The sequence below is a fragment of the Lates calcarifer genome, linkage group LG10, assembly GCF_001640805.2.
Source record: "Lates calcarifer isolate ASB-BC8 linkage group LG10, TLL_Latcal_v3, whole genome shotgun sequence".
Lineage (NCBI taxonomy): Eukaryota > Metazoa > Chordata > Actinopteri > Centropomidae > Lates > Lates calcarifer.
In genome coordinates, this window is record NC_066842.1 from 25,857,253 (window position 1) to 26,001,431 (window position 144,179).

The 144,179-nt window shown below is 40.9% G+C and overlaps 1 protein-coding gene and 1 pseudogene across 1 annotated transcript; both read left to right on the forward strand.

Annotated features, from left to right (window-relative positions):
* Positions 1 to 1,435: 1,435 nt before the first annotated feature.
* Positions 1,436 to 98,535, forward strand: zfpm1 (zinc finger protein, FOG family member 1). Its single transcript, XM_018704028.2, is given in 10 exon segments — positions 1,436 to 2,106; positions 46,430 to 46,576; positions 53,529 to 53,666; positions 74,729 to 74,862; positions 89,332 to 89,434; positions 89,789 to 90,034; positions 91,328 to 91,561; positions 91,727 to 91,969; positions 92,686 to 93,590; positions 93,592 to 98,535. Coding segments are annotated over 10 exon segments (3,921 nt in total). The 5' UTR covers positions 1,436 to 2,066; the 3' UTR covers positions 95,323 to 98,535.
* Positions 98,536 to 103,309: 4,774 nt separating this feature from the next.
* Positions 103,310 to 107,069, forward strand: LOC127142877 (uncharacterized; annotated as a pseudogene).
* Positions 107,070 to 144,179: the final 37,110 nt, after the last annotated feature.

The window sequence follows — 144,179 nt, forward strand, 5'->3', positions numbered from 1 at the left end:
GGAATTTGGATTAATGACTGAAACTTCCAGTAAGCCACATAAATCTGTGAAGTATTATCCACTGCTGGACAAAGAAATGAGGGACTAGAATCAGGGTGGATACTAACATATCACTGGGAACATACCACTAAACAACAGAGGTTTTAAGCAACAAGTGATAAACTAGGTGTCTTCAGACAGGTTGAGACATACAAACTGCAGAAATACAATAATGCAGGTGCTTCCAAAAAGAGTAAAATAACAACTCACAGAATGGTTTGAGAAAGATGTGAATCATATACTACAGGCTTTACAAATCTCAACCCAGTCTCTGATGATTTTGGAGTGACTGTCCATCAAATGAAAGAACTCTGTTCATCCTGTCAAAGGGGAGCTGAATCTGTTCTGGAGACTCACTGTAGAACAGCACTTTACCAAAACTCTAGGTTGGTTTCCTCCACATGTGCATGGGTGTGCAGGCTACAAGCTTCCAGTGTCATTAACCTTAGCTTCTAAAGATAAACATCTTCCCTTTCCCAGAGTCCTCATTCTGCCAGGCTGCTACTGCACTGTTTAGCTGAACAGAGCATTAAGCATGTGATGTGTTTTCTCACACTCTCAGCTCTCTGTTGTCTAGTGGTTTGAAAGATGGCCACTAGATGGCATTAGTGAACTTAGCTGGTGAGAGGCCGACTCCAGCTCATCATAATGAAGGTATTAGCATATCTGGAAAAGCAGGTGTGAGACCCAGTGGTTGCTGGTCCAAATCTCTGGATGGAATGAGGTATCTGTGACTGGCAGTTACCTGAATCCTAGTTCACTGTCTTGGTAGTTCACTGTTACTGTAACAAAGTGATGGAGACACACAAACCTGAAACCAACTTCCTTATGAATTTAAGAAATGAAAGGCAAATTCATGTGTGTGTCCTTAAACTCGCAACATACTTCATAGTCTAATATTGCTATTGTACTTTGTAATGCGATAACTTCAATCTGAGTCATCCATGCAGGAAACCAAAGCAGCCAGTCATCAACCCAAAAGGAAATCCCAGCTAATCTCATGTCTGTATCACAGTTAAACAAGAATCAAAGTTCCGTACAATGAAATCACTCAGCAATATCATGTATTACACACTTTCTAAAATAATTAGCTTTGAATAATATCCATTAGAAATGCCTTTTCTGGTATATCAAACTTTATTGAATTATTTTTTTCATTTTATTTTTAACATGACAAAATGCTGATTGTAGGGTACAAAATTCGGATTGCAGGTATAAGGTTTTTTTTTTTAATGAATGGCCTATTTAATTTAAGTATTTATATATTTATTTATGTTCTTATGTAAATTCCATGTAATTGCTGAATAATCAAGCAGTTGAAATATGACTTTTAATATGTTTTATTTTATTTACTTTATTTTATTCAGACAGAACAAAACGGCTGTCTTTACGAGGGATAGATGCGGACCAATAGGAGATGAGTGCGGTGTCCTACGTCATACGTAAGAGGCGTTCCAGAGGCACGTCTGCTCCAAGTAGTAAGCGGAGTTGACTGTAGCACTCGAGCTCCATTGAAAGTATATTCCCGGTTCAGAGACAGTGCAGGCGGACGAGGGGGCGGACCGGCGTGAAGAAACTTGGCAGAAGACCACAGCAGTCGCTCCGCTGACCTCCACACGACTGTTATTATTTATCAGCATCAATATATCTGAAGACAGGCAACTGTGCTCGCTGACAAACGCGCTAGCGGGTGCGGCGGAGGCGCGCCCGGCGAAGGAATAACGTTAGCAGGAAAACGGAAAGAGAGGTGAGGTGAAGGCACGTTTGAGAAGAGAAGGAGGGCAGTGACAAGTAATCGGACTCAGTCACAGATAGGACTCAGCCACAGGTAGCCGTGCATTAGCTGTCGTGGCAGAAGAATCAAAGTGCAGACGGGTCATGCGGATTTCTCCGGTCGCTGATCGGAGCGCCGCGTCACAGCAGTAAAAGGTGGAAAAGAGAAGAAGCAGAAAACAGAAGAAGCAGACCGCGTCTGTGCCACTCCGTCAGTCTGTCCAAGCGGGCTCCGGCCAGAGGGAAGCGCCAACATGTCCCGGAGAAAGCAGAGCAAACCCCGGCAGATAAAACGTAAGTATCAAACAAGTTGATGTTGTTGTTTTGTTGTGGGGGGCTGAGAGTAGGAGTGTGGAGTGTGCCACTCGCACTCTGGGAAGAAGCCGCGTGTTAGGAGCGGCGCCTCTTCTGAACCGTAAAGTTAATAAGTCGTATGAAACGAAGTGTAGCGCTGACTTTTTCTAGGTAAATATGGTCTGAAACAGAGCGCACTCAGGACTCTGTCGCACTCTCGATAAAATCAGCAAATTGAACCTTAAACTGAGTTCACACTCAGGTTTGTCTCTGAATAAACAAGATGCAGCCTCACACGACTCTGAGACCATTTTTTCTTAATTATTAAAGCGACACTTTGACAGCCTCACTATCTCGACTGTGCATGAATATAAAAAGTTTTCATTTATTACCCGATAAAGAATGCTTTGTCCATTGGCAGCTCAAACTGCAGCCGTGGCTTCCTGTTTAATTCTGTTGTGGAAACGTCAGTGTTCTCTGAAAAAGCCGATGTGAACAGAGATAAAGCAGCGATCCGATGTAAGCTCAGATAAAGATTAAAATTGGATCTTTTTTATTTGTTTTCTGTCTGAGCCGGAGCCGAGGCCGCCGTTGCATTTTTCCCTCTGGCTTTTCACTTCTCTTTTCCAGAGATGGGGCGTCAGATAGGCCGCCTGGCTGATCTCTGCTGCTGATAGCTGCTTACAATTGGATCTTTTTTTTCATCTATCCTTTTAACTCAATAATGCATCTTAGAGCCGCTTGAAAGGCCTTTTTCTTGCTCTGGCGCTTGGCTGCTCTCCGTGCTTGACGAGTTCTTCCTGTTTATAGAACGTGTGAAGGTTTATTGCTGGTGACTGGTGTTTAAAGTTTATAGAAAAGCATATAAATGAAGTTGTGATTAACCCCTGCTGGTACTCTGTGTGGCCACATAGGCCTGTTGCACACTGAGCTGATGAAGAGTCTCAGTCTGAAATTAATGTAATTAGCCCTACAGGCCACTGGAGATTAGAGATGAAAGAAAAAAGGTGGATGTATCTATGTGGAAACCATCATCAGCACAACAGTTTGTTAGGTTATCACACTGAGCAAATGATAACATCTTGTCATCAGTGATTGTGTCATTCTGTTCCCAGAAACCTGCTGTCTAAAAGCAACATTTAGAAGTTTAGCCTGGATGGTATCACGTGACTTTAATACAGTTATGTATATTTAATATGAAGTTTTCTCTTGAGTAGATATTTCTGACATAATAAGCTGACTAAACATCCTGGCTCTGCTAATGGCAGGTGTATTTTCTCTTTGGTGTTTAAATGTAAAGATATTTAAACAGATAAAGCAAAGACAGTGTTACAGTGATTAAAAAATATCCATCTCATGGTAGTGATCACCTGTTTTCTCATGGTCTAATGCAAACTTCACCTGTGAGCGCTGTTACAGCAGATAAGGTCAGAGGGCGTTACATCATGTCATCAAACTGCTGTGCAACCTCCAAACTAAGAGTGAACTGTTATATTTTATCATTAAAAAAAGTTTTCGTATACAGATTAGAAGTTGAACAACTGTTATCTCCAAAACACAAGAACTGAATTAAAAAGAAACACACACACACGCACACACACATAATAAACAGTGTCCTCATAAGCTACAGGAGGTGACTTGTTGCTAATTAACAGTAATTCAGTGAGTTGGTCAAACTGCTTGTTTATTAGTTGGCTTAGTTAATATCATCTGTGTGTGCTGGTATTTGTTCTATCACTGCTCCAGAAGAAGACACACACAGACACACACACTGAGTTGGCTCAGCTGCTGCTCTAAAACTCCACAAGGCTCAGAGTGGTAGGTCTCACGCCACAGAAATGTTCTAGGTGATTGCGTCACTTCAGTATTTGTTAGGTAGCTAGCAGGTAGCTCTATAGATGCTGATTGTAAAAGACACACAATTTTCATGAACATGATATTGTTGTTCAAGCTTGTCACCATAAAAACTCTGAATGGTCACGTCTAGGGTTCAGAGCTGTGGAGCAGTCTGTCCTGTCAGTCTGTGAGAGCAACGTTAACATTAGCTTAAGAAGCTAAAGGGCAAAACTGTCAACTGTCACCATAACTGGCCAGCTATTGAGTTGATACTAATATGGTAACATCATGATGATGGATGAGTGTTGGGTAATTTGGTTTTTAAAAAAAAGAACCCTCTGAGTATCTCAACATCAAGCAACAGCATTATTTTATTAGTTACAAACATAACTTAACATGTCTTAACCACAACCACACACCTGGAATTTAACTTGTAGAAAATATGTGCACTTTAAACTGCAATTAGACATTTTCCTCAAATTGTTCAGCTCTACTGCAAACTGCTCAATCAGTACTAATAGCTAACTAGCCTTGACTAACAAATATAACTGCTCTTTTCAGATGACAGTGAAGTGTTCACTCATAACCAGAGAATGTAGTTAAAGTTAATGTAGGCTGCTCCCTGGCACTGAACTCACTGGCGACCTGTCTCATCATCATGTGTGTCTGCCGAGCTGTGTTTAAGGTTCTCTCTTGATGAAGTTCTCTGCTGGGCTGCTGCAAGCAGCCTATATAGTTTGTCACTTCCTGTTTTTTTCATATCTGTTTCCATAGAGAGGCCTATCAGCTGTGAACTCCCAGCAGGCACCTACAGTAAAGCCAGCAGCCAGGCCTGGAGATGTATTCCAGACCCTGAGGCTGATAAACTCAGGCTAGACTTAGTGTGTATGAGAGAGTGTGTCTACATGTGTGCGTCTCAGGGGTGTCATGGCTGCCTTTATCAGCACTTCTGGTCCACCATGCTTCCCTGTGCACCAGGTCCCGGCTGCTGTCGAGGCCAGCCAGGCTCTCAGCCCCGTGACTCTCTAGTGATTTGGCAGACATTTTGATAGGAAAGAGTGAGAGTGATAAGGACTTTGTTCGGCTGGGGTGTGTTGGGGTTCAGCTGAGGTGGGGGCTGGTGGTGCTACCACTACTACTATTACTACTAATGCAGTGTGTCCACCATGTTGTTCTCAGCATGCTGCTTGCTGATAATGATATGACAAATTCCAGCCAGGTCACAGTGTCATTTGGTCGAGTTTCATTATCACAGCAATATACCTCTAACTTCCTTTTTGAAAATGATTCATACCACACATTGATATACTTCGATAGTGTTCAATTAAAGCCAAGAGATGTTTGTTTAGCTATTGTAACTAGTTTCTGATCCTTTCTTCTTTGGAGCTGCAATTAAGTCTGTTTTGGTGTTAATGCAAATGGAAATCTTCCTGCAGCTGCTTCACAGTTAAGCCTTCCACTGACAAACCCCTGCAAGTAGGGATAGACCGATTATCGGCCGGGCCGATTATCGGCGTCAATATTCGGCATTTTGACACATTGGCATCAGCCATTTTTTAAAAAATCCGACGGCTGATAAGAGATCAGTTTAAAACTGGGTTATTTTGGCTGTGATGCAACCGGGCCTCTCTGTCTGTAGTTACTCCTCTGTCTCCAGCATTGTCTCACCCACAGCACCATCTGATTGGTTACATGCAGAGCCATGGCATGGGTAACAGCCAATCTGCAGTGAATGGGAGCTCCCTGCACTTTTTGTTAGAATCTTAAAACAAAGATGTCTATTGTCTAAGATAAAAAAAAAACCTTTAACATGTTTCAAGTCTGAAAAGCCATTTAATAAACATATGCTCAAAGGCATTTAAACGAAGTGTTAGAGTTTGTATTATTCCAAATTTTCACACCAATATTTTCACTTTTGAATATCGGCTCCAAATACCGGTTATTGGCCTCCTTGACTACTAATAATCAGTATTGGCCCTGAAAAAAACATATCAGGTCTATCTCTACCTGCAATTACTGTGAAGCAGTAATTTGAATTGGAGCCTGGACAGATTTCTTTTGCCGTTGCAAGGCAGGAATTGAAGAAAGAAGTACACAGGTGAGCCGTAGATCAAGAGTTGGGCCTATCATTAAATAATTTATTATTTGATTTGAGCTGGGCTGGATGGATAGCCATGTCAGTAAACATCTTAGAAGTAATGTGAAGAAATATTTTGGATGCAACACCATAGATAGAAAAAATGTGGAAAAAGCTAACACAACTGTCTGGAGTAAAGCTGAAATTATGCCTCCACAGAAGAAGGGTGTTACGGTTGATTTAAATAATGTGTGAAGGTGTGCATAAAGCAGGCTGATTGTTTGAAGAGCAAATGTTAGACTCATAATTGCTACGAGAATAAAAGAAACAGGAAGAGATCCAGATGACCCCCATACATATGTTCCTGTGTGGAGCCCAGAGAAGCATGTTTCAGCCTTAATATCACCAGGTTATCATTAACATTAAGTCAGCCAGTGGAGGCACTGTGTATAAAAAATATTTTTTTACAGTGCATTTTACAATTAGGCTACATGACATTAGTCTGAATTGACTTTGGATTACACTGGTAGCTGTAATAAAGAGGAGGCCACAGGTGCTTCCTGCAATAACCTCCAGTAGATCATCAAGGTAAACAAATGATAAGAGCTGGGAATCTACCAAACTGTGTCTGTACCACTGAGTGTCACAAACTGTTAACTACTGAACATTGGCAATGAATCGTGTTGACTTATTCTCCGATCAGAAAGTTCCTGATTTCAGTAAATGTTTTGTCAGTTGTAGACTGCTTTGTTCAGGCAGAGTTGTTGTACAGTTGCACATTAAGTAAGATTCTCTGACCTGAAATAACTTTTTGTAAAAACCATCAGAGAAGCAACAGTTTCCCCCACCACACACACACACACACACACACACACACACACACACACACAATGGAGTGATACATTAAGACAACACAGTGTGGATTTTCTGCAATTACCCCACCCCCCCACCCCCAAACACACACACACACACACACACACACACACACACACACACACACACACAACAGTGGATTAAGTCCAGGGCTTTCTGGAGGCCCATAGCAGTAGAGGAGAAGGGGGTGTTTGTGTAGTAGATAGATATTTGTCTGTGTCTCTTTGTGCGTCATCCTCCCCAACGGTTGGTGATCTTTCAGCCTGATAAGGCTTCTCTCCTTGATTGGGAGATAGGAGGCAGGCAGGCAGGCATCCCACTGAGGCTGGATCCCTGGGCTTATATTTTGGCGGTTGAGATGGGAGACGTGATAAAACTTGGCGGCGATTGCTCCTGCTGATATCACAGAAAGCAAAAGCGAGAGAGGAGGCTGGGCAGATGGAGGGAGAGATGGAGGATGGAGGGCACATTGTAATTACATCTTGCTGTTGCATGCTATTTTCCCAGTGTTGTCGTGTTGTTGTTGGGGGTTTTGTTTGAGATTAGCTGGAGGTGGATCTCTAGATAATTAAAAGAAGAGAAAAGCAGAGGGAGAGCAGGAGAAACGTGCTGTGATAAGAGGGAGAAGAGGAGGAGTGGAGGTAGATAGTGGGAAGAAAGAGATAGAGAAAGAGTGAAAAAGTGTGTGGAATACATAACTGCTAGATGAATGTGTTGTGGTGTGTTTTTAATGGCAGCCCAGCCAGCTCTGCTGCTCCCCCACCCCTCTGTGAAAGATGTTTGGGGCTGATAAGGAGGCCTGTTGATGGCAGATAGATAACACCTTGCAGATCCACTCTGCTGATTGGGCCTCTGTGTGTATCTATGTGTGAGTGTGAGAAAGCTTGGTTCCTATGACATCAGTGCTAGAGCTCAGAGGTCAGCATGAATAATACGCTGCCTCCCACAGCTTAAAGCAAACCAGGACGCCTGTAGAGGCCAGACAAGGAAATCACCACACTCACCTCCTCCTCCTTTTCTTCTACGTCTTCCCTTTTTTTCTTTTAGAAAACAGTGCTTTAACTTCTTTAAAGCTTACAGAGGAGCTGCTTTTAGATGTTTAAAATGGAGATAGGTTTCTGTTGAATGTGTTGCGGCTGTGTGAAAGGAATGCATTACTATGTTGTTCTTTTATCAGATGTCTGACTAGGCTTGGGTCACGTGATTGTTATATGGATGCACAGCTGAGAGATTAATTCATTCTTTGTGAAGCCAAAGTGAAATAAAACACACAAGCATGTCTAAATTCCAAGGACTCACACACAAACACACACCCAGCAGACTCACACAGTGCCTTGGTGGCTTTCCCCTGTGTTTTTTTTCTCCTTCTTTGTTCTGCTTTTAGCTTGATGTGAACTTTCGATAAGCCGCGGGGCCTGATCTCCGGTGCAGATAGAGATCGCCAAGTGTGATTAGAGTTGTTATCAGGCTGGAGCAGGCCAGAGCCGAGGCTCCACTGCAATAACAGCAGGCCCAGGCAGGAGAAGCCGGGGTTCGGACCCTGGCAATCAGTTACAGCCCTAATGGGATTAATGTTGTTGTATAATTAGATGATAGGTGTGAATGCATTTCTTTTCTCCCTCAATCTTTTTTCACTCATTCAGACCCCTCCTCCTCCCCCTTTCCTCCCCTCATCTCTCCTCTCTCCTCCCTAACAAGCATTGTCATTGATTAATTTAATTAAAATTAATACCACGTATTACTCATTGCAGATTCTGTGTAAGATAGTACAGACATGTTGGAAAGTTTTTGGTGTTCACTGATGATTATCTCCAGGGTTATATTTCTTTTTTTTTTTTCCTTTTTTAAATATTATTTTCTGTTAAATGCATGAAGGTTGAACAACAGTAAGTGGGAGGGGAGGAAAAAGAGGAAAGTAGCAGCATCAGCACAATGACTTGCACTTGGTTGATTTTACTGACAGATATTAAACTAGCTAGATGGTGACTGATTGGGTATCGGACGCAAATGACTCTCATGCTCATCATAATCAGATAGCTTGATGTGAGAGCTGCATATGACTGCACTCAGTCATACCCACACATGCATGCAAATATTGTATGTGTGGAGGGTTAATGTTCAATAATGTGTAGGCCACGTGACTTGCATATAACTGAACTTGACCTCTTGCATTTTCTTTTTATATGAGCTCATAAAAGAGGCAAATTTCAGTAATTTTTAGAGTTTTTGATCAAGTTATTTTGTGGATCTGCTTATGTTAAAGGTGTTGGCTTCTTTGCATTAAGTTGTATTTGCACTGTGGCTATCTATGCAGTGCTGATGGTGTGCGTGTGCGTGTGTGTGTGTGTGTGTGTGTGTGTGTGCGCATGTGTGCACGGTCAGATACACCAAAGGGGGAAGCTGGCAGGGTTACAGAGGAAACACCATTTGTGTGCAGTGTGTGGATGAGTTATTACCCTTTCCTGCTATTTACCCAGGGGACAGACTTGTGGTGAATTATTGGTTCCCCAACTCAGCGCTGTTGTAAACGGTTTCACCCTTGACCTTGGCGCTGACGACTTCATAGATGAGGGAAGAGAGAAAACATTACCTCGACCAACAGTAGCATAATCTATGTCCAAACTGTTTGCTCTTGCAGTAATTACCACTCTGCCAGATCTTCCCAGGGGTGGATGTTTAACCTGAGTAACCAGTGCAGTAATGATCACCATTCAGGGTTTTCATCAGTATTTCACAGTGATATTTAAATGGTTTCACAAATACATGAGAATGTCAAGAGTGAGGGAAAGAACAGTAGGATCACAGAATAGAAACCCCACTTTAGAACAAGTAGAAGAAATGGAGGTCAGTTATTTGGAGTGTAGAGGCTGAAGCAGCTGTGTGTGTGTGCGCGCGCGTGTGTGCGCGCATGTGTGTATGTATGTATGTATAGCTGCTGGTAGATGAAGTTGTGTATGTGGGATAGCTGTGAGCCTTACATGGTTCTGATCTGTGGTCAGAATAACTCTGGACAATCGAAGGACAGTATGTTTGTGTGGATATATCACTGTTGTGTGTGTGTGTGTGTGTGTGTGTGTGTGTGTATGTGTAAGCAAGAGAGACAGCCGGTGTTATGACAAGGCCCCCCCAGTGGCAGTGATAAGGCAGGCCATTTGCTCCTACTGTGCTGAGAGCTCTGTTCCAGGGTGTTAAGGCAACCTGGGCAAACAACACCACCTGACCTGCTTTTACAGCCACATACTCAGAATTTGCAGCTGCTCTTGTTCTGACCGTACGACAATAAATGCAACTGTAGTTTGGAGTTGCCAAGCTTGAATTCACAGATCACTGATATTACACTGAAGTAACAGTAGCAGAGGTCAATAATAATCTAGTACGGTCTAGACCTGCTCTATATGAAAAGTGCCTTGAGATGACTTTTGTTGTGAATCGGCGCTATATAAATAAAATCGAATGAATTGAATTGAAGAGTTAAAGGTCATGGCAGCCTGACAAGATGTAAAAATACTTCACAGTTCCTATAAAGATCATGAAGTGCTTAATGTACACACATTAATTCAGACTGACCTTTGAACCTTTGTGCACCTGTGCTCCTGTGCGGTCAGCCCTCAAGTGAAAAAAGCCTCTTCATGTCATATTGTCACCTCTGGGTGAAAACTGGGGCTGAGCAATTAATCAAAATATTAATGTATTGTTCATAAATGTAGTAGTGATATAGTCAAATTTATACATTATAGTGAGTTACAGCATGTTATGGTCCCAGTATTTTGTCCATACCATTTCAATTTGTGGTATTATGTTAAATAATATGTTAACATTGAACATTGAATTGTTAAATATGGACTAGAGAACAGTGGGTGTCAGTTTGATCTTATTTCAGAGGAAGCACTGAGTGGAGTACTGACGCTTTGATGTACAGTAATGTACAAGAGAAGCGAGAGATGATGATGAGAAGAGGATGATGAAGGAATGAAGAAGCAGAGGAGCAGAAGGAAGTGGGAATGATAGGAGCTGAAGAGGTCATAAGGGTGACTTGGCATCTGAGATAATATAAGGAGAAAGAGGAGATGCTGGAGGAGCCTCCTGGGAGCCACCTTAACAGAGGAGGTCTAGACCAGTGGCTCCTCTCACTGTCTGTCTACACACACAGATACACACACATAACCAATCTGCTTTCATAAAAACAGCATTGTTCACCTTCAGGGATCAGGATTCTCCTATGGGCAGAGCCCTGCACAAAATAGTCATCATTCATCTCAAGGTGGTCAACATCAGTTATGACCTGGGCAGGTAACACATATCAGGCTTCTCTCTCTCTGGTCTACTCAGGACTCCTGCATCATGAAAATGCAATATTTTGCTGCCTGAGCCAGTTGTTGTTGCAGTTCCTGTCACTGCCAACAGAGGAGGATAAAACTCATCAATAACTCATCAATGACATGTTTTGTTAAATTTACTGTTCATATATTTGATTACATTCAGGAATGTAAGGCCGACCAGGGCTGTGCTGGTGAGCAATGAGTAACGTACCAGTTGTCTTCTCTCTCTCCCTGTCTCTCAGTATCTCTCTGTCTCTCTCTCACGTCTCAGTGTGTACATTATGAGTCATGTGAGCCAGTAGCGTTGCAGTGATCTGGGCCTTTGGATTGCTTTGTGCTTGTGTAAACCGTGGTGCTCTGGCTCCCTGACTGATAAGTGAGCTGCCAATCAAATGGCTGTCTCTGTGTGTGTGTGTGTGTGTGTGTGTGTGTGTGTGTGTGTGTGTATAGTTGGTATGAGCTGTATTTGTCCGGCCTGACTGCTTGCTCACAGACTGTATGTGCCACAGGTGAAAAAAAATCATTTTTGGAGGATTTAATATAAATTTGTTGCTGCAAAGAATGGATTTTAAAGCATCCCCTCTCTTTGCTTCAATTTACTGTTAATATGAATTCATGTTTTACTGGAGTGAATGTGAATGAACTCTTAAGGCTACAGATTATCATTACTATCATAATTATACCTCACAGTGCTCCAGCACTGTGTTGGTGTGTTGTCTTTATTTTGAATGGGACATTCAAATAGTCACTTGGCTTGTGAAAGCTTCAGAGCCATTTAAAACAGTGAGGGTTTGTGCTTGTGAAACACCACACAAGCACCCTTCTCAGCTTGGAGATGAGAACCCCCAAGGGGTCACAAGATGATTACCCGGGGAAAAAAATAATCCTTCACAAATGGTTTATTTTTTAAGATGTATTCTTTTTTATTTTCACAGAAAAACAGTAGGGAACAGAAGAAAAGAACATTGTGTTTTGAGCTGCTTGCAACTCATAGCTTATTGTTTCAGCTGTACTATTTAATTGTTAGGTGAAAAATGGACATTGGTCCAGGAGGTGTAATTAAATGTCTTGTGTTGTCTGACCAACAGTCCAAAGATATAATATAACAATGGTAAAAAAACAGATAAAAACATAATTCTTTGCATTTTAGAAGCTGGAAATAGAGAATTTTTGTTAAAAGTTATGTAACAATTAATTAAAAAGTAGTTTCTGATTCATTTTTCTTTTAGCTAACTTATCCGTTACTCAACTTCAAGTGTTTCCCCTACCATTGTCTTGGCAGGGCGGCCCGCCCCGCCAACAGGACCCTCTGCCCTCCCAAGAAAAGGAAAGAAAAAAATGTAAAAATTAAAAAATAATTTACGTTTGCGTCTCTCTCTCTGCTTTCTGTTTCACGTGCGTCTCTGTGTATGCGTCTGCACACAGGAGTGAAGAGCCCTAGAGGGGACAGGTGGACAACTCGCCCTTATGTACAGGAAAAGCTCAGACAAGTGTTTGTCTGCCAACTGTGGCTTTGCTGGCAGGGAGGCTAGCCCTAGTCCTCTCCTCCGACATCTCCCTTGTATACCCTCCCCACCACCACCACCCACACACGTCTGTCTAGGGGAAACACTGACTTCTGTTCAAAATTTTTTGATGTTTGTGGTGTAAATTTGAGTCAGAATCATGAAATGTTTCTTCTCTGCAAGTTCCAGCTGATACCTACCAGTGTTAATATATTTCATACAATATAATTAATATAACTGAAGACTTAAATGTTGCAGCATAAATAGGCCAGATTTAGAAATCTGTTTTTCAGTAGCTACAGCAAGATTGTTGGTATCTGCAATTAAAAAATCCTTATCAAACTATTTTCAAAATAAATCAACACTGTTTAATTTTCATCCTGTCTTTTTATGTTTTGGTTAAGACTGTTGGGAAAAACACATTTGTGCAACATCTTGACATTTGTTTCATCTTCTGTCTCGATGGGGACACAGATAAAGCTTGAATATCTATATAACTAACTTTATGTAATCTGTCAGATTAATGAAGCCCTGTTGTAACATCATTTATTATGGGTGTGTTGATCTAATATAACTTAACAGCCCAGAGAGTCAGGAAGTCAGACCGTAAACACTCCTCCAGTGTGTAGACCTAACAACAGAACACAACACACAATGTCACTGTGATATCAACTTAAATAACAAAGCTTTTTTTTAAGTTTATGAGAATATTTGGTCCTTAGCACCTCTCTCTTAAATAATCCTTAACCGTTTTCCTCTTCTCTGTTTTTCCCTATTCTCTCTATCTCTATCCTTCTGCCTCCATTTCTCTATCACCCCGTTTTTCTTACATCCATCTAGAGCCCCCCCCCCCAAAAAAAAAAAAAAAAAAAATCTCCAGCCAGACCCCTAGCCTTGGCTAACCAGGTCTTGGCAGTATGATAATGTGGAAAGTTGAACTGGCCCCATTACAGCGAGGCTGATGGTAGGGCTGATAAGGCTGTTGATAATGGGTGCAGATAGCGCTGACACAGCGGTCCAATAGCCTAGCCCTGCCCCCCAACCCCCACCCCCATTATCATTCCTGCCCACCGATGGGCTCCCAGAACGCTATCTCCTCTCCATTTCCACTCCTGCGACAGATAAGAATGGAAATACTGACTTCATAGCTGACTGATTAAAGTGTCTGCCTTTCTTGATAATACACAGATAAATTATGTTTTTTTTCCTCTTCTTCTTTTTCTCTCCCTCTCTCTCTATCTAGAAAAGGGTGGGGCGCAGCAGAGAGAAGAAAAAACCCTCTCCTCTTTTCATTTCTCTTTTCTTTTGTGGAGCTTTTTTTTGGGGAGGAGGGAGATGAAGTGCAGAAAGGAGGAGAGGGGGGACTGAGAGATTCTGTAGTGGTCATACAATTGGAGGAAGAGTATCGAAATGTGGACGTGTATTATATTTGCAGATCCTGTGGGCAATGTAGATGTGTGAAAATGATGCAGGCACAGAGATCATTGGAGAACATCATTGGAGATCAGCCTGAGTGCAAGAAAACTTGTATTACAGCCTTTTCAAGTCATTAGAAAGGCAACAAGCGCGCGCGTGTGTGTGTGTGTGTGTGTGTGTGTGTGTGTGTGTGCGCGTGTGCGCGTGTGCGCGTGTGTGTGTGTGTGTGTGTGTGTGTGTGTGTGTGAGTGATGGGGGGGGTAGAGATAGAGTAGGGGCAGACAGGCCTATTTGCAGCCCAGTGAACTCCCACTGCAGCTACAGCTGTTTCCAGGTTGACTTTTTATCACTGATCGCTCCAGTGTGATACCAGGAAAGATCCTTGATGGATATGCTCCCTGCATCCAAATCCTCTAACCCATTTGCTTTTTACCCCCCACCACACACACACACATCACTAGCAACCTCTATCTCCCTCCCCTCTCTTATCTTTAGCTCTCCAGCTCTCTGTCTGTCCAACTGAACTTCTGCCCCCCTCCTTCCTCCTATCACCTCTTCCTCCCTCCTCCTCCACGAGGAGAAATTCTCCATCTGCTTGATCAGGATGGTGGTGATGACGGTGTCTGCTGTCTGTCATTAGCTGGGTTTCCATTCAGGTTATTGGATGTGAGCTGTGACATAATACACTGGAAGAGATCATGGTAAATTCAGATGTTTCCATTCTGTAGAAGGGAAATGTTCATATATACTGGATTATTATTTCACAAAAAACATGCTTGCTTTTAATTAATCGCGGGAGCAAAATCAGAATTTCAAGATAAATATCTCACATAACGATTCTTAAGACAGTAATTGCAGCAGCAGCAGTAGCAGTAGTAGTAGTGTTGTTTTTTTTTCTGCTCACATTCTAGATTTAAAGTGAACCTCAGTGGACAATGTCTCCTGTCTACTTTACTGACATTCCACACTCTTACCAGGCCAGGACTGCATTATGGTTTTTGAACAGTTCCTCCATTGAAATATGTGTCCAGTTAGAACTTTTTCTCCTGTGACCCCCCCCAAACATGCACGCATTTTGCCTGGATTTGTTGCTCCACCACCCAACTTATTTAAACCCATATATTACATTTATAGACTACTGTATAGAGTCTTGAGATGTCCCAGTTGTATACTGCATTTAAACGCAACATGTGTTTCCCTGCATACACAATTAACAATCTGCAAGTAAATGCAAATGAATTTTACAAATATTTTTAGACATTTGTTTACACTGGAAACCTTTTGAAAGCTGAAATGCTCTGGTCAGATCTGTGAAGTTAAAATCTGTATGTCAAATATGAATATTGAAGTTGTGATGTGTGCATTTGTAAAATAGTTCAAATTGTTTGCCGTCTGTGTGTGGATTGGAACATACATTTGTGAGTGCCCCAGATTACACACAAATTATATAATATGGGTTGAATGAATGTTGTAAACATCGTGTTTTTGGCCCTTTGCCTTTATTGGTATGTTTCCAGAGGAGGCAGTAAGCAAAAAAAATTCTGTGGCATAAAACTGCAGCTGCAGTTACATGGTACATGACTTAACTCAGCACACTCAGCACAGTGTGCTACTGAGGCCAGAAACCTCTCCTGCAGGGAGATCAGTACAATCCAACCACCTCTGTGATTTAAGCAAAGATTTAATGAATCATAAATCTCATATTCAGCCCATAATCCAATTTGATTGTAGTTAATATTATTATTTTTGTTGCTGCCAAAAATCATAATAGGAAATATTAATAAAAGCAATTCAACTGAATCCATCTACATCTCTCTGTAATAAAACACACACTGAAACATAATCAAGTGTGTGGTACTGCTAAATGAGGGACGGATGCTGAACGGGGATGGAAACGTGCAGTGTGAGCACCAACCAGACTGTGCTAGTATTTCAGTCAAGAGACACATCGAATTTAAAAGAAAAAACAAAAACCAAGTTTTTCATCTTCAGGTCAATTCACCATGATAAAGCAATGTTTTTGTACATTTATTTTTAGTGCACTAAAAGTCTCCTTAGCTTGTCATGTAGTCATCGAGCAGCTGGGTCAGTCAGTCATTCCCCCAGTGAGCCAGTCAGATGTTGTGTTCTCCTGCAGGGAGCAGTGGGATGGAACAACATGCTGTTTGTCCAGGCCACACTAGCTGACCTTGATAGATTAGACCCAGAGAGGCTTTTCTGTCTGACACAGAGCAATGATAAGTCTGTGTGTGAAATAGTTTTTCCTCTTCTCAGAAATATGGCTGCAGTGTAGGCTGGGACAAGATTGTGTGTGTGTGTGTGTGTGTGTGTGTGTGTGTGTGTGTGTGTGTGTGTGTGTGCGCGGTGTGTGTGTGTCAGTCTGACTCTACCGACCAATCTTCCTGTCTGTGTCTGTTAATAAGCAACTCCCCTCCCACCTCACTAGATCACTTATCTAAATATATTTTCTTTTCTAGCCCAGAGTGTCTGCTTTGCTTATACTGCATGTACCAGTTATGTCTTGTCAACAGTGTGCATGTTTCTGCTGCTGCATTAATACACATTAACCAGAACATAGATGCAGAAAATTAGCATGGTTGCAAGGTTAATTTGATACGAAAACCTGATTTTACTTGTTAAGGGCAGTACTCTTTTTTTGTCCTTTGAGTCCACAAAGAATGGGGAGTGGAAAGCTGAAAAAGAAAGAAAGAAAGAAAATAGAGGAAAAAAAACAAACTGTGATAAAAAGCCCAGATAAGAGAATGACTGTGTTGTGTAGGAGTTGATATCAATGTTATCTATCTGTCTTTTTTCACTCTGTGAGCCCTTCTGTTGTTTTTTAGCCCTTATCTTGCTGCACCAAAATGCCAGGAACAAAAGGGGGAGAGAGAAAGAAATTACAGTGTGGATTATTCATGGGGGTTGGCTGATAAAATGTTGATGCTGAAATTAAGACCAATACATGGAGGCAGTATTTTTTTTTTGCTCTGCAAGTGTTTTTCATAATGATATTTGGGTTTTTTAATGTGTGTGTAAAGGTTTTTGCATTGTATACAAGCTGTGCCTTGATAAGTTCTTGCTGTTGCTTGCTATTAACAGATTAGACCTCGTTTAACTCTTTATGCCCTCCCTGACACCAATTCATTATATGTACAGCCTCTGTCTCCACACACACTCTGGTGGGCCCAGATAAGCTCAGTTCTCAATCTGTCGCTAATAGAGAGGCACAAACCAGCAGCAGACAGGTTTGAGTTTCCACAATGACAGACCAAAAAGTCGACAACGGTGGCAGGAGTGGGGCCGTGATTGGCTGCTTTGTGGCATGGAGCTGTCTGGTGGCGTCCCATCAGAAGACATGAAGACAGCAGGTCAGCAGCTTGACCCCAATTTACATCTGAATCCCTAATTGCTCCTTTGCTCAATACAATAGCTGTGAATTCCAAGCTGACTGTGTGTGTCTGTGTGTGTGTGTGTGTGTGTATACTCATTCATCAGTTGTACAGTGGTAGTTGCTACAAGTACACTCTCTCATTGATGCAGATTTTAGTATAAGCTCTGCTGGAGGGACAGGGATTCTCGTTCTGGTGGAGCTTTGACCTGTACACATTTGCTGTACATATTTACAGCCCTTTTACAGAGTTTATATGTGTGTGTGCCTGTGTTGAAGCTGGGCCAATGGCTTCCCCGCTGTGTGAGGGGGAACACCACTACATAGTCATAGCTGTGCTGTTATAATTGTTGACAGCACTGCTCTTCATGTCTGAATATCTTGGGAAACTGAATATAGCAGTATAGCCAGGCTAGTTTCTCCCCTTTCCACTGTTTATGCTAAGCTCGGCTCAACATATCCTAGACTCCTGTTTGTGGTGGTGACATTGATAACAGTCTTCTCATCTCTGACTCAAATGTTGGACAGTTCACAATTTGAACATGTACTTATTGCTTTCACGTGGACCCACATGATGAAGCTTTTTGTGCTCATTTGCATGAGCAGTGCTTGATATTTTATACAGTAATGGCTTGCCCTTTTTATCACGATGGAGTACACCTGTAGAAACAGGCTAGAAAAATCCATAGCTGAAATGAGAGCAGACTGTAAGAAGATTAATGAAATGAAAGACAGAATGATAAACCATTAATTTAATGTCTTTGGAAAGACATTTTATTAGGTTATATTTCTTATTTTTTAAGGTTAGATTTTATTAGGTTATTCCAACTGAGATTAGAATCTCTTATAGAAAGAGGGATTTTATTAAGTGGTAAAGTGTCTATCTGGGCAGGGAGAGAGAGAGAGAGAGCGAGAGATTGTAGGAGAGTGACTGAGACCGGTAGAGAGAGAGAGAGAGAGAAAGTGGTCCTTGTGTTTCACACGTGACTCTGTTTTTAACTGCAGGTCACCTGGCCTGCTACCCTTTGTTCTCCCACCCCTGCTGCTGGCTCAAGTTACCCCTGTAAGTGTGTGTGTACACCTGAGTGGAGATGAACCACTAAATTAGCTTTAATTAGTCTGAACGTGTTGCAAATACTAACCTCACATAACATTAAGCTTCCAAATTTGTGAGCCTGTATTTCCACAAATGATGGCAGAGGTAGGATGAGGGCATTTTGGACATTGGCTGTAATTTCCTCCAGCTCATCGCGGTTTCCTTGCCCATACCTCTTTGTGCCTCTTTGCCCCCTTCCCTCCACCTTCCCACCGCCAGCGAGTCTTCTTGTCTGTGTATTAGTATTAGCAGCAGCAGCAGCAGTGTCCCCTGAAGTAAAACAATCTGCTGTAATCTATCAGCGTGTTATCGGCCCTATCTGAGAGCTGAGAAAGCCGGGGCTGGGGCTGTGGCGCCGCTCTCCAGAGCTGATAAAGTTTCAGAGTTCAGCGATGATGAATGTTAAGAAACTACACCCTCGTTACCGACGATGTGGACTTGGCAAGGTGGAGCGATAGTGAGGAGTGTGTGGAGGTGGAAAATGGAGAAAAAGGGAAGAAGAGGAGGGTGGAGGTGGTGATGGGGAGGGGAGTTACAGAGGAAAAAGAGGTCTTTTTGGCATCAGTTTAAGCTGGGGGGTCAGGACCTGGTGGGTGTTTCTTTTCTTTTCTTTATTTTTTATTTTTATTTTTTTCAAACACACATACCAAGTCTATTCTTCTCTTAGATTTCTCTGCTCCTGGATCAGGAATCACTTTCTTCTTTTCTCCTTCCTGTAATAGTTGACTTTCTTTCAGTGGTGATGTTTTAACCTTTTTGCACCCTTAGTTTTTCTGCTCTGTTTAAATATCCCATCTATATTGTGTGTCTGTGTGTTTCAAAGCTTCACTGAAGATATATGATGCTTAGATTAAATAAACTACTCAGATGTAATGTTTTTATGGCTGCACCATCTCATGAAATGAAAATATTCTACATCTTGTGCATCATTTTACCCTCCAACTCCCACTAATCAGCTTGACTTTGGAAACTTTAGATCTCCACTAGAATTTAGGTTATGATTTCAGGGTTTGGACAAAGCTTTAAAACATGCACTTGTAGTCAGAGCTGAAATGATGAGTCAATTAATTGATTAGTCATTCAACAGAAAATTAACCAGCCACTAATTTGATTTTCCATTAACACCATGTGAATTTTTCAAGCTAAAAGGCCAAATATTTATTTGTTCCAACTTATTGAATATAAGAATAGTCAGGTTTGGACTTTTGGGCAGATAAAATAATTTAGAAGTATTAAATGAATATTTTTCACTCTTTTTGACATTTTAGAGATCAGATCATTACATCACCTACTTGAAGTGGAAATATCAGTGGCTCTAGAAAGAAGGTAAATAGATCAGAAACATCCACAACAAAGACCTCAGTATTTCATATTTTGTCTTTACTCTCTGTTGTGGCCAGAAATCTGCTGCCAAAGAAATGATGCACAGTAGCAATGAAGATGTCCTTACAGAATAAAAATCTTAGCTCATCAGACTAAGACTGTTTAGATCATAAATTGGTTAATTGGATTCCCTTCAGGCCCATTTCTTAGTCTGAAACATTACCAACATCCACAGACATCAAGATGCCAAACATCTACATTTTTCATGGCAGTGTTGCAGCAGCCCCTTCATTCACTAAAAAATTGAGAATTCTCTTTAAAAAAAATTCTGAACTTGTTTCCCCTCCTTTCTTATGCTTCAGGGTTACCTACCTGCTGTCTAACTGTCTAACTGTGTTGTGTTGATATCAAAGTTCTCTCAAACTCTGAGGTCCATCTATCTCCCTGCAGCCATCCAACCGTTAGGCCTCAAAGTCCCTCTGATTATGATGCAGGTGATAAGAGAGGCGGCTCACAAAAGCAATGGTACAAATAACTGATAAACCAGCAGGTAGTTAGTCGACTAATGATTAGTGGGCCAGTTCAAGTCTGCCATATTTTTTACACTCATGCTATTTTTAAGTGCATGGGAAGTGTCCATTCAAAGTGGTGGAGCCATGAGCAAAAAACTGCTAAAAAAACAGAAGTGCTGCTGCTACTTAAAGACAAACAGATAGTAGGACAAGATCCATGAGCAAGGTTGCACATGAAAACTTAGCTAACAGTGTCACAGTAATCTCAGAAAACCTTTATTTCTCATTCTTTAAACAATTGTTCAGAACACAGGAGGAGTGGTCATACAGCTCAGGTTCTCTACCTGTGAAAGTCTTATCCTTGTTTTCAGTGCAGCTCTTGAGCTCAACCTTTCAGGTAAACTGGGTTTGTTAGGTTTAACACTTACTCAAAGCAGGAGACCGTGCTAAGAATTAAATGGACATGAGAACAAGATATATCAAGCTTGTTACAAAAAATGCTTGGATCATTACATTGTTGGTTTTGGACAATAAAAATACAGAATGTCCAGACTTATCCTCTAAAGTGAAGCAGGTGTTGCTTAATGTGGTGACACAACACCTGATCTTTTTGACACAGTATGAGACTGGTTTTTACTGGACAGCACAGAGCACAACTGAATGTGAAACAGAATGCTGATAGAAAAAAACATGGAGCTTTGTCAGCTTCCCTTTAAAAACAGTTTTTTTCTGAGAGTAGTCTTTTTTTGTATATATATCATCATCTCCTTCATCCAATCTTTGACTGACACACACACAGACACGCAAAGAGAAAGTGATGCGGTACTCTGGTTCTTATGTGCACAAAAGGAGACTAAAAATGTGCAAAAGAGAGAATGGGGGGAACTATTGTGATTGTGACAAAGTTCATGAGCGTATAATAGCAGTTAATGCGTGGCGGGGCACAGGCAGCTTTGTTCGCCAAAGTGCCGAGCTCTTAATAGAATCTGATAGATAGACGCCTGTCTCCTCAGGCCTCTTGGGGTGGGTGGGGTGGGGGGTTCCATTCAGTAAGCCAACAGTCTCTCTTCCCTTCTCTCTCTCACTCCTCTCCTTGTCTTACTGTCATTCTATGAAGGAATAATTTGTCAATAATTGGCCGTGTCATTCTCGTCAAGACGGTTTGATAAAGCGGCGGCTCTTCGGGGGTCGGGCTGGAGAATATCTCAAAAAATGGGGAAAGTAGGGAAAAGGCAGCATGTGGCAGCAGATCTGAGGCAGCGATAGGGCCATTAAGCGCTTTAGAAGTATTTTAGCTGAATTCACACAAAGCAAAAATAGATAAATAAATAATGAAAAGGAAAAAGTGGAACGTCAACTGTCAGGGAAGTGATACAGACTTTAAGAAATCATTTGGGAGTGTGAAAGATAAAAGATTATCCCTCTTTTCTGCCAACTTATTGCCTCCTCAGCCATTGCTGAGGCTAATTCGCTTACTCAAGCAATCACGCGGACATACCGTGTCTGTGTGTGTGTGTGTGTGTGTGTGTGTATACACCACAGCCATGCTGCCTTCAAAGTGCTGCTGGGAAGTGCTTATACCAGCAGCAGTATGTTTAAGCTTAATGTGTGTGTGTGTGTGTGTGTGTGTGTGTGTGTGTGTGGTGTGTGTGTGTGTGTGTGTGGGGGGGTGTATGTTGCTTGTGTAAATCTGATCCTGCCTCTATCCACATCACTCAGCGGTGTATGGCATCCATTATCTGTTTCATTGTAAGGGGCAGGAATTTTCCAGAGATGTCCCAGAATGCTTATTATCTCTAAAATATCTCTGGATGGCTGACACTCATCTGATTGGTTAAATCCGCCTCAGTAGGCACATTCCTCTGAACCTCCCCAAACCCCAATGACTGCAGTGTCAGGAGACCCGTCCCTATTCTGGAGCTTAGACCCATGTGAGAAATAATATGGGAATAGAAAGCACACTAATCTGGTCATCCCCAGAGACATCGAATGTAGAGAAAGATATTTGATACACTGCCCTAAACAAAACAAATAAAACATATGGCATCAGAAAGTTAAAGGGTCAGTTCACCCACATTACAACAAACTAACTTAAACTACACATGCAGATTTGGTTTTACTGATCTGGATTTTATCTGGATACAATGGAGGTGGCTAGAGTTTCATTTCTGTGCTCACTGCATTGGAATAATTACATTTATAAATTAACTAGTGGCGTCCCAGCCACTTGGTATAATCAACAGAACAGGTTAATATAGAGATTATTTTTTTCTCATTAGACTGTAAATCCAATTAAAAGACCTGACAGAAGTGGGACTAGAGAGTCATAAGATGGTAATGGTTAGAGTGAAACCAATAGAGGTCAAGATGTCTCAGCTCTAAGCTCCAGAAATACTGGATCCTACATTTTCCACAATGCAATTCACCAGCATCTCTTTCATTAGACCAGACTGTCATACCAGAGACAGTAGTTCACACCTGTGGTTTAGGTATCAAAAGCAGTATATAAAGTTCAGTAAATTAATTAATGTATTAGACCAGGACCTTTTCCTAACCTCAACCAAGTGTTGTGCATTGAACAGGGCTGAACAGTTCATCCAACTATTAATGAAAGCACAGTATGGCCAAGTGTCATATCCAAGTCACAGGAGCTGCAGTTTGTTGATGAAGGTAAAATGTGTCACAACATAAATTATAAATGAAGTGCTGTGGTGTCACAGAGTCGCCTCAGCCTACAAATCATATTCTCCAGATGTGATGGAACATGTTTGTTTGAGATCACATCATTATTTTTATTTTTTCAGTGAAAATGAAATTTAAATATTTCCACTAAAATCCTGACTCATCACAATCACAATATCTGTCAAAATAATCACAGTGGTTTTTTTTTTGGGAGGGGGGGGAATATCACTCAGCCCTTGTGCCCAAACATAACCAGGGAACAGGTTAATAAAGCTGGAGGTATTAGAGGTGGAGACTGTGCTGCAAGATCAGATATTTTGGTGGAAAAACATGGAAAAGCATGTTGTCTGTCAACATTGTACTGATACATTCAGCATCAGTGTATCTGCAACTTGCCAAATACATAAATTATCAACATTTCCACATTATGTTAATAGAAAACATATCCTGGCTGCAGTTTATGTTTCCTACATTTGTTGTTGCAGTTGTTCTCCACAGACACAGACTATTATAAACCAGCCACAGTTATTGTCACAGCTCATATACTGTAGGTGTTGGATATGGGTTAGAGTTTGAAGGCATATGAAGTAAATATACAGACAGGTTGTGTTCACATTGTCACATACTGGCTGTATGTGCAGATAACACATATTATGTCTGTAGATAGTTTAGTGTGGACCTACATAAGGACATCCTCTGGCACTGTAATCCACCAGTGGTGGTAAGAGGGAGATTTCCCTTTTTAGTATAGGGAAGGAGTGAACCCCGCCCATGCCCCTTCACCACCCCACACCAATGCTATCAGTTGAGGGATCTGACCGATAACAGTTGGCCAGGTTCTGCTAAGCTTTTTTGGCTACCCGGCCCCAGCAAAACCCACACTGACCTTTCAGTCAACTGGTCCCACTTTGCATACCTACTCGCCATTTCCCTGGCATGCAAATAGAGGAGATACAGAGCAGGCTTCCTAGGAGTGGGGAAGGCCTCGCTCTGAGCTCTGGAAGAGGAAGATATTGACTGCTCCTGTGGAGAGCACTATGGGAAGAGGTGATGATTAACTAGGTTGTGGAACTTGACATTAAAGTGTGAGAGGTGTGGGGTTTTGGAGTCTGCCATTGTCATAGAGTCAATATACACTGCTCAGCCATAACATTATGACCACTGGTGGATAAAATGAATAACATTGATCCTCTCGTTATAACACAATGTTCTGCTGAGGAACCTTTGGTCCTGACATTCATTTATTTTATCCCCAGCAGGATAATGCTCCCACCACACCACAAAAACTGCTCAGAAATGTCTTGAGGAACACAACAAAGACCAAGGTGTTGACCTGCCTTCCAGACATTGGGGAGTGTTGTTGCCATTGGAGGGGTGTGTGCTTGGTTTGTGACAATATTTAGCCAGGTGGTACGAGACAAAGTAACGTCCATTGTGTTATAACGAGATGATCGATGTTATTTACTTCACCCACCAGTGGTCATAATGTTATGGCTGTGTATGTACAATGATCAAGCTGTATGTGAAGTTTCTCATATACTACTATACATTAAATAGGGTCACTGTATGCGACCAGTATCAGGGTTAAGATCTAAAGTTATATCTTATATTCTGTTTCTCTTAAAACACATAATATGTCCTTGAGGCCTAATAAACTTGTTGAATGCACTTCCTTCTTCATAAAACATTTGCAAAGATAATTTTAGAGGATTTTGAAACCTGCATTGTTTACATCCATATTTGCTAGCTAGCAGTCTGTTCTTCCTCCTCGTCTTTGTTAGTGAAGTGCTACATTTATTTGTGTTTTACCACCAACAACTGTCCATCGGTAGAAAAATGTGACATCATCAGCTCGACTGTGTGTTGTGCACGTGGTGCGAGTGCATGGGTGTCCTGGTGTGCATGCATGAAATAAGACGAAAATGAAGACCCTAACCCTTAAAAATGTTTTTCTTTAGCACAAGATTAAAAAAGATTTAAATGTCAAAGTTCATTTTGATACTCTGTGTTTCATCATATTCACACCTGAAAGTATCTCACACTATCTCCACAATGACTGTGTGATTTTCCAGTAAGGGGAAGTTTGTCATTGATCAAGAACTACACTCAGCTTCTCATTTCAAGTTTCTCTGATCAAGAGGTTAGTCTTCTTGCCTGGCTCTCTCAAGCCACAGTGTGGTGTTTTAAAGTGAGGAGGTAACCCTGGAATCCACCATTCATTATTCATCACCAGATAGCACTTCAACAGCACAGTCCCTCTGAATGTAAGGGCCTGGGAAGACTAAGTGGGTATGGGAGAGGGTAATGTCAACGTTCCCTATCCTCAGAGAGTGGCTCTTGGAAAAGGGAGACATCTATCGCTCTCATCCCCGTGCTTTTATTTCACTTTCAGCTCATCTTGAATTTCCATTATTCATCACAAAAAGCCAAGCCAAGCCTTCTCACAATGACTGTTTGACACTGACAAGCTCCTCCTCCTCAGCACGCACGCACGCACGCATGCACGCACACATGCACACACACACACACACACACCTCAGAGGACCATGTGGAGGACTATTATTAATCATGCTGCTATCAGCTCCTCACATCTTCACCACTATTTGCTGTTTAATCACTAAAATAATATGAAGGGGAGGGCGGTGGTGCCGGGATGGGGGTGTTGGGTTGCTATGGTGACCAAATGGAAAGGTCAGGCTTAGTTTATCTTATCAGTGATAGGGAATGGTTACTAATTACAGATAGGTACTACCAGAGCTTGGTCCACTGGGCCCTGCCTTAAAACACTATCAGCAATCCACACCGGCCTGATATTAAAATTATCTCTTAAGTCATCCACACACACACAGGCTAGGCTGCATGACTCTAAAGGCCCAGACACCAGACCAGAAATGGCAAGCCAGGCTAAGATGTTGTGATCATGTGACCAGAGTCCACTGTGAGTTAATCCAGTCAACAGGGAGCTGCTCTTCTATGATGATGCAGGTTCAAACTCCGTAGCTGGCAGAAGTGCCTTTGAACAAGACACTTAACCCTGACCAGATTCAGAATAACTGCTGTGTATCTGATTCTGTTTATCATACCTTACTTTCCCTAATGGTGCATTCAAGGGCTCTGTTGTTGAGGTGTCATTGTCAGTTACTTAAAAACATTTAGCTGCTGTATCATCAGAAATGTAAACTTAAATCTAAACAATAAACAGAAAGAAAAAATGTGTCAGGAGAAAGAAAGAGCTCTTTGTAACTGTAGTAAAAACATGTTTGACAGGAAACAAAGGTGTCTGAAATGTTCACTGATGATTTAGTGCAGAAACAATTATTGGATTAATTTATACATTGATCAAAAAAAATATTCAACAATAATTTTGATAATGCTTTTATCTTTTAATACAGAATCTGGCTCCTGCTCTCCTCCAGTACCCTGGGCTCTGGCACATTATAAAGGGCATTTGTCACCTTTTTCTAACATTTCAGACTAAGTTATTGAAATAAAACAAAAACATTTATGAATGGCAAAAATAATCATTACGCTGCAGGCCCAGTGATTACCAAATTTCAGGTCACTACAAGTTGATTGTCAAAGCACAAAGAAATAAAGAGAAACTAATCTTCCGGAAAGGTTTGTATGTTTTGGAAAATGTCAGTCTTCATGTCAGATGTTAGTGATTTGTATTTAACAGGTTAAAACTAAAAAAGGTAAATTTTGAAGATAAATTTGACCTCACTTGTCCCAAATCAAATGCTTACAGAAGTTGTAATGAACACCTGCTGCAACAGTGGCCTGTCATTATAATTGCTGCAAATAAACCTCTCCCATGAATAATTGCTCTGGTCCAAAGATTGTTTACATGGCAGGTGGTAAAGTTACTTACACAAGCAGTGAAGCCTGTATCAGCCATTTCTAATATCACCTCTGTAACCTGCTGACAGTTAGAAATACATGGCATACCTCATACATTGTGTATTTAACAAAAGGCTTTCTGTGCCGTGGTGTTGGCCTCTTTAATACCTGGTTATTTATTAGGTCTAGGTAATACTTTGTGTAATTTGCTGAATTTTCACACGAGTCAAACTCTTTCAGAATATTTGTGAATAACCTTCAGATTGTCCTGCTGGATAAGATAAAAGATAACTGTTAAGGAAGCAAGTAAGGTCCTGGTGGAGAATGGTATTTCAGTATTTTTAAAACATGTTTATGATAAATGCTGAAATCATTAGGTAAACAACATAAAACTGACACCGCCTTTAGTAACTGATTACATTTATGACATTCATCTTCACTAATAGACAGGCAGGTCATCTGGTAATGACAACAATAATCTGTTTCAGGTGGAGGTGCTGTACATATACAGTAAGTCTGAAACACTTTTTTATTCCTTTCATATTTAACTGTACATTGATCAGAAAAGACATTTCAATCAGTCAGTAAAGGTATATTTTTCAAAGTGTGTTCTGTTGATTGCAGATTATTTGAATACTGGATGTGAGCTTTGATAGATTCATCAAATATGGAAGTGACAGTTGCAGCCTTGCTGTGTGCCCGCAGATTTGAATGTGTGCTTTTATGAGAACAAGTGAGGAAGAGGGTATTTCTCTGTGTGCCTGCCTGCCTGTGTGTGTGTGTCTGTGTGTGTGTGCGATCTTGTCTCTGCACCCTTCCATTTATCATCTTTGACATTTGGCTGTACTCCCCCTGTATCTGACCATCATCTGAGGAAAGCACATTTTTCCCATCAGAAATCCCGTTGTGACTTTTTGCGTTGGGGGTGGGGGGTGTGTGTGTGTGGCGTTGATACTTCCTTTGGTGAGGCTGAGAGATACATAGATGTGAGCGAGCACATCTTTTCTTGGCTCTGCTTCGTCTGTATTTGTGTGTGTGTGTGTGTGTGTGTGTGTTTTCTTCTCCATCAGTGTATAAAGTAACTGTGTATATCTGAGGGTGCATACTTGTGCATGTGTGTTCGATCACTAGAGTAATTATGGATATGTCTTTTGCACTCTCACACACACACACACACTTAACATGGATGTTATCTGGGCAGTGAGGGCTCCAGTGATGCCCTGCCTCTTGAAAATACCCCCTTTCTTTGCTGCTGCCAGCCATGCAGTGGGTTATATTTAACCAGCTATCTCCTTTACATCCCCTCTCCACAGGCCACAGGGCTATCACTGCAACACTGCTGCCACCATCTCACTTTATTTTTATTTTTATTTTAAGCCTTGTGACAGGAGGCGGAGATAACAGATGCAAAGCCAAGTTGAGAGTGGCGTACCCTCCTCTTCTCTATTTGTGCCCTCTCTCCAACAAAAAGACCCCCCTCCCCATCTTTCCATATCTCTTTTCCCTTGTTTTTTCTTTTGATTTGCTTGTCTGTCTCTTTATCTTTATCACTTCTTTGCCCTTGTATGCTCCCCCGCCCCACCACCACCACACACACACACATCCCCCACCCCCACATGGTATTTCTCTTTACTTCTCAGAGAGGGTTTCCTGGTAGACCCTTCCTCTTCTTGGCAGTAGGAGAGGCAGTTGTACAGTAGGCAGCCAAAGATCACACAGATGTACAACTCTGATTCTGTCATGTGGAACAATGGCATATTGAATTTTTTTTAAATAATTTGATCTGTGCTTTTTTAAACATCCACCTCATGTGTCACTTCATGTGTACATTCAAAACAATTGTGAACCAGTTAAAAAGTAAACAAAGTCTCTTTGTACTCTTTGTTATGAAATAAATAGAAAATACCATTGCTGGTAAATATGTCCAATAAATTGGCCGATAGTAACTTTTTGCAGATATCGCTATCAGTGTATATGTCGGCTGATGAATTACTAGACATTGCAGTATCAAAATACCTACCAAGTTTGATGTAAGTTGGAAACACTGTCAGTATTACAGTGTTTGTCCACCCGAGAGCGCTGACAGGTTGGTTTGTGTTGTCTTGCTGGACAGTGCCTGACACAGCAGCTAAAGCTACGCAGTTTGTCTGTGAACACAAAACTCTCCCTGGACTGTACAACTCATTAGGGCTCTGAGTTGTCTCGTTTAACATTCAACAATGTTAATGTTGCTGATGATTATGACTTAAGTTAAGCTCCTCAGCCTCCTCAAATGTCCCTGATGGTTCTATTTTCTTTATGCTAACATTATGTTAGCATTGTGTAGACATTTATGTAAATTTATTTATCAAAACCACAATTATTCCATAGATTTTTATTTTTATTTGAAAAGAAAAAAACCCAAAAGTGTTTTTTTAAAAATAGTTATTTTAATGTATTAACTGCATAATTACGTTTAAGCATTGCTTAAATATGATACGTTATTATAAATAATAATTGATAAACAAGTATGTTATAGAATAAAACTTGTCTTACTAGTTCCTCCTTCTTCTCAGTATGAGAGTTTCCCCTCAATCACAGAGGTGATTTACCGTCCTAAATATTAATGAAATTTCAGGTAGAATAAGTCTTAGTTTCCATTGCGTTGTTCTTCCTTAGCAAAACAATGTGTTTCAGGTACATCCTCAGTGATTACTGTTGCATATGTGATATTTCTTTTGTGTGTGTGTTATTAAATCACAAAGAATGTTCTAGTAGAAATGCTTGTTTACTATAAAATTATAGATATATAAAAATGACCATGGTGTGACTGGTAATGTTTTACAAAGAAAGGAAGGATCCTGTTCCCAGAGTTATTTTAAAGGTTTTGAACGTCACACTGTTTTACTGTACTTTAATGTGTTTTTCCCTCATTGCCAGATTTTCAGTTTTTTTTAAAGATTAGGTTTTTAAACAGAATGCTTGTTACAGTCACCTCATTATGTCATTTGAATGGAACAAGTGCCAAGCTCACTGAAAATGACAGAGGCTGAATTGGAATGACCTTGTGACAGTTTTTCCTTTACTTGCTACCAACCCCCTGACCTGTCTCCAATCGGAGCATCTTTTTTTTTTTTTTTTTTTTTTTTTTTTTTTTTTTTTTTTTTTAGCCATTTTGTTGTTTAAAACTTTAGGCTTTTATTCCTTCAATGCAGAATGATTGTGATGCCTTCTGAGTCAAAACAATGTGCAGTTACATATTTCTTCTGTTTGTGAATAATTTCTCTCCATCTCTTTAATTCTAAAACATCCACAGTAGTTTCTCTATTGAGACGTGTATTGAATGTCATTGCAGTTGTATCATTGTAAATATAATGTGACATTGATCTTACCTGTTAATTCCAACTCGCATATGAGATGTAGACATTAATGATGATGAGGAGAGCAGATTAAGAAGCATTTTTAAACCCAGGACAGCAGAGACGTGCAATTTAACACGTAAAAAGAGCTCCTGCAAGCCATTCCAGGAGCAATTACTTATGTTGAGAAAAGAGGAGAGGATAGTTGTCGACAAATCAAATCTTTATGATTTATATCCCTTGATAATGGATCAGTGAAGAAATGATGTCTGAGGATGTATTAAGAGTTCTATGTCGAGTTTTCCGTGTTATGTATAGAAGACTTGGTTTGATGTTACAGTGTAATAAGAGTCAAATTGCTTATGAACAAAGACCACAACCAGCAGCAGTCATCAAGATATTAAAGCACTAGTACAAGTCATTTAGAATTACTAAAAAAATCTGATATTACTGTTACTGAGTGTACTTTTTTATTTTATTGATAGCACCAGTTAACAAGACTGCATGTCTTTGTGTAACAGAACATACAAACTCCATTCACTGTAAATATATCAATTAAAATTGCATCACATCCCTAATAATGTAGATGGAAAACACTGATTGAGGCAGACAGCCCTAGTCCAGTCTCCTCTGTCCATAGCACACATACAGAGGTAGACACACAAAACAATCCCCAGGGCAGTTCTTGTTGCATTCTTAGTCGTGGTTTTGTCTCTGTTTGCCAGAGCTGTTTTCCCTCCCTTCCTCCCTCCCTCCCTCCCTTAGTGTGTTTAGTCTCTGGGACAAGCAGAAACATCTGTGTGTGTGTATGTGTGTTGGTTCCTCTTGTGTTGGTGCGCAGTTAACACAAGGTTTCAGGGTTGACACTTGGATAAAAGCGAAGGCCACAGGACTTGAGAGGGTGATCAGGAGGAGGAGGATGAATCAGCCAAACAAGGAGGTAGGAAGTAACTAAAACTAGACAGAGGAGGAAGAGAAGAAGTAAGTGAAAGGGAAGAGGAAGGCAGAGACCAGAAACATAGGCGAGCAGGAGAAGGTGAATGAAAGTAAGAAACCTAAGAGAGTGAAACCATTTCATTTTTCATGTCATTTTAATGGACCATAAACAGATCAGAAATGCCACACCTCATCATTAGTTCTCTCTAGTGTTAACATTTTTTTCTTCCATGTCTACAACATTGCAGTGACATGAACACAGAGCTGGTTCATGTCAGAGATGTGGTGTTGCAGGGTAAGTGAGGGAGGCCCACAGTGGAAGGAGTCTCTCTTTCCTCCTGCATACCATTATAATTTGTCATCTGCCTCCCATCTTTATTCAAGGTTGAGATCAAAGAGCAGGGATTGCAATCAAGCTTATTATATTACACACACACACACACACTACAGGCAAACACTAATCACACTAAAAGTCAAACAGAGATGCATGAGAACACATTCTCTGTCCACACTTTGAGAAATGACTCTCACATTGTTGCCTTGACCATACATTCAATTGTCTGATTTACCTGGGTCTGATGTCTCCTGTAGTTTCAGCTCTCCTTTTTCATCTGCCAGATGTGATGCATTATATAAGCTGATGACACACAACCTTGTTATTAAGCAACTATAGATGCAGTGTAGATAATTTGAGATGTTGGCCTAATTGGGACATGTGGTAACATACTGCAAGGGTTATTCACCTGCTATCCACTGTTATCTAAATTATTTGAGGTTAGATTGTTTAAAAATGGAAAAAATGTCTGTTACTTAATTGCCCAAATCTGAACAGAGAGTTATAGTCTGTGGAACTCAGCAGGAAAAACTTGTGGTGAGTGTTATCTTAAAACTCCTGTCAGTAAAGCTAGCGTTCCACCAAATGTCTACTCTTCTAAAGACTTAATAAAAGTACCTGTTCTCTGACTCACAGTTGACAGTCAGCTGAAGAGGGTTATGGGGTATCAGCTGGCATTGCTCAGTGTGAGGCTAGCTTAGCTCATCCAGTTGATTTGCTAACGTTATGGAGAGCGACATCGTTAGCTGAATCTGCCTTTCACCAGCTCAGATGAATAATTTTTGGTCAACTTAAGTCATCACTGTTTTATTGGGTGATTGTCGTGAGATCGGATGAAGTTAATCAAAACAAATATTTCATTTCTCTTCAACTTTTGTGAACTTTGATTCCTGTTGATTAATATTAATAATTTTAATCTGCCTTGTTTATTCTGACTAAACCATAAAAACTAACCTGACTTAAAGCATTATTTTTTAGTTTTGGCCACTTGGGGCAAACCATCTGCAGCAAAAACACAAGCAGCCTTGTTTTATCTTTCCTTTCATAAACCTTGAGGCTATAGAGTACTTTGTCAACCATATTAGGGATGGGCATTTTGATTACTTTTTGAAGTCGATTAATCAAGTCAATTTATGTCTGTTAATCGATTAGTTGTGACGTCATCGTTAAGACTTGCCCTCCACCCAAACCAAAATAATATGTTGTTGTGTCAAGTCATGTTTTTAGCAGTGTAGTGTACAGATGCACTAATTTTACCTCCCAAGCCTCACTCATTAACAACGCACCTCAGACTAGCGGTGTTGTCTTTAGCAGTGTGTCTCATCTGTTGCTGGAGCACAGAACCGGAAATGTTCTGGTCACCGTCCATGTAACGGCACAGTGACATAAAACTCTGATGTGAGAACTGATCATGCAGTGGTTGTTATTGCTACTTTGTTGGCTTCCGTTAAGTTCTTTTTTAGAGCTGTAGCTGCGTCATTGTACTTTTTCTCAATCTGGCTGGTAATGGTCTTCCGTGAAGGCGCGGTGTATTCAGGTTCCGTGAGCCTTTGACTGCTCTACTTCTCCAACAACGCTAAGAGGAAACATATCGTCTGAAAGCATTTAAGTCACCGAAGCAGTTATTTGTTCCTGTCATTTGCTGTCACATGAGTATTTAGGTACAACAAATCCATAGTGTTTTTGTCCACATGGCCACACATTTTCAGCAGACTACTTTCTTAATGTTTCAAGTCACATTACCGTCACTTTTTATAACGTTAGAACTATAATCTTAAACCAGATGAAGGATTTTTGTCATCAGATGTTTAGATCTTAAGTCAACAGAGAAACTAGCTGAGCAAACAGCCCCTCAACATCCTGTGTCCTTGTTGCGAAGAAACATTGATTTTTTATATGAAACTGCTTCATTCAGTGTTTCTACCAATTTTAATTACTTGGTCCGTTTGGAGTTAATGAGACTTCTGTAGATAATTCGTCTCCCAGTAAAAACCTCCTGAACGATGAACACTGAAGGAATCCTAACCTAAAAACAAGCTGAGCATCTAGCAAGAGCCTGAGCTAACGTTAGCAACAGCTCGTTTAACGCTTCTTCTTATTGCCGACGTCTGTTCTAGTGTTTTGCTTGCACCACACCCCCAACCAAAAGTTGGTTAAATAAAAATTAGTTGATTCCTAAAAAAAGGTGTCAACTATGCTTATTGTTTCGACTAATCAACTAATCGATTATTTGTGCACATCCCTACTGGGTATATACACAGATAGACTAACTGTATGTGGTTTTCAGTCGGTGTCGGTGTGTTTTTGCATAGAGGATAAGTCACACCTGTGCTGCTGTGTAAGAATCAGAGCATGTCAGTCATCATAGTGCCAAAGAGCATCTGCAGTATAGACCTTGTGAATGAATCTCATCGATAAAATTCACAGCCAAAACCATGTCGGCAATGACCTTATTTCACCAAACAGTGTTCGTGTGGACATGTGTTTGTCTAAAAGTGTGTAAAAATTCTCACCATTTTACTCAAGGTTGGGTCTCTTATATCAACTCAGAGGACCAGAGATATGGATAGAAACACTGTCTCTGATATGATTTGAGGATGGAACAATGATGGAAAAACTTCACATATTTTATGACCTTGTGTGTGTGTGTGTGTGTGTGTGTGTGTGTGTGTGTGTGTGTGTCTGTCTGTCTGTCTATAGAAAGTGGTTAGCTCTTGGTGACCTTCCCTTGACCTCTCCACGAATCCTTTTGGTTATTTTAAGTTTTAAATTCTGCAGTGTGCGATTATGCTGATAGCTCTCTGCGTGTGTGCACCATTGTTCTGTGTGTGTGTGTGTTGGTTCCCACTGGTCATGGTATTTCTAGTGTATCACAAGCGTTCACTACAGTTTTTTTAGAAGAGTCATGTCGTTGTTCAACAGTGGGAACCGTGCTGTGCATGCGTATTTTGATGTATCAACCTCGTATCCCTGCTCCACTCGTGGCCTTGTTGGGTTTTGCAGGGGGGTGGGGGTTTGGTGTAGATAGGAAGGGATTCAATAAGTAGTTGAATCAACCCCTCCTCCCTCTGTGGATCTTAGGACGGTGGGAAAGTTCAAATCTGCTGCTATTTTCTATCTTTTATCAGTCGGGCTTATCGGCTGGCTTTCTCCTCTGCATGCCTGGCTTCAATAGTCCAGGGTCTCAGCTTGGGCTACATGGTAACTGCTCTCTATCTCCCTCCCTCCAAACACCTCCTTTCTTTCTTTCTTTCTTTCTTTTTCTTTTTCTTTCTTTCTTTTAACCCTCACGTTGTCCTCTGGGTCAAAGTGACCCGGTGGCTGACAATGTGCCTTCTTGTGTGTGTGTGTGTGTGTGTGTTTGTAGTAGGATTTGTTGTTGTGCATGACATTTGTGATTCTGAAGCAGTTATCTTTTGTTTTTGAACAATAATAATAATAAGAAAAAAGTATACAGAATACAAAGGGCAATACAGAGGGCAACGGGAGGGTTAAACCCACCTGTTACATTAAAAAGAGAGAGACCATTTAGTATCAGCAGCTCATTTTTGTTGCCCATATAACTAAGCTAAGTGAAGCTGAATACTAAATTGTCTGTCTTACAAACACATATGATGCTACTCAGCTGGGTCTGATGAGTTCACTGAACATGCAGGCTGATGTTAATAACATAACAACATAATAAAATAACATGGGAAACAGGAAAGTAAAGTATTTGATTGGTTTGAATTTACATCTGTGACATGAAAAATTGTTGTTTTTCTCTCTCATCATTCCCAGACTTTCTTATCATAATGCACACATGTTCACTCAGATTTTCAGAGCAACACACTATGCTTACTATATTAAAATTGCAGTCTGCTGTTCCTCTGTGATGTATGTGGGAGTAAGGCATCCTTGAGGAAAATGAAACAGTCTGTTAGGGTGAGTGTGTCTGAAGTGCTGCCTGAGAAGAAACAGTTGTGAACCAGAATACCAGAAGAAAGACTTGATCAAAGACACGACGAGTTGTCTCCACTAGGGATGGGCGATACCAACCTTTTTGAATTTGATACGTTACTGATTTTGTCACAATTTTACTGATACCGATACTGATCATTTCTTAAATCAGCCTGTGATTTTTCAAAATAATGGTTCACATGACATATACCAGCGACTAACCATTACAAAAGGATTGGATTGGCTTATAATTGCATAAACATATTTATGCTAATTAGTGCAAAAAAGAACTTTACAGAAATACTAAAATTTATTAATGATACTTTACATTAAATTAACATTAACATGTCTTCAAAAATTCAAACAAAAAGTTCTTGTTATTTTTTTGTACCTCATTTGGTCGTTCATAAAGATTTCATAATCTTCTTAAGTCTACAACTCTTTTCACACAACGGATTATATTTTGTGAAGAATATTTAACACATTTAACACAAACACTAACAGCAATGTTTGGGGGAAAGTGAAATTTTTGTACACTCTTACATTTCTGTAGTCTTATCAAGACTTATGTTTACTCAAGTTTTAAATTGGTGTTCAGAAAAAGTAACATGTTAACATTTTCAGCTTTAAGACGATTTCGCCTCTGATTAATTGTCTCTCCTGCCTTAGAAAATAGCCTCTCTGCTGGAACAGAGGTTGCAACAGTTTTGAGGTATCTTTTTGAGAGTTTGGTGAGCACTACAAATGTGCTCTCATTTTTTTCCACCAAAGCAACCACTCCTTGGGATCACATTTTCTTCTATGTATCTGTGCATTTCAATGTATCCATCTGTTTTTGCTGAGTGACTCCCCTGAAAAGCCATTATACGTGTGTCTCTTGCTATAACCCTCCCCTGGATGTTGAATGGTCTGCACTATCCCTTTGAGTGTTTGCAGCAGGTGACCCTTGTGGCACTGACAAGACTGTTCCCTTGGAGGCAGTCGATGCAGTAACACAGGGATCACTGGTTGTTGCCTGTCACAACTGCTCAGGGCTTGTGTCTCACTGATAAGCCATAATTTAATGGTTTCCACATGTCCAGTGTCACAAAAGACAATGTTGTTGAATCTAATGTCCAAAAAGGTGCTGGCTGCAAGAGTATAGTTGCACTCAATGTTTTGAAAGCACCGCTGGCAGTGCGTTGCAAGCTGTGAAGCCATAGTGTTACCTTTCTGCCCAGCAGACATGGTGGCTTTTTGGAGAACAGAAACCAGAGGTATGAAATATTAGAAATGGTTACATACTGTTCTGTAGAAACTTCCTTAGTGGCCTCTTCAAAGGGCTTGACGGCTTCAATAGCTTGGTCATTAGCGATTCTCCCTCATTCAAGCACAGGGTGTTTCTCCCAAGAAGACAAAGTGCTGCTATAATGGCTTGTCTTTGTTCATCCAGTCTCTCCAGCATGTGAAATACTGAATTACATTGCGTCTCTACTGCTTGGATTAGTCTGTGCTGTAGAAACTGCAACTGATTTTGTACTTCTTTTAGCTTGTCAGCCGCTTTCGTGCTGTGGTGAAAGAACTGAACAATAGCACCACATTTCTCCAGGATGGATCTCAAACTCATGTCAACCTTAATGGAGTCCTCCACTACCAAGTTTAGAGTGTGTGAAAAGCATGGAATGGGATTCCAGTGGGGTTTTCGCACAGCTGAGACTATATTATTTCCATTGTCTGTAATAACAGCATGGACTTTGTTAGTAATGCTCCAGTCATCAGATATTTTTGCGAGGAGGTCAGATATATTGTCTGATATATTGCTGTGTGTTGTACAGCTACATGGACTGTCTCAAGAGTGCAAGCCTGCATCACCCAATTCTGATCAATAAAATGTCCTGTCACAGTCAAATAAGCTTCAGTCGTTCTTGCTGTCCACATATCACTTGTTAACACCATGCTGCTTGCAGAGTCTATGGAGTCTTTCAGTGTTGTTTTGACTTGCTCATATAACTTTGGAATTTCATTAGACATCATATATAATTATATTGGCAGAGGCAATACAGTAACTACTAGCGGTGATACCTGTACCTGGACATGCTTTACCTCCATGAAAACTCTCTTCAACGTCTTTTGTCAGACAGAGGGTGGCGCAGGAGATTTGGGGGTGCTGGAATCTTCTTGCTTTTGTTCAACTTCCTAATAACTATGTATTGTTTTTAAATGTTTGAAGAGGTTACTCTTCAGAGTGCACATTGTTGTAGTTTTATCTACTGGTGAAAAGTACCACCAAACCACACCGTGTTTCATCTCAGCCATCCTCCCTCTCTCATGTCTGATGCTGAGGTGTGCTGTGCGATTGTCCGCAGCTGCATGGGACACTTGGTTCTCTCAGTCATGTGACACGGACCAGCCAGTATATCAGGGTTGTTTTGGCTCAAACATTACACAAAAGTATGACATTATGCAAAATTAATTAAAACATTTGGAAGTGATACAGCCACCCATGTTTTGCATATGTATATTTCTTTATCAATATTCTTTCTAAGGAATCCTCAGTGTATCAGCATTTGAAAAATCACCACAGGCAGCAGTATGACTGATGTAAGGTTACTGCAAAGAAGCCAAGAGAAAGAATTGTTCTATGGTTCATTACGTTTATGTTCAGTGCTGTTTATTGTTAGAATAAATACATTTTGGATTCATATACTTTCCTTCTCATCCTTGGATTAGTTCACAGAGCAGTTAATATTTCAATGGTATCTAAAATTGTAATGCTCCATCACATGTTTTACAAGTATATAGTGAATTTTGGACTGAAGCTTGACTTTAAAAATTATATCACAAGTCAAATCGCAATCTGTCAGAAAAATCGCAATTAGATTTTTTCCCAAAATCTGTTCAGCCCTAATTTACACACCCCATCCTCATCAACCCATAACAACACTGGCCATCATGTGACTGATCCAGTTTTTTGTAAGTGTCATTAAAACAGTCAGTATTATATGTCTGTTCCATCCACATATAACTGACTTAATATTAACACCACAGCACATCTCTGACCTTATGTTACATTACATGAAAATAATCCCAGTATGGTTTTCTGTTTACAACCCATTTTAATTTGGGGAAAACAGGACACACATGTCAGATTAGTATTCCTACAGATATGCCAAATATATGTTTTAGGTTATTTAGAAACAGTGTATGTATTTCAAGCAGCAGTAAAGTATCCTTCTGATTTATTATTCATTTTCATATGGTAGAATTTGTGGTGCAGTCTTAAACATTAGAAATTAGAAATTAGATTTATTGTAGAATATCACAAGTAAAGTATTGACCGTCAGCCATCACAACTAAACAGAGTTCAAGGTAGGTTAGAGTAAAAAAAAAAAAAAAAAGTCCTCTTATTTGACCAACATTTGCTAAAGATCTACTATGTCCAACTGTTTTAGGAAATAATGAACCTTTTTAGAAATTTTAATTTTGAAGAATTCTGTCTGCAAGTAAAGTAATAGATGGTGATGGACAGTAATAAAAAAAAAGTGGACCAAATAATCAATAATATGACTGTTTCAGCAGTAATTTCAACTAATAACAGAGTTCAGTTCCTCACCTCAGATGTGTGTATCTGGTCGGCCGTATGTGTGAGTGTGTACAGTATTCGTGGAGTTGCAGTTATAACATGGCAGGACCGCTATCAGCTCTGAAGCAACACGGTGTTCCAACATGGAAAGCAGCAGCAGGGAGATTTATTTCAGTGGGCTCGGGCCGGTGAGTAGTCCTCCTGAGAGGCACCGGACTATCAGATAGGCCTGCTGTGAAGAGGCTGCTGATCCTCTCCTCCAGGGCAAATTTTTCTCTGGGGGCATGAAGGATACCATGCTACTGGACCATCCATCATGGCCGGTGCTGATACAAAGCACTGTGGGTATCTGTGGCACTATAGGGGCAGTATTGCTGCTATCTCTTAAGCTGGCCTCCTCATGCCCAACATGCAAGTATCTCCTCCTTAGAGGGGGAGGGAAACTAATTGTTACCTCTGCATGGTGTCAAGTCTCTTTCATTCTGTTTCGATTACACTCCATCCCTCCATCTGGTGGCCTGCTCTATCGCTTTCTATCTCTCCCTCTCTGTCTCTATGAGTCGCTCTCCCAAGGTTCAGCCAGTGTCCCTCCCCGCTGTCTCCCTAGGACCTTTATCAGGGAGACGGTTGTGCTCATTAAGTAGTTAATTTTCTCACTGCTATCTTTGATTAGTATAGTCAACCTAAAGTACTGTGAATTCTTTAAATTTTCTTCCTTGTTATCAAAAAGGGAGAGAGAGAAAAAAGATGGGAATGGGGGGATATTTAATCGTTTAAGTAGTCTTTCTGGGGAACTAGATTTCTCTCTCTCCCCTCTCTTTTTTTCTCTTCCCAGCAATGTAAAGAAATCTAGCTGAAAGCCAGCCTAGCTCAGTAATTCAGTTTTTAAAGCATGGGGATGGAGGGAAGGGGAAGGAGGGAGGTGGTGGTGGTGATGGAGGAGGGGTTGGGGGGTGGGGATGGGGGGCGGCGGTGGCGGTGGTGGCGGGATAGGGAGGGAAGAGAGAAGGAAAGAAAAAAAATGACTTGATGAAATTCCGCTATCAGCTCCGAACCAATATGCAAAATATCTCGCTGGAAATCAAATAGCTATTATGTTTTCATTTCCACGTCGGCGTATTTGCTTAATGAAGAGGAGACAGATCAGACCGGCAGAGAGAGTCTGCAGGAGCCGATAACCGCCAACGGCTCCCAGCTATCCGCACAGAGTGACGCTCCCAGTCACTACGCTTTTTCACTGAAAAAAAGAAAAAGGGATGGAGGGGAGGGAGAGAAAGAGAACGAGGGAGGAAGGGAAGGTAATGGACTATAAGGGATATATAGAGAGAGAACGCCAGTGATATTGAAAGGGGACGGACAAGAAGAAAAGAGGTGGTGGTGGTGGGGATAAGAGGGGATGAGGAACGGAGAGATAATGACAGAAAGAGAGGAGGAAGCCAGAATATAAAGGAGAGACTGCAGGTTGGAATGGAGAGAGGCAGGATGAGAGATTTCTTTTCATTGAGAGGTGAACAGAGCTGAAAAAAAACAGGCTCCTAAAAGTCTAAAAATTCCTAGAATTCTTTGAAACTCAAGGCCTTTAAAGGTCTTAAATATAGTCAGTCAAAGATGTGAAATATGTGTAATGTTCAAAAACACAGTGAACTGCTGTGTTATATGTGTATACTGTATTTTCAGGTGTCCTGTGTTCACCCCTCTATCACTGCAGTCTCATCAGTCATTGTCACTGCTCTTATGGATTTTGTTGCTGCTGGTTGTGATGTGTGACATTTTTTTGTGTTTTTATTTATACACATTTATTTCTCTCTTCAGTCTGTTCGTTTCTTCAGTCTGTTGGCGAGCACTTTTTATTTCTTCCTGGCATGGTGGAAAATTTTCTGTAGCATTGAATTAAAATAGTTTTGAATTAAATAGTTTTTTTACTTTTCTGTCATCACACACATATTCTTTATATTTATCTGTGTTGAACTCAGGCCAATATTAATACCAAAGGTTTATCATCTTATATGATAGCTGCAATTAAACATTATTGTTAGTATCAGGTAATCTGCCTGTTACGTTCTCTACTGATCAGTTGAGTTAATGTTTGGGTCTATTAAATGTCAGATAGTGATGAAATATGGGCCAAAAAAGTGCCTGAGGAGATTTTCAAATAGCTTGTCCAAAAATCAAAGGTATGTATCTCACCACAAAAAAGCAGTAAGTACTCAGAGCTTAGAGACTGGAACAAGGTCATATTTAGGATTTTTTGTAATTGTCAAAATATCTAAGCAGGGTTGTTATATTTCCTCAGTAGTTGACATTTTGATACAGATGTGAGGTTTTTCTCAGTGGATAATCTTTCATCAGTAGTTATTCTACAGTGTATGTTTGCTCAGTTTTCACTGTTGGCTAGACAAAGTGTGTAGTTTGAAGAGTCTACCTCAGGAATCTGATTGGTATTTTACATTATTTCTGACATTCTGACAAATGATTAAATGACAAATTAGTAAAATTCTCCTGTCCCATTTTCTGATGAAACTGGTTAGTTACAGCCTCTGTTTCTGTGATATGAAGAAACAGAGACAACAGTCAATAGAGCCACGTAAGGTTAGTGAGAAAACTGAAGCTCAGATACTGTAATAAATCCTGACAGTTAACTGAGATTTTCCTTCTCAGTGGAGTGAACAGTCAAAACTACTGTATGTGTGATTTCTGATATTAACATTTTGAGACTCCTCAGTTCAATTTTGACTCAGATATGACAGATGAGTTTCAGAACATCTAAGAAATGTTGTGGATGTCTGACAGAGGTTGATCACCCTGCAGACCTCAACCATTGCTGCCCCCACCCCCACTGCACTCTGGGTACTTTATTGTCACCATATAAGATGTGAAGATATGCAGGATGATCAATAAGTCCCAGGGATTTCAGATGTGTCGAAAAAAATCTATTGCTTTACTTGACTTTGTCATCCCCAGAGTAATCAATGTGCAGTCGTTAGCAGCTCACATCCTAAAGGCTGAGGAGAAAAAGCAGATTTTTATTGCAGCTGAATATAATGGATCAATATCATTGGCTGTGTGGATGGTTTTTCTTACAGGGAGCTGTGATAAGTGCCCATGCAGCGTTGAGGAAGATGTTGTTTAAAGTGCAAAGTTGATTAAAAGTATTTCCTCAGTGGTGGGTAATTCTCTTCACTCTGATCAATAAGTGGCTCCTCTCTAGTCCGTGACTCTGTGTCAGGTATCTCAGTTTCTCTCTCTCTCTCTCTCTGTCTCTCAAGCTCACACGTTCTCCTCTCCTTCCATTCGTTCCTTAATTTCTCTAAATATCCTCTTTTTATGTTTCTCTTAACAACTCTATGATTTTCTGATACAAGTGCGCCTCCCCCTCCCCCCTTCTCCCTCTCCTCTCTCTCCCTCTCTTGCTTTCAGGTCTAATGTGTTTTTTGTGTGGTGGGTTATTAGCGTGAGAGCAGCGAGGTTTGCGTCTGTTTAATCAGGCTTGTTGAGCATGCAGGTTTGATGTGTGTTGTCTCTGTGTTTAATCAGCGAGCTGCTCGCTGCAGGTTTGATGTGGACGGAGAGTTAATAAAGCAGTATCTTTGGTGCCTTCATCAGCTGCAGCACTTTGTTCTGCCTCTCCTCGCACCTCCAAGACAGACAGCTGCAGTCTCTGCGCTGGGGCTCCATCACTGCTCTGCTGCCACATCTTTCTCCGTCTCATCTTGGTGGTGGACTCAGTCAACATGGACCCAGAATTTTATTTAAGCTCAGACCTCTATCATTTTGTTCATCATTTTAAAATTGTGTTTGTCTGAGATACCTTTTGTTTTCTTTTATCTTTTGTACTTGATTGTAATTGAAAACCAGCAAATCCTCACAAGTTGGAACCAGAGAACATTTGACATTTTTGGTTAAAAAATAACAATTTATTAGTCATCCAAATCTTTTTGAAATTTATTTTTAATTGATTAACTGTTTATTTCTGCTCCAGTTGATGGACATAAAATTGAACAGTTGCCATCACCAGTTCATAGTTTAAAATCAAAACATAATTTACATTTGCTGGTTATTGTCTCTTTAAATTGCATTTGAACATTAGTATTTGTTGAGAGCAGAGAGAGAGTTGGTGTGATCGGATTTATAGTTTAGTCTCCTATTCAGGAAACTTTTGTTCTGCTTTATTAAGGTACATTTTTAAACAGCTATGTAATAAGAGGTTTTTCTCAAAAAACATATTTAAGATATTATCAGAGCACTGGCATAAGTATTTCTGAGTTTAATATGAGCTAAATGAATTTGTAACATGTAACATTTGTTAAGTGATTAATGAAAATTAATTGAAAGAATAATCAATGATGGAAATAAATCCTTACTCCGAAGTCATGCTCTATTAGAATTTTTTTGACTTGAATGAGACTCGACACTCCTCATTTTTAACATTTGTCTTTGTTGAGAATGATTTTTGTCCATATTTTCAGGCAGATGTCAAAACCACTGGGGTTAGCTTAGTGATTTACCAGCGTTTCAAAAGAATTTTTTGGGCAAGCCTTAGCTACTGTCCACAGAAGACAGTCACCATATTGTCCTGCGAGGTTGTGCTTCATCTCTCCGTCTCATTCAGTCTACCCTATGACAGCCGACAGATGAAAATTAGCCTCTCAACCCTCTCTGACTGATCATTTTACTTTCCTGTCAAAGCACAGGTCAAGGTTCTGACAGTGTACATGAGTTGGCCTGTTATGAAGAAGCAATTTGTTCTAGAAAGGTATTCAAACCATCTTAATCAAAATAAAAAACAAACAATAAACAAACAAACAAATACACAAAAAACCCCTCTGATTGAATTGCTTCATGCTCTTTGTATGTTGCCTGTCTACAGATGACGCTATAAAAGTTTCACTGCTGGAGAGAAAAATTATGTGTCGAGGAACTGGTGGGAAATGTTTCCTGAATTTCATTTTAAAGTTTTATTGGAACCATTTTGGAAAAATAAATAAATGACATCTTCAGGCTTTTTTCCTGAACAGTGTAGATCGTCCTGTTCACAGCCTAGAAGGTTTAGGGGTGCTGTTGGATAAGTCTAAACTTAATTCATGTCCCTCCTCCACAGATACACATGTGGGCTCTGTCTTTTATTATTCCTCCATCTCTTGAATGAGTTCAGTCCAATTTTCCTGTGGATATCACACTGTAACAATTAATAAGGCTTTAACTTTTAAACTGGCAAATGAAGTAGAATGTGCTGCACTTATCACACAGGCCCAGCTATCCTTTCTGCCAACTATCCGAGACAGGACGAGAAGGGGAAAGAGAGAATATTTCTCTGTGGATAAAAGAGGAAAGAAAGTGGAGCTGAAACTTTTCCGCACAATTTGATGTCTGAAAGCAGTGATGCAGTGATTGATTCATTAAACCAGAGCTGTAATGAGGAAAGAAATCATAATTCAAACTATATTTTAAACAGGAAATATAATTGGAATTTTATACAGAGAAGTCCCTTTGTACAATTATGATTAAAGGAAAATTAATTGTATGAAAATGTCCTTATAGATATTGAAAATTAGATCTAGCTAAGCTCAGGCGACATAGACCTAATTCTAAAAATATTGTATACAGGATCGATCTTTTTTTCTTTCTCCTCTTCTCTTTTTTTTTCTTTATGAAGGTCCAAATCTAGCTGTGTTAATTTTATCTGAAATTAGAGTGAACCATGCAGGCGTGGAAGTTGAAATTAGCCTAAAGATGTTTCATTTACAAAGACAGAAACACTTTCTCAGTCGGCGATTGTTTCCCAGCATTATCTCTGCTTGCTTTTAATTGCTTTGGAAGTGAAATTAACAGAATTAGAAAAATTGCCTCTCCCTTTTACTACAAGCTTCTTTATTCACGGGTATTGTTGTGTGCTTTGTATAGATTATAGACTCCTTTTGTTCCAGTATTGTAAATATATACGCCCCTAGTCACGGCTTTAGCTCTGAAACAATCCCCCTGTTCCTTCAACACAACCTAATGGAAATTAATTTACAACCTGTCTGGACTGAAAGAGAAAGGTGGGAATGAAATCTCTGTATTAATTTCATTCCGATTTTGTTATTCAAAAACAATATGCCCACCCTCCTTGACTTTCCAGTACATCATCATTATGTATGGGAGTTGTTTTCACCCTCTGCAGTCTGCAGCATATTAACCATTTCTGCATATCCATCTCTGGCATGCTCTAATCCTCTTAAAAGAAATGGTTACCTTGAATTAATTATTCCAGTATGGTATCCTCTTGGGAACTGAGAATTAAGCATGTCATCTGATGCAGATGAACACAATAGAAACTCCCTTTAATAACCAGCAAGCCATGAGACATTAATAACTAAAGCTCAGAAAAACAACCAATAAAAATATGATGGTTTATTTTAAGGTTCAGATCTCTTAATGTACCATTAAAGCAGCCTGATGTATTCATATTATAGAAGGAATATTATTAATGAAGCAATTTAAAAAAAGTCACATCAAATTCATTTTAACTGACTCCATTTTTTGGATGTAATCTTCAAACAGGCTAAAATAGATCAAAAGTACTGTATAATTACTATGGTCAGCAGGGATTATGAAACTGTAATTGATATAGATCAGCCCTGCACTAATCACTCTTTTAGCTACAATTTTAGGTATACTGTAATTTGGCTTTAAGGTCCCCCTTGGCTTCTTACTATTAATCTTCTGGATTAGATTGTTCAGCATGTCCAATTCTCGAAACGGTCTTTTGAATGAGTCCACTTAAAAAATGGATCAGTGTGTTTGGGGTATTTTTTGTTATTCTGTACGTACATAATCATAAGTGGCTTGTTTAATGATCTCACTTCCTTTTAATTTTCACCTCTCCTGCACCGGCCTGTTTGGACTTAAGGCCCACGGGAAGACAATTAAACTCAAACCCCTCTCCCTCTGCAGACCTACAGTGTAATATTATTCTGTGAAAGTTATTATTCTTTGTCTACAGATAGAGATCTCTGGACTTCTCTACTTAAATGAGCTTTTTTATTTTGGTGATACTCATTTACGAGCATTTGTTACCACCTGATCTAATTAGTACATTTATATATTATTCTCTATATCCTGATCTGCCATTCTCTACTCAAATAAATTCTCTTTTCCTGATATAACTGCTTGAAATGTATCTTCATCCATCTGGACGTTAGTGTGCTTATTTTTTTAATTTATCTTATTGTAAATTTCATCAGAGTCAGGTCCAGGTCTTCAGATGTTTCAGGTATCTCTAAGACCCAACAGGAGGCAAAATGTAGTGGATTTGACCAAAATAAGTACAGGTCCAGGTGTTCAGTTTCCCATCTCTTCTTTGTGCAGGTTCCCTTGGGGATCTCGATGGTGGTGAGGAAAACACACCAGACAACCTCAGCCTATCAGGAGAGGAGGGCGGAGTCTCTGACCAAGATGATTCAGTAGAAGGTGACAGCTCCAGCCCCCCGCCATACACACCCCTGTACAATGAAGGTAAGAGGAGAAAGAAAGCCAGATATAAGACTCACAATGTACCATACATTTTGAAAGTATTCAGACCCCTTTGTTTTTTTCACATTTTGTTATTCTGCAGACTCATGCTAAAATGATTTAATTTAATTTCTCCCTCATCAGTCTCAATACCCCATGACAAAGTGAAAATGAAATTTTTGGCGTTTTTGAAAATTAATTAAGAAGGGAAAAACTGAAATATTGACATAAGTATTCAGACCCTTTGTAATGACACTTGAAATTTAGCTCCGGTTCCCCCCATTCCCATCATCTTTGTGATGTTTCCACACCTTCACTGGAATCCACCTGTGGTAAATTCATGACTGGACATGACACACACTTGTCTATATAAGGTCTCACATCTGACAATGAATATCAGAGCAAAAACCAAAGTATGAGGCTGAAGGAACTGTCTACAGAGCTCAGCACAGATCTGAGGAAGGCTGCAAAAAAAAACTTTCTGCTGCATTGAAGGGTCCTAAGAGCACAGTGGCCTCCATAATTCCTACATGGAGGAAGTTTTGAACTAGGACCAGGCACCACTCATCACCTGCTCAGTACCTTCCTAACAGTGAAGCATGGTGGAGGCAGCATCAGGCTGCAGGATGTTTTTTAAGCAGCAGGGATAGGGAGACTGATTAGGGTTGAGGGAAAGTTTAACGGAGAAACATAGAGAGATATCCTTAATGTAAACCTGGTCCAGAGCTCTCAGGACCTCAGACTAGTCTGAGGCTTCACCTTCCGACAGGACAATGAACCTCAGCATACGTACTGTGAATGTCCTTGAGTGGCCCATCCACTCTGACCTGAACCCTATCCTGTCTGAAGAGACTTGAAATGGCTGTCCACCAACGGTCCCCATCCAACCTCACAGAACCTGAAAGAATCGGCAGAGAAGAACATCAGAAAATTTCCAAATCCAGGTGTGCAGAGCTCGTCACGTCATAACCAAGAAGGCTCGAGGCTGTAATCACTTCCAAAGGTGCTTCAACAAAACACTGAGTAAAGTATACTTTACTTATACTTATGTCAATGTGATATTTCAGTTTTTCCTTTTTAATACATTCACATACATTTCTAAAATTATATTTTGGCTTTGTCATCAGGGGGTAATGAATTTAAATTACATGTAGTAACATGAGGCTGCAACATAGCAAAATGTGAACAAGATGAGGGGGTCTGAATACTTTCTGCACGTGTGTGTGCATGTTTGACTGTAAATGTAAATTGTGCTGAATTTATGGATTATGTTGTAGGACTTTATGAAGACCTCTGTTTGAATACTTTTATTCCCATGTGCAGGGAATTTTTTTGGCATTAATAATTAATTAATAATTAATAATTATCATCAGAAATTATTGCCTCTTTTTTTCTCTAAATCCTTTCATTTGTAGTCCTGCTCTCCCAGAGAATAAATTGTGGCATGGCAAAGAAGTGCTAATGTAATGTGCAGGTCATGACTGAGAGCTCCACTAGTCACTATTGTCACAAAGGTTCAGAGGATTTTCTCACAGTTTTCACCAAACAAATAGTTCTTTTGAAAACTGTTGACAGTGTGTGGGTGAACTGACTAAGATTTGACCACATGACACTGCAGACATCTGTAGTGTCTGTCACTCATTCTTTAGAAATTTTATCATCAGGAAAACATCAATGTTTGTTTTGTTTTTTGTGTGTGTTTTTATCATTATATATATATATATATATTTATCCTGTGTGATATAGGAGGCTGTAGTGACAATATGCTTCAACTTTCTAATTGCACCTCTTCAAGTAAAATAATCCTCTAGTCTAGTTTACTGGCAATTATTAGTGGTTATTACCAGATCTATCCGCCATCTACCTGTTATCTGGCAGGAGACAGTTAGTGTCACCCAGAGACAACAACAAAAAAAGTCTGTGGAACCATTATGAGGTTGCAGCTCTCCATTCGCATCACCCTTTTATCTCTATTGTGTCTAAACGAATAGAAAGAAAAAAGAATTCATGAGGTTCAATCTTGGCTCCAGTGAATCTGCCCCTCATGCACCTCTTATCCTGAGCCTCCCCCCCGTACCATGTGATAGTAGAGTTTTCAGTCATATTCTTTTGACTTATTCAAGATTTCACTGGCTGTGTTTTTTTAATCTCAAAAATTCCTGCTCTTGTGAAATTTTGGGGCTGGAAGTGATAAGCGTCTGTTGGTTGGCTTGGTTTGATAAACCCATGGAAATTCTGTCAGGTGCTAATCGAGACGAGATTAGAGATTAGCTAGAGGTGGTGTGTGTGTGTGTGTGTGTGTGTGTGGTGTGTGTGCGTGCGCGCAGGGTGGTGGGGTGGGGGTGGTTGAGGTGAAGGGTTGGTTATGTGTGTATTTGACTGTACATGGAAAAGAAGAAGAAGAGAGAATTCAGGCGGACTGCACACGTGAGCAAGTTTCTCTGTCGACTGCAAGCATACTTGGCGTCTTTGTTTCTTTTTTTATGTGTGTGTGTTTTAGGGTTTTGCTGCCCCCTGCAACACACACACACACACACATCCATTACTCTGTTGATTTACTCCTCTCTCTCTCCTCTCTGGAGTTCCTCGGTTGCCCAGTGCTGCCATTATCAGTTCTCTGTAAATCAGCCATGTTTGACGAACCTGCTCTTTCAACCTGGGATCAATACCAGGTCTTTATCTGGCCAGCGCTGGCTAATAAAGGCAAGGCCTCTTATCCACCATCTGGAGAGAGAGAGAGAGACAGAGAGAGACAGAGAGAGAGACTGGTGATAACCGCCCTGATAAATTTAGCAAAAAAAAACAAAAAAAAAAAACAGGACCAAACATTCTCTCCATAACTCCCCCTCCCCAGCCTGACAGAGAGAGCCTGTATATTAATGCTGATACAATGGATCGACAAACACATGCACATACACACAGCTTTATTGAGGAAGACTTGAGTATCTGCTCAATACGTCTCTCTCTCTCTCTGTTGTGGTGTTTTTTTTTCCTCTCTCTCTTCTCAGAATTGCTCTACAGTTGCAGCGACCCGACGAAACAAGTGAAGTTCCTTTTTTCATAACAAGGCAATCATACTTCTCCATCACAGGAAATCTGATAAAATCCACTTCTGGACTGATTAGTCAGTACGTTACCTCCCTTTGAACTCTAATTGTCGTGCCCTGGTTTAGGCCAATCAGAATGAGTTTTATAAACCGACAGTTTTTTTTTTTTTCATCAGAATCTGATCAGTGGTGATACAGAAAGTGTGTGTGATGCATAAACAGACAAATGACAGAGGCTCTAATCTCTTCTGGTTTCATTATTATGGAGAGTTATGGACTGTACACATGCAGTATTGGTGAAATGATCAGTCAATTGCAATTGAATAATTGTTCAAATAATTTTTAAAGAGAAAAAACAAATATTAGTTCATCTCAGCAGCTCCAGTGTGAGGATAAATGTGTTTGTGTTAGAACTATTGTTGCTGGTTTCACCTCTCTGTTTTCTATTCTCTCACAACCTGCATCACCAATGGACTTTAAAACTTACCTTGTGGTTACATCCACTGATACATATCCACATTACAAACAAATGGTCATTTAAAAAAAAAGAAAAGAAAAGAAACAACAGTTATTGAAGGTCTTTCTTTTGCACACTTGAGGACTTTTGTGTAATGTTACACATATCTGTGGAATACTGTTAATTGCACTGAACATATATTGTGATATATGTCAGTACTGGAAAAGTATTCTTGTTATTTCACTTCAGAAAGACTATATGTGTCACTGCATTGATTGTATTGGGCTGCGAGGTTTGTCAGTGTTCAGCAGCCCTGTGGCTGAATAGATCCAGTGTAGACACGACAGACAACTGTAGCTGCAAGCCGCTGGAAGACTTGAGGCTCCACCTTAGTTTTGTCCAGTTCCCTTTTAGTTTCATTTGTGCTTCCAAACTGACCAACGTGAAGACTGTGAGCATGTACAGTGTGTTGCTCCTGAAATATGAGGAAACGGATCTCTAAAGAAAAGATACAAAAGACAAAAGGCAGCGTTCAAATAAGTCAGAAGAGAGACAGAAATGTATAGTGGGTTGTAGAAGTTAGGAGGCAAGATTGTTGGGTGACTTTGCCCTGCAGGTGTGACAGGGGAAGTTCAGCTTATCAGATTGATGGAGACTGTCTTGCTGTGGGGGTGGGGGTGTTGGCTGGCAGAAAAGTGTCTGTCGACTCGTCCTGATACCTGCCTCCCTGTCTGAGATGATATGGGAGATAATATTGATAATATTAAACGCAATAACTGTGTCTCTACCTCCCCTCCCTTGCTTCAGCCCCTGCAGGATAAAATCAATGTGTCATTCAATGTGATTTATAGCTGAAAATAATGGCACTGTTTAGGCAGGGGGGAGGGGTGTGTACACGTGTGCAGGTCCGCCTGCTTTAGAGGGTGTACAGTATGTTGCTGTGTATGAGTGTTTGTGTGTGGATGAGGTTGAAAGGTGGATGTGACATGAAGATGGATAGTGTGTGTGTGTGTGTGTGTGTGTGTGTCTTGATTTATTTGACAATGCAGATCCAATCTCTCAACTGTTACATTAATAACGACAGAGTGTGACGTTGTCACGTGGTCATGGGGTGTTTATGGCTACTATTGATCGGGAGCTATCGCTCTTTATTGGACTGGGAATGCAAGGGTAAACACAGTCTTTGTGCAGACAGCTGTTATCAGGGTGGAAGCTGAAGATGGGGTGGGATTTGGGGAATGTGAGAGAGAGCACAAAACAGGATGAGAGGAGGTAGAGAAATTAAGGAAGAAGTGAAGAGAAGGGTAAAAGTTAGGAGGAGGAGGAGGAGGACAGGGATTCAGACAAAGAACAGAGGGAATGAGGAGAGACAGTGGATGAAATATAAAGGGTTAACATGACATTTTTTTTAACACAACCTGAAATTCTCTTCAGCTATGGCCTCTAACAGCAGATATATGATTAATGACATTATTAATAACATTTACGATGTGTTTTAATGTTTTTTTTCACTCAGTCATATAAGCAGTAATGTTGTTGTACAGTTTCAGAATTTACAGTTCAGATTTTCCTTTGCTCAAATCAGTTTTGACTGAAATGTGCTTGTACCCAGTGACATTTTACATTCTAGTCCTTAGTGTATGATGTATTATTTGTTAAACTGTCCAGTCAGAAAGTACATGTGTGTCCAACCTCTGGACATTTTCAAAGAAAATCTTAAAAATACTAAATCCATTATGGTATCTAAATATGGATCTCTCTAATTGCTTTGTCTTAGCCTAGTTATTAGTGGTGTGATGTAAGATTTTGTGATACTGGACTATCCATCCATTCATCCATTACAGCTGACATTGGGTTAGAGGTGGGGTACACCCTACCAGTCTGTTACAGAGCTGACATATACAGACAAACAACCATTCACACTCACATTTACCAATAAATCTGCATTTCTTTGGACTGTGGGAGGAAGCTGGAGAACCAGGAGAGAACCCACGCAGGAACAGGGAGAACATGTAAACTTCACACAGAAAAGCCCCACAGGAACCGGGGTTCAACCAGGAACCTTCTTGCTGTGAAGCAACAGGCCACTGTGCTGCCTGATATTGAGCTATATCAATAAACCTGACTCATTGGACATAGAAAGGAAAAGTTTAAACAACACATTTTGCATAAAGTATGCTAAATTACATGGGTAAACAACCATATATGTTGTATATGAAGCACACCTGCGACACGTGTAGCAGACCTGTGTCGTCATGGTATCAATAATAAACATGCTAACGATCATGGTTTGGTTAGATTTAGAAAAAGATAGTGGCTTGGCTTAAAACAAGGACCTTCGTTGCCATGGCTACAATAAGTAAACATGTAGCTAAGGTTGTGGAACAGTCAGTGACTGAGTCAGAGTTACTACAGCCACTAGGGGTCACCTAAAAATATAACAGAACTATGGGTTGTAATGAGCTGCTTGCACAGACAGGACAGTGTTTGAAACTGCATCAATGTATGCCAAGAAACACCTTTTAGTTTTTTAAAATAGCTCATCTGTCTGTTTGTCAACTAGAATGTCTGCCTTAAAGATAAAATATTAGTGAGGTTAACGGTGTGTTTGTGATCTGGTCTCATGACCTTAACCCTACTGATGGTGATGCAAGAACAAGAAGACAGAGATCTTCAGCTCAGATAGCCTGAGGTGCTGTGATGTAACTATTAATCTGATCTGAATAATCAAGAGTCCTGCTAATAGGGAGGGACCCAGTAGTGTGATGAACCAGTTGATACCAGCTGCAGAGGCAAAGGTCAGGGTTCACATTTATGCTGGATAAACACACACATTTCCAGCCATTCATGTTCAAACACACACACACACACACACACACACAGGTCCAACCACGTGCAGAAGCACACATGGATCTGTATGATCAGGAAGCAGGAGGCTGTGAAATCAGCTTGATCAATGGCAGGGATATCAATGCTGATTAGTGGAACACAGGCAACCTCAGTCTCTGCTCAAGGTGACAGGCTGAGGAGAGGAGGGGGGTGGAGATAGAAAGATATAAGAGAGAAAGACGAAGGGAAAGGCGAGCACAGTGAGACCCACCTACATTCACTGAAGAGAACGAAAGAGAAGGATGCTGGGCAAGATGAAGAGAGGCCTGGTGGAAGACAAACAGCCAGAAAAAGACAAAACTGAAGGTGTAATTTAGGGATGAATGATTTGGGGAAAAAATCTAACTGCAATTTTTCGAACAGATATTGTGATTGCAATTTGATTTGCGATATCATTTTGAAAGTCAAGCTTCAGTCCAGGATTCACTATATACATGTAAAACGTGATGGAGCATTACAATTTAAGATATCATTGAAATATTAACTGCTCTGTGAACTAATCCAAGGATGAGAAGGAGTCAGTAGTATGACTATGTTTAAATTTGTCTGTTTGTGTATCCAGAGCCCAAGACACAGGACTCTCGAGGAGGCACCAGTAATGAAGATGAGGACGGGGAGGAGCGAGGTCTGACACAGAGCGGCGGGGAGGAGGAAGAGGAAGGGGAGGAAGAGGAGGAGCCGTTACAGTGGGGGGGTCCAGGTCAGTACACTTATGGGATTTCCAGTTAACATGATTGATGTGGTAGTTGTGACATATTGAAATAAATGCACCAGAACAGTGAACTGTACTTCTCCCTTTCTTCAGTAAAATAAAATTCAGTTTTCACACACAATTTACACAGAGCTTTTACTCATTAATGGGAACTCTTTATAACTTCATAGGAAGCACAGATGACAAATCATGCCAGAGGGGTTCACATTCAGTGTCAACTGAATGAAAACAAAACTTTCACAATATTTAATAATATGGTGAATATTTAAATAAGTTTGATCTGCTTCAAAAGCAGTAGTTAATATTTTAGAACTCCACCCTACACAGATTTGACTCTACAAGAACATTTTTGGAGTGAAGGCACTTCATAGAGGGACGTGAGTCAATAAAGAAATGTACAGTATCCTTTTAATTCATAAAACCAGTCCAGCCTGAGACTTCACGACATGTTCACAGCCCACACCTGCTACTAGTGATAGCAGCTGCTGCCCACATTCAGATGTTATGTATGGTGCATTCCTCTCACTGCCAACAATGTTTTATTTCTGTACATTGTTAACTAAGGCAAAAAGAAGAGGAGTATGAACTGAGACTGTGATTAAAATAAAGCCTTCAGGAACAGCTATGTGTTCTCTCTGGCCCCAGGGCCGAGTTAACACGGACAGACACTAGTTAGCTTTCTTCATTTTGTGTTGTGTTTTATTTGTGTGCGTGTTTATTTGCATCAGTGATGACTGATATCAAAGTTTTGTCAGGTCATACTGAAGGCTGCCAGCATCACAATGGTCTCTACTAACACATTTCCTGGAGACAATGCCACATTGTCAGTGTTAATAGTAACATCTCCTGTACCTATAGGTAAGGTATGTAACAGGAGTCCTCAGATCAGTGCTAATGCTAATTGTTCTTTGTTTTCACTCAGGACTTATCCAGGTCTGTTTTATTTGAAAGGGCAAATGCCACTAACATCAGAAATTATTAGACTTTTATTAGTAATCTTCAGGGGAAAAAAGTAGCAGTGCTACATCACACAGAAAACCAAATATTTAATCAATGATCAGTCAAGATCAGTTTGGTCCATTTAATTAGGAAGTCTGCATTTCTGTTCTGGTACAGAAAATTACTGTTAACATGCTGTAATTACAGATTTGCTACATTTTTAATAAATTTATTATTAAATATTTGTACGTGGAAACTTTGGTATGGTTAATCAACTAAACACTTGATTAAGGATGGGTCAGTGTCATGGTCAGCAAAAAAACAAAAACATGTTTAATGTAGTTAAGCAACTAAAATACTGAACTTCACAAAGCAAGGCTGGGACAGGATGATAATGAACACATCCTCTCTTCCCCACCAGAAGAATTAAAATACATGTGCACACACACACGCGCACATACATACACACCAGTTAATGGTTAAAATGTGTTGGGGGTCAGTGTCCAGTCTCTGGGACCTATTGTCCACCCATCCTCCACCCCAGCCACCACAACCTTACTCCACACAACCAGGTGAAAAACACCGACTGTTGCTGCAGAATGGTTCAATATGACTGTAATGTCTCAGCATAATGAGATACCCCAATCAACACTCTCGTTTCAATTCTAAGCATGTTCTTCAGTAGTTCTAACTAGCTCTGTATGGCTGTGTCTGTGTGTGTTGCCTGTTGCGAGTATCTTCCAGGGTCCATTGTGTTGTCCTCCTGTTCCCCTGTAGGAGATGTGAATATGACAGGCTGGGGAAAAATTTATTCAAGTCGTAACAAACACACAAACACACACGGCTAAGAGGAGATAACAAGTAAATCGCCATAATTTTATTATTTATTTCCTCTCTTATCGAGGTTTGTTTGGTTATTTATTTCTCTCTGTCTGTTGTCTTCAATGAGTTAAACAATGCAAGAAGATTACCACACTATCTCGCCTTATTTCCTTTTCAAGCTGTGCACGTTTTATGTACGTCCATCCATGTGTGTCTATACAGTGGTGAATGTGTGTGTGTGTTTACGAGAGTGTGTGTGTGTGTGCACATGTATTTTAATTCTTCTGGTGGGGAAGAGAGGATGTGTTCATTATCGTCCTGTCCCAGCCTTGTCCCTTTAACAGTAATTGGAGCGATATTAATTGCTGTGCGGTGGCTGGTTGATGGTAGCACTATGATGCACACTGATAGGGCTCTGCATTTTTTTTCCCTTCCTCTCCTCCTCACAAACTAACTGCCGGGTGAGTAAGGCAGGGGAATGGAGGGTGGGGGTGGGGGGTGAGGGGGGAGAGTCAGGGAGAGAGATAGCCCCTCTATCAGCTCCGGAGCAGGCGCTGTCTTTATCAGGAGCACGATTGGCAAAAAGGAAACTTTGACCGGTCTGAATTTTTCTCTTATCGTCAAGCCTCCCCTTCCTCCCTCCCTCCCTCCATCCACCTTCTTCTTCTCTGGTCTCTCCATCACCACTAACAACCCCACTAACAGCCCCCCCCCCCAATCCTCCAACCCCTTCCAGCATACATCTCACCCTCTTTTTCTCCATCTTTTCATTGTTTCTTCTTTCTTCTTCATCCTGCATGCCATGTGGGACGGGAATCACTGGCTAATGTGCTCTTGTTCTTACACAGTGTTCACCATGTATCAGACAATTCCCATAAACAGATGAGAGGAAAAGTGTGTTGTCTGGTATGGAAATAAACAGGGTTTTATCTCCTGGGAGTGTTGGCATTCCACTCGTTTCTCACTGTTGTTGCCTTTCACACACTCGTCCTCCTGGGACCAAAAGTTTCAGTCTTTTAATCTTGTGGGGTTTTCAGTTTGGTTGCTGTGAGGCCAGTCACACCAGTGGTCCGTGAGAGTCATTATATCCTTTAGGCATAACAAGCTCTATATACATTTTATTTCAATATATATTGTTTGTCTTTGTTTTTCCAGCTTCCATGTTGGATTGAATCTGTGTTATTTGGAGCATGCTATGTGTGTGTTTTTTTGTTTTTTTTTTCCACACACAGCCTAACTCTGTTTTTAGTTTTCCAATAAGGAGCAAAACTTAAATAAATTAAAGATCACTTTTAAACCAGCATCACATTGTATCCTAACACCTCTGTGTAGCTAACAACAGCTGTGCTGAAACAAATGCTTCATTAAACAATTAGTCAAAATATTGGTTAGCAGCAAATTCAATAATCAATACATTATTAAATATTTACTTGTTCCACATGTGAAGGTTATGGACTGTGAGCTGTCAGTCAGATAAAGTGATCAATATCACTTTATTAACAGCAGGTTGTCCACCTGTCTCTTCTGGGGCTCTTCACTCCTCTGTGCGGACGCACATGAAACAGGAAGCAGAGAGAAAGACACAAATGTAAATTATCTTTTAATTTTTACATTTTTTTCTTTACTTTTCTTGGGAGGGCAGGGGATCCTGTTGGCGGGTCGGGCTGCCCTGCCAAGACAATGGTAGGGGAAACACTGCTTTAATAACAGCAGATTGAGAGTTTTGATAGATGTTAAAAATGGTAAGGTAATGCCAGAGGTAAATCTTGGGCAGGTCCAGGAGAAAAGGGATATTAATTAATATATGTTTCTACATTATGTATGAGCCACATGAATATTCTGTTTTCATGGCTGTGACCAGCTCTTTGATTTTTCTCTGGTAATCAACCAAAATGAGTTTTTCAGTGGATGATGCTAATGTTCGGAGAGCAGGGATATATAATGCTGACGTTGTTGTGAGTTTTCCGAGTTTGTGCGGTCATTTAAAGAACAGCTGTAAACTTATGTTACAGTCGATTCATTTTTCACATTTCTTACTTTTCTCCCTTTTGTCCGCACTTGCAGTCTCTGTTTTTTTCCTCATCTTCTCTCAGCACATCTCTGCACCTTGTCTACATCTGTTTCTCTTTCTTTCTCTTATCTCTTCACCAGCACAGACAGTGACCTCTTTCAAGTCTTTACCCCTGTGCATCTTCCCTTCTATCCATCAGTCTGTATTCTTCTTTTCAGCAGCAGTATGTATGTGTTTAGCTGTTTTATATCACTCGTAAAATAGTCCAAAAGTCCAAAGCGTAACTTGGAAGACAACATTAGAAAGATAGAAATCTGTTCATTTCCTGTAATAGAAAGTCTAAATTCACTGAATGTTAATATACAAACTATATTTCAAAGGTTAAAACGTAGAATGATTTGTTCTAGTTTAAAATACAATAATTTGAAAAATTAAATTTCCTTTTATGTGCACAGTTTGTGTTCTAACCTTCTGATAGTAATCTCTTAGTCTATTCAAATGACTTATTCAAATAATTCCTTGTTGCAGTCATTACTGTTGTTCAGACTGATATTAACATAAAACAGAAAACAAAAACAGAACATTTAAATTCATCCTTTCTGCCTGTTTTTTCCTCCTGCTTAAAGATAATACAATTCATTACTGGACACAACATTTTTCAATCGACTATTTGACACTGTCTCCTCAGTATGTAATGAGTTGTTTATGTGTCAATCTGAATAAATTCCTTAGTCATTGATGATAGTCAGGGCCATTCTTTTTGTTTCTCTCTTTCTCTCTCTCTTTTAATTTTGTACATTTTTTTGCCAACAGCAGCTATCAAAACACTGGCTTTGTGGCTTCCATTGATACGAAAAAAAAACAAAACATTTAAATTAAAGGGACAATAAGCTTGGAATGGCTTAGGCTTCAGCAATTTTCAGTTCATCTTAAAACAATCAAGATGATGTGTGTTTGTGTGTCCTCAGTCAATGTGATGAGGGTGTGGTGGTGGCATGGCAGAAGTCTAGGTGGGAGCCAGTCCCTATCAGGGATGGAATGATATGCTGAAGCCGCCTTTTTAATCTACAGTGTGTCCATACTGCATGATATGCAAAATAAATTATGAAGAGAAGGAAAAAAAGTATCTTTTGAATGACCTTGCAGGCTGGAGGGTTTGTTATTTTCTCCCTCGCTGCTTGAAATTCTTGATATGCAAATGGGTGTCACAGTAATCCCTTGTCATGCGTTGGCTGGCTGGCGGTCCTCACACATCCTCTTCTTCCAGTACTGTGTGTAGACCCATTGTCAGTGGCCAAAGAGAATGTATCATTACAGTGTGAAAGTGTTTTCTATCCTGGTCACTGGATAAAATAAGTGAAACACCCACCAGTTTATGAATAGGAAGCTATAGGACCCCCCAGGAAGGTTCAGGGGTGTTATGTCATTAAACATAATGTCCACCCAGAAGCAGTTACAACACTGTAAAAAGTGCATTTTGTATCAGTGGAGCACCCCTGGTGAATTCCTCCCTACTAAAGAATAGTCCAGGTCCTTCCTCTTACCAGCCTTCAAGTGTGTGACATGAATTGCAAAGAAGTTCCTCTCTGGGCCATCCAATCACACCTTCTGACAACTTGTCTACTCCATGGGCCCCAGGAAACCAGCCAAGCAAGGCAAATGTTCTCCTGCTCTCCCAGCACTCTTTGCTCCTTATCCTTCCCAACAGAGTTATTTAAAATACCTCCATAAAGCATTATACTGGCAGTGGTAATAATGGTTATTATTATTTACCAGGGTGTGTGTGTGTGTGTGTGTGTGTGTGTGTGTGTGTGTGTGTGTGTGTGTGTGAGTGAGTGAGAGAGAGAGAAAGAAAGAGAGGGTCCTGGGTTATCATATGGTAGTTAATTATAATGGAGCATGAAGGCTCACTATATTCATATTAGAAATGCTGAGAGTCTCATTTATTTGGGTGGAGGACAGGGAAATGTTGGTGGTGTCACATTTGCATGCTGTTTGAAATCACAGTGAATAGCATAAGGTGCACTCTCATCACTTTGTCCCTATGTGATAAGACCTTTGTTTCTCAGTTTGATCCATCTAGTCATGGATGGCTGAATGTAGCAACTGAAGGATAAAATGTTTGTGTAAAAGCTTCCAGTTTTCTGCACTACTGCTGGTTTACTCATCTCTTTGTGGAGCTGTTCATACAAATCCAGGAACCTCAAAAGCCAATATCTCTGAGTTCCAGGAATACAGGACAACGGCGGTCTTTTCATTTCCTTTTTTTAAATTATTGATGGGCAACCAGTTTATTCACTGGGTTTTAAAAGTTTTTAATCAGAGTCCACTGTGATTTTGCCTTGGTCAAACAGAAACCTTTACACTGTATCATCATTTTAAAAGCAAACTAGCTTGTAAATGAACAAACTGTTGATTTTGCCTTTCTAAGGAAACATTGAGTATAAGAATTTAGTCCCATTTTGATTGATTTTCCCTGACACGTGTAGCATTAAAGCTGAAATATCAGTCCTTGTTGTGTTTCTCTGTTTCTCTGTTATCTGGTGGACATAGAGCATAAACAGTTAACCCCCAGTATTCAGATAAGATGTCATCTTCAGGCTGGTAGAGGTTAAAGAGGGTGAACTCTGGAAAGAGGGATGAAGGTTTAGAGAGGGCTTATGGAAGAGAGAAAGACAATGACTAAGGGAGGAGGAGGAGGGATGAAGAGAGAGAGTAAAGAAATAGAGATGAAGGAGGGAGGAGGACCAGGAGAAGTGGTTTGGAATAAAGAAGTACCATATTGAGTTTAGAGTGCAGAGATAACTAATGAAGGGTGAAAGAGGTGAATGCTTAAGGATCAATGAGAGCGAGAAATGAGAGATTTTAAGAGGTGCAATTCAGATAGTGAAATTAGAGGTGAATGAATGGGAAATGGGTAAGGTTAAGAGATAGAAAGATGAGGGAGATATAATATGAAGAAATGACAGTTGGGCTTCTTCAGTCTTGTTGGCTCTTGTTGGAGTTTGGTCTAGGACATTTTTAACAGATGCCAGTGCTTCCATTAAATGATCATTCTGGATTATTACAGGTTGGATTTGTTGGGTTTATATAATTTGCAATAGCAAAAACAAGGGAGCCTTGCCAGTGTTGGTCTGTCAGTGTGTCAGTCAGTCTACCACTTTGGTACAGACTGAAATATCTCAACAGCTGTTAAATGGATTGTCATGAATTTTGAGCAAACGTTCATGCCCCTCAGAGGATAAATCCACTTACGTTTTCTCTAGCACCACTGGCAGGTCAAAGTTTACACTAATCTTGTGAAATATCTCTGCATCTATAGAGCACATCATTTCGCATTCATGATGCCCAGATGCACTGTGTGCCTGATGTTTTAGTTTTTTACTCTTGACAATTATTACATGGATTATGGTGATATGTTGTATACACATCCATGGTTCCCAGAAGGTGACTTAAATGAAAAGCTTTGCTCTCCAGATCTCTCATCTGGCACCATCATCTAGATCAATTTTTAATTTGGTTTTATGGTCTAATACCTAAAAAACAAATAGCCGTGGTGTTAAGTGGTAACTAACAAATGTTAACAAATGTTAATGCTAACACGATAAACATTGTACCTGCTAAACATCAATAATACATCTTCAATAGGATGCAGCCTCAGAGAGCCACTAGCACAGCTGTAGGCTCTTAGTCTTGTTTAGCAATGTGAAGAAATATTATTAATGAATGTTGCTGCTACATATCAACATATTTACAAACATATTTTTACAACAGTCAGGAATTAATTAAACTTTTTTTTCCTGCTCATAGTAACTAACACACTTGGTTAAGATTAAGGAAAGATTCATGGGAGTCATGTTGGCTTGTTGGTTTTGGAAAGTTACAAAGGGGAGCACATTGCTGGGCTGCACATGGATCCCCTCTAGAGATGTCTGTAAGATTTAGGGAAGGGGGTGTGAGATGTGAGACACCAAATGTAATATGGTGTCAGGTGAGGTTGGGAGGTGGGAGACTAAGGTTAATGACAAAAGAGTTGTTCAGAAATTACATGTAAAAATGAAATTGGATGACACAGACTCTCCAGTATCTAATAACACATGCTTAATATTAGCCACATCTAACCCCTCATTTCACAATTCCAGTTTATTGTTACACATGAACTGTGAGCTCCTTCAGAGAGGGCTTGACCCACATCCATCCATCCCTCACATACTCAGACATACTGTACTCTCACTCTTTGTAACCTTCCTCCATATCTCCAGCCAGCAGACTCCTGTGTCTCACAATGAGGGTTTCCCTACAAGCACCCTGTCAGTTTCACCTGTCAATCAAAATGCCTCAGGATAATGATTGGTTGTCATTTGTCCAGAGGGCTTGTCTTGTCAGTGAGGTTGAAATACCTCAGAATACAGTCTGCAGTTTGAAATGAACTCAATGGAGCTTACCTCTCATCCCATTAACACACAGTAGAGGAAAAGTTTTCTGTGTGTGCATTAATCCCTGTCAGACTTTTTACTCAGCTGAATTTGTGTCTACTCAGTAAAATGTAAATCAAATAAACATTATTTTTTATTGTTTTTTTTTTTTTTTTAAAGTCATGAGTAAGTAGCTGGTAGCTGGTTTCTCAAACCAAAACATCAACGAACCAAACAGTAGAAAACAATGAAAAAAACAGCAATTCCAGTCACCGGAAATTCTGACTTGATTTACTCTGAAATGTTAATCAAATATCGAAATATCTGTCTGTCGATCAACTAGCTGATTGTTCAACTGATCAGTTATAGATTATGCAACTCCTATAACCACCAGCAGTTTCTTCTTTAATGAGTGTGAGGCAGCTCAGTAGTTAAGACGAAGAACATTAGAGAGTGTAAATACACCCATTTGTCATTATGGAGAGTTTTATGATAGTATGTAATTATCTGGTTATATTTTTATCCACGATAGACCACTCAGATCATATGTGTAATTGTTTCAGACTTTTGTCACAAGAGTAGTTTTGTGTGCATCATCTGATGAAGCCTCAACATTTAGAGAGGTCAGCTAATTTAGAGAGAGCTCTTCTTAATGGTGACACTGCCAAGACACCAACAAATACATCACCTCACACAGTGTGTTATAACCAGGTTATCTTTTAGGTAGTGTCCTGATGTTAACTGTTCTTGTTAAAAAAGCAAATATCACCAAAATTTCACGTGTGTGCAGTGAAAAGTTGTAACTTCCTGTGTATACTTGGAGCAGAAGTTTGTAAGGATTATTGAAAGGCAGTATGGCCCTCTGCCTCCATCACCCACTCTTGATCTACACCACATATTCTGACTGACACACACACTCTGTCACACATCTCCTCTCCTCTCCCATCTCCTCTCTCCAGCCTGTCTGTGATGTGTCACTCCCCTCCTCCATCCCTGATGATTGATAGGCACGAGGCCCTAATCTAAAGGAACATTTCTTTGTGCTGTCCAGCTGCTATCAGCCCAGCAGCTCCCATACACCCAGTGTGTGAGCCTGTGGCAGGCCTGGCGCTGGTGGTGGGACAGGACATCGGCACCCTGATTACCAGTCTATCAGATTCCTGGCCTCTCCTGCAGCCACCACTCCACATCCTGCATACCTCTCATACAAAAATACACTAGTGCACATGTTTGTACTTAACTTGTCACAGTGCCCCAACCATACTGCTATATTTTATTGTTGATTGTTGTTTATTGAGCTGTGTTCATCCAGAGAAAGTTTTCATATTATTCTGGATCATTATTATCACAATTTTTATAAAAGCACCACACAGCTTGCTGTTTTTCATGGTAACTTGGAAATTAGCATGAAGGAAATTAAGTGGTCTTGAAGTGACTGATCACTCTGTGCACCATTCACTCCTAGTGAATGGATTTGAGGTGCAGTTTTCTCACAGTCATCTGACAATGTAACAGTGTTTGGTTGCTAAACTAAATCTCTGTCCAGCCGGACATCTGCAGACGGATCACTGTCCCAGTTGTCACCATTCAGCTAACTGAGTTACTGTGGTGAGTTGACTCCTCTCACATCATTATTTTCTCTGACCGCTAATATTGTTCAGACTTTGGTTTTCTGAGCTCATCATCTGTGACAGATGTTATTCTCAGCCCAAAAAGCTTTGTTAAACTGATGAGGTTCATGATACGAGCAGCAGAGAGACGAGCCACACAACTAATTATTTTATTTGACCCCACATCTTCAGTCTTATTCATGCCAACTTTGCTCATTTTTCTGCTGTTCTTTATGTTTCCCTTTGGTCCTTTGACCTGCTCTGACATTAAACATCATATAGCAGCAGGTTGGTAAACATGTGAAAGCATTTTACTGGCATCAACAATTTAATGTTAATGTCAAAATAGCTCTTTTTTCCAGCTATGGCATTCTTAACTAATACCAAACACTAAAGTAATGAAAATCCTAATTTTAATGTCAACCATAAATTCAAGCTCTGACCCTAAATTGATCCAGAGAAGCAGAGAAGTCATGTTAGAGGATTTTCCTCATATTCTTCATTGTCTGGATATCAGCACCATGTAACTATAAAGTGGGGAAAAGTCCTCACACACGTCTTCTGCTTTCAGCTCATTTTCCCCATCCTATATCTCTTTCTTATCATGTTCTGTCTCTTTCTATCTGTGTCCTCTACAGTATCTCTCTCTCACCAGTTTCCTTCCTTTATTAGACAACAATCACTTGTTTACCCCAGTCTTAAGGGAGTTTGTGTGTCCACAGCAGCAATTGGAAAAAACACAAGCTATTTTACCACATTTGCCACTGTCATTTTGACTTTAAAATTTTTATTTCCACTTTGTCTGTCCAGGAATTTTGACTCTAAATTAACCTTTCAGCAATGTAAACTGACTCTATGTAATTTTTAAAATGAAAGTAGAGAGAGCAAATGAATTATTGAACATTGTCCATTAGTGTACACCTAGAAATATAACTTAAGATGTACAAAAAGAACCATAAAGGTAAAAACCCGAACTTGCTGTGTATATTGATGAAATGAACAATGCTAAATCATAAAATCCTCAGTTGTTGCCATCAAACTGACAGAGAGATGCTTCAGCAAACAGTATTAGTGTATTACCGGTTTCAAGGTGTACCGTGGTTTGGAAAAGTCAAGCCACTAATATTTTCCATCATACTGTTCTTACATCATAAGCTGTCCTCCCATGTTAGAATGATTTGTCAAAGACGGAAAGTGCAGGACTCCCTCAGGTCGTGTGCAATGCAGAGTAACACGACAACTCCCCCTCTGATTTATGTGTGCAGTCAGCTCTTTTAGTCTACCTGTATTCATGATGGCAGAAGAAGGTTTAGGCTCATTTAAGGGACATATTAAAAAAAAAAAAAAAACATACATGTTTTTCTTACTAGGCAAAATAACTCATTTTAGAGCTGTAATCGCAATACCGTGATACTGCGAAACCGTGATATTTTTGCTTAAGGTTATCATACCGTCAGAATCTCATAACGGCCCATGCCTATATTAATGTATTCTTTCTAGATACAGATACTAACTACAGAGTTCTAAAATAAGACTTTGTGTGTTGTACAGCCCCTCTCATGTTCCTTTTTTCACTTCACTCACTGCTCTTGTCTGTTTAATTGGTGAACCTCTAAATGACCCTGAGTATGTCGAGTAAGTCTATCAGTCTTTAACTTTTCCACGTCTCCTACCCCAGCCCATGCTGCCGATACCGGCCTGATTGAAATGTCCTTTTTTGCGGGAGCCAGAAGGAGTTGTTAAAGCAGACATGAATTAATGATTGAATTAATTATTGGAGTCACATACCGTACAATTAATTTTGTGGCTTTGCCTCAGTCTTTTTTCCTCTCCCCGTCTGTGTGTAGAGAATGTCAAGAAACATTTTCTAATTAATTTATGTGTGATTATCAGGGATAGTTTCTGGAAGGTCTTCACTTTCAATTTGTGTCAGGCTACAGCAGAGGAGAGAGGGAAGGCTGGGAGAGATGGAGGTGGGAGCATGAATAGGGAGGGCTGTGCTTGTGAAGCACGTGCCCTCTCACACACATACACTCATTAAGGTGTGTGCAAGAACTTAAATTTTCTTTTTCTCTGAAACACAGTTTCACATTATAATTGCTCCCAAGAAAATCTCTCTCCTCGAGTCATGACTCTCCAGTTACTGTTGTCTTGCTTTGGACCACTTTCAGGTTCCTTCCTTCAGATAATGTTTATATCCTATATGTCTGTTCAAAGAGCTAAAATCACGCCTTTTCTCCATTTTAGCTGTGAAATGCACCTACACTGCAGGAAGTAGATGACAAAGTCAAAACTACATTCTGCAATTTTAGTATGTACAAGTTCAAGCTCAGCTATAAGATGTCAGGGGTTTAAATTAGCCAAATCAAGTGTCTCGGCAGTTACCTACATTAGACTAGAAGACATCCTTCTGCTACAAGTTAGCAAGGAAATGCAGCAAATACAATAAAACACACTGAGAATTTAGTTCTAAAAACACTTCAGCTGTGGAAGATACTCGTCCATAACAGGACTTGAACAGTGATGTTTAACAAAGTAAAAAGTTATGCCAGTGCCCCAGTACAAGCTCAGTCCCTCATCTTACTGCTAATATTTATTCAGCAGGTTCAGTAGGTCTGGTGTTGTGATGTACTTTTCCAGTGGCTGGAGAAACAGCCACTTCGTATGATGTGTTAAGAATGAAGACATCATCATACACTACTGCAGCTACATGTACAGAAACTCTTTCAAGTCATCTTACATAAGTAACAGCTCTTTATATCAGCATATAGCAAACATTTACACAATGTCAGGCTTAATGTATGAAGTGAAATGAAATTACTTTTAGGCAACATCTCCAGGGTCCCCAGAAGCTAAAGGTTTATTGTTGTTTATAACATAAAGTGGGTGTATTCTCTTGGGGCAGTGCCCAACACTGACCCTCTGCACACACCCTCTGTGTAGAATGAATGTGCTCAAATTTCATGGCAATCTGTTGTTTGTGTTCTTTTTCCTTTAAAATAAATGTGGTATCAACAGGATTATGACCTGAAACGAAAACATGGATTACTCAGAATTAACAGTTAAAACTGGTTGATATCATTTTAAAGCAGTGTGTTCTCCTCCGTCTGTCTTGTGTCTGCTTGGATAATGAGTCTTTGTCACACGCATGCATACAGAGGCACTTTTTTTTATCAGCAATAAATAAAACTCCCACCAGCAGTCAGGTGATTGAACTCCAGGATGAAATTTTTGCTTGTGAATGTCAGTATTCTTTGCATTTGTTTGTCTTCAGTGAATGTGGGGAGGGGGAGAGGAGGGGGAGAGGAGGGGAAGGGAGGGGGGAGGAGCACTCATCTCATCAACAGTAGCCCTGTCACTTGTTCTGTTTTCACCCCCTTCGTCCTCCGAACAGAAAAAACTACTTTTAGTTTTTTTCCCCCTCATTTTATCTTTCTTCGCATATTTGTGAATTTGCATGTTTGCTTCTTGCTCTTTTCTGGTGGTGTATGTATTTTGTAGATAAAAGTTCAGCAGTGCAGTTAAGAGAAATTAGTTGGGTAAACAGTGGTAAATGTCAATGATAAAGTTCTGTTGAAGCTCATCTGATTAGCAGGGCTACGCAGGTGTCTTATCTTGCCTGTGCAACAGAGGGTAAAATGGAAATGATTGCGTGGTCCTGAGCAGTAGATGTCTATCCCAGAAATGTCTATCTGCTGCTGAGCTGAGCCTGCCGGACTCCAGGGACCCAGGGGTGCTGCATGGAAGATCGTGGAGAGAGAGACAAGAAAAAGAAGGCTCAGTCAGGTCCTGCTTGTTGATGGACTGAGGCCTTTTATCAGGCAGCGTTAGAAATAACATAAGTGGTGGTTAATGTGAAAAGCTGGATAGAGGTTCATCAAAATAATGAAACAAAGGCAAAATATTGAGCCATTTCTTATTCAACATTGATGACCGATGTTATGAAACTATAGTTTAGCAGGATAACAAAGACAGCACCAAATGAATTGTTTCGTTTTATGAAGTTCAGATGTGTTGTAAGCAAATATGAAGGATTTATACTGAAATCTGCCATTCCTCTGAAAAAGCATCCAGGTAACTGTTAGAAATACATTTGAATATTTTATACAACTTTTAGATCCATAAAAGCCCAAATGAATCTTTTCAGACTCAAAGATCAATCAATATTTTTTCATACTGACATGAGAGGATTATGTGAAATGTGATTATTACTGATCACTAAACTCTGCTGCTCTTTTGAGCCTTTTAGCCTCTCTTAGCTTATTGTGTTGGTTTTACAGCCTCATGTATTTCATCATCTCAGTAATAATCCAGTTCTATGTCTGCTGCAGTAGTGTATCTGGCATATGGACAATGTTTTGAGCAATACAATGATTTATTATTATCAATTAAAATATATTGTGTTTGTTAGATGACTTAGATGAGGATCTGATAAATATATTTGTCTTGAATAAGTGTCATATATATATATATATATATATATATATATATATTATATATATATATATATATATATATCAATGCCAAATGGATGCCAAATGGTTCACTTGCTCATTTTATCACTACACTTCCTAAGCACCTTAATTAGGAACACCATCACAAAATTTGCAAATTCTTACACTCCTGTGATACATGGTCCTGATATCCCTGTGCTAATCATTTAGGTTTAGGGGACTGGAGAAAGAACAGGAATGGGAGGTGTCATTCAGCAAAGGTTAAACCCCACCTATTAGTGCGGGGTCGGAGCAGCACGCAGATAAAGATTTCCTGTTGTGTGGTGTCAAAAAATCGATAGCTCTGCTGCGATGTGCTCATTTGATATCAACAATAGTCTTTTTAAAAATCAATTAGCTTGGATAGAGGAGAACATCAGTGTTGGGTTACACCTTCCTTTTTTTTTAACCCATATTTCACATTAAGATTCAGTAAGGCAGGCTGTTTAGTGAGGATTTTCATTCCTATTGGATGACCAGGTGCTATGTCTTTATGCATGGTTTTTGCATTTGTCAATCCCCACTCACCAAACTTGGTTTACCTACACAGCATTGGACCTCAGTTCTAAGAATGAAGTCCAACTTAAAAACCTGAAGCTTAGTTAGCCATGATGGTCTTTTTTTGGAGCCAGAAAAATCAGCTTTTCTATCTTTTGGTAAGGGTGCGGTTTTGTATTGCGTTGACATGTCAGCAGCTACAACCGTGTGGCACTTTTTTGTATTTTATATACAGCATCACACTCATTAAACCTACAATATGCAAGTTCTGGAAATTAAACTAGCACAAATGTGATACTTGAAAGCAAACCATGCCCCCTGCTCTCTGCCCAGCCTCCACCTCCATTGCTGTGTTCACTGTCTTTGTAAATGCTGGAAATGTTGGCTTGTGAGTCAGCCATACCGACATCTCCCAGAGGTTAATACTAGCTTGAAGCTTTAGTGTGTGAGGAGAAGTAGACCAAAATGTTTTCATGTATTGAACTTTGAACGTTTGACAAAGGAGGACGTTTGACAGCACCTCTTCACATAAGATATGTTCTGGAGCAAGTATTATAAACAAATCCAGTAAATTAATTAAAAAAAAATACAGATCTCACTCATCAGTCTGACTCAGTCAGTAAACTGTCAGGATGACACAAAAAAGGTATTGGTCCAAGAATCCTGTAACAACAACAACAACAACAACAACAACAAAAGCACTGTCCTGGGGTCTCATTTATAAAACAGTGCATAGGATCCATGCTAAAAGCGTACGTATGCTCAAAAGCTAAAAATGGCATACACCACAAAAAAATCTGAATTAAGATCAGATTTATAAAACCATGCGTACACAATCCTGCAGGCAATGTTCTCTTTATAAATCACAGTTCACCTGGAAATGTGCAGATGATCAGCCTCATGTCCCGCCCTCTACACACCCACACTTAACCATAAATGGTCAATGCAAAGCGCCTCATGAATGTTAATACACATAAATAAGATCAGTGGTGTTTCACACTGAATCGCAGTAGTTACTGAGAGGAGGTAAAAGAAGATTTTTTTTCTGACTTAGAAGTCGAGGTTCTTGTGGGTGAGGTGGAGGTCAGAGAGGACATGTTACTTGCTGGTCACAGCAGTGGAATCTCAAGCAAAAGTAAATACAGTGAGGGGCAACACGTTGCTGCAGTGTGCAAGAATCACATCCTTCAGTCAGAACCTCTCTGCTACAGGTCTGAAAAGTATGATAGGTGAACATTTTTTGTTTGTTTATGTATCGCGAGTATAAATAACACTGCTGGTCTGAATGTTTATAACAAGGTGGATCTATAATTTATGTTTGATATTACGTCAAATTAAATGTGTGAAAGGCATCTTTAAACAATCTGGCTCCAATTCACCACATTATCATCTCCGTTACCACTTTCCCGTGTCCAAAATGTGCGTACGCGTGGGTCAGAGATTCCATACACACGCGCATTCTCCCGTCAAGTTTGTTTTTATAGATCACAACGTTTGCATGGAAAGTTGCGTACTCGTCTTTTAGGTCCTATTTTGTGCGTACACAACGTTTATAAATGAGACCCCTGGTCTGTTCCTAATGGCTGTCTGCCTTCAGCACTGCACTCTCTCTCCCCCACCATACACACACACACACACACATACACATACATCAGTTAATTGCGTTAGTCATTTCATTAATGACAGACTGATTGTTTTATTGTGTTGGCTCATCAAAGAGGCCAGGACGCCCCAGTGGCTGCTGAAGCGTCCGTATTGATAAGCTTTTGTGTCTGTGTATATATGTGTGTAAGTTGTGACAGGGTGTGTATATTGGTGCGATGGTGTGCACCAGCTGGATGTGTGTGAGCACAGTGTGTCAGTTTGTCATCTTGTGGACCAATGTGTATTTTGTGTGTGTGTGTATGAGAGAGAGAAGGATATACAGTGCGTTTACATACACGTCATTAACCAGGTTACTCAGAGAAATCAAGTCACACAGGTAACTGGGGAACATGTTTACATGCACTGTAACCAGGTTACTACTCCACATATACACTCAGCAGATCAGTAATTAGACTTCATCAACCCCAGACTTATTTTGGAAGCATGGCTCATTGCTTTGAACTGTTCAGGGATGAAAGCTTCCTGACTGTTTTGTCTCTGTGTCTGTGTCAGAGCAGACTGACAGATTGTCTGAACACTGGTCAAAGAAACCAGGTTTCTTGTTCACGTGACAGTTACAAAACCAGCTTACTTTAGAAAACAGACTGTAACCTGGTAATTGAAGCTCATGTAAACACAGGCAGTGTAAGGCAGTGTGTACGCAGTGTGTAGGCAGTAAGGCTATGTGGATATTGAGAAGCAGGTTGACATTAATAACGAGTCCATCGGCCCAGTGTCCATTGAATTGGGTCATCTGGACAGAAAGTCAGACAGAAAGAAAGACATGATTGTGTGTGTGTGTGTGTGCATGTGCGTGCATGCACTACAACAGTGAAGGGGGTAGTATCATACAGAGCAGTGATGGTAGTAGCAGCCAGTGCAGCCATATTGATAAGGAGCAGTGGGCTATTATTCAGGTCTGTGGTGGGCAGTACAGGTAATTAACAGGGATTAGGATTGTTGGAGGCCTCATGTTACCTGAGTGAACACAGTTAACCTGCTGGGATTAACAAAGTCCACTCATCAGCAGACGTGCACTGATAGCCCTTTTTCTCTACCAGTATGAGAAGGCAGTGGGTTATTGACAGCTGCTTATTCCAGTCACCTATTGCTGCCTATAATTAACCAGTTACACTCCATCATTTACATTTACACATGTACATTTTGTTTTATATTTTGTAATCAGATCATCAATAATAATAATATTAATTGTAACATAGAAAATAAGCCTGATAATGTTAGCCTATGAGTCTGTCTGCAGACATGCTTACAGCTCTGTGAGGCATGGTGTATTTACAGTACTTTAATAATAATGTCAGCTAACATGCTTACAATGACACACTGAGCAGGTATGATGTTTACCATGTTCTCCATCTTAGTACAGCATGTTAGCATGCTACCATTTGCTAATTAGCAACAAATACAAAGCACATATGAGGCTGGTGGGAATATCCTAGTTTTTATTGTTATTTATTGAAGTATTTATCAAAACCAAACTATCAGACAATATTAAAATGTGTTTAATAATTTGCTTTATGACTAAAATTAAATTTGACCTTATGCTGGCACTAGATGAAAACTCAGAGATTTGAATGTCTGTGCAAAATATGGCAATCCATCCACCATCTCTGACACACAGTATTTCAGGGTGGACAGACTGTTTACAGCCTCATCCTAACCTATGACTCAGTGAGTGATATGCTAACAGGTGACTTCAGATTTGTTGTTGTGGTAATGTTACCGTTGCAGGCAGGTGCAGGTTTACCTTTATCTACCATTTTTTGTCTGTGGTGTTGAATCCACGATGCTTCCGCACATTATTTCTCAGATGGTTTGGTGTCATGATGATGTGAATGATATTTTACAAATGCAATCCACCATAGTGCAGTTCATGTTGCACTGTATATTTATTATGTGAATATTTATATGTACAGATTTTGACCTGGTATCCAGGATTCAAGTCAAATCCCTTCACTCCACAAAAAATACCAAAAATTAATGTACTGGACATTATTACTGCAGTGTCTCCAGTTCCAGTTCAGACTGGGCCTATGTTGTTTTGTTATGATGGTTGATACAAACACTACAGCTGAATCAGATGAAACAAATCCATTCACTGAAAAAAACAAAACAAAAGAAATATCTTAGTTGGGAGGCAGTTAATAAAATGCTGCCATGTATCTGTTACTAGTGCTCAGTACTTACTTTATGTAATCTCATCATTTTCATGTCAGTTGATGGAAATATTTCATTTTATTTTGCCAAAATTTCAACAATGAACTTAAAACGTGACTCATTAACTATAATCAAGGGGTCAGTTTCTCCTGCAGTTTCACAGTGAGGCCTGTTTATATACATCAAGCACACCTCAGAAGACATTTGGATATTCAGGTTGAACCTGAGCCACAACAAATGACCTGTTTGATTTAGCTGAAAGTGTTTGATGCAACAAGTCATGAAAAGAATAGGATCACATGTGTTCAGCCGTAACGCCGGACAAACTAAATGCTTTAGTCAGGCTTGTTTATAAGTTAATATCTGTGCTGGCTCTCTGAGGTCAGGTCCTCACACTGTTTCACAATGAGGGTCAATGGAGCTTGGTCAGGCTGATAAAGAGTCCCATGTGATGACAATTGGCCAATGGCATGGAGTCAGACTGGACATTGATGGAGTGCTGTGATAAGGAGGGTCAGAATGACTAAAATGAAGCCCCGTAGGACGATAGGAGATAGGATACTAGTTGGACAGACTCTTGACTTTAGACTCTGCAGGTTAGACTGTCTGAGGAATCATGTTTGGGTTGGTGCTTGACCTCAGACTGAAATTTGACGCTGACCCAACTCGAAGCTGGAACATTTGTGCACAAAACCCTACAGAATCTGACAGCTAACATGGAGGCCAGACCCCAATAACCCAAATATATCCTCTTTAATTTGGTGTATTAAACAAAGAACAAAGAAGAGCAAATAGCTTGAACAATATTTGTGAAATCAAGCTCCACCCAAAACCATTCGATTAAAAATTCAGCCCAACGTGACCCAGCACAACAGTGGGTCAGGTCAGCTCCAGTTGCGTCTGGCATCAGTGTCACGCTCTCATGTGCACCAGGGCAAGAGAATTAAAAAGTAGGGCTGGTTGCAGTGTGACACATAGCATGACTGGCAAACAAAGTGTGAAAAACTGCGAGTGTTAATACTGTTTTTCTGGGTGCACATACTCGGTCAGATCAGTGTAGATCCTAATAAAACAGAAACTATCAGGTCAACTCGTTCCGCAAAACACTGTGTGACCTGTGTTATTCATTACACTGTGGAGAGTGTCATTGTAAACTTGAACTGTGCGCTAAGAGAAACACACCACTTCCTGTGTGACTGTGCCACAGCAGCCTTTCCGACAGCTGAACAATATTTTCAACTGCTCTTTGGCTGTTATGGACTGGTTTTTGTTAAAATAGGGTCTACTTTTCACCTCCCTGTATCCCTCCTACTTTCTTCCCTCAAACCACGCTTCCTGCTCCCTCCTCCCCTCCATAACCCTAACCCCACCACCACTACCACCACCTCCCTCAGCCCCCATTGGCTGTGGGAAAGCCATTTTATCAGCGTCTGTCCGTTGTTCTCTGGTGGGGATAGATACAGAGAAGATAGATGAGTGTTTTGACATGGAGAGTGTTAGACAAACACTCTTATCAGGCCCGCCACTTTAGACCGACCCCACGAAACAGTCGCCTGAACCATGGACAACATGAGGAGGGGTGAGGTGTGGGAGGTGGGAGGAAAGGAGGCCAGATTTTGTATATGTTTTGATCAGAGAGAGGTAGATGGTCATAACCAGAAAGCTTTTCCAGAAGCAGACCTCGAGGCTGCTCATGTCACAGCAGCGGGCATTAATCCTATCCAGTCAGCCACTGGACCTCCCTCTGCAGCACTCATTAATGTTGCTCAACCTTGTTCATTTCTCCTCAGATTTGCAGAAACTTTTCTAAACCACAGATTGCTGCTCCTCCTGCACTCGGAGCTGTCTTAAGTTTTTAAATAAATGGATCAGTCCTCCATGCCTCCTGGCTATCTGGCTCTATCTGGACTGCAGCAGGCTCAGACCACAGCCGTCACTGCCATCCTTCTACAGTTATCACTTTGAGGAAGTACACAAGAAGTTTCCCTGTTTGAACCAGCCAGGACAGAAAGTGCTCAGCTTGTATCAAACTCCCCCTGCTGTTGGCCTGTTGACAGGTTTTGCTCCATGGTCTGAACTGCTTCAAGAGTTCAGGTCAAGTTCAAGCCACATGATCCTTTTGCTTTTTTATGTTTTTTAGTCTGTCACATGGTCTCTGCTCAGTGTTGCATGGAAGATCACTGTGAACTCCTCATTGAAGCTTCTCTCGTAAAATTTGATCAGTAAAAGCGAAAATGAAATGAATGCTTATAAATCCTCATATCAACACTATAACTTTTGAAACCATTTCTTCATCATATTTGTCGGTGATGACACTGCCTGGATGATAGCAGCTGTTTAATGATAAGGTTATTATCACTGCGGAACATTACCTTGTTGATACATCTGTGCTCATTTCATCCTCCTTGATGTTAATATCTCCTCTTTTCTCTCCACCCCCAAGATGACCTGGAGCTAAATGAAGAGGGCAGTGACAGCAGGGTGGTGGCTGGCAGGGACATCCACCCAGACACAACATGGGGACCCTTCCCAGGAATCCTCCAATCAGAGGGCAGCACAGACGATCAGGAGACACAGGTAAGAGCTGTAATGTGATCACTGTCCAGTAACTACTGTCAACGACTGTTTTGACAATGATGATTCATTATAAATTTAGGTTATTTATTTTGAAAAAATTATACCTTCACAAATGGACTAAATATGATAAAAGTTTTGGCCTTGTGTTCAGTAAGTCAACTATTTAGTCATTTATTGAGAAAAAATATGAAACATTCGCTGCATCCATCTCCTCAGTGTTATGATTTGTTGCTTTTAATGTTTTATATCAGTAAAAACAATACAGGGTTTTGAGCTGTCTGTATTTTTCACTCTTTTCTGACATTCTGATAAATGAATCATGAACTCAGTGATTATTTGATTGATCAAAAAATAGTTGGCAGATTAATTGATAATGAAAATACTTATTATTTGCAACCCTATTTCTGACTGTCTTTTTTAGTTAATTAGACAGGTATCATTATTTTAGTTTAAGTGTTAATTAATAAATCAAAAATATTACATGTATATTTTGGGTCGTTAAAATAATTGTTACCTGCAGCCCTACAATAAGACAAACCACTGAGTGCAATAAGAGTGAAGTCCTAAGGATTTATGAAAATACATCTCACAGTAGACTCAGCAGTGTATGTTGTAACACTGAGGTGAGAGTAAGTCATGTTGTAATTACAGCATGCTGAAGAGGTTTGGAAAAGTCAAAGGTCAGAGGTCAGATGGTCGGTTAACAAAGGGAGACAATGAATAAACACCTTATCACATCTGAGTGTTGGACAGTGGTTGGAAATGAAAACAGCTGTGTGTATCTTTATGTGTGTGTGTTCCCTGGGAACAGTGTGTGGGACCGGATGAAGTCCTATCAGAGACTTGGTTCATGCATCATGTGCAAGTCCATCTAATCATATGATACTGATGCTGGGAGAGGCTTCCTGGCGTGGAGTACAAACTTTTAGAGGCGCATGAATGCACACATGCAGGGTCATTCACACACACACATGCACATCCCGGCCTCATTTTTATAATTAATCTGCTTCACTTTACCTGACCTGCTTGTTTTATCTCAACTTATTTTTCGTAGTATTAGTATAATAAATTTTAGTCCAGCTTGGCCCAGTTTCACAAATCCAGATCTGGGTCCAAACCAGTTAGTTAAGTCCATCTAGTTCACATAAAGCCAGGCCTTTCCCCATCAATACTCTCTCCTCTCCTCTCCTCTCCTCTCCTCTCCTGTTCCATACTCTCCCCTCTTCTCCTCCTCTCCTCCCAGCCCTCCCCAGACGTCCGCCTGCCTTTTATCTCCACATGGCGCCATCCTCCTGGACAACAAACCCCAGTGATTGATTCCTGCTTGATAGGCTCTCATTTCTAAGATTTCGTTTATTATCAGTGAGGTTCTGAGTGTACAGATAGATGTCTACGTGTGTGTGTGTGAGCACTCAGTCACACAGAAACTCACTCACCCATCACCTTTTGTTCTTCCCCTCCCTTCCGCTGCTCATACCGTCCTATTCCTCCTCTAAACTGTAAAGTCCATTTTTGTTCTTTTGAGGGCTTTGCATTCATGTGGAAAGCATCTCGTTCTTACTCTTAATACCCATTTTCTCCATTGAAGGAGTGAGGAACCGGACCTTCAGTATCTATTGGAGATAGTGGCTGTAATCTCACATTCCTCCTGTATTTCTCCCCCTGTCACTCCATATCCTCCCCCTCCTCTATCCATTTGTCCCTCCCTCCATACCTCCCTCCCTTGGGGGTCAGTAGGGGTCAGGGCTATCCTCCTCAGATGAAATCTGCTCATCTCCTGCTGTGCTGCTAAAGCTCCTAGCCTACATTTCTACAGTGGATGTAAAGCGTAAACTCACATAAACCTTTTATTTGAATATGAGATCAATATTTTATGTTACAGAGCACTGTTTGCATGCACTAAAAGATGCCCATTATCATTTAAATCCAAAATAGATCATGAAAAGGTAGCAATTGCAGCATTTAGTTTCACAGTTTCACACCTGCAGGTTGTGCAGTATAACCACAGTCTGAACCACTGGCTCCACATGTCCCACTGGAACAGAAGGAGGTTAGAGGTGGGGTTATGGGTTAGGATTATAGTTCGGGTTTCTCCCAGATAAATTTGCTGTCCCTATTTTATATTGCACACTAACTATATACAAGTGTGACGTCCAGAATTGTCCGCTGTGGATGTTATTTCCACTGCACTTACATTGACTTTGTCACTTTTCCAGTGTGAACACTACATCTGCTCAGAGTTTAGGTAGATTTGAACAACCCTACTATGTCCTGCCAGTCTGCAGATCAACAGCTCTCTGTTTTCTCACCTTTGTTTTGCCATTTTTAAGAGTAAAACCTTATTTGCTACATTTAGGTATTTTAGTGATTTAGTGTTAATTGTACAGTGTTCATACAAATGAATGGCTCGAGATTCACTCAAGAAAAGCAAAGCCCAAAGATCCACAAACATTTTCAGATGTCATGTTACATGATTTTGTCTATTTTCAATTGATTAGCAATTTAAAAAATAGTATATGTTCACACACACTCGTCTTTGATTGGTTGGAGGGACAGTCCTGATTCCTTCTTTACTTCCCATCCGTTGTTTTGTAACTCACTTTGGTGCAGACAATGTATTTTCATCTTCAAGATACAGTATGTAAAGTATGTAGAGGTAACAGTTTGATATACAGCACATTTATTGAACTTCTCCTGTGGCTGTTGGACAAAGCAAGAGAGGAAACATAAATGTATCTCTGCAGTTCTCCTTTATGCCAGTGTTTAAAAAGAAAAAAAATGTTTGGAAACAAACTATGGCCTCAAACATTATCATGAACTTCAATGAACAAGTCTCTGATGCTACTGACAAACTTCAGATGTCACATTGTTTGTACTGTATTGCAAGTCCACTGGACTGTACCACATGCTGTTCATTTCAAGCTCAAGCTCCAAAGTCTTTCAGTGTATCATCTAAAGTAAAAAAGCTTGTTGCTGGCAAAGAGTTTTTATTGATGATTTAGAAAGGCACAAATAAACTAACAACACAAAGAAAGTATAAACAGATTGTAAAGAGAAATGTAATTTAACCTGTAGATAGAGATAAAAGATTAAATGAAACCTTAAATAAAGTTTCTCAGTGAGGAGTTGTTCCACCATGAGCCTCCAGACCAGCTTCACTGCCCCTCATTACTTTTCCATTTCCCTGATTTCTACTGGAGGGATGTACACCATACTTCCTGAAGATATTACCTCAGTTGGTGTTTTGATGATGGTGGTGGAGAGCACTGTCTTGATTCATTGCTCCTAAATCTCCCAGAGGTGTTCAACTGAGATCTGGAGTTGTGAAGGCCACAGCATGACTCATGTAATTTTCATGCTCATCAAACCATCCAGTGAGGCCCAGGGTCCTGTATGGAAACATTTGAACTCCTGTTCATTCTTTCAGTTTACATTTATTCAGGGTTTTCTTTCACTTTTTGACTCATCAGTATCTTCTGTTGGAAAGAAGATAGAGAGGGGCTTAACACTGTCCCTCCATGTCCTATTGATCATATACTGGATATGAAATATGAATGAAGTAGTGAACATAATATAATTTAACATAGACCACACAACCAAATCAACAAGGACAGATAAATAGGGAAAATAAATCTTGAATCTAAATGAATGTTTTAAGTTGGTGGAGAATAATCCTAACAACAACAGGAGCACAGTGTGCTTCTATGTTTTCTCATTTTGAAACATGTGCTATTAGTTTTTCATTTTTATTGTCATATATTTAGTTTTTACAGTCTCTTCAGACAACTATGGTATACATGAAAATGTGTTTCTACTTTAATTGTCCATTTGTATCTTATCTAAGTTAAGTGATTTTATCTTGGCTGGCCATGGGAAATCTTGTCAGCTTCCCTCCATTGTCTGTCTCCCTGCTTTGGACAAACTGTGACCACCATCTGCTCACTTCTATACTCATTTTTCATATGTTCATTTTTCCCAGCTGTCTCTCCTGACTTCTACCTTCTATCTTTTACCACCTGTTTTGCTCAGTCCTCAGCCTCTCTGGACTCTGTGATGCCCTCTGCCTCACCCCCCATCTCAGCAGTCCTTCCTCTTCCAGCATTGTCCTCTTTCTCTCAACCTCTCTCTAAACAAATTTGGTTCTTATTTGGCCTGTCCAGATAAGGTATCAGTTTAATACCAGACCTAACCAGCAACTTCTAGAAATTCCAGAAATTCTATGTGTTTGATGCTGTCTTAGCTTGTGTGTGTGTGTGTGTGTGTGTGTGTTGTCTTGTGGTTGGTGGTGGGTTTGTCAGTTGTTAGAAATCAGGGTGGGGCAGAGAGAATGACGGAGAGAGAAGCAGATCCAGTCCCTGCTCTCCCTCCAGAAGATCTCTGTCATTAGATTAGTGGCGTGTTAACTGGCCTGTGTCATATGGAAATCCTGTCATTTGCATCTCTTGAGAAAGAGGCGTAAAACCATTTATCTATTTAAATATATTCTGGCTGATATGGCTGTTGGACTTTAGAACAGGGTATAATAATGTTTACTGATCAACTGATCAGCTGGCTGCTGATTCCTCACAGTTTTTGGTTGAGTGAACAACCAAGTCCTCCTCTGTGAGCCTTCTGTGGCAACCCAGGAGCGAGCATGCAACTGCTGCTGTTTTTATTGGATCGTACATAACAAATCTGATATTACATCTCCTCTCCTTCTGATTGGATCCTCCTTTAATTAACTGATAGTGCAAGTGCCTGTTATTGGACTGAAGTTGCAGATTTGTTGTGAAATTTCAGCGCAAATATAGAAGTGAGAGCTAAAGAGTGATGGTGCTGAAGTGTGCGCGAACCCAGAGTTTGTTGCATCTTTCCAAAGTACATGTGTCCTGAGTCAAGTCTTCACGCAGTACCACAGGAGAAACTCCACTTACAACATCGTCCCTATTGTTCTCCTTCCTTCAGCAGCACCCAGCAGCTCACCCCACCCCAATCCTGTCTTTCGTGGAAAGGCAGCCTGAAGGCACGATCCTAGAAGGAGCAGAGTAGGGGAGTTCAAAGCGTTATCACGCGCCAAACGTCTTTTCATCATGTTTTAGAAACAAGCGTTCGCACTAATCCCCCAATAATCTCTCCAGGAGAACTGGGGCGATAAGGCGCGCCACCCACGGCTTTTCAAACACTTTTTGGATAGTCTCTTCTCACTCTCTATCTCTCCTCCTCTCTGCCCCCCTTTACTCTCCTCTCCACTTCTTCTTTCCCTCACTCTCCTGGAAGGACGAGTGAAGGTGATCGCCGTCTCCTCCTTATTCTCTCTTTCTTTCTTTTTTTTGGATTGACTCTGTGTTGGTTTGTTTACAACCAGATTCTGATCTTTATATTTTATCTGGATTTACCAACAGTGTTTCTCTGCCTCTCTGTTTCTCTCTCTCCTCCGCCCATCAAATTAGAATATTAATTAAAATGGTGCTCCTACAGAAGATGACAAATTGATGATTACGGTGAGTGTTGAGACACCTTCTGTGATGCCCCCCAGAAGAACACAATATATAAGGAACCTTTTTAAAAAGAAAGGAAGAGAGCGAGAATAAGAGATTCTACCTTTAATGATACAGTAAAAAAAAATCTAAGATCTCATATTTAGAAATATGTGTTCCTATGTTTTTGATTATGATTAAAATCCCTCCTCTGTCTTCCTGTAAAATTGGTTATAGGTCAGAAATGTTTACATTTCTAAAAGTGCACCAGTTGTGATTTGATTCATTTCTCCCTCATCTTCCACACTCTGTTTTAATAACACAGGTGAGGGACTTAAGCTGAAGCATAGTGCCAACCTAACACCCCTGCTGCACTCTGACCTAACCAGTGTTGACCCCATGCATCATGGACATTAGCAGAGCTAGCTTTCATTTGTGATGGTTGAATCAATGAGCTCCATATAGACTACCTCTGCTTTCACCTGACTTGCCCACATCATGACAGTAGCTTTCTGTCTCTAATTCTGTCTACAGTATCCGGCCCTGACAGAAGAGCCTATCGCCCTGAGAGAGGGAGAGAGGAGGAGTGATTAGAGAGAGAGACAGGAGAGAAAACCACCAAGAAAGATAAAATACTGATAGACAGAAATGCAGCCAGCCAGGCCAGGAAGGAAGAGGAATAAGAGACCTGAGAGAGGAGGGAAAGGTCCATCGGCTGAGACAAAAAGAAATATGAGAAAAAACAGAGAACTGCTGGAGAGGTGAGGCAAACATGGAGGAGGGCTAAAAGAGACAGAGGGAGGAGGTGTTCATCACTCAGTGGCAATGACTGGTTGGTATCTGCATCTTGCTGTCATCTGCGGCAGCTTCTGCAGGGTGGAGGAGGAAGGGAAGAGGAGGAAGTGTAAGGAGGAGAAGAGGAGAGGGAAAACCTCTATCCTCTCTATCTCTGAGCCTCATCTCCGGCAGTTCAGGAGCCCGCTTTCCAAGAGTGCCTCATTTTCAAATCTCTTATCTCAGCCCCCGTTTTAAGTATTGCAGTTTTATATTTTTACATGTCATTTGCATGCAGCTCATCAAACCTGGCTCCCTCTATTTTTTTTTCGTCTTCTTCTTCTCGGAGGTGTGTGTCGATATGTGCAGCTGTGCTTGAGCACGCGTGCATGAGGGAATAGGGTTTCACTCAGCCACCATAGCCATGTACTGTACTGATGATATTTGTACCTTGTGAGTGGAATATACAGTGTAAAATAGTATCTTGTGTCTCTCGTGAATGTTTGAGAAATGCTTTACATGAGGGAGTGGAGGTAAAGTGTGTGTGTGTGTGTGTGTGTGTGTGTGTGTGTGTGTGTGTGTGTGTGTGTTTTTGAGAGGTGGATGAGAGGAGGTTTCAGATTTTTATCTGCCTTCCTTTTCTTTGTATTTTTGGAGGATTCACACAGTGACCTCTTTGTTTGGGACAGTGAGTACAACCCTCCAACCCCCTGGATTGGGGAAGAAACCATTTCCTGTAGCTGAGAGATAGAATGAGAGATGGAAAGAGAAAGGAAGGAGAGATAGGACAAGAAGGAGGGGCAGGCAGACAGAAGGGTAGGAATGAGAGTTGGAGAGAGGAGGAGAACTGGAGATTAAGGAAAAAAAAAGAGGTGTACAAAAGGAAAGACGCGGTGCAGGAGAGAGTGAAAGGGGAGAACGGAGGAAGAGGGTGAATTGGATGATTGAGTGAATGAATTTGTGAGAGGAATGAATGAATAATGGTTGAAAAGGTCAGGAACAGAGTGCCTTATTAAATTTCCAGCTAGAGGAACACAAAACATTTGAAACACAACATTTTTTGAGAAAAATATACCTCTTTGATAAAAAATGTGTCATAAACTGAAAATCTCCAGACTTATAACTATACAAATCAAATCAGTCACTTTCTCTGTCTCAGATTGATCATTAGTTGTGCAGCAGCAAAACACAGACACTCACTGATGTCTGTGTCAAATCCTAAAAAAGAAAAAACAACATGCACTGTAACACTGGACACTCTGCAAGTTGTTTGCCTGTGAAGGATGCACATCCACCTCTTTTCCTACAAATATAGAATGCCCGTAGTTGCATAGCCAGTTTGGACAGGTGTATTTGCCAATTCAGTGTAATGTAATGTAAAGATGGAGTACTGAATTGAATTGAGCAGCTCTCTAAAACAGTGTGCAGGTAGGAAGGTTTTACTGCAGGACTGCTGTGTTAGTTTTATTTTGGTGTTTCCAATAAACTGGTAACTGAGTGTAACAATTTCCTGCAAGGGATTAAAAAAGGATTCTGATTCTGATTCTGATTTGGGGTCAGTTTAAGACCCATGCCTCACTGCAATGCCTTGGCACCAAGAAAAATAAACTGTAATAGAGCTTGTAATGTTTTAATGTTATCACACCTGCTGTTTAACAATTCACACACTGTCTGTGGTGTGTTCTCCCTGTTCTTTTTAAGCTTTGTAGTTTTGTTAAATGCATGTAAGCCATGTGCTAACATGGATTACTGACCATTAGACCGTCCTTTTCAGACCATTACAGAGCAGTGTAAATCATATTAGACTGTGTGAAACAGTATACACCACACTGAGACAACGATTTGTTAGATGTACCACTAGTAATTTGCATATACAAACATACTTATTCCCCAGTGGTAGCAGTAAAACTGTGGCCGTTGACAGCTGTACAGAAGAAATCTTAATCTGGGGGTGGATAACACCATTTTTTTCTATTTCCTTCCCTTTAATTGAAGTGTAAATATATGTATCACAAGGTGATGTGAGGTGGGGGTTAGACGTTGGATTTACTTCAGGGAAAGTTCTCTTTTTCCCCTTTTCCATCACCATCACCATCACTGTCATTGTCATTATCATCATCATCATCAGCTGTTTGGATCCCCTTCTTTGGGGGGGGGGGGTAGAGCCATTCTAGTGTGAGAGCGAATGGAGGAAGAAAATGAAGAAATGAAATCAGCCTGGCATCATTTGCATTCAAGTTTTATCAGTGTAGGAGGAGGGTGTTTTTAGGCCTGATAAGAAGAGGGCGTCATATGCTGCAGAGGCAGAGGTGGAGGGCGGTTGGTGGAGAAAGGTGTGCGTGTGTGTGTGTGTGTGTGTGTGTGTGAGTGTGCATGCTATATGTGAATTGACTTTGTTAAAAGAAGGTTGCTCTGGAGTTCAGATGGTGTGTGTTTGTGCTGATACACATATATGTGAGTGTTACAGCAGCTAGTGAGGACAGGGCATTGGGGGTGGAAATGGTGTGTGTGTTGGGGGTGTGGGAGTGTGGGGTTAATATCAGACCAAATAATTAGATTCGCTATCGTCTCAGCGGCAGCAGTGCGGGTATCAGGCAGATTAAAGCCGGGCTCGGGGCTGGTTAATATTCATGAGGGGACCAGGGTCCGGGCGAGGGGCTTAGACTGTAGCTCAAAGACTCTCCTCCGGCTGATGCAGCTTAAGGCAATGCTCTCCACCACGATGGAGCTCTGCCAAGGAGGCCTGACATCCCACTGATAGATGGAGGGCTAGGTGGAAAGAAAAGAGGAAAAGAAGGTGACAAAGTACAGCAAGGTTTGCTGGCAGTTGATACACCTTCATCTACATGGATCTGGTGATCTTTAGTTGATCTTGTTTTTACAAACCTGTCAATTCTGAACAAAAAAAAAAAATCCTTCTGGTCCACCCTATTTCTTTTTCCTCTCATTTTCTTTTGCCTCTCTCCAACACTTGTAGTCTCCTAACAGACTCTTTTTGGAACAGTCATGATACTAGGAAAAAGATACACCTCCATGTTCCAGGTTAAATAATATAGACTTAGGGATCATATGTGTTGAAATAATGACATTTAGCTTCTTTTTTCTGCTTTATTAATCCCTTCCTCAAATTCACACACAGTTTCACAGAGTGGCTGTCTGTTGGAGAAACCTATAAAACCACTACAGAGCTTGTAAATTGCAAGATATTTAACAGGAAGAATTCATCATCACATTTATATGATACCAGTAGGACATCTTGTTTTGCAGAACAACAGTTGCATTTCTTCAAACACATTCAGATTCAGGTGTGCAAGAAATCAAACTTATTGTCTGCAGACTTTCTAACAATGACAGCAGATGAACATGATTGATAGAAGAGCCACTGTCATAGTCAATATAAATCAAAGATTCAAGAAACATTTTTAACACAGCAGCAACACATATTAATGTTCTATTGTCAGAATCTTGAGTTTGAGCTTTTTCATATATATCCTTTTGGACACTCTTAAATTTATAGTATTACTTACCTCTGATAGAGTACACTGTTTGGCTGCTCCAAAAACTTTTCAGAGCAGCCGAGGTTGACTCTTTGTGGGTCCAGACATGTTCCTCGGCTGACTGTTGGCCATTTGAGTCAGTGAGATCGGCGTCAGACCAAGAGAAGTGAAAAGGGTTTGATACCATCCAGTGGCCTCTCTGTTCTCCTTAACTCACCCCCACATCTCTGGCATTTGCATTCTCTACTGGCCTGGTTAATTACACACACACATACACACACACACCGATGTGTGTGTGTGTGTGTGTGTGACACAATGTGTGTGTGTTGATTTCTTATTGCATGTGAGCTGTGTTGTGTGTGTGTGTGTGTGTGTGTAATTAACCAGGCCAGTAGAGAGTGTGACTGCAAAGTGTGTAACACTACATGTTTTCCCTGTTGCAGGTTGACATTGTAGATTATCTGTTGTTGTACCTTGTGTTTGGTTTTGTTGCAGTTTAGTTCTGTGACTTAAATCCTTGACTCAACGATTGATCGGTATCTCCTTTAAATTCAGCTGTGGTCATGTTGAGGACATGCTGACTGAGTGATAGATTTCCAAGACATCTCAGAGTTTTCACACATCCTGTATATGTAGCCACGTGTATTTGCATGCTACTGTAGCTCCTGCAGTGTTTCCTTAATCCCAATGAGTCCACAGACACATCCCCTAAATAACAACATTTTCCTGCAGGATCTGATTGTCAGCTACACTTGGCTGAAGGGTCTCTTCCTGCTTGATGCTGCTTGTTTATGCCAGTGCTGATATGGCATTAGAAAGATTTCTGGAGTGAAATTAGATTTTTAAAAATTTTGAATATTACAGTTTTGAGCATTTCCCACAGAAATTTGTCATTTTCAGGATGGAAAAAAATATCTGTCACATGAACAATGGATCAATAAGTCTACTGTGTGTGATGTTCCTTTTGTCCAGACAACAGTAAAAATTTACCATTAATGAAAATGTGTTGATGTAGCTTAGAGGAAACACTGTCAGGGAGAAGTGGACAATTTTGTCTTTTAATGAAATGTTATTAATTCTCAAATAAGAAAAGATGGGAGAGTATCATATTCAGGAGTATGATGATGATAAGTAATTACTTAATATTTTAGATCTTTGAAGAACCGGAGAGACGAGCATGTGTAGGAGTGTTTTCTTTTTCTCTCGCTTTGTGTATGTGTGTGTGCGTGTGTGTGTGTTCCGCTTGTGCGCTACTGAACTCTCCCCATTGCCCTATCATGGTGAATTCCAAAGCTGTGGCCGTGATGAATTAGTCTGAAACAAATTAGCAGTACTTACAGCTCAGACGGCTCCAGCATTGGGTTACAAATTAAAACAAAAGCAGCCGTATCTCCACATCAGCGCTAGTTCTCCATGAAATACAATACGCTCTGCCTCAGTCTTCAATATACAACAGACTGAGAGGCTTCCTTCCTTCTGTCCTACCCCTCTCTCTCACTGTCTTCCCAAGCCATCCCACAGACCAGTGACCATCCTCCTCAGGTATTTCAAGTTTCACCTCTGGGTGTGAAGTATACACCAATGTTTTCACCATCAGACACCTCATGGAGTGAGAGGATGCAGATTAGGGAAAGAACACATGGATCAATGTGGTCTTCTTTTTTCATTCCACACCAGAGTTGTTTTAACTGCTGTTAATGGAGAGTCTGACCATGTGAGGACCATACCAATGGCTCTGTATGTTTCAGCTTTCACTCCTAACCTTTTGGCTTGTGACCCTTTTATAACCAATAAATGTGTACATACCATACAACACCTCATCATACCTTTTCAATTAGCAGTTAACTAGAGAGAGAATGAGAGAGTTCCTTCCTAAATTGTTTCATTTTAATATGATGTCAGTTTCCTGAAGAGGTAAAAGACATTTTAATGTGGCATTATTGTTTTTGTTCCTCTCCTTGTCCTGGGAGAAGCATATAACACCCACACTGGGCCCACATCTACTACACCCACATCTATTACGCCCATGTGAAATTCAAGAATCTACCAATAGATTTTGATAATGTACAGAAGGGAATAGAAACCAACTACTGCAACAAAAATGTGAAACTGTACTGCATGTTGCAATGAGCTACAGCATCACAATCCACTGCACAGACTTATAACTCTGCACCAGTCTGTATTTGATGCAGATTAAACATTTCTAAACATTATTGTAGTTCTCCAATGAAGGGCATTTAGTGAAGAACTGACCACAAGTGGAACCAGGTTTTTGGCAGTTTATTACAGATTGGAAGAATGGAGGTCAGATACATGTACAATGAGAACACTTATCATTCTTGGTAATCCTTCTTTGGCCAAATGCATAAAAGGTGCAGGTTTACATGAAACACACTTCCTGTCCTGGGCTCTCACTGGCTCTCACTCAGAGTTTTCATCCCACAAAGCCAGTTATGGATCTGTGTATCACTCACTTGGAGGTTCATTTTCATACTGATCAGCCTGTCTTTAAATGCAGCAGTGCAGATTACACAAAAGAATAAAAATCACTGTAAAATTGCAATAGAAAACAATAACAGGGAAATTAGAATTTGATGATGACAAGTACTGATTAGCTTTTAAAGATTTTAAAAAGGCTCTTATTGGTCATGCCATTCCTGAATATTTAATACAGAGAATTTTGTTTCCAGACATGGATTATTCATTGTTTAAATATAAGCTTGGCTGAAGTGTGTAAAAGAGACCTTTAAAATGCACTATTTAAAAGGAAAGTGTTCAGACTTCAAATCAAAAAACACAAAAAGTCATGTAGTGTAATATCAGGACCACAGAGAGAGCTGTGGTATTAACCTATGCACGTTTGAATGCAACAGAGAAAACACTTGACAAACAGGATACACCATCATGTGAGCCCTGACCCTCACAGATGCTCAGTCAGTCTGCTGTGAGGACTCTCTGGTCCAGTGCTGAGGGAATGCTGCCTCCTGGTGGAGTGGGAACAATACTGCATCACAGACTGATCAATGCTGTGCTGCCCTCACATTGGTGGTTTGATGGACAAGAGATTATGCCATTCCTTTTATTAAATACATTGTATCAGTTGCACTACACAGTCAGGGCTGAGCCATAGCCTCTGAGTTTCTAGAGGAAGAAGGATAGCAGCCCGTCCTTATTTACTTTAATCCTTGCAGACATAGAGAGTACCTGTTTTATTCTCAGCCACTGCTGTTAAAAGATGGTAGAATCTACTCCTGTGACTAGTTGTTATCAGCAGGGCAGGGAGGTGGAACTTTGACCCAGCAGTGTTGGTATTGTCAGTGCATCTGTTGAAAATAATACACATCGCGTTCACTGACAGAATGTGAATTCAGCATTAGCTTTACATACATCAGTATGTTCCCCTTTTATCATGAGGCTCCCAGAATTCCCTGCACACCAGACATCACATCTGAACTCATTAAGAGATTATTGGATGTGTTGATGTCTAACAGTGTTTTTTGATCATGATAAGATATTTAAAGTTGACAGTTTACACAGTTTTGCTTTAAAAATAATTTTCTATGATCAGAGTGTGGTGTGTGTGTGTATGTGTCATGGAAACATGGGATAAGCCTGTGTCCTGGGAGTGATTGTCAGAGGGAATGTTGTGGGAGCCTCATGGACAAAGACAACATTGTACTCTGTGTGTGTCTGTGTGTTTTTTGTGTCTCCCCCCCACCCCCCCCCCATACCTACACACACTGGATGCTGACTCTCCACTCTTTGTCCAGTATATCCACTGGGGATCTTATTATGGCAGCTGTCTGAATAGCAGCCTGTCGACCTCATCAGATCTTCTTTCTCTTCCTTTTCTTCTCTCACTCTCCCCGGGGGTCTCTCTTCCTCTTTTATTCCTCTTCTCCTCTTTCTTCTCTTTTCTTTTCTATGTGGCTTTGTTCAGCCCGTGCTCCCCTCATTTCCTCATTTCCATCCTGGGTTGTAATCATCCTCTGCTCGTTGGCGGTCTTTTTATAAACACTGTTTACCGCCAGCCACATACTGGATCATACTGTGTCTGTGTATTCCCAAGTAAAGGAATTAATGCTTGGATTTTTATGATTGCAGACTATAAAGCAGCCCAGTTCAAGAAGAGAATGAACACTTGAATGTAACAATGGCATGTATTTGAAGAGCATCTCTCTTATTTAATTTGATTTGTTTTGTTTGAAACAATGTTGAGGATGTAAAGTCAGGGCTGTGAGACACATCCAATCCCATGGGACTTTGAGATGTCAGTACCATATTCTAGAGGTTTCACATATTGCTAGCAATAAAAACAGCCCTATGAATATGAACATGTAATCCATGTATCATTAGATTCAGTTCTTGTCTTGTGTCCTGTGGTAAAAATAATTCAGATATAGTTCGGCAGAAAAAAATTTGTTCATTGTTAAATGTAGGCATGGGTGGGATATAAAACTGAAAAATGTCAGTGTCAGCTATTTACAATGATATTAAAGAGAAAAGCAGTTAAGCATTCACATGTGAGAAGGAACCAGAACATTTTTGATATTTTGCTATTGACACTAAAATTGAGCAGTAGACACTTAATGTCTGTGTGCAGTGTATCATACACATCTGTATGTGGATACACCCTCTGCTGTGATGAATGCTGTGTAATCCAGCAGTGACTGTGAGGAGTCAGACCAGAGAAAGGCTTATGTTAATTCCTCATCTCTGTCTTTCTGTGTGTTTGTGTGCAGAACTCTAAACTGATTCTGGTATGTGAAGATCCAGATTGTTGGATTAGTCGGCTCCCTTTGACCTCTGACCCTTCAGCTGCCAACTGCACCATCTACAGCCAAGGTAAGTTTTTAATGTGACTGCAGAGAACATCAGCATGGCTCTCTGTGGTGTGGAATAGATTTGTGTGAACCAGTCATAAAGTGTGCTGGCAGCTTTGAATGTCTCAGTCTGTGTCAGTACAAACCCACTCTGCAGCTCAGGAGTCAGTGCTTTGGTCCAAGTCATTGTTTGGGTGTTGGTGTTGGGTGTTGGTGGGGTGTTCCTTATTCAGCTCTCCAGTAATATTTTACTCTAAATATCTTTTATATCTCAGTATTACCATATCTTACTAAACCCAGTGTTAATAACTGCCTGTTTAATTTTTCCTGTACAAAAACAAACTTCTGTGTTGTGACCACAGCCTTTTATTTTCAGGTGAACAGTTGTTCTGTAAGGTGACCAGAGAGCTTACGGCTGGTGAAAGGCTCCTGGCTTCCCTGCCACCTCCTCCTCCTCCAGGCTCTTCCTCCTCCCCACTCTCTCCTCCGCTCAGCCTTGTCACCCAGAAACAACCTGTGGTGAAGGAGGAGCCACTGTACCCGGCGGCACTGTGCTCAGACATTCAGCTCCTCCCACAGCAAGCTGGCATGGCTGCCATCTTGGCTACTGCTGTCGTCAACAGTGAGTGTTGTATTTAAGGAATGAAAATAAGTAGAGTTGAATTTAATTCAAACACTCAGTAAGGTCTAAAATAGTATCAAAGGTATTAGCAACACCAGTAGTATAAGATAAGATAATCCTTTATTAGTCCCACAATGGGGAAATTTACATTGTTGCAGCAGCATAAGTGATTGAAAAGATAGAAAAACAATAAATGTGAGTAAAAGACAAGATAAAAACAGAAAATGACAGAAAATGAACTAAATACAGATATTGCACATTTTGAAAGGGAATTGCATTCAATGACTGATAGCAGCACCAATAGTATGTTTGAAATACAAAGAAGGAGATGATTCCTTCAGAGTATGGATTTTAAAAAATATGACATATATGTGAAGTTTTACAATCAATACACTATCCCCTTTCTTTCTTTTATGCCACACATTTTTCCTGCTTTTATCCAGCCATGTTATTCTGCAGTATAAGCTGGTGTCTACAGACCATCATGAGCTACTGAAACATTTGTCTTTGAGTTGTAATGTTTTGTTTGGCCACAAGATGACACAGCAGCGCTTTAACAGCTAGCACAGTGTTGTCACTGCCACTGCTACTCAATGTCTCCTATTAGACATGTTCTGTGCTGATGTCTGTGGCTGATGCTCAAAAACATATTTGCTGTGACCACTGGTAATCATGCTACATGATTACACATTCCTGCACCTGGGATCACTGCAGCAAATAACTACTTTAGTCAAAAATAACTTTTAAGATGTATGACAAGTATTGTTCCCATAGCCTTTGTGCCCTGTTGCCTTGGATACTGATGTGTATGTCCATGTTTGTGTTTGTGGTGAACATGAATACTTACTTAATCTGTTAGAGCTGTAGACTGACTTCGGAAAAGTGTTTTTTGTGATATACACAGATATTTTAGAAATATTCACCTTAATGAACTATATAATACTACGACTATAATCTAACAGATAAAGACAGTAGATTAAAATTAGACCTAATTTTAGCATTTAGCATTCTAATTCTGATCAGTAGTGCTTCTTATCAAGAACATTTAGATATTTCCCTTTATTTAGTCAAAACATCCTCATCTGTTCCCTCCTGTGCACATACGTGACAATTTAAAGTGCAATTAACTGATTTCATTGTGGAAACCTTTTTTTGTGCTTTGGACTTTGACTTTGGTTATACTGTATATACCCCATGTTTTTTTACTCCTACATCAAGTTGCTCAACCCATACTGATTTGTTGTGTTTCTGTTCAGTCAACTAACTCTAAATGTATGTTCTGCTGGCTATCAGAGGACATCTTCCCATGCAAGGACTGTGGGATCTGGTACCGCAGCGAGAGGAACCTGCAGGCTCACCTAATGTACTACTGTGCCAGCCGTCAGAAGCAACCGGCTGCAGCCTCGTCCCCACCCCAGGACAAACCCAAGGAGTCCTACCCCAATGAGCGCATCTGTCCCTTTCCACAGTGCAACAAGAGCTGCCCCAGTGCCAGCTCACTAGAGATCCACATGCGCACACACAGTGGTGAGAGCAAGACATACATATGCCAAACTGACAAAGGGTGAAAACATTGAGATCAAGTTTGTGGATAGTTGACCTGTGTCTTCATCAGTAGGTTCATCTGGTCTTCAGGTACATGAGATCTCTGTCTGTCTCGCTAACTTACTGTCCCTGTCTGTCCTTCCACAGGTGAACGTCCGTTTGTCTGTCTCATCTGTCTGTCAGCCTTCACCACTAAAGCAAACTGTGAGCGCCACCTTAAGGTCCACACGGACACACTAAATGGGCTGTGTCATGGCTGTGGATTTGTCTCCACCACAAGGGACATCCTCTACAGTCATCTGGTCACCAGCCACATGGTCTGCCAGCCTGGATCTCGCAGTGAGGTCTACTCCCCAGGACCAGGTCTTCCCAAGCTGCCCCTGTCCACTGGTAAGTCATGGCATCATTTTGACAACCAATATTCAACATCAGAGTGAACTGTTATTATCTGGATCAAGTTCAATGCTGTTGATCAAGTCCCATTCCCATTTTTACAATTTCAGTCCGGACCAGACACATTGTTCTTATGTTGTTGTTCTAAATCAATTTGCCCTGATTAATTTTAGAATTTCTGTCAGATCAGTTTTCACATGCAGTTTGAACAGCCGATTAATCACCTGAATGATCAGCGATCTGGCTCCTCAATGTTCAGGTGGATTTCTAGCTTGTCATTAATTTTGGACAACTGTCTTTCAGGTTGAGTAGTTCCACAGTCTGATTTACTGCAGTCAAACGATCTGTTACTGTTATTGGAGTAATATTTTAAATGGGGCTAAAACTGTAGTTTGAGAGTGCTGTGATATAAAGCTGAACATTTTTGAATAACAGACAATATTGTCTGCTTCTTTCAGCCATCTGCAGCTCCATATAATTTTTGGGGTTCTCAATACTTTTTGATGACATTGAGCATGTTTTATCTGAATAAACTTGTTTGGAATTGTCACGGGCCTCCATGCTGTGTGAGGTCTACTTTGGGGCCACTTCATTGACCTATACATTGTGAGAAGAGAAACTGCAGGTTTTGGCCATGCAGAAAAATTTGTGTGAGTTCACACAATGTGTCTGCCTAGCTTTACAGTTCTACTAATCTTGACTCTCTTTGTCAGGTCTCAGTCCAGGAGACTCTGGTGTGGTTCTGAAGTGTCAAGTGTGCGGTCACAACTCTGACTCCCCTGCCCAGCTTCAGCAGCATGTACGAACCCACCTAGAAGTCAGGGTTCCAGCGGAAAGGAGCCCCACCCCTCGCCAAATTACCCCGTCATTTGCTGACCCCCCTCAACTCCAGCTGTCTCCACATGAGAGGGAGCCCCTTGCCTGTGTCCCTAAGCCAGACTCATCCAGCCCAGGCGCAAATGGTGGCTCAGCCACACCCCGGGACTACAGTCCTCGTAATGCCCCAACCACTGACCTAAAGATCAAGGAGGAGCCTCATTCAGACTCAGAGATGGAGGAGCATAAAATTGAGATTAAGAAGGATGGAGAGGAGGAGGAGTTTGGTGGAGAGGAGGGGGATCAAGAAACAAGCAAGAAGACAATGGAGACTGCCACCTCAACCAAACAGACATCAGACTCTCCGAAGAGTCCTTCTACCACGACTGTAAAGGCTGAACCAACTAGTCCCACTCCTGGTTCCAGCCCTGCACATGTGGGAGGTACAGAGTCAGTTCTTCCAGGAGGAGCAATGTTCTTGCCTCAGTACATGTTTAATACCGAGGCAGCCATTTTACCTCAGGCCTCAGAGATACTGGCTAAAATGTCAGAGATGGTCCACAGCCGTCTGAAACAGGGCCAGACAGTCCCTCAGAACAACCCAGCAGCCTTCTTCCCCTCTGGACCAACTGCACCTACAGCTGCAGCCACTCCACCTCACAAAGGAGCCACTTGTTTTGAGTGTGATATTACCTTCAACAACATCAACAACTTCTATGCCCATAAGCGGTTGTACTGCTCCAGTAGACACCAAGTAGAGGGTGCAACCTCAGCCTCAGGCCCAAGGGATACAGCCCCAGCCACAGGTGCCTTCCAGTGGGGCACATGGCTCGTCTGCATCTCCTCAGGGCGGAGCAGCAAGTAGAGCAGCCTCTGCTTCTCCTGCTGGCTCTGACTCCCCTGCTGGGATTGGAACAACAGAATCCCGGAGAGCGGTGGAGATGAGGACAGAAACACCTGTGGGGAGGGAGGGAATATCATCCTCTTCTGAAGGGGAAGGCGGAGGAGCAAGTGCGGGAGGAGGGGGTGGAGGAAGAAGAGCAAGTGAAGGCAGCCAGAGTCCTGCTAGTGGTTCTGCAGAGGACCTAGAAGATGATCCCAATAGAACCTTCTGCGAGGCTTGCAACATCCGCTTTAGCCGTCATGACAACTACACTGTTCACAAACGCTTTTACTGTGCATCACGTCATGACCCCTCCAACCAGAGAGCTGTACACATGGCCAAGGCAACCACTGCAGCAGCCTTCCTTCCCCAGCCCATCCGCACACGCAAGCGGAAGAAGATGTACGAGATTCACATGGCCAGAACTGAAGCCTTAGCTAACGCTGCTGCTGCTGCTGCTGCTGCTGCCACCTCCGCTGCCTCCGCCCCATCTCCCTCCGTTCTTGGCTTGGCAGTGAAGCAAGAAGTTTCTCCCAGTGCAGCAGGCGGCTCTAGCCCTGAAGGAGATGGCCCGATTGACCTGAGTAAGAGGCCCCGTCTGAGAGATGTTCCCCGGCACAGCAGCAGCAGTATTCTCCCGGCCCTGCCTCTTACAGACTATCACAAGTGCACTGCTTGCAGTATCAGCTTCAACAGCATTGAGAACTACCTGGCTCATAAAACCTACTACTGCCCTGCCACCACACTCCAGCCCCACACCTTGGAGCAGCTTCACCGGCTCAAGAGATCAGCCTCTACCTCTCCCAAAAGCAGGCCTCAGCAGGAGCGCCCAGATCTTCTGCACCCTATGGAGGCCAAACCTCTCCCCCCTGAGTGGGTTGCCCAGGCTCAAGGCACATCATCCAGTTCTCATCCCTCTGCCTTACCTGCCTCTGATGCCACATCTCCTCCTCATATGACCACCGCTCATGCAACCACCCCAGGAGCTGGAGCCAAAGGCACAGGTGCCAGTTCCCCTCAGGTGGTCTGCCCATACTGTCCCAACAGGCCTATTGCCTGTGATCTGATGGAGCACTTCAAGTCTACCCACAGCCTTGTTGTAACCATTCAGCAACCCCAGGAGGCCCTACCCCAGCCAGGCAGTGCAGTCAGCCACAGCCCCAACCTCAGTCCCAGAGATGAAGCTGCTGCAACCACTTCAACAACCCCAAACAGCCAGCCCAGACTGGTATCCCGAATTCATAGAGACAGCATCAACGGGCAGGCCAGGAGCGCGACAACTTCCCCTGTTTCCCCACTGGTAAATGGTAGTCCTTCACCTGGGGGTGGATCACCTTTAACGGGCTCACCTCTACCTGTGTCTTCCCCAAGGGCTCCCTCTCTGACTGTGTCACCTGTGCCTGAGGTCCTAAGAGAGACAGTGGGATCATCCCACCCTCCAGACAAGATCGCCGCAACTGTGGCCTCCAATCCCATCCCCACACCCCAGCCTGCACCTACCCCCAGCCCTAAAACCACAGTGATTGCCCCCGTCCAGAATGGTAACTCCCGCTTCTGTCGGCTGTGCAACATCAAGTTCAGCAGCCTCTCCACTTTCATAGCTCATAAGAAATACTACTGCTCCTCCCACAGTGCTGAACATGTCAAGTGAGCTGAGTGATTCTCCTCTTCCTCTTCCTCTTCTCCTTCTTTTATCTTTCTGAGCAGAGGCCGATGTCCCTTTGTGCCACTCCTCCCACATGGGTGCCAAAATGGTGCTCAGCTGGCCTGACTATGAATGACAATGAATGACTGTTACTCACCTGGCAGGGCCTGAAGCCCAGCTGCTCCAAAGCAGAATTTGCAGGTGGTGTTACTAACATACAGTAACTGATATTCTTCCTTATATGGGTCAAAGTTTGTAGTACACTAAGAGCTGAGATGTATGCTACCTGCCCACACTGGTGACCCCCCGTCCCCTAAATCACTCTCTGTCTTCATACCCAATTCAACATCTACCACTCCCAGGCCTCACAGTATGTTGCATTACGTTAAAATATGTATGTCAGCAGCCTCTTTTCTGTCTCTCTGTTGAACTGAGTTTATAATGGTAGTAATTAGATTCTGACTGTTGGAGGCATTTCTGACTGATGTTCATACAGTAATGATGATGCTGATTATAATGAATCTCCAGTCTTTTCCTGAGCTCTTGATGATCCTGTCTGGAGGCATCATTTCTCTTGTGTGGAAAAGATTTGATCATTGTTAATTTTTTTATTATCTGTGCATAGTGTATGATGTCTGAAAAAGAATTCTATAATGCTTTTGGTTTCAACACTGGCTCTTTTTTGCTTACTAGAGAAGCTAAAGTGTTTTTAGCTGAAAAACAGATATGTGTTATCACAATGTTACTAATTACTGAAGGATAATATTTCAAAATGGACAGTTTTTCCTTTCTTTCATACACATATATTTTTATTTTCTCTTTAAAATGCAACGGAGAAAAAAAATGTGAAATATTTATCTTTTAGTCCTCACTGATTTCATGTCAACAGAAAACTACCTACCTAGTGTCTGAGAGTATTCGTATTTTTTATTTGTATATTTTTCATACTGTTGGAAGGAATTGTTTGGATCTGGCTATGTTGAAGTGTATTTTCTAAATGTAGATATGTAATATCTTCTCACAGTAATCACTCGGATCACACTGAACTTTGTTATCACATTAGCATTTGTGTTCTCTTTATGTAGTCTTTAATTGATGGTAAGGTCTGAAAACCAGTGGCGTGTTTATTTTTATCCTTTCTTGTACCTTGCTGATTAGCAACACGATTAGATCAGAACAGCTTCCTCACCTACTGCTTTTCACATCAAGTCATCTTCAAGTTGAAGAGAGTGTTTCTGATACTGTTGCAATTATACGTCGGGGAGAATGATGTAGCTTCCCAGGTTTTCAGGTACACAAAATACAAATTTTCAGTCAGAAGTCTTCTGTTTAGCCACCAACCAAACCATTTGTTGCAAACTGTCATTTCAGATGTATACTAAGTTATACCCAAAACATACCAATGCTTTGGTATCTGATACACATCTTAAAAGATGTTACTTTTCTTTTTAATGATTGTATTTCTGACCGGCAATGAAGGCACTGCACGGAATAGTCATATGTTAGAATAAAACCTCACAGTTGAGTAAGCACATATGTAAAGACCATGTATTGTGGCCCATGGTGTGTGTGATAGAGAGATTGTGCGCTTCCTCTTTCACTTGCTCTCTGACTCGTGCACACATCCTCACATACACAGTTTACACCGCATTTTCCCATGTTGCTTTTTAAATCACAATGCAGTGTTAGCTAGAACTGTAATTTTTTTTTTTTTTTTTTACAATATTGAGGCAAACCTACCAATGTAAAGCTCATCTTGTTTTTTTAAAGCCCAGACTTCATTTTGAATTTAAGTTACCAATAGCCAATTTTGCAACCCAATGCTGTATTTATTACAGATTTGTTCATTTAAAAAAAATCTCTCAAACATTTCCCTCAGGATTTTACTGTTGCCAGTGTGCAAGAGCCTCTCAAACAGCATTTGGACCTTCATGAGATACTAAAACTCCAAACTTACAACATAGTACTGACTGTGATAGCAGCTGTGAAAGTTTAATTGCCAGTTCAGAGATCCCTCCTCTCATTCTGAAGTAACTTTTCTGGTCAGCAGTGGAGGGCATGGACCAAATGCTATTAGACATTCTTGATAAAATGCTAATATGAGTCTAACTGTAAACTTACAAACACAGGACACATCTAGACCTCTGTTTATTCAGTAGTAGCATTGAAAGACTCACACAGCCCCCAGTAGAAGTCTTCACATCTCTTGTCAGCAGTGGTTGTCAGCAGGAATATTGTCATAACATTGACATATTATCACCTTATAAAGTTGTTATGGTGAATGTAGCAAAAATAACTTCTTATTCCCACATCCAGTGGACACAGAAAAATTAGCATTCATTTGGTCTCAGTTGAGTTTCCGTCAACTCTTTAGCTCTGTTTTCTTCTTCACCAATTATGTGCTATTTTGCCTAACAAACCTGAGAACATGGACAGTAGCACTAACCTCTGCAGTTTGTATCAAACAATCTAAGATGGAAAATTATGTCAAATATCAGAACATATTTTTCAGTGCACAAGTGATCACATTATTTTATCAAAGGCATCTGCTGTACAGTTTAACATCAGCTGTCCCCATTTTACATGTTGTCACTCAGTAACTCCCTCATTAATGGATTAACAATGGCCCCATTTCTCTCATGGTATTTCTCAAGACTGGAAACTAAATGTAGAATTTTTCAACATGATTGAAAAGTCCTGGTTGATTTTAAGTGGTTTGGAGCAGCACTATACCAGACACATCTTACTACTAAGTGTTTACAATTGTGCTGGTCTGTCTCTCTCAGTTCTTAATGTGAGAGAGAAGAAGCAGGAGAGAAACACAGAGTCATGTCAACTATTCACAAATTGAGGAGCTGAGTGCTGGAAAATCATCCTTTGAATTTATTCCTTTTTTATTGCACTGTGTTATATAAAATGTGCTGAATGTTTTAGTTTTTTTGTAATATATTTATGTTATACAGCACTTTCCCCCATCCAAAATGCATCATCATTCTACTTTGAAGGACTTTAATGTTCCTTGAAGAACTTTCTGAATTTTAACCCTCACTAAAACTTTTTTTAAACACATTTTGTTAATGATTCTTCTGATGTCCACAATGGAGAAAATCACAATGAGTGTCAAAATGTTTGTTTCCATACTTTTTATTTCATTTCAGTTTCACTACACTCTTGTCCAAACTATGCATGGGAAGTAAAAAAAGTTCTGAGAGACACTGATGAAGAGTGTGTCTGTACTTCTTTCTAGTGGCTTCAGTCTTTTTCATGTGAACACCTACGCACAGCTCTCGTCAGTGTACCTGAGTGGGAGTCCTTGACTTTTGGAGGTGCTTGATTCACCACTGCATTGTATGTGTAGTCACTTGTAAATCACTTCCTTTCATAACACAGTTTCCAGTGCACTATTTCTGTTTGAAGAAAGACTGGGTGAATCGTCAGGTTTCCTTTTGAAATACTTTGTATGAGTAATAGTACCTGTGAGGGAAGAAAGGTTTCTGTACCCATTCAGAGCTCCAAGGCTGCTGAATCAATGGCACTGACAAAAACACTGCTACACTCCTGCACACAGGAGGAAGTAACTGAATTAATTGAATTGACCTTGTGTTTAACTCTTCAATTACGGGATGTATATGAGTTTCTCCATGCTGTATACAGTTACTATGCCTGTGCTCTAGGAGCAGATTCAGCTCACATTGAACATGTCATGAAAATATTTATTTTTGGGACATGAGGTGACAAAAACAAACCAGACCTTTCCTGAGAATGCTGGCAGCTTCTTCTTCGATTTCAAACAGTTCACTGTCTCCTGTAATACTCCCTCCTTACTGTACTGATGCTGCTTATTTTAGTTTGAAAACTAGTGTAACTAATCACTATCAGTAATGAACTAATAACCCACCCATAGTTGGCAGCTTTAACTCCATTGTCATGTTTAGAAAAAGTAAATTGTTGATTTGAACAGATGCATTTGTGCTCCAGTTGGTTGGACTCATACATGCACTGTTTACTTGTTTATTCATTTATTCTTCAGTGTTGCCCTTCGCATCCTCATCTAAGCTGCTTTCACACAACATCTGAATCAGTTGAACTGGCCATTAAACCAATTTTATCTTGCAGCTCACTGGTATAAAGTCCATGTAATGTCAGAGTGAGCCTATGTGTAAACAGAATAGGTCATTGTAGAATTTACAGGCAGCGAGTGCCGTGTTGATGATGTTCTCTCCTGCACACTACTTCTGCAGGCTCCACTTCTCATAATATGTCATAATGATGTCGTACAGCACCCCAGGTTTCCACTCTGACATCGTCTTGTCTTCGGGGTGCAGCAGAAGAGATTGTAAGGTGTTGTGCCAAACACTGACTTGTACCTTAAAGACTCTGGTTAGACACTTTACAGTCCACCACAATGACTGAGATGCTTCTGCTCAGAGACTTTGGCCAAGGTCTTTGTACACATGCAGGGTTATAGCACATTTTGTGGCAGAATATGTGATAGTAAGGGTAGCAGGGATTAATTGGTTTTGAACTGGTCTATGTCAGAATTTGTAAAAGTCTGTATATAGATGCAACATTCATCCATCACTTAATAAAGACACTGATCAAACAACACTGTCACATTAAATGGAAATAGATCATTGATGTCAGGGTGATGGTGTCTGTTGAGTTATCTATGAAGTCTTTATATTCTTAATCAAATGGGATATTAAAGAGTCCACTCTGATGATCTGATATCATGTGTAGATTCAATTGATGTGAGGTGACTCAGACACAGTATTTCTTGTTCTCACCAGTCTGGACAGTTGCTTTGTATATTGCTGAATTATTGAATCACCACTGAGCTGAACACTGAGCTGCATCTGGAGTAAATTAGTTTCAGCTCTGAAATTACACCTACAGTCTCTTAAGTGGAACAGCTTTTAATGTTCTGAACCAAGACTCAGGGCTCTGAGCAAAATCTGAGAGTGTTTTTTTTTTCATGTGATATATTCTCACACCAAGATATTTTTTCAAACTGTTTTTGTCATGACTACCACACTACTTTCACATAGAATGTGAATATTACACAGCAATTTCAGAGGGAGGTCAATTTTCCTGAGCATTCACACCATGAATAAAGGCATCAGCCAATCACAGAATTAAACTGTGACCAGCAAAATTTACTGTTGCTATAGTTCTGACATTTCCTACCAAGCTGCTCTGCTTCCATTTCTTCAGACTGGAGCTGTACATATGGACAGAAAAGCTTTAACCAGATTTTCCAACCTCCTGAGTCCGTGTGTGTGCTCCACTGCAGATATTTCAAAGGCAGAAAAGACAAGTTTAAAGTAGCAATTTAAGGAGTTCCTGATGGGAACTGAAGGGGTGACACCTCTGCAGGTGTCAGTATATACAGCAGCAACACTATGTCTCAGCACAGAGACAGACACACGGTCACATCAGGGGAGGGATCTGGATTCTGGCCTGGATGCAAAACATTAAAGTGACCACAAGCCCAGACTGCATTCTGGGTGAAGCAAATGTTACAACAAATTACACTCATTCAAAGTATTTTCTTTTATGTATATGTGAAGCTGAAATTAAGCTTCATGGTCCACTTACTGTTGACACTCACCTACATGCAGCAGGAGAAGCATATTTCAACCTCAACTGATCTCAAGACTTAACCTACAAGTCCAGGTCTTCCCATTACTCTGCTCTAGTTTCTCTCATATTTTTTCCATTTGTCTCTGTATGTTCATAAAGTGAAGACAATTTCAGGGTAAAAGTGTTTTTTTTTCATCCATAAAAGGTAAAAATATTTCTTTGCTTCAGAGTGTGCCCTTTTAGGTTGTAGTTAATTTGTGTGTCCACTCACTCAATTCTCTACAATGTCTGATGGTGTTAAGTACATGCATGAACAAATCTTTTATTCCAAATCTTCTGGTTGAACTGACTTTTATACTGAATCATAATTTTCACTGGTTGAATAGCTTTGTGCAATAGAGAGCTTCACTGGTGACTGAGTGTGCCACTGTCACCTCAGGTGTGATACACACCGTGTTACTTCTTAGTTAAAAACACAAAAAATCATGGCCACAGTCATGAGGTGAATACTCTAAGCCACTAACTTTAAAATCAGTTAGTGATATTTGTAATTTCCACCGCTGCCGACTCTGATATCTGTTTTGCAGATCCAGGTGCTGCTGGTTGTACATCATCTAATGTTAGTCAAGGTCAGAGCAAAACATTCTATCACCACACAAGTCCAAATTGTCCCAGCACAACCCAAACCCATCCATCCATTATCTATACCGCTTATCTGTTAAGGGTCGTGGGAGTCCTTGTGCCTATCCCACCTGTCATTGGGCGAGAGGCATGGTACATCCTATACGGATCACCAGTCCATCGCAGGGCCAACATATACAGACAAACAACCATTCACTCTCACATTCACACCTACGGGCAATTTGAGTTATCAATTAACCTAAGCTGCATGTCTTTGGACTGTGGGAGGAAGCCAGAGTACCTCCACACAGAAAAGCCCCAACCCCTCTCCTCAATTTTAGTATGGTCTTTAACAATTTGTTTCTATTTCTGGTGAATCTGATGCACTGCATCATCAATATATGATCACTGCTCATATATTCAAATATCAAAGATGGATGCAACCAAATTACCATGTAAACTGTGGACTGTATTATTGAGTGTTGCTTACCTGCCTCTGTGTTTCCTTGTGGGGAGTGAGGAGATCTGAACCTAGATGCCAACACTGTACATATTCTACAGTCACATAATAATAAAATAAATAAATAAAAAATAATGAATAAAAGAAGGGAATGTTATTTTGTGTCATGTTACCCAGAGTTATTTTATGAGGACTCTCCCTCAGATAAGTGGCCTGTATCAGCCTATCTTACCTTGGATCAAAGTGCACTTGAAGAGAGTGAGGTGTCTGCAGTACTCCAACCTGCTGAGGAGACTGACTGAGTGTGTTCTGCTCTCAGAAATCCCTTGCTGTAGTGGAGCTCTGTTAACAGCATAGAAACCTGTTTTGCTTGTGTCAGTGTGCCTGTGCTTGAAGATGAACTGGTGACACTACTGACAACCTCTAACAACTTAGAATGACTATGAAAGCAACGATTTTTCCACCTTGAGAGAATCACAGTCCCAGGAAGAAGCTGAATACATATCATTTTTTGGACCTACTCAAACTGCACAAGTGATCAGTCTTCAAAATGGTGAGCTCTGGCACAAAATGACACAGATAAATGGATTTGATCTTAAAATAACAATACCAGCCTTGACAAACCCATTCAATCCATTCTCTTTTTTTTCACATGGCTGCAAGTGTGTCCTCTACTGAGAAAAGGCAGGGTACAGTATGTCATCACACATCCACAAAGGGCAAACAGTTATCTGCTTCAAGTGGCTGAACACAGTGCTGTCTGCTCTACAGTACATCTTGTGGAGGAATGAAAAGGTATTAGGGGAAGGAACATGAGGTCAGGAGTAGCCACAATCATAGATTACTACTTAAAAACTGTCCATGCAGTTCATAGGAGAAAATGAGGAGAACTCACTCATATCCACTCACACAACATCTGACAGCAATACAACACAATGTAATAAATATCAGTGCAGTATAAAATCAGACAGGTCTGGAGAGGCCTAAAAACCATCTCTGGACACAACAGGGAGAGTAGAAGGGGCCCAGAATCTAGAGACAGTGAATGGGCAAACAAACTGAACCTGTTTTTGACTGTGCCCCTTCTCCCTCCTCCACCCACGAGATCCCAGACCAAACGGCACCTCCACTTCACACCCCCTCTCTTCCTCCCCATAGAACATCTCTGTCACCTTCAGCACACCACTCCACCCCCCCCCCCCTTCACTCTCCACCACGGTGATCTACACACCCCAGCCCCCACCACACTCAGCAGGGGTCACTCCACCTACCCCTCCCTGCTTCTCCATTACATCTGACCAGGTGAGGAGAGAGCTGAGGATGTTCAAAATGAGGAAAGCTACTGTCCCTGATGGCATTAGTGCCAGATTTCTCAAGAACTGTTCAGATCAGCTCTGTGGGATTTTTCTGCACATCTTCAACTTGAGCCTCCGTCTGGAGAGAGTTCTGCTCCTGTGGAAAACACCTTGTGTGGTCCCGGGTCCAAAGACCACGCATCCCAGTGAGCCGAAACACTTCAGGCCAGTAGTCCTAACCTCTCACCTGATGAAGACAATGGAGAGGATTGTCCTGAGCCACCTCCGACACCTGGTGTGTAATGAGATGATCCCCCTGCAGTTCGTCTATAGACCTGGCATTGGTGTGGAAGACACTGTCATCTACCTACTGCACAGATGCCGTTCACATCTGGAGAATACTGGGAGCACTGTGAGGGTCATCTTCTTCGACTTCTCCAGTGCATTCAGTACTATCCAACCATCACTGCTCAGGGGGAAGCTGGAAGGAGGTGGAGTTAACTGTAACCTGGCTGCATGGACCACTGACTACCTCACCAACAGACCACAGTATGTGAGGCTTCGTGGCTGTGTGTCTGATGTGGTAGTCTGCAGCACAGGGGCTTTGCAGGGTACAGTGCTGTCCTCTCTCCTATTCACCCTGTACACATCAGGCTTCAGACACAACACAGACAGTTGCCATCTCCAGAAGTTCTGATACAGCCATTGTCGGGCATGTTTCTCAGGGGAACGATCTGGAGTATAGGGAGGTCATCACTAACTTTGTAGACTGGTGTGAAATTAACCATCTGCACCCCAACAAGATGAAGGAGGTGGTGATCAACTTTAGCAGGAAGTCACCTCACACTGCACCGGTAAACATCCAGGGTTTGGACATTGAGATCCTGGAGGAGTACAGATACCTGGGTGTTTACGTCAACAACAAACTGGACATCTGACTGACAGCTATCATGGACAACCCCTCCCAGCCCCTGCATTTATCTACCTCACTGATTATCACCTTTTTCTGTAATACAAACTGCACATTTATGTTTATTACAGTTTTTTATGCTGCTTTTGCACTTTAATTTTTATCCCTCTGTGCCTCTTTTATATGATATGTTTTTTATCTTTTTCTATTCTTCACTCTTGTTTGTTCTCACTGCTACTGTAACAAGTGAATTTCCCACAAGTGGGATAAATAAAGTTTATCTTATCTTATAAATATCTGTGGAATATCAGTAAAGTGCACAGTTACTCTCTATTGCACAGGTTTGAGGTAGATATGTAGTCCTTAGAGCAGGTGACAGTGTGTGTGTAAACCATTTAAATTAACTAAATCAAAGGCTAGCAGAAGAAGAGTTAGCCACAATAATCTCATAATAATCATCACAGCCAATTCAAATTTACAGCAAAAAAATAATAATTACATGTGGATTACTTAATATCAGATCTCTCTCACCTAAAGCTGTACTAGTAAATTATTTGATTTCAGATTTCCATCTTGATTTATTCTGTCTGAAACCTGGTTGTGTCAGGATGATGGCCAGAATGAATCCACCCCCCAGTCATATTAATACTCACATCCCCCGAGGAGGTGGAGTTGCAGCCATTTTTGATTCCAGTCTATTAATTAACACTAAACCTAAACTCAATTATAATTCATTTGAAAGCCTTGTTCTTAGCTTGTCACACCCAAAGTGGAAAACACTAAAGCCAATTCTGTTTGTCATAGTTTACCGCCATCCTGGCCCATACTCCAACTTCTTATTCAAATTCTCAGAGTACTTAGAACAGATAAAGTCATTATAGTAGGTGGCTTTAATATTCACATGGACGTCAACAACGACAGCCTCATTATTGGACTTGATCTCTCAGTATGTAAATGAACCCACTCACTGTTTTAATCATACCCTTGACCTTGTTTTGGCCTATGGTATTGATATTGAACATCTGTTTTCCCACAGAATACCCTTTTATCAGACCACTATTTAATTACTTTTGAATTCCTCTTGCTGGATTACATATCAACAGGCAAAAATTTCCCTTACTAAAAATCTTTCTGATAGTGGCTGAATTCATGGAAGTGATTCCCTCTACCCTAAATTCATTGCCAGATTTCAATTTAAGATTCCCACATTAGCTATATTCCCTCCCAACTTGATCATCTTGTAGACAGTGTTGAAGGTTCACTACGTACAACTCTAGACTCTATACTAAAAAAGAAAGAAAGAAAGCAAAAGAGGCTAGCTCCATGGTTCCATGGTTCAACTCTCGAACCGGTAAACTAAAACAAATAACACGTAGACTTGAAAGAATTAGGTGTACCACCAAACTGGAAGAATCCTGCTTAGCCTGGCAAGACAGTCTTAAAAGGTATAAGAAGGCCCTCTGTAATTCCAGAGTTGCCTATTACTTGTAATTAATAGAGGAAAATAAGAACAACCCCAGGTTTCTTTTCAGCACAGTAGCCAGGCTAAGAGTCACAACTCTATTGATCCCTGTATTCCTCTAATTCTCAGTAGTGATTTTATGACCTTCTTTAATAAGAAAATTTTAACTATTAGAGACAAAATTCATCACCTCCTGCCTGCAATCAGCTCTGAGCCAAAACACAGGATCTCTAGAAACACTCACTTTAACTATTTCTTTATCTAAATCTTCAACCTGTCTTTTAGACCCCATCCCTTATCCTTAATTAGCAACTCTGTACTGGATATGATTAACCTGTTCTTACAAACAGGCTATGTGCCACAGTCTTATAAAGTAGCTGTCATCAAACCTCTTTTGAAAAAGCCCACTCTCAATCCAGATGTATTGGCCAACTATACACCAATATCTAACCTCCCTTTCTTTCTAAGATCCTGGAGAAAGCAGAAAGCAGCAAAAACAGCCATGTGACTTTCTACAGGATAATAGTTTATTGAGGATTTTCAGTCAGGATTTAGAATGCACTGTAGCATGGAGACAGCACTTCTGAAAGTTACAAACAACCTCGTAATTGCATCAGACAACAGACTTGTCTCTCTACTTGTCTTGTTAGATGTTAGTGCCGCTTTTGACACGATTGACCATCACATCCTTTTACAGAGACTGGAGCATTTTATTGGTGTTAAAGGTACTGCACTAAACTGGTTTAAGTCATAGCTCTCTGATAGGGCTTCAGTTCATACATAACAATTCCTCCATGTACACAAAGTTAGACATGGAGTTCCACAAGGGTCAGTGTTTGGACCAGTTCTATTCACCCTGTATATGCTTCCTTTGGGCAACATTATCAGGAATCACTCAATAAACTTCCATTGTTATGCTGATGATACACAACAATATTTATCAATGAAACCTAAAGAAACTAATCAGTTAGCCAAACAACAATGCCTTAGGGACATTAAGACTTGGATGGCCTGCAACTTTCTACTATTGAACTTGGCCCCAAACACCACAGAAATACATTTTCCAATGACATAGTTACATTAGATGGCATTGCCCTGGCCTCAAGCTCCACTGTAAAGAACATTGGAGTTATCTTTGATCAGGATATGTCCTTTAACTCCCACATAAAACAAACTTCTAGGACTGCCTTCTTTCACCTGTTTAATATGGCCAAAATTATACATTTTCTGTTTCAAAAGGATGCAGAAAAACTAGTCCATGCATTTGTTGCATCCAGGCTGGACTATTGTAATTCATTATTATCAGGCTGCCCCAACAAGTCTCTAAAGACTCTGTGGTCGATCCAAAACGCTGCAGCACGTTTACTGACAGGAACTAGAAACAGAGACCATATTTCTCCTGTGTTAGCCTCTCTACATTGGCTCCCAGTCAAAATCCTCCTCTCTCTCTCTTTCTCAACCCAACCAGTCAAGGCAGATGGCCACCCACCCTGAGTCTGGTTCTGCTCGAGGTTCCTGCTTCTTAAAAGGATGTTTTTCCTTGCCACTGTTGCCTAGTGCTTGCTCATGATGATGAGCCCAATGATGGGGGTGTCATCCGCAAACTTAATGATGGTGTTTGTAGGATGGGATGGAGTGCAGTTGTGTGTGTAAAGTGTGTAGAGGAGAGGGCTCAGCACAGCCTGAGGAGACTGTGTGGGGAGAGGTGAGGCCAGCTGACAACTGTGACGGTTTGTAAGGAAATCTTTTATCCAGGCACAAGTAGGGAGGGGGATTTGTAGATCTGACAGTTTGTTGATTAATATTTCTGGGATGATGGTGTTAAATGCAGAGCTATAGTCCACAAATAGCATCCTCATATAGCTCCTTCTGTGCTCCAGGTGGTTCAGTGCTGTGTGAAGAGCTATGGAAATGGCAACCTCGGTCGATCGATTCTCTCTGTAAGTGAACTGGTGAGGTTGAAAGATGGAGGGAGGCAGTCTCTTATGTGCTTTGAAACCAGCCTCTCAAGGCACTTCATGACTACAGATGGGAGGGCAATGGGTCTGTGATCTCTGAGTCAGTCAATGGCAGATTTTTTGGCAATGGGTATGATGGTGCCAGATTTCAGGCATGGAGGGACTGGCACATGTCAAGGAGAGGCTGAACAGCTTAATGAAGATGCCTGCTGGCTGGTCAGTGCATGCTTTAATTACTATCTCCAAAATGCTAGGTTTGGCAGCTTTCCTGGGGTTCACTGCCTTCAGCACCTTCAGACTTCTAATATCATTCTGAATTTGTTCACATAGCCTAACGATATCATCTTTAATTTTACTTGGCTATTTATCCCACTTTATAATTGTACAATATCAATATGAACATCTTAAACTGCAAAACAACATCAAGAATCAAGAATCAAGAATTCTTTATTGTCATTACGCATACACACAACAGAATTTTGTTTGGTAGCTTTTGGCTTAGGAAAAAGACAAAGACACAATACTTTAAAATATACAGACAGAAAAACCAACTATAGACACACGATACATATGTACATTAAAATAAAAATAAGGTAAGATAAGAATAGAATAAAATAAAATAGAATAAAATCAAATAAACAGAATGAAATGTGCAATGGATAAAATGAAATGTACAATGAATAGAATGAAATGTGCAATGGATCTTAGCAGCAGAGGAATGTAGGAAAGTGCAGCACAGTGCAAGTTCCAGTCTTTTAAGTCACAGTGAATGAGTTTGAGTGTGCCTGCAGGGGTCTGGTGGTCTGTGTGTGTGTGTCTGCAGGGAGGGAGTGGTATGTGTGTGTGTGTGTGTGTGTGTGTGTCTGCAGGTTCCTTCTTCCAGAAGGAAGTGGTACAAACAGCCTGTTGCCTGGGTGGGTGGGATCCGCAGCGATACATCTGGCCTTCTTCTGGACCTGTCCAGTGTATATTGAGGCCAGATCTGGGAGCAGATATCCCACAATCCCCTGTGCTGTTCTCACCACCCAGGCCAAATCCTTTTTTGTCCTGTGCTGTGCACTGTCACACTGAGACAGAGGATGCTTTCTATTGTGGCTCTGTAGAAGTTTGCAAGCAGCTGAGAGGAGAGTCCAGCCTGTTTCAACTTCCTAAGGAAGAAGAGCCTTTGTTGGGCTTTCTTCACCAGGTGGGATGTGTTTAGAGACCAAGTGAGATCAGATGTGATGTGGATACCCAGGAACTTATCCACATGCTTCACCACCTCCCCATGTATAAGGAGAGGAGCGTGTTCTGTCTTCCTGGACCTCCTATGATCCACCATGACCTCCTTGGTCTTGCTGGCATTCAGGACGAAGTTGTTGGCTGAGCACCATTGTGACAGGTGCTGGATCTCCTCTCTGTAGTGGATCTCATCATTGTCCGATATGAGACCTACCACAGTGGTGTCGTCCGTAAACTTCACAACCATGTTTGTGGAGTGGATGGCGAGACAGTCATGTGTAAACAGTGTGAAGAGGGCTGGGCTGAGCACACAACCCTGCAGCATACCTGTGTTCAGGACCAGTGTGGACGATGTCCAGTCCCCTGAGAAAGTCCCTGATACAGGAACACAGTAATGTGTACTTCAGTACCAGCTTGTCCGGGAATTACAGTATTAAATGCTGTACTGAAGTTAACAACTAGCATTCTAACAAGTGTTAGAATGCTGCAGGTGGGTCAGGGCTGTATGAAGCACTAATGAGACTGCATTCGCTGTTGATCAGTTCCCCCTGTAGGCAAGCTGACAGCTGTCCAGACCAGTGGAGAGGATGTCCTTGATGTGTTTTAGGAGTATCCTCTAAAAACACATCATGATTACCGGGGTTAGAGCGACAGGGTGGTAATCATTGAGGCAGGTGACGGCTGAGTTTTTTAGGCACAGGCACAGTGATGGTGGATTTGGGGCAGATGGGAACCATAGGACTGCAGAGACAGGTGAAAATGTCAGAAAACTCTTGCAACTTGGTCAGCACATTTCAGAATCCAGTCTGACACCTTATCTGGTCCTGCAGCTCTGCTGGTGTTGATCTTCCTCAGGGTAGAACTCATTTGGTGCAGCTGCAGGACAAGGGGCTGATGTTGCTCCTCCAGCCAGGGAAGATGCAGTCTCTCTGCTGCTTGGTGTGTCAAAGCGTGCAAAGAAACTGTTCAAGTGTCAGGCTGAGTGGGATCGTGGCTGACCTGCTGGTCGCTGCACTTGTGGTCTGTTATAGTTCTGATGCCTCTCCACATATTTTGAGGGTTGTTGTCATCGAAGTGCTCCTCAATGCACTGTTTGTACCTGTGCTTTGCCAACTGTATGCTCTTTTTCAGTTCTTTCCGGGCCGGAATGCTGCTATAAGCCAGCCTGTCACCTGACTGGCAGGCAGCATCCTGGGCTTTGAGGGTCGGATTGGCATGTTGGTCTTTGACGATACATAAATTATACACTAACTAAAGGTTAATTTGTGTCTGTACATGAGGTCAACAGGAACTATAACTGGGTGCGTAATGGCTGACTTATTTCTACCTTAGCACATATGGCCCTTGGAAGAGTCTTTAGGCAGCATGCTGATCTATTGGCAGAGTCAGATGACTGGTTCTTGTCATGGTTTAGATCACCATGTACTGTATACTTCTCCAAACCTGCAACTTATTCAGGCCATATTGCCAAAGACTAACACGCCAATCCAGCCCTAGTCCACCACAGTCTGATTTCCGGCCACAGGGACTTTCCAAAGGGAGACAAGAGACAGTTTGGGTATGTGTCTATCTTCCATGAGTCATGTCTTTGGTCATCAAAGCCCCCATCAGTTATCACCCAGGTTCATCAAATTACCATACACCTCCCTCAAACAGGTACAAATTACAAGGAACTTTCATCCCATTGCTGGACTTACCAACATCATTGGAGCAATAGACTGTGCACGTGTACGTATTGAAGCTCCTTGCCCTGATGCATTCCCTTTCTTCAATCACAAGCAGCAACACTCCATCAACTTCCAAATGATATCAGATGAAAAATACAACCTGCTAAATATTGCTGCTTGATGGACTTAGGGAGCGCAAAACTCTTTAGTGTGCTTGGGATGTGTCGTGAGCAAGGTGCCCATGAAGATGGTTGGCTAATTGGTGAGTGACTTGACTTGTTAATTGTCATGCAAACTATTTTCATTTAACTAAAATTCACCATTATCTCCAGGGCCCGGTTTTTCAAAAGGTTTAATCCAGATAAAATTGATCTGGATTTGGTAATCCTTTTTTTGTTATCCATGATCACGTAATCCATTTTACTTTTGAGCCGGCTTTTAAAAGCAACATCGGATTGGATCAATCTGATCCAGATAGAAACTTTTCAGGATCACCAAATCTGGATAACCAGCACTCAAATAGGATAGGAAATCACAATGTAGGAACCACAGAAAGCCTGCAACATAACCCTTGCCTGTATTGTCCTGCACAACATCGCTACCAAGCGCAATGTCCCTCTCTGTGCTGACAATGATGCACCTGAGCCCCTTGGAGACCCTGACCAACCTCCTGCATTCTGCTAGAACGAGCAACAAGGGACACAATAGTTAGACACTGTTTCTGATTTGGATTTGTTTTGGATTTCAAAAACCAGTGATGCCATTGCCATTGCTTTGTTATTCTGTTTTATCATTGCATGCATCACTAAAAAATAATCTAAAAACAAAAGTATATTTGATTGTGATGAATACACATTAAATAATGTCAGAATTCAATATATTATTTGTGGTAAATATTGACAGCTGTTTGGGGTATTATTTTATGAGGCCAAACTCTTTCTACTTTGCTGTAGGCCTATACTGAAGGGCTGAATACGTTATAGCCTACCTAATCACTGTAGCCTGATGGATGAACAAATCAAATTAAAACCTTATGAATAAATAGGATATATCTTGTAGGCTATACTGCATGATCCAAATATAGTATTATTTGATACAGTTTTAAAGTTTCATTATATTTTGGGCCTGAATCCATCCTTCTGATGGGATCAGTGTAATCCAGAGTTTTTGGATCAAAGTGATCCCAATCCTACCAAAAATTTCTAAAAAACCCAAACTAAAGGTTTGATCCGGATCAAAACCAAGATTGGATTACGTGATCTAATCCGATTACGTAATCCGTTTTTTCTTTTGAAAAACCCATTTTCAAGATTTGATCCAATCCGTTATCCAAAATCCAAGCAGATTACTTTTGAAAAACTGGGCCCAGGTGATAAAGGTTATACTCTTACTCCCTGGCTCATGACACCTCCAGTCAACCCACAGGGTAGACAACAGCACTCATACAACAAGCATCATATATGCCCCTGTGTGTTCACTGTGTTAAGTGTTCATTCCTCTGACTCCCTTCAAATTTGATTCAAGCTTCTGCACATGATAGTCATGGTACTAGGGAAGCATACAGTAATAATCCCTCTTAGTCTAAAGATATCAGAGGCCCTGATGACTCCAAATGGAAATGACTGAATGTCTCTCTACTGCTCCTCCATACAGAACTTAATGAAAAGGTACTTTTATCTTGATATCTGTCTTTCTCTGCTCTCTTCGTTCCTCTCCTGTGGTACACTCAGCAAGGCTGATTAAGGATAATACAGTGTGTGTACAGGTTTAGGATATGCTCTGCCCACTGATCAGGAAAAAAACGGCAGCTGGCAGATAGTTGTTGCGATTGTTTCCTGATTAACTCATCTTTAGTGGAAGTGTGCTGAATGGAGTAAAAAAAAATGAGGGGAGACTTCTATCATTGTCGGATATGGCCTGTGAATGAGATTACATTTTAATAAGTTTCTATCAGACAAACCCATGCAGATAGAGACACTTCCATATTTGATTAGAGAGCTGGATTCATAGATTCATAGAGTCATGGGGGAGACATCCTTTTTACTTAAGCTGAGATAAAGGTTTTGCTTTGGATGAAGAAAATCCTGGAAATTTACAGTGCACCATAAACAGCATTAGGTTTACAAACCTACACATGCTGAGAAACTGTGGGTGTGAAAAGCAAAAGAGGAAAACTTTTCCCTCAGCAGCTCCTATCAACTGAGTTACAACAGAGATCCACTGTAGTAAAAGTAAAAAGTAACTGTTATCTGATGCAGGGAATAAAGAAGCATGTTTATGGACATTATTAATAGTAGCAACATTATTATATTGATGTTTTTGCTACTTGAATATTGGCTTATCTTTTTTATTAATGTTGGTATACTGAACTTTTGAATTTAGTTACTTTCAGTTATCTTTGTGTTAATAACGTAGTTTCAGGAAGGACTGGCGCTGTCAACCATCAAAATCTGTTCTCTGCATTAATGTCATTCAGCAATTTAGTTGCTTAATCAAGCTCAGTACAGACAGTATTAAGTCAGCAAGAGAGTGAATCCAGCAATAATCAAATGATGAAAATGTGAGTAAAAATAATGTGTACAATGTTATGTAGACTAACCCAAAAAACACTGAGTCATAGTGTGAGTTTGTGGCGATACGAGGGGGACTGTGAATAAGAAATAACCAGACAACGCCACCCTGGGAATTTCACCCAGAGAATTATAAGTTGGTGATGGTAGAGCCCATAAGGTGCCCAGGTCCGTCCTACAAACAGGTAGGAGACGTGGTTCCAAGTAAAAACAAATACTTTATTACAAAATAAACACTAAAACGGCCACACACACTGTAACAAAGTGGGGGGGGGACTAATCAGGGCTGAGGCTTACCAGTGGAGGGAGTGGGTCGCAGAGGGGGTGAGAAATCCCAAAATAAACAAAGAAAAAAACAAAAATCACTACCAGTCTCACGTGGCAAGCACACACTTGCACCTGGTAGTGAAGGGGAACCAGGAACCCGGGAGACGCACGGCACACAGGAAGGGGAAACCACCACCTCGGACCCCAGGACCACCACCTTCAGCCCTCAGCCTGAAAAAAAGAAAAGAAACAAAAGATAAATAAAAGGGGTTATACGCAAAGGAAATCAAATGAAGCAAAACTTACCAAAAAGACAAATCAACATATAAATATAAAGGTGGGCAGACCACAAATTACAAATTCACAAATTCAACAAAATCTGCTGCCCCAAAATAATCTAGATTCGCAGTAAGAAAGGAAGATAAATTCAAAAGAATTAATTAACAAATACAAATTAATATCAAAATACAAATAATCTAACCAAATTACCTAAATAATTCAAATATCCGAAAGATTAATCAAAGAAAATGAAATAACACAAAGGCAACAAAAACACAAATCATCCCAATCCCAGAAAATAACATCAATAACGACTAAACAATATAATAAAACAAAAGATAATGAAAATGGGGAAACCCCCACACATTCATCCACACGTTAAAATAGACCTATGCCACGTGCAGGGCCAACTATCAGCAAGGCTGACTCTGGTGCCGACTATCAGCCAAAACAATCATCTAGCCTGTGTGCCACTTGCTATCAGTCCAGATTTCCCATAGATCTGGTGCCAGTAACAATTGGGGGCTCGTCCGGGATGTCTAGTGCTATCGCCTGGTGAAGTGGATGCTGAAATGACGTGAACCTGTCTCCAAAGCTTCAGGGAAGGCTGCAGTGAGTGAGTGGAAGATACCTATGAAACATCACCATGGCTACTATCACCCCACGGTGAATGCTGATCTTTGAGATCCAGAAGAGACTCTCTGACCTGCTGGCCACAGACCTCCAGTGGCCACAGGGCGACTGGAGCTGGCCTAGTTGCACTTCCAACCAACCAAAAACATTCACATACACCCATCCCACACAGACAAAGACATCCATGTGCAGCCATCCTCCTCATTGGACAGCGATGTGCCTGCTGAATCAGGTATGAAGAAGAGACAATCACCCCCTCCCATTACACATGGTACGCCAGCTAGGTCACTTGCAGTGACTGCCAGTGGTGCACCTCTGGAGAGGGTTGAGGCCTCAGTTCCATCTTACCCCATATTAACTTTTTGTTTTTCATGATTCCTTTACGCCCCCCCCCCCCCTTATTTATCTACATGATTTGGGAATGTCCCATAACATCGCAAATATACGCTAATCCAAAGGAAAATGTTGATGGTGGGTTTCACAGCCTCCATGAAAGTTATTTTGCAACTATGAATTAACACCCCTCTACCATATAAGAAGTTTTGGTTAAGTTATTTATACAACATTGTGAACATGGAATATCATAATGCTAGATTAAACAAAACCAAGATGTCCACATTACAAAAATGGAAGGCATTCTTCTATAGAATTCAGGATCTCTGTGTGATGAGTTGATTTGCAATGTAGTTGAGCCATTTTGACTTCTGAAATTGCTGAGAGCCCTTTCTCACTCTCTGTTTTATTTATTTAATATTATTATCTCTTTTAAACTGCCACACTACACATTTGCAGCATTGACTCTCAGTGCCCTTTGTAATATCCATGGACTGAACATCTCTTTAACCTAGATGGACTTTGTACTTTGTATTGTAGCATAACCGTCTGCCAACCCAACCCCCTCACCCCTTGCTATGTTATGAAAATCAATAGGAAACCAAAAAAAAAAAAAAAAAAAAAAAAAAAAAAAAAAAAAACAGAGATGAGCTCGAAGGGGGCACTGGTTGTTATTGAGTCCATTGGTGCTCTCTCTTGAATGTTTGGCTGCTTCTGCTTTCTTCTTTACACAGGGACATTGGCCAATGATGTTTTCAATTTCATGTTGCATAAAAGGCCAGTAAAATCTTTCCCTTGCCATGTGGCTGACTTTGTCAGCACAGACATGTCCCATATCATCATGCTAGTGTTTGAGCACACTTGACTTCATCTTACTAGGGAGAACCAACTGTTTTCATTGTCCTGTTTGTCTGTACAATATTCCTTTGTCAAGTGTCTGTTCCATTCATGTACGAGTCTGCATGTCTCTCATCCCATTTGTCTCTTATCTTTATCATTAGGACTCTACCCTTCAGATTTATCACCTCACAGATGGGAGCATCTTCCTTCTGGGCAGCTCGAATGTTTCCTGGAGTGATAATTGGGGATGCCTTCCAGGGGTGTGTCCTCATCACCAGGTTGCAGGTGCAATGCAGCCACCATGGTACATCGCTGTCTCTCATAACTCTGTCTCCTTGACAGATTGCAGAGACCACTTCAGGGGGTATGATATCAGTGTACTCCTTAAGATGGTCTGGAGCGGTACAGGGTAACGTGAAAGAGTGTCAGCGTATTTGACTTGCCTGTCCAATACTTTATGGTGAAATGGAAGTCAGCTAACTGACATGATACTTGGCAGTGCTCAGAACATAGGTAAGGGGATTATTATCAGTGTAAACAGTGAAGGAATGTAGTCCCCTTCAGTGCAAAAGAAGCTAAATTCTTATATACATATTTAAGAGAGAAAAATATAAAAATATGAAAATATATGTGTATAAAAGAGTGTGTGCATGTGTAAAAAAAATATATATATATATATATATATATGTGAAATAAATTGCATACATCAGCACTGATACTTGCATACCATATTGCACACCTGAATATTGTATTGCACATTTGAACATATTGTGCATAATTGCACAAAGAGGATAATAATTGCAATGGCCCTGGGATATGTGGTGTGCTTCAGTCTATTTGTCTTTGTTTTTATGATCTCTCCACACAGTCACTGTTGATGTTTATGGGCTGGGGGTTGGATCTATTTCTCCTGAAGTCTACAATGATCTCTTTTTGCAGTATTGAGAACCAGGTTATTATCAGTGCACCATGTTGACAGTCTTGCCATCTCATCCCTCTACGCAGTTTCGTCCTCCCCTGTGATGAGCCCGACAACTGTCGTGTCATTCACGAACTTGATGATGGAGTTGCTTGGGTGGGGATGTATAGAGACTGTGCAGTAGGGGGCACAGAACAAAGCCTTGTGGGGAGCTGGTGTTGAGCAACTTCTAATGAGCTTCTCAAAACACTTCATGATGAGTGGGAAGTCATTTAAGCTGCTGATACTGGTTTATTTTGGGACGGGGATGATGGTTGAGGCCTTTAGGCAAGGTGGGACAGTAGTCTGGGATAAGGACAGGTTGAATATCTTAGTGAAGACCCCAGTGAGCTGGTCTGCACAGTCCTTCAGCACCTTGCCAGTGACACCGTCAGGTCCAGCTGCCTTTCTGTGGTTTACTGTCCTTGTACTGTATGCGCCTGACTTCATGCTCCTCCACAGTGAGGATGTGGCTGCTGTTAGCTGGTGGATGTAATGCGATCACCTCCGGTGTCTTCAGTTTCTTAGGAAGATCCTGACCTCTTATGTTATCCAGGGTTTCTGGTTGGCATACACCGGAATGCATCCGAGCAGTGCTTGATTTAGGAGAGCAGGTTGTAGTGTACTCCTCCAGGTCTTGACTTTCAAAAATACTCCAGTCTGTACTTTCAAAACAGTCCTGAAACTCTGAAGAGGCATCTACAGTCAAAGTTTTGACAGTTCTTGAAGTGGGTAGACCTTTTTTCCTGAAAGGGGTGTATGCTGGTGGCAGAAACAGGGGTATGTGTTCGGAGTGGCCTAAGTGGGGTGCTGGTATGGCCCTGTAACCCTGTTAAATGTTGGAGTACACTTTATCAAGTAGGTTTCTTTCTCTGGTAGCACAGTTCACATGCTGGTGGAATTTTGAGAACACTACAGCAATAGCCTCAGCGCCTTGATTTTATTGGCAATCGATCAAGCATTTGTGAGGAAAAGGGGTGAAGCGCAGTTTGTGTGGCGTCTTTCGTAGCATCTCCAGCGCACCTGCCTGGCATCCAATTTTCTGTTTTCTGTCCCGGCATCTCCTCCTCCTCGACAGCATGATGATCCTCGGAGAGCCTGGGGTCCTTGCTATCTCTCCTGGTATGTCATGAGAGCAAAGAAACTGTTCTAACAGTCCCTTCTCGCTGTAATCCCAGTGTCAGGAGGTCTTTTCTTGTGTAAGTGATGTTTGCCCGGCAGAGCAATATTGAAACGAGCGAAAAGACAAACAGAAAAAGTAGGAAAAGCACCGAAAAGGGGGAGCACCGAGCCGCAGCCTCAAGATGCGTAACCATAAGCAATGACAAGAGTGTTTGCTCCCCCCATAGAGCACTGCCCCCAGACACTCATTTGATGCAACGGTATGGAGGACAAAGGGCAAATTAAAGTCTGGATAGGCCAGGATTGGTGGACTAGTTAATATGTCAACTAAGCATGACACTACAGCACTGTGTTCTGATGTGTTCTGAACAAGTACTTTGGAAGGAAGCTGACTATTAGCTGTACACTTTGTTAATCTCGTCCTAGCTTGGTTGGGTCCCGGGCTGCACTCGCTAGGGTTCTTAATTAGCTTAAGCAGTGGTCTGGCTATCCTAGAAAAATCCTGTTTGAAGGTTCTGTAATAGCCTAGAAAACCTAGGAGAGCCCTGACCCACATTCTTTGGTTCTCTGTCTGTCAACTGTTTTACTGCCTCAAGATCTTTAGGGTCGATCTGAACACCTTCACTTGTCAGTGACGTTTACATAGCTCACATTTTTTGGGTGTAGTTCAACACCATGCTCTCTCAGGTGGCAGAGCACCCATCTTAAGTCATCAATGTGGTCATGAAAAGTCTTGGAGAAACAGAGCATGTCATCTCAGTATGGAGAGCGGCACTCATCTCTTAGACCTTCAAGGACTCCCTCCATACATCTCTGAAATGCTGCTGGGGCATTGGTAAGGCCAAATGGGAGGCGTATCCACTCATACAGTCCCCAAGGCGTGCTGAATGCGATCACGTGTGCAGTCAATTTGTGTAACTCACTGTCTACTTGAACTTGTTTGGCTGAGTCACTACTGTCAAGTTGAGCAGCACTTACAGATACTGGTCGGGTCTCAGTCTTTCTGCCTCCTCGCTGGCAGAATTAGTGATCTGCTCTAAAAGAAAATCATCACTAAGTCAGTCAGAAAGCTTTTGAGCTATTTTAAACCCATGAGCCTGTACAAGAATTGCTGTGGGCTCTCTTTCTCTTGCTGCTTTGCATTACTTAACTCTTGAAAGAGCTCTGTACTGTTTTTGTCCATAATGTGAAAGCAGAGAAACCTCTTTAGCTTGTCAATGGTTAAGTCATCTTTGTTAAAATCTCTTTAAGTGTTCCTGGCTCTGTTATCTTGAGCACTGTGTGAATGATTTCAGACTCAGTAAAACCTTCTGTAACACTTCATCTATTTGTTTACAAAGACTGCTGTATGACATATCAGAACCAGAATCAGAAATTTGTCCACCCTGAACCTTAAACTCCCCGGTGGAAACAAGGCTGCAACATCATTAAGCCTCCATATCTGGCCTACCCCCTGAGCAAGTTAGATTCTGGCATCCCTTTAAGTTTATTGCGAATCATGTCAAGGAAGCCTGGATCAAAGTTGTTAGGTGCATAGACTGAATCACTAATCTGGCTTGGCATATTGTAACAACAGCCAACATATAGTGACCCATATCATCACTGAAAGTGTAATGAACAGTTAGTTGGAGGTTTCTTGCAGCTAGAATTAAGATTTCCTTCATTTTATTTGAAGTGCATGAATGATTTAAAATTATATAACATCTGTATTGTAAACGGTGCGCATCGGACCTTTTTTAGATGCGTCTCCTGAATGATACCAAGTGGCACCATTTTACGGTGGAGATATTCCAGACACCTAGTTCTTTTCACAGGAGAATTTAAGCCATTCACATTCCATGTCATTACAGAAAGGTCTGCCATTTTAGTGAGACAAGAGGGATGTAACCATTACACTGAGAAGACATAGTTATCTCCCTGTTCACAAACAGATGGATATGCTCTGAGTGTAGCATCTGACTTTCTCTCTCTGTACCAATCATGAATGTTGTTAAGCAAGAATAGCACCATCTGCTCAAATAAAACCAGGGGGGAATGGGGGAAACTATATACAAAGAACAGTTGCAAGGCACGAGGATGCTAGACACTCCTCCAGGCTTTCAGTTGCAGTTGCAGTTCAGGTCCCACTTGTTTTAAGACCAACAAGCTAAGTCTAGCAACCAGGTTTAGCTAATGTTTCAAGGGATGACACTCCCATCGGGTAACCAGTGAACCAATAGATATATGAAATGAACAGTCTGTGCGTGTTCGGTTTAATATTTACCCACTTAAGAAGATTTGTTATGGAGTGCAAGCTACATGTCCATGAGTGGAGCAGCAGCGCTAGAGGTATGTTCACGTCATCTTGAGTCTCCATGGCAGAGGACTTGAGTCTGACGGCCCTGAACTTTTCGATCACAGGGGGTAAATTCTCTCCTCCTCGCAACAATAGGAGGACTGTAATCTGGAAAAAAAGTAGAGGAGAGTAGCCTGGCTGTGCTTGACAGTATAGGCTTTGGCATGCTCCTTTCAGGAGTGCTTGTCAGTCTGAGCATGAAAAGCTACATCATGACCAGGGGGGAGTTTGAGAACAGCCTTTTCCAGAGCCTCCAACAGCTGGCAGTTGAAGGATCATCTACCCCATATAGTCCACGCATATAACTGTAGAAGACAGAAGGCAATGGGCAATTCTCCATTTTTTCCATTTTTTTAAACTTTGCTCCTCTCTCTATCAATCCACAGTATCTATATCTTGGCAACACAGTGCTCTCTAGCCTGTGTGCCACTTTCTATCTTGATATCTGCTGCCAGTAACATAAACAACACGTCCTATGGTGGTTTGTCCATGTTTCCATTATGTTGAGTGCTAAACATGAATGAAAAAGTAGCATCTGATCTATCCTGACTGATCACATGGCATTTAACACAAACCTGCAATAATGGCATGAGAGAGTAAGACAGAGTGTGCAGTTGAAAGGAGACAAATCATTATGAAGAAGTGTGAAGCAGACCCCAGACTCTCTCACCACACAACTGCTTGATGCTCAGCACTAAAGTGCACACCCACATCCTTTGCACTTCACTTCAAAACATCATCTGAGTTCACTCAATCATTTATGGCCAGGAGTGGGTATAAAAAGGAGCAGAACAATCAAATAAAATCTATATGTCAGTCCTGTGATAGACTGGTGTCCGACTCTCACCCAGTGTCAGCTGGGATTGGCTCCAGGCCCCTGTCACTCTTAAGAATAAGCTGTACAGATAATGGATGGATGGGTTTTCAACATGTGACTTGTCAGAGTTCAGAGTCAAGAAACATTATGCAAATGTTGTTTCACCACAGAAAGAGAACATGAGCTTCACCAGATTTTATAATCATTCAAAAGTTTGCTCATCGGTTAAGTACTTCTACTTATTCCATATTATACCACAGAATTTCAACAACTGTGACTTTAACTAACACAGCTAAATAAAAACCTTCCTGTGAGGTTGTGAGTAATTGTTAAATAAGACAATAATATACAGTATACCTGCCAGCAATGTATCTATATGTAAAAAGGGCTATTTTAATCTGATTAAATGGTGTGCACTGTGTTTGTCTTTATCATTACTATTGTAATTGCCACAGACTCCACAAGATTATAAGTCTGACCACAAAAAAGAGAACTAGATTCTTAAATGAGAGTTGTTCTCAACTAATCCTGGGTAAAGACCAAAACCAACAATGAATGTATCCCACCAAAAAGTATTGTCTATGTATCCAAAACCTGATTTAACACCTGGCTTCACCTTAAAGTTGAATGATTTACATTATGAAGACTTGATTTTTGTTCTCATGAGGAAGACAAGTTCCCATAATCTGTAAACAGTTTAGGTCCCCACAACACGAATTATACCTGGACCACACACATATACACACACTGTATTCCTGTATTCTCCACAGCAGTCCCCCCTCTCCAGCTCCTTAGCCCTCCCTATGAGTTCTTCTATACCTCATTCAATTGCAATTGAAGCTACTTTGTGGTATAATGATATTTCATCAGTTCTTTCCACATCTGTAATTATATCCTTAATAACTCAGCTGTGGTTTATTTGTTTGTGGTTACTCAGGACGGAGGAAGATTACATTATTACATGATATGAGGTATGTACGTTCATCACCTCTTGTGAGTTTCACATAGGTACATTACAATACATTTAACACTGTAGGTACTGCAGAGGGGGCACGGTGGTGCAGTGGTTAGCACGCAGCCTCACAGCAAGAAGAATTTGTGTGTTCTCCCTGTCTCTCCTGGTACTCTGGCTTCCTCCTGCAGTCCAAAGACATGCAGATTAGGTTAATTGCTAACTCAAAATTGCCCGTAGGTGTGAATGTGAATTGGTCTGTATATGAGATGGGCTAGCAATCCGTACCCTGCCTTTCACCCAATGTCAGCTGGGATAAGCTCCAGCACCCCCGCAACCTTTAACGCATAAGCAGTATAGATAATAGATGGATGGTACAGCAGAATAAATGCAGGCAAAAATAGCATCAATTGATCTGATGACAGAGGACTGTAAAAGTCATTCTACATTATTGACACTGTCTGTTCCTATGGCTTTAAGTATTACTTCATTATGAAATTTGTACAATAAAAACAGAAATACTGACATTGCACAATGACACTGTTGTTTGATGCAGTCTTAATATCACGTAAATATAATCATTTAGTTTAAAATGTCAGATTGGTATTTATCCCCTCTGGTATTTATGATAATACATGAATAATTTGCAACATGATTTAAAACATGTAGAAATATAGCATCTATTATAGACTGATTGCTTAATCTGTGAAATGTGTCAATATGTCTATTTTCTTTAAGACTGTGAAAGGGTTGTGATTGACACATTTATGGGATTTGGTTCTCTGGTGATAATAGGCACAAAGGAAGCTCATATGCAGATGTCTGCTAATGTAAGTGGCTGCTATGACCACTATATCCATGGAAACACATTAATCATCATGCAGGCAGCTACCTCCAAGTTTTCTCCAGAAGTTAACACCAGCTCCTGAAGTCAAACAGAGATAATGATAGATAAAGAGATAAATTTAACAGAGAGCAACATGCAGGAGAAGACAGAATTCAGTGTCAACCGTAATGATCGCATAACTTCTTTTAAAACATACTCATGAATGTCAACTCACAAAGTGATGCAAATAGCAGCTATATATAAGTACAGGTGGTCATTTTCATTATCACCACATTAACATCTTTCTACATAGGTCAAGTTCCATGATAGATGCTTAAAATAAATCTTAAAGTGTATTGACCTGTTTCACTGTATGTGAGCAGCCCGTTTCCAAGAGACAAGATGTAAAACGGCAGTTTCTAAGTGAAGCAAACACCTGTCTGTTATAGCAACAGTGTGACAGTGAATAGAGTGATATCGCCCCCCTGCCAGGCTTTGAACAGACATCGGCCAGCATTGCATTTAACTGCCTCGCTCCATAAATTATACATGGGTATCATTGCATCTACAAAAAAGCAGCCATGCCTGAGTCCAGCTGAGGCTGGATACCTGCTGCCAGAGGAAAGCAGAGTTGGAGGTGGATACAAAGATGGATTTTGCACCAAGTAGAGAGAATACAAAGGGTTGAGAAGCTATCTATCAATCTGCATGTGATTTAGTGGTTAGTATTTTCAACTTTCTGTAGAAAATATCTTTGACTTTTTGTTAGGAAGTCTTAAACCCAATCCAGAAAAACCCTGATGAAATCACCAGGATTGTTTTCTCACAATTTAGGAAGTTCCTCATAGGCAGTCTCAGCAGAGAACCACATCTGAAACACAGTTTACAAGGCTGGTAGATCAATGAAGGAACAATATCCAATGATGATGGACCGTATACTAGCTGGACTGCAAGGTTGAAACTTGTGAATGACAAAACTGGAGGTGTTTTCAGCCTCAATGAGAAGGAAATCTGCAAGATTTGCAGATCTGCAATCTGTAATTTGGCTGTTTGGAGTGAAAACAAGTCGAATGCAAAAATTCCCTCTCAGAGTCAATCTGACCACACTTTAACAGTAAATATACAACAGAAGTGATCATACCATGTTTAATGGGTCATCACACAAAGGTGTTACAGGACAATGTTCAATAACAATGACTGGCTTGATGTTGTAATCATAGATACAGAAAACAGCAGTGTTTCTTTTACTGAAGATGTCAGGAATAGGATAGCAACTGGAAAAATTAGAGCCGTTTGACATTGAGCTATAGAGTGAGAACGATGGTAAAAGCAGCCCAAATAGTGGAACGTGTACTTGAGGAGGTGATGCCAAAGTCAGAAACATTTCCAGGAAAAATCTGAGCTTTGGTTCAGTGCAGTGCAATTTTTGGAACAGGCTCAAACTCCCAACCCTCCAGAAGACACAGACACAACAGAATGGGTAAAAAGTCAATTTTATAAAACCCCGTGTCAGCTAGAAAACAATAAACCATTTCAGTACAGCAGATTTCACTGACAACCTTCCATAAAAACTGTAATATCACAGGGTGGAGCTGATGAGAGCTCTGCCAGCTACAAGAACAAATCTACCCTCAGACTGAGAGCGACTAGGAGCTTGGCTAATTAACACAGCAGCTGCAAATTCCATGGTGCCACTTTTCTAAATGATTTGTTTTTTTGTTTGTTTCTTTGTGTGTGCTCCTCGAATTGTTACAAGATTATTTAGAGGATAATCAGTATTATTATTATTATTTTATTATTAGTATGTCTGAGGACAGATTTCCTGTAATGAAATCCTTTCTGAACACTTTGTAAATTCCAAAAGCTTCTGTGAGACATAAGGCAGCTGACTAGCACTGAGAAGGGAATCAACTCCATTAAACTTGTCACTTCCTTTCTCATGTTTGCAGGAGCTACTGGCTGTTCACATTTGCACGTGCTTGAAGATGAATGCTCACATCTGCACATGTATAAAAAAAACCCAGCAGAGGATGTGTGTGGGAAGGCTAAAATGATAAGAGTAGTGATTGGAAGTGTTGCGGGGGAGGAACCTATTTCTATCAACAGATTTAAATACAATGTATATGTTGTGGGCCATTACATTACATTAATGACTTATGCCAAGTATCAAAAGTATTAAAATTGGTTATATTTGCTGGTGACACATTTTTTTTTTTTTTTTTTTGCTCTGGTATTAATACAAAATCTAGTGCTTGATGTTACGACAGAATTGAGTAAATTAAAATTATGGTTTACTGTTATTATCATTAAACATAAGACAAATTGGTAATTGGTGATATCCAGATGAAAGTGTCATTGGATGGCATGGAAATTGAAAGTGCAGGAAATCAGTCTTTTTGGGATAATGGATGAACAAATCAGCTGGAAATCTCACATTAAAGTTTTGAAGAACTTTGCAGTACTAAAAAGAGCAAAACAGGTTTTGGATCACAGAGCATTACACATTCTATACTGTTCACTAGTTCTTCCATATCTCATTTACCTTACAGAGGTTTGGGACAAAAATTATAAAACTAGGTTACACTCATTAATCATACTTCAAAAGAGAGCAATATGATACATTCATAAGGCTGGATATCAAGACCATACTAACTCACTATTCTTATAGTCAGTACTAAAATTAACGGATCTAGTGGCTTTTCAATCTGCACAAGTAATATTTAAAGCAAAAAATAATTTATTACCCAGTAACAGTCAGAAATGATCCGATATCTTCCCCTTGTAGTTTTGAGCTCTTTCGCCTCTCTCTCCTCTTCTGTCATTTTCTGCAGGTATTTTTGCCTCTGGAGCTGTAGAGTCTGATTTGTGATGACAAGACTCCTGCTGCTCCTGCAACCCCATTCTACACCTGCTGTTATACTTAGACATTATTAGTGCTGCTTCTAGTATTACTGTTACTTGTAATCACTACTTTAACTGTCATTGCTATTATTACTACTATTGTATTACTGATGCCAATTTATATTTTTATGTGGAATCTGCAATAGGCTATGTTGTCCTGTCTCTATTCTCAACCCCCCCACCCCACCCCACCCCCATCTCTCTCTCTTTCTCAACCCAACCGGTCAAGGCAGATGGCTGCCCACCCTGAGTCTGGTTCTGCTCGAGGTTTCTGCCTCTTAACAGGAAGTTTTTACATATATATATTATACATATACTATATCTATATAAATAAAACTAAATTGAATTGAATTTATATTACATTTAGAGTTTACATTAATCAGGTAGCTAAATACAGAAATATCTAAATTATATTGAGGGGTGATGTGGAAAGAGGATGGGAATAAATAAGTTTACACTTCCTCCCACTCTTTTCGAACATAAAATGGAAATATTATTTGTTTTGATGTTGGTTTTTCTTTTGTACTTTTATGTCTGTCTGTGGTGGAATGCCCATCTGCTTTATTTTCTTTGTTCAAAATAAATATAAACTAAACTAAACTAAACTAAACTTCATACCCTTTTTAGCTGTTTGTCTGATCCAACATTGCTTTGCTCACTAATGTTCTCCATTTGCACTGATCAGTGTATTGATGGGTCAACAGGACATGGAATAGGTCCAGCGGATAGAGAATTTTGTGCTGGACCATGAGGTAAACTCCTTCAAACAGCATGATGTGCTCAGAGACTGTAAATTTACAAGAAGAGCAGTCATTGAAGTTCGATTGCTTAATGTTCAAATGAATGTTCAAATTTGAATAATAAGTGACAGCCATTCAAACTGTAGGAAGGTTGGAATAATTTCTACTAATCAGGAGGCCAGACTCCCTAAGAGTGGGTCCAGCTATTAAAATCTATTTTAAATTATTTGACTTCAACAAAAACTGCTAACAGGACAACTATAAACATTAAACACAGAGATATTAAATATATCTCAGCCTGGTCTGCCAAGAAGAGTCCACAGCAACCTGGTGCAAACCATAAACTTCCTCTAAACAAAATGCTGTTGTTGCCTAAATCACAAAAGGTACTCAGGATACAAACCCTGGGTTCTGGTGCCACAGCTTTGTGTGTCTCTCCATCTCCACCACCTTGCGGGGATGATTAACAGAACTTTAATGATGCTTATTCCAATCAATAATCAATCAGTAAGATGTCATTTTGTAACCTCCACACCATCCCTCTGATTTAGGTTCACATGTTCTCTGGCTTGGTTCAGAAGTTCAACACATTAGCTCTCAGAACAGGAGTGTACCAGGACTCCTGTGTGTGTGTGTGTGTGTGTGTGTGTGTGTGTGTGTGTGTGTGTGTGTTTGTGTGTCAGTAAGGAACTCGCAGACAGCCAGGTGGGCTGCAGCCAAAAATCACGCCCAGATATCTGAGGGAATGATCATCATCTAGTTAATACACACTGATCATTGAGTGTGTGTGGTTGTATTGTATTGGTGTGTACTGAGGGAACAGCAGAGAAAAAAGACACAGCTACAGGCAGACATACAAGACAAGGCAATGGAGGGGTGAGATAGTGACAAAACAGTGTATTTTTAGGTTTTTGTGTCCCTTAGTTATCAATTGTTAATGAAAGAGCGAGAGAGAGAGAGAGAGAGAAAGAGAGAGAGAGAGAAAGAACCTTGCCATCAAATTTTAAAACAACTTTGATACTGGTTTTCAGATAATCAATATTTGTGATTGCAGTGCTCTTTGGCAAATTAGCTGCACAATTCTTCCCCAGGGCCATTAATGTGGGACTGTTCATTCACTTCCTGCCTGATTGACCTATAGCACAAAAGGGGGCATTCAAACAAAACACAATTCCTGATGATGCAGAAAACCACCCACTGTGGCCTGGTGGTTTAGATGGGGACAGCATGCAATACTCTGAAGGGTACAGGAAATAAAAATGTTTTCTCACCAGAAAAATATAGCATGGGTTATTTGTTCAAACACTGCTGCTCTAATAAATACATTCATATTTACACAGGCCAAATGATTTCATTATCACTTTGGTTTTTGCAGTCTCAGTGTTGACACTCACTCAATCTCCTTTTCATCAACATACCAAAAAAATTGTATTTCTATGTTGAAAGGCATTTTTTAAGTGACCACCTTTGCACTGTTACCTGGTCCATTTTACTGTGAATGAACTGTTTAGCAGCAACCAACCATAATTACATAACAATCACATTTACCAAATTTCTGATCTGTTTCACTGCTTCACAAGTGTCATATGGGTCAAAAGCAGCAAGCGTTTTTGCAAACCCTTAGTGAAACACATATTCATCTCCCGGAGAGTCTTTTCTCTTTAACTCTGTTTTGGTGCAGGGATCACTGTGGCATCTGTGGCTGTATCCCATAACAATAGCACAGCTTGCTTGCACTTTCAGCTGCACTTTCAAATCCATCAATAAGTCTGTCTCTTCTTTCTTAAGTTTCTTGTTCAGGGGATTCAGTAGTGAGAGAATCTTATGCACAAAATGTGCAAAAAAAGATTTCTCAGCAGCCCAGCTGCTTACACCCTTATTTCAGGGCCTGGAACTCGCACTACAGCAAACTCTGTGAGAAGTGAGATGATGTCTCTGACAGTTGACGCAGTGGCCATTTTTGATCAAGCTCACCCTGTAATGTGTACACAGTACAGTGTGTTGTAAACTCAAAATCCTCATTTGTTGTGTTGACAGTGCAGGAACAATAGTCAGAGGCAGCTGGTGATTAAGACAGTTTTATTTCTATTTCAAATTTCTCCTGAACAGCACTGAGAGCAGAGGCTCTGTGACTCCTCTGGTTTTTTCAGAGATTAATAGATTCTCCCTGCCAGTGGGACCCCTTATGTCATCCACTTTTATTGTATGCCAAGATCCCCCTATTTTGTAAACATCAGTGACAGCACTACTATTTCCTGTTAACTTATTCTGCATGTCACATTTTTAACAGTGTAATCCAATATAGACAGAAAAAGTCCAACCTTTTTCTACCTAACCCTAACCCTGAATTCCCAAGTGATATTTCTTTTTTCTCTCACATCTTGCCTTGTGTTCCTTCCAGACAGATGACAGATGAAATGCTGCTTGGAGATGGTGTGATGGTGGAAGCCAGTGTTCGACTCCATGACATGTCTCCTGTTAGAGTACATAACATAATGTGAACTGATAACAGCTGTGACTGAATGTTGCAGCCAGTCTGAGAGAGGCAAAACAGCACATCCCTCCACCTGTTATAATATGTTTTCAGTGTGTTGTTATGAGTTTCTCAGCCATGTATAATACTGTCTGTTTACATCACAAATAGTTTAGTACAATCGGAAGGGAGGACTTGGAGGAAATGTCAGCTGCCGTTTATATTCATTCTCAGCCCCCCATTAAAATGGTGAGGGAAGCTGGAATAGTACACGCCAACAAGAAAAACAATGCCTTTGTCATACAACTGCAAAATGCTCACTGGTTTCTGACATGTTTTTCCCATTTCAGTTTTTTCTTCTAACAATATCCTCAATGTTACTGAACACAGAAACACTGGCCTCTCCCACGCTAACAATCATAAAGGTTTTACATTATGGCCACAAATCACACTTATTTAAACTTTGTTTTAGTAATGTGTGTCCCCACCTTATCTATCCTGTGTCTTCCACTCAGAGTGCTTCACACTTTCAAAAGATTGACTCCCTTCTTGACTCGGCCTTCCACTCCCTCCATCAGGCCAACATTTTCACTAAGCTAGACCTTAGAAAGCCCTACCACCTGGTCTGCATATGTCAGGGCAATGAATGGAAAATGGTGTTTAACACACCACTGGATCATTTTGAATATCTAGTGATGCCATTTGGCTTGACTAATGCCCCTGCTGTTTTCCAGATGCTCATCAATGACGTGCGGACAGACATGCTGAACCACTTCGTGTTCGTGTACCTAGATTATATTTTAATCTTTTCCAAGAACATCAGCAGCACGTCTGCCTGGTCCTTCAGTGGTTGTTGGAGAACAAGCTTTTTGTAAATTTCATTTACACTCAATATCTTTGCTGGGATTCAGTATTGAACAGGGACGGATGAAATCAGACCCATCCAAGTTTCAGGCAGTGGTGGACTGGCCGACCCCCGAGAGCCGCAAACAGCTCCAATGTTTTCTTGGTTTTGCTAACTTTTATCCCAGGTTCATACATGACTACAGTAAAGTGGCAGCCGCTCTCACCCAGCTAACTTCAACCACTAAAATGCTTAGTCCATAGAGACAAAGAGGGCCTTTAATCAGTTAAAGACTTTGTTTTCCACAGCTCCCGTGTTACTCCACCCAGACCCCTCCAAACAGTTTATAGTGGAGGTGGATGCCTCTAACACAGGGGTAGGGGCCGTCCTTTCTCAATATTCCTCTGATAATAAGATGCACCCCTGTGCTTTTTCTCCTGCCCCCGTCACCTCCTGAGCAGAACTACAATGTGGGTAATAGAGAACTGTGGTCCTAGCCCTGGAGGAATGGCGCCACTGGTTGGAGGGGACTGAGGAACCTTTTATTGTCTGGACGGACCATAAGAACCTGGAGTATTTAAGGTCTGCCGAGAGATTCAACTCCCACCAGGCTACATGGCTTGTGGATGATCACTCTGCTTTCATGGTGAGTCGGGTTCTTGACATCAGACGCCGGAGTCAAGGACTTCAGTACCTGTTGGACTAGGGGGGTTGTAGGCCTGAGGAGACATCCTGGATTCCCCACAAGTTTATTTTGGACCCTTCTCTTCTGTGATACTTCTACAAGGCCCACCCTGAGAAGCTCTGGCTGTGATTTTAAGTGTTTCCTGTGTGACGTTGTTGTTTCCCCAGTCTCCTTCATGTATCTCCTCCCCCTTGTCCTCTGTGTTTCTGCTTTGGCAGAGGCGGGGTCCAGCTTGTGAAGGTCCAACACACCTGTTCCAAATTCACTAATCTTCTGCTCTACTATTATGATGATCAGACCTCCACTCAATGCCAGAAAGTCTGTTCATTCATTCCACTATTTCTGTTGAACTTAGAGGTTCATTTTTTACTCCTGAGTGAGATGTGATACCTTAAGGTCAATTTTTGGGCTGCCCCCTAAATGTCAACTATTTGTTGCATCAATCAGGAAAACCGACAGAATGTCAGTGGACGAGTTGTTACACTTTTTTTCCCAGGCTACCTCACAGTTCATACACAACAGAGCAACAGGCTGTAAACTCTACAACCATATCTTGTCTTAAAATGACCAAACCACAGTTAGATTCTTGATGAAAACAGAGGGCAGACCGAGTGCGATGCAGACAGTGTGAGTGGCTCTGGTGTCAGGTGAGAGCTGTATGCTAGTTGCGAGAATGGACACTGGTGTTATGACCAATGTTCCCTCTAAGATGTGCGCCTGCACAATTGTGCACTGCTCCCGCTTTCTCCGCGCACAGTAAAACTATGTAGCGCATAAAATTACAGTGTGTGACAGTGTGCAGGTCTGATGTTGCTCACAGTGGTCCAAGGAATTCTCAGGGAGTTTGTGTGTATGCTCAGACACATAGAAAACTAGGGGGAACATTGGTTATGATGGTGATAGCCACATGATTGGTTCGGCATGGCGCTATTCTCATTATCATCGGCTTTTCATGTTTTCTGTCAGAACATAGGTGGAATGAGTTCTATCGGCATTGTTATCGACCATGTCTTATATGTCTATCGAGGAGAGGTTCTATCGTGATATATATCAATATCGTTTTAATGCCCAGCCCTACTAATATGTCCAAAAGTCATTAGACAAGCTCTGACACTTCTAGAGACCTTTTGTGTTTGGTAGATTATTTCTTTGTTGTAACATTGCTTCTTGGCAATAAATCTTATACCGTTGGAAAGCCTGTTTATTGTTGTAAGGAACATGCATTTGTGGGATGAGCAGCAGAACTGAGTATGTGGGTTGCACCCATGAAAAATTTGCCAAATCATCTCTGCCAATGCCGAACAGCTTATATTGCTGTTGCTACTGACTCTTGTTTTGAGCTTCTGGTCTCATATGGCTGCCAGGAGGCCTGCCATGACTGCCTTTCACCGTCAGGCCCATTTGCGCCGGTGTCTGCAACACATGCACTGGAACCTGAGCATGTAGAGGAACATTATGTTCAGCGATGAGTCCAGATTCTGCCTACAGCAGTTGGATCATAGGGTCAAAGTGTGGAGAAGACACAGAGAATGCAATGCTGATTGTTGCACCGATAATTGGTGGAGGCAGTGTGATGGTGTGGGGCGGCATCTCCCTCACTGGAAAAACTAGGTTTGACATCATTGGAGACAATCTCAATGCAGAGAGATATTGAGATGAGTTCTGCAACCAGTGGCAATCCCATATTTCCACAGTCTGGGACCGAACCCTATCCTCCAAGATGACAACGCTCGCCCCCACAGAGCGGGGTTTATCAGAGACTACCTCCAGAATTTGAGAGTGGAGAGGATGGAATGGCCTGCCAGCAGTCCTGACCCAACCCCATTCAACATGTGTGGGATCAGCTTGGGCATGCTGTTCGTGCCAGAGTGATCAACACTACCACGTTGGCTGACTTGCGACTAATAATAATAATAATAATAATAATAATAATAATAAATTTTATTTATAGTGCACTTTATATTTTAGCAAGAAAATCTCAAAGTTCTACAAAAGTAATCAAAATGAATTAAAAACAGTTAAAAGGAATAAAACATCAAAATTTACACAAGAAACAAAATTACAGGTTAAAAGATTTTTTAAAAAGGTATGTTTTTAAACCCTTTTTAAAACAGTTTATTGACTGTGGAGCCCTCAGATGTTCAGGGAGGGTGTTCCACAGTCGCGGAGCAGAAGAAGAGAAAGCTCGGTCTCCAAGAATGCGGGACTTGGTCCTTGGAGGGAGAAGTCTGTAACTGTTGGTGGAGCGGAGTGAGCGTGCTGATGTCTGGGGGGTGAGAAGTTCTTTGAGGTACTGGGGAGCGTTTTCATGGCTGCACTGGAATGTGAAGAGGGAGATTTTATATTCGATCCGGGCGGAGATGGGAAGCCAGTGCAGAGAGTGAAGGATGGGTGTGATGTGTTCATATTTACGTACTCTCAGAAGGATCCTAGCGGTACTGTTTTGAATGTGTTGTAGCTTCTGGATGCTCTTCCTGGGGATCCCACTGAGAAGTGCGTTACAGTAATCAAGTCTGGAGGAGACAAAGGCGTGGACGAGCTTCTCAGCATCTCTTAGGGTGAGTGTAGGACGGAGTCTGGCTATGTTCCTGAGGTGATGAAATGATACTTTGCAGATGTGATTGATGTGGGCCTCAAAGGTCAGGTGGGGCTCAAACCTGATGTCAAGGTTGGTGACTGTTGATGATAGTGGGATGTCCTTACCAGAAAAGGTAATGCAGGTTATGGTGGAGTTCCGTGTCTGATGAGGGGAACCAATGAGGATGGCTTCAGTCTTAGAACTGTTTAGCTGGAGAAAGTTATGATTCATCCACGCCCTTATCTCCTCCAGACATGCGGTGAGTATGGAGTGAGGTGATGCTGCTGATGATGATGAGAGAGTGTCCATCCTCATGTATAACTGTGTGTCATCAGCGTAGCAATGGAAAGCTATCCCAAAGCGACTGATGACTTTGCCGAGGGGAAGCATGTACAATGTGAACAGGATGGGACCAAGCACTGACCCTTGTGGGACCCCACAGGTGACAGCATGTGAGTGAGATCTGGATCTCCCCATGGCAACATATTCAGATCTGTCAGTGAGGTAGGACTTAAACCAGCTCAGTACTGTACCGTTTAGGCCAACAGTGTCATGAAGACGTTGGAGGAGTATGTAATGATCAACCATGTCAAATGCTGCAGATAGGTCGAGGAGGATGAGGAGGGATGGTGAACCAGAGTCAGCTGTCATCAGCAGGTCATTTGTAACCCTCACTAAGGCTGATTCCGTGCTGTGGGCAGAACGGAAGCCAGACTGAAACTTTTCAAAGATATTGTTGAGATGGAGGTGATCCTGAAGATGGCTGGCAACAGCTTTCTGAAGAACTTTGGAGAGAAATGGCAAATTGGAAATGGGCCTGTAGTTAGCAAGAATCTGAGGGTCAAGGGTGGGTTTTTTGAGAAGTGGTTTAATTATGGTTGTTTTTAAGGCTGATGGGATGTGACCAGTCTGAAGAGATTGGTTTATGACCATGGTAATCAGGGCTAAGAGCACTAAGAGCAGAGCTGTGTGCTTTCCCCAGGGCGGTAGGGAAAGGGTCGAGGGCACAAGTGGAGGGTTTCATCCCCTTGATGATATCTTGCACCTCAGGCTGAGTGATGTCAGGGAAACAGCAGAGGGACGTTGCAATATCAATCTGGGGGTTAGGGGTTGAAACAGAGGAAGAGGAAGGAACAGAGAGGGAGGAGTGAATTGTTTCAATTTTGGTTGTGAAAAAGTCCATGAAATTATTGCAGCTTCTTCTTCTTCTTCTTCTGTAATTTCTGTGAGTGGAGGGATTTGAGGTCGAAGGAGATGACTTATAGTGGAGAACAGCTGCTTGGAGTTTCCAGGGCTGCCTTGAATTATGTTGGAAAAGAACTGTGACCAAGACTTTTGGTGGTCTCGATAGGCCAGCTTGTGGACAGTAAGTCCAGAGGCCTTGTATCGTCGCTCAAGGGCACATCCAGCTGCCTTCATTTTCCGGAGTTCACTTGTATACCAAGGAGCAGAGCAGGAAAATGTTACTGTCCTGACTTTGATGGGTGCATGGAGATCCAGGATGTTGCTCAAGGTTGTGTTGTAATGGTCAACATAATCAGAGACTGATGATGTGTGCACATGGTGGAGGTGTTGAAGGTCGGAAGCCAGATTTTGTGTGTCAATATTTTTCAAATTTCTGAAACATATTTCACGCTTGGGCTTGATGTGCGGGGATGGAAAAAGTAGCTCCATTGAGATTACTTTGTGGTCAGACACCCCCATGTCAAAGACAGATGGGGCACTTATAAGGGTAGAGTTGGTGATAACCAGATCCAAAATGTTCCCCTTGGTGTGAGTGGGGACATCAACATGTTGCCTGAGATTTAAGCAGTCCAGTAACTGCAGGAATTCGGAAGCCAGATGACAAGAGGGGGTGTTTACATGGATATTAAAGTCTCCAAGGATAATGATATTTGAGGAAGTAGAACAAAAGGTTGAAAGAAGATTGTACATCTCTTGGATTAAGCGTGGGTTTGGTTTGGGTGTCCGGTAGATTAAAAGAACTGTCATGGGGTGAGGATACTTGCTGTTGAATGCTAAACATTCAAAAGACGACAGCTCCGGGAGGGGTAGGGGGGACAGGGCCAGATGACTGCGATACATGACAGCCAGGCCACCACCACAACCAGAGCTGCGGGCTTGTTGGAGGTAACAGTAGCCAGGAGGACAGGTTTCATTTAAAACAGAGAATACATCTGGTTGTTGCCAGGTTTCTGTGAGACACATTATGTCCAGGCATTTGTCCTGTATATAATCATGTATGAGACATGATTTGTTTGTGAGAGACTGGACATTGAAAAGTTCGACTTTAATGTTGGATGGAGTAATGTGACGCTGTACTCATTTAAGTAGGCTGAAATCCACCTTGCGTTTACCGAACCAAATGCTGGTTGAAGAATGGGGTGCCATCCCACAGTAGTGTGTGACCAGGCTGGTGACCAGCATGAGGAGGAGGTGCCAGGCTGTTGTGGCTGTGTATGGTTCTTCCACACGCTACTGAGGCTCCTGTTTGTTAAATGAAAAATTGTTAAATTGCCAATATGTCTTGTTTCTTCAAACTTCAATCATCCAATCCACCAAACACCAAACAAAAGTCAGTGGCAGAATAAGCTGTTTGGCGTTGGCAGAGATTTGGCAAATTTTTCATGAGTGCAACCCACATACTCAGCTCTGCTGCTCATCCCACATGAGGAACCTCATGCATGTTCCTTACAAATGTGGCACCATTTAAAAGGGTAATAATCAGGCTTTCCAACAGGATAAGATTTATTGCCAAGAAGCATTGTTACAACAAAGAAATAATCTACCAAACACAAATTTCCATACTTTTTGTGCTTTTTAGGTTTAGTTTAGGTTGTCAGGCTGATGCGTGTCATTTCTCTTGATGGAAAAATACATGCCCACAGTTTTCTCACATTAAGATTGAGACAACAGTGATTTAACCAGTCTGATACTTTGTTCAATATTGAGAGTTTTTAAGCAGCTTGTTCTCTTGTTTTAGCATAGGTATAAATGACTGTATCATCTGCATACATCTGAATATGGACCCCTGGGCAATTCAAGGGCAGAATATTAATCTATGCTAAATAGAATTGGAAATCCCCATGGAACTCCAGTGGTGACTGTTTTGGCCATTTGTTGGCCTATTGTCTCATACCATTGACACATTGTTGATATGGTGAACTGTTGATTATTTACACAATTAGGAGTTACAGAGCAACATTATTATTCATTTGGAGTGGTGTTTCTAGCAACCTGGCAAAGATTTTAGCTCCAGTTTTGGTCTCCACCAACTCCTGAGGGAAATATCTGGCTCTTTAGCTGTTAAATGTTCCACTATGTTCACCAGCTGCTCTCTAACTGTATCTGTCTCCTGTTTGTTGCTCAGCAGGTAATGTGAGCTTTTTTAGAGCTTATTTGCTGAAAACAGCCACCTGCTGAAGCCAAAAATGCCATGAGAGCAGTGAGAGTGAATCAGAACACTAAAGTTGTGAGCATACAGTTAAACAATGAACTGACACTCACTGAAATGCTCCATAAATCTAAGTTGAGTGATAGTCAATTATCATTTGACTGTAAACTTGTGGTAGCTTACATTAGCTATTATTAATAGATAGGTATTGCTTTGCAGCTGACATGACTGAGTCAGTTCATTGACTTTAGGACTCTGTTATAATGTACTGCTGACCTGTTCCTCTAGTTTGCCTCTTCAAATGGAAGTTATTTGGTTTCTAACTTTTACAGACGAGACATTGTCAGTGTGTTTTTGTTTGTCCACTGTCTTAACATTTCCAGAGACTGCATTTTAGACAGATGTTTACATTTGCTTTTTACCACTCAGCAGGGAGGTATATGAAGTTCTATTAAAAACTTTTTCCCTCTTTGATCTCTCAGGCTTTAGTGCTTCTTTTATCGGGCCTTTTCAAAAACAATAATTAATTTAATCCTCTTTTGAAGGGCAAACAAACACAACCTCAATCCATAGGCCTGTAGCTTTTATTCAGATGACAGGATGCTGTGCTTTGGGGATATAGCTTTTATTAAGATGTTGCTCTTATCATCTTTTACGTCAGTAAAAGTCAAGTGAGGTTTGTGGTAGTGCATATATTCAGCTCTACTTTCAGTACTGACAAAACAGCAGCTGAAGCAAAAGTGATTGTGGATGATACAGGAGAACATGACAGCTGCATGATGGGATACTCCTCTAATGGCTGTACATTATTACATTGTTCAGAGACTGAATCATAATAATAGTAATAATAATAGTTCAATAACAAACCTCAGATGTAAATGTAAAGATTTCAGTTGCCCAGAAAGTGGTCATGGAATAATTATGTCTTATAGCACACACACACAGAAAACATTGCTGGTCAGAGTGCTTATGAACTAATGTTTGATATGTGAAATTAAGTGTGACATGGACCATAGTAAGAATCTGGATTCAGTTCACTGCTTCACCATCTGTAACCCAGTCCCAGATGCACATATTCACCTGTGAAGTTTGTTTTTAGAAAATGTCTTTGTGAGAGTGACAAGTTTCAAATCCTGTATTGAAGAGAATGTGAATATTGTAGTATACAGGATGTTTTATGTATGTTTTTGCCTTTTTGGAATGTCTGAAGGTTTCCAGATGCTTTCACTTTTTACGAGTTTCCTATGTCTGAGTTAGCCCTTGGGGTTTATGCTTAGGATAAGAGTTAAGAATGTGACCCCTAGACTAGTAGAGGTTAAAGGTGAGGGTTTCCTCTTACCCATCATCTTCCTTTTGACAGTGAAGGCATTGAATGAAGGTCCAGATGTCTCTTATGAAGCATGTAAACAACCAATGTATATATACTGGTGTTCAGAGCTGTTAGGGAGAGAGATCCATATTGGCTCGGATCCTCTCACAGGCTACTGCAGTGCTTGTCCGATGCTGAACTACTTTGTAATAAACTTCTATATACAAGTAAGTCAGTGTCAGCGGAGATCTTCTCTTCATCATCTTCACATCAACATCACCACCTAATATACCACAATATCTATACAAATATTTTCTGTGGTATAGGCACAGTGTGTAGAACTGCAGTAAAATATTCAGGTAGGAGCAGTTTTTGTTCTGTTTGGAAGAATAGCTCATCATGTGTGAGTAAACACTGTGTTTCATCCAGTTCTTTATTCATGTCCTCATTTTGTCTCTCCCTCTCAATTTATCTCTTGTTTCTCCAATAGTGTCTGACATCATTATCAGACACAGTGAATGTGGATTGTCATTCTCTATAAAATGATTACTTAATCATTTTTGCTGTCTCATTATTAGAATAAAGTAAAGGCAGCTGTTGCACCTTTAGGTGAAGCAAATTAGTAAAATCAAAGGCTAAAAGTCTGTTTAGTTCTCAATGACTTTTACAGTGAATTGATTTTACAGCAGCTTAATGTATTTTTGTGGCTGAATTAACATTGCACTGACAGACAGGGATTCAGACATGGAAAATTGGGTTTAAGAGGAGACACACACACCTCCATTTAATTTCTGCTCAAAGATTGATTACATGCCATTGGACCAGTGCCTTTCACACTTAATGGGCAGGAGAGTGCTGCTAACTCAGAGGTCTGAAATGGACATGTCCAGGCATAATATATGTATGTGACACAGATAGAGGGACAAGGAGGCAGTGAGAAAGAGCAGACAGGCTTTTAGAGATGACACAAGCCTGCATCAGTATCTCACAGCTCCCTTTATAAGAGCACAAATATGGTGCATTTTTCTCTGTCAAAGCTCAGTTTAATGAACCACTGCAAGGCAGCAACAGTGATCACTGAATTATTAAAGCTCATAATAACCCTCTGCCAAATCTCCCATGACAATACACATATTGTCTTTATGGAGGTAATAATGTTTTGTCTTCTCAACTGAGAAAATAAAGCAATCCATCCAAATGGCTGTAAGGGACAAGGGGAGGTTGACACAGTAATGGAAACACCTACTGTACCAACACATGAAGATGAAATAAAAATCCTGTGCCTTCAGAGCAGCATCTGCACTGCTTGTCTGTGAATGTGTAATGGATGCTGGAGCTTTCATCAAGATGGAAAGTAGTTCAGTTTATTGAAAGGTGAATATGCTGGGTGGTACCTTCAGTATTATTCAGTGGTGTTTACTGGCTAGGACCACAGAGTGGTTGTGTTAATGTGAGGGCGCTAAGACCTGGAGACATCATGAGGGAGCAGTTCTTGGATATCGGGATGTGTGGATCCTGGTGTTGTGGTCTCATATCTCATAATTGTCCTACAGCAAGAAAAAGTCTTTGGGCTTTCATCTGTTTCCTGTTTATTTTGGCATCTGTCTCCTCCCACTCACCATCCAGGCCTTATTCTCTACCTCAGTTACCTGACTTTCTGATACACCTGCTCACCTGTCTCCTATTCCAATCACCTGAGGCTCCCTACCCACTCACACACCTGTTACCACTTTCCTCATTTCCTCAGTCAGTACTAAAACTACTCATTTCCACTGACTTCTTGCTCAGGTTTTTGTCAACTTACCTATGTACCCACTACCTCTATTCAGAAACCTGTTGTTTGTGCCTGCCTGTCTCTCAGGGCTTTCACATTGTTCTGTAGTCAACACACAGAGATGTTATATTGCAGCATTTCCGTGATCCTTGCAACTAAGAAGATTTTTGTTTCAGGGGTGTAAAGGAACTCTTAAACTGGGATTTTCTTTCTCTTCATGAAGAGTCTAAAATCATCACTGCATTTACTACAGCCAAAAGCTACACAATTCTTTAACAAATGTGTGTAATGTGTAATTTTATACCTGTGTGTCTGACAGCTTAAATCTATTTTACTAGAGCGGTAAAGTTTAACATACCTCTCAGTGTGCACAGAGGGTGGAGCTGCAGTTGCAGGGTAACTGACATAGTCCTATATAAATATATTTGTGTGTGTGTGTGTGTGTGTGTGTGTGTGTGTGTGTGTGTACATATATTGTATATGTATAATTACCTTGTGCTCTGTGTGCATACTGATCAGCTCTGCATGAGGTTTCAAGAGAACACTGATCCTCTTTAACCCCTGATTTAGAAAACAGCCACCAATAGAATCGTTATGCTCCGTCTCACAGTCACAGGGAAGGTAGAAGTGAATGTGTGTGCATATGTGTCTATTCACAGGAGTGAGCACAGACAACCATCCATTAAAAATGGGATATAAAACAATGTCTGGATGCTTGTTGGTCCAGACCTTGTTAAGCCAGGACATCATTACTGCTTGCAGGCTTTATCTTGTTTCTGGCTGACACTGGAGCAAGTAAAGAGCAGCATGTTAATGGCTCAGCAAAAAAGGGCTGAGGAAAAATACTGTGAGTTAATAAATAGCCCATCTCCAAAGGCAAGAACATCATTACTCACAGTTAATCATATGATAGGAAACAATTAAAATGTTAGAAAGTCCATTGTTTTCACAAATGTAAGAACTGCTGGAATCAAACTTTAGTATCCTGCAGCCAGTGTACAAAATGACAGAATTCTATCATCCTCTTATACAGTTAGAGCTCATCACTCTGATGTATAACCTGCAGATATACTGGTATTAAAGTGATGTAATATACTTCATTTTGAATCCACTTTCAGAGCAGTCAGACATTTACCTGAAGGCTCTGTGAGAAACTCAGGAGAAGAAGCCAAGTTGAAGTTGCAGGGGAAAATAGAAATAATCTGACAGTTAACTAATGGGGCATTTAATGCCTGTACAGTAGATTCAAAATGTGTGCTATGGCTGTGTTGCTATCTACTTTTCTACTGTGCAAAATGAATCATTGCAGCCTCTTCTATAATATTTTACCTTCAAATTTAAACAGCAGTTGCCAATACATTTACCAGATGGATGAATATTTCTATTTTAAGGCCCAGTCAAGGCACTGTATCCATGTATGCATGTGTGCACATCACATTCTCAGGGGCCCCTCACAAGTCTGATCCTAGAATCTCCCCTGTTGCATTATTCCATTATAATGAATGATAACAACAATAATTATCACAATAAAGACACTATTTTACACTGATGTAAGGAGCAGTTTATGTTACAAAAGAAATTGTAGCTCATATTCTCCAGTGGTTTGTATGAAATGAAAAGCTTTATTTACACACATAACAGGGGATTCGTTTAGATGTAACAGGAGAAGGTAGCTGTGGCATTAAATTATTCCTTTGAAATTTAATTCCATTGTTTATTCTTTCGCGTCAATCTGTCCCCTGTTCTTGAGCAGAATGACAAACATGGAAACTTGACGCCTCTTACATCAGCCTCTGGTGTACAGTATATGAGACACATGCCTTCACCTTACTTATTGTAGGAGACATGCGGTGTGGAGATCAGTGAGTTTAACATTTGGAAGCGTCAGCGAGCTTTTGCCGTAGCGACACTGAGGAACACATCTCTGTGTCTCTGCAGGGGGTAACAGCACCAGGGAGCTGAAGTGCCACTGATTATAGGCTACATAATGTTGGCAAAAGGCATCAGGAGACAGCAGGGAAATCAGTGGAACTTGTTAATGTTCTCCATGGCAACTGAATGAAGGTGGGCTGGGTGGATTGGGGGAGTGAAGGTTTGTTGCCTATTTGTCATAAAAAGAAGGGCTGCACACACTGAAGCTGAATTTAATCTTCATTATCCTGTTGTGGAGAGTCTCTATTCTGCTTTTTACAATTGTGTCAAGTATTTTAAATATAACAAAATTATACTCAGCTGGAGTTTCTTCACTGATATAAACCTGTTTTACTAAAAGTAGCATGTTTCAAGTAATTGAATATAAAATAAAGTAAATGGACTGTACTTATATAGCGCTTTTCTAGTCTTTTCAACCACTCAAAGCGCTTCACACTACAGATCACATTCACCCCATTCACACACCCATTCATACATCACTTGTTCTATACAATGTGCTTTCTAGCAGACACACACATTCGCACACCGATGACACACATTGGAGGCAATTTGGGGTTCAGTATCTTGCCCAAGGATACTTCGGCATGCGGACTGGAGGAGCCGTGAATCAAACCACTGACCTTCTGATTGGTGGGCGACTGCTCTACCTCCTGAGTGACAACCGCCTACTAACTGAACATTTACAGTGTACTGTTGGATTACTTTGTATTCTTTAATACCTACAGATGACCAAAAGGCCTGTTTCTGTGCCTGTTTTAATGGTATGCTTTTCATGATTGTTTAATTTCTGTATGCTGTGTGAAAGATTTGTTAAGTGGTTGTCATCTTTAGTTACAATCTCCTCCTATTAGAATCATTCCTTTACCTTTTCAGTCAGAAGAGAAGCAAGTTTCTTAAAAAAAAATTGAGAGTTGTCTTCATTAGGAGCATACAGATTCAATATAGTCATTCTCATGTCCCCTACTATGCCCACTACCATCACATACCGGCTTTCATCATCTTGAATCATCTCTTAATTATGAAAATACATTGATTTATTAATAAGGATAACAACTCACCTTTTCTTTCCAGATTTACAAGAGGCACTGTACATCTGATCCACCCACTCTCTCCTCAACTTTAGGTGTTCTTTCTCTGTGAAGTGTGCTTCTTGGACCAGTGCGCATCATAAATTCTTAAGCTGTCTACAGAGTTTTTTCCTCTTGATGAGATTATTTGTCCCATTTATATTATATCTTAAACAGTTCGGAGTGACCATTTTTAGTTGTAATATTTTTTTTTTTTTTTTTCATGGAATCTGTGAGACTGTGGGTGAACTTGAGTCTAATGTGAGAGAGACATTTAGGCTTGATGGAAACTTTACTTTACTAAGGATCCTGATTTCAGTCAACAAGTGACATCAGGGTAGGGTTGGGCAATAAAATGGTAATGATATACACTACCGCTCAAAAGTTTGGGATCACTTGTAAATTTCTTTGTTTTCCAAAGAAGAACACATTTTCATGTTTCAATTCACAAACAATTTTATCCATTCTACAAACAATTAAAATTAATCAGATGTTTTTAAAGAATGATCTACATATTTACATATAGGTCTCTATTACATAGAGTAACCTCTGCATCAATCTCCTGGTATGGCTACTAATCCAAGTTAATCATTTTATAAGGCTAATTGATTTTGCAATTGTGTTGCACAGCTGAAAACTGTTGTACTAAAATGGGAGCAAAAACGGCACGGCATTCTTTAGGTTAGTTTAGTATCTGAAGCATCAGCAGTTGTTTGTTTACAGTCTCAAAATGGCCAGAAGGGCCATTTTCTTACCATGCTGTTAACTACTCCCTTCAGAGAGTAGCACAAACTGGCTCTAACAAAGACAGAAAAAGGAGTGGGAGGCCCTGATGCAGTGTAAGAACAGTGCTTAGTACCATCATATTGTTGTAACCAGAGGTGCCATAACGTCTGATCCAGCCAGTGCAAGGATTGTAACTGAGGGAACAGAAGTCCTGAAAGACCTGAACATCCCCATAGCCTGTGCCTTGCTAATGGGGCTGATATATGCACTCAACCTCAGCTATCTAAAAGAACTGAAAAATGTGGTTCAAAAGATATTCCTGGAGCTGGATGGGCTAAAAGCTGGCCCAAAGGTAATTCAATTCAATTCAATTCAATTTTATTTATATAGCGCCATATCACAACAACAGTCATCTCAAGGCACTTTTCATATAGAGCAGGTCTAGACCGTACTCTTTAAAATAGGTATTTACAGAGAGAGACCCAACAAATCCCACCATGAGCAGCACTAGGCGACAGTGGCAAGGAAAAACTTCCTTTTAAGAGGCAGAAACCTTGAGCAGAACCAGACTCAGGGTGGGCGGCCATCTGCCTCGACCGGTTGGGTTAAGAAGGAGAGAGGGGGGGGAGAGGGGGTAGAGAATAGCGAAAGATGAGGCCAGTAATACAGCAGTAGTAATGATAGTAGCAATAATTAAAGTATTAACTGCTAACACAGCAATACAACTAATAGCAGTGTAAGTAATTTCTAATTCTAGCAGCAGGTGTTGAATGGAGTTGTAGGAGCAGCAGGAGACTTGTCATCACAGATCAGACTCTACAGCTCCAGAGGCAGAAATACCTGCAGAAAGAGACAGAAGACGAGAGAGAGACGGAAGAGCACAATACTACAGGAAAGGGGACATATTGAGTTAGTAACATGTAACATGGGATATGAATCCATATTGAGTGGAGGGAGAGAGAGAGAGAGAGAGAGAGAGAGAGAGAGAGAGAGAGAGAGGAGCTCAGTGCATCATGGGAGACCTCCCGGCAGTCTAGGCCTATAGCAGCATAACTAAGGGATGGTTCAAGCCTGAGCCAACCCTAACTATAAGCTTTATCAAAGAGGAAAGTTTTAAGCCTACTCTTAAAGGTACAGAGGGTGTCTGCCTCCCGGACCGAAACTGGGAGAAGGTTCCACAGTAGAGGAGCCTGATAACTGAAGGCTCTGCCTCCCATTCTACTCTTGGAAACTCTGGGAACCACCAGTAAACCAGCATTCTGGGAGCGCAGTGTCCTGGTGGGATTGTAGGGGACTATGAGATCTTTAAGGTAAGATGGAGCCTGACCATT